Source organism: Mastigoproctus giganteus, chromosome 6 (assembly GCF_048544385.1).
Source record: "Mastigoproctus giganteus isolate SK-2022 chromosome 6, ASM4854438v1, whole genome shotgun sequence".
Lineage (NCBI taxonomy): Eukaryota > Metazoa > Arthropoda > Arachnida > Uropygi > Thelyphonidae > Mastigoproctus > Mastigoproctus giganteus.
Genome location: NC_143580.1, coordinates 107,548,318 through 107,692,496, shown reverse-complemented (window position 1 = coordinate 107,692,496; position 144,179 = coordinate 107,548,318). Strand labels below are relative to the sequence as shown.

General features: G+C 37.5%; 1 protein-coding gene across 1 annotated transcript; it reads right to left on the bottom strand.

The window, feature by feature from the left end:
- Positions 1-36,682: 36,682 nt before the first annotated feature.
- Positions 36,683-110,228, bottom strand: LOC150084499 (homeobox protein Dlx6a-like). The gene is made up of 3 exons (XM_090376099.1): positions 109,625-110,228; positions 105,988-106,169; positions 36,683-38,164 (listed from the first exon to the last, which is right to left on the bottom strand). The coding sequence occupies exons 1-3, from the start codon at positions 109,950-109,952 to the stop codon at positions 37,772-37,774; spliced, it is 903 nt and encodes a 300-aa protein (XP_090232225.1). The 5' UTR covers positions 109,953-110,228; the 3' UTR covers positions 36,683-37,771.
- Positions 110,229-144,179: the final 33,951 nt, after the last annotated feature.

The window sequence follows — 144,179 nt, the reverse complement described above, 5'->3', positions numbered from 1 at the left end:
AAAAATATCAGGTTCAACAGTGATTATGAATACAATTCCAATTGCAAGAGTGAACCTATAAGAAAGCGATCAGATATCTAAACGATTAAAATTATTTGGTGAAAGAAGCAATAAAATTTATTGTTAAAAAGAAAGGAAATGAAGCCTGCAAAAACTTTTGATGAATTTCAGTGAAAAAAAATTTTCCATTATTTCTTACAGGACATTATGCTCGCTTAACGTATTTTCGCTTTACTCAGCTACTAAACTGAATTTATATTTGGAACAGCAACAATACTGAATTTCTATCTGGAACAGCAACAATACTGAATTTCTATCTGGAACAGCAACAATACTGAATTTATATCTGGAACAGCAACAATGCAGAATTTATATCTGGAACAGCAACAATACCGAATTTATATATAGAACAGCAACAATACCGAATTTGTATCTGGAACAGCAACAATGCTCAATTTATATCTGGAACAGCACTAGTGCTGAATTCTGTCTGGGACTTATATACATACGAAAGTGATCACGATATGTAATGATCTCAAATAAAAATTTGCTTGATCAAGAACAGCCGCTGTGTATTTCTTTTCTACTCAAGATATTTAGTGCATTTCTTGCTCCACATCGATTGACAGCCATAGTAAGTAATGGACGGAAAAATGACAGCCGACAGTCTAGCTCTGAGAATTCATAGAGTACTGGTCGAAAAGACACAAAAGGCAAGTGTCAACGCTGAAATCGACATAGCTTGTCACGAGGGGTGGACAAAGGCGCTGGGAGGGAGCTTTGGTGCCACTGAGTCTGTGTACTCAGCGCAACAGGAACTTTTCCTCTTCTTCAGAAACTTCGTAATCCCTCCCCCTAAATCTCTTCTTGTCGTGTAGCTTTAGGGGCACTCGTCCCACTTTTGCCATTCAACCAGCGGAACCTCAAAAGGGCGGTTGCCCCTAATGCCCATTGCATTCGACAAATGGAGCATTCAGCACACTACAGGATGGTGGTGGTGGGGGAAGGGGGTCAGAAGCATCGCCCTAAGAATACTCGGTCCTATCTCCTTCGGGTCCGAAAGTGAATACGTACTCCTGCGACTATCAGTGACAGTAGTGAGCGATTAACTACCGAAACACGCGCGTCCCGACCTCCTTGGCGTTGTCCAAACATAACAGTCGGCAGATAAAGTCTTTGCTTCAACAGTGGGTGACACTTGTGTCCTCGAGCGTTTACACGTTTGCAGGTTTGGCCTTCCGTTTAAACAGTAGGAAAAGCCATCTGTTTTCTTAGACACTCAAATTTGTCTAACATCGCGCCGGACGATGTCGGACCTTTGCAACTGTACGATTCAGCTGGTTAGTTATTTCAACGAAAAGATCTGGGAACAGGCGAGAAATTGCGCTGCGTTTGCTTTAAATTTTAGTGCTTAGGATTCATCTGCAATGCTCGAATTATCCAATAAGTTTCAACCTCCAGCTAAACAACATTTATAAATTACTTATGTTAAAATTATAACGAAGTAGTTTGGAAAAACAGGAATAACCGTGACCACGGTGGCTAATTATCACCGTTTAATAATAAATATATATATATATATATATATATATATATTATGACTGCGCATACTATTGTTTAATTCAAAAACTCGAAAAGGGGTGGAATCTTCCATAAAAAAATACCAATATTATTTAAATGAATAATCATTTGTTTATTTAAATGAATAAGCTTAATTACCAATTAGCATTTTGCTAATAGAGTCAATGAGTTTTTGTTATTTCCAACATCGTTGTGACTTTTTTTAATGCTGATCAAATTTTCTCGCGAAGTTAAACTTATAATAACCAATATCACTATACCATAACTAATCTAACTGGGATCACTTTAGAAATAATAGCAATAATATTATTCTGTTCTAAAAGGCTCAACCACCATCTGATTTATAAAGTACGTTCTTAACTGAATGAACTTAGCCTTTCTTCTGATGGAAGTTCTTGTAATGTCGAGCTATATAATTTAAAAAAATAATAATAATAAGATTTCGGTCTGTTTTAGGCCTAACTAGTTCGTTGACAGTATGGAAGGTACGAAACTCCTACGCATCTTCTAATTATCCCGGACAGCACAGCTTGATAGTTCTTAAGGAAAACGGCGTTTATACGCTCTCAGGTTTCCGAGTTACGAACCCAGCTATGAGTGGAGAAAGTCTACACCTGGACGTGGCTAACTCACGTTCGCGTTATCTTAGCAGCGATACGTCTCTCGGGTTAAGGGGCCGATGGGTTGTATGTCACTTATCAAATTGGCGGCACGTTAGTCAACTCCGTTGCGTGTTTTCACTGAAAGACTAATGACTGCACGAAGCCGAATCCCGAAGAAAGACTCTGCGTACCAGTCTCTTTGAAGGGGGGAAAGAATCGACTTGCAACTGAATTTTCCGTTTATCGTCTCTGTGTGGAACTATTCTGTGGGAATTTTCACTTTCTGATATTTCTACTCGGCGCAATGACACAGGAATGTAGGAACTCTTCCCCACATAATTTGCAATCTAAGTGAATATTCTTTTCTATTGTCTTATAACAGAACATAAATTTACACAAAACAAAGAAAAGAAAGAAGGAAAAAAAAAAAAAAAAAAAAAAACAAGAAAGTGCAGTTTAACCAATAGGAAGCATCGGTATAACACGAGCTAAGGGAAGCTGAGACGTCAGCCTTTGTCTTAGAAGACGAGTTTACGTTATAAGTGGTTCGAAGCAACCTTTAATGCAAATTCCTAATCCAGCCCATAAGTGCTACTGAGATAAAGAATGCTTACGCAGTTATGGGTGATTCATTATGCAATTCCTAATATCTGGCTAATAGTGAGAATGACCTCCTCGATATCCTCACCTTCAAGATTTTTCCGTGCGCTTCAATTGTACAATCGCATTTCTTAAGAGAGAGGTACTGCGTACCATTACCCTCGGAATTCAGAGATTAGATTTTTGGATTTTGAGTTCTATAAACCATGAATGGAGACTAACCTAATTACCTTAAAGGGTTTGCAGTTCATCAGATGAAATAATAATAAAAAAATGTATAAATTTTCAGCTCTTATTATATTACAAGACAAAAATTTTAGTTTGATTCAGCTAACAATGGACTAAAATTTTCGAATCAACGAATTGTTGAATTCCGGCCCTTCGTACGATTTAGGTTCCAATGAATGTTGGTAAACTTGAAAAAAAGGGTTGATATATAATCCCCTAGCAAAAATGTTACCTGAAATGTCAGCTCTTCAATTTACTTAAGCGATGCTCGTAATTAGAGTATTGATGAGGAGAAGAGGGAAAATAATCCTTATTGATTTCGCTTAACTGCACTGAATGTAGGCCAGACGTTGTGGTCCCAAACTGAGAGTTACTTTGGTTTATCAACTTTCCCTCATTTGATCATTAGAGAAACTTCTGAAATCTTAAATTAGTTCTTTTTTACTAAGAGTAGTCGTAAGTTGTGAATTTCGGAAATGGAAATAACCAAAAGTCAACGTGACACACATTAAAACATTATAAGAAATTATAAGTGGAATGTCGTCATCGATGCCCACTAAAGTGTCAGATATTTTGTGTCAATTCAATTGCAAAATTGCATTTAGAATTCTATGACTATCCGAATACAACTTAGCCTGAGTTCGAATCAAATCAATACCGCTAGGAATTCGCTGGGCATTTTTTCACGTGGCTGAGTTAATCAGTCCCAGGACGAGGATAGTATGAATTTTATGTTTTATCCTAGTATGAGTAGGATAGTATAAACCTAGTTTTTTAGGTAAACCGATCGAAGACTACAAGATATTACAGGCACAATATGCTAGATTTTATGCTGGCCTTAATTGTTGTTTTGCCGCTCAACACACACACTACCTGAAATGTGCGTATCCCGTTATGACTGAAATCACCAATGAGGAATCAGTGACTTCTCGAAAGTTTACACACAAAGTTTTAATTCAAACTTTTACAATCAATGCCCTGATATTGTTTCAGTTTGTTTAGATTTAAAGAATTTTCAGTTGATAGGAGGCTTTCATCCTGCAGTGGATTGATAATGGCTGCCGTTTACGTTTACATTTTTTACTTAGCTAAAATTAAGTCTTCCAAAAATGTAAAAAAAAAAAAAACACCAAAAATTTTAAATTTCAAATCACGAGAGTAGAATATTAAATAGATTCTAATTTATGCGCCCCCATTTTTACATATTTTTTTCATATACCTGCATATAAATGTATATTATTATCAGACATACGGTGCAAGGAAGCCTGAGGCTTATGCTGCACCAGCCAAAAAAAAAAAATTCTTTCCGAGTTACCTGAGAGAGACTGCAAGGACAGAAACTCGCAGTCCCTGTAGCTTGAATAGATGTTGACATTCGACTTTTTCTTCTAATTAGGATGTAAGTATACAATGACACTCTTTAACACCTATTGACGAGATATCTGACTGAGGAGGTAAACGATCTCCTCCATTATTTTACTTTGTGACAGATTAACCATTTGCCAGGCTAACCTACACCTGTCCCCGCTGTGCACTATAGCCTCAGTAGCTAATGCGCAATAAAAAAAATAAAATAAAAGCCCCTGTCCCTGCGTGTGATAGGTACCGGAATAATCACATCATGATTATTGCATAGCAAGAAGGAATCTAAAGATGATGACCAGTACATTCCACTGCTCTGAGCAATAAACAGCCAACGCAAGACAGAAAGCGAGAGAGGAGTGAAAATTGTTAAGAAGAATTGTTTGGAAATGTATTAATAGGCTAACTTTTTATGTTTCTTCTATAACCAAGGAAATTATATAATTAGAAACACTGCAACAAATCTAAAATTTCTGCTAGAGGATCTGAAAAGCAAGCTCATAGCAACATTGGAATCTCAGATGCCGAAATAAAGACACATTTGTGTCTTTATTTATGACTTCATGTGTTAGTCAGGGGAAAGATATCAGCGGATTCAGTCATTATCACAGATACGAATCGAGGACTTCATTTCTGGAGTTGTAGAAAGAGAAGCGATGGTAGAAGTGCATAAAGCCACTTGTGTTCTGATTAGCTGTGCTGGTTAAGACTGCAATGCGTTGCACCATATGCTCAATTCACTTTATCTTTTGTGATAAATAACACGTTTTTATTCACTATAAATTGCCGAATTTATCTCTGCTGCACAGAAAACATCATGGCAGTTTTGCTAGTGGTACTTTTTCTTATATCGAGGCATATATATTTAAATATTCCAAACGGGTAATACAAACGATTTTTACACTTTCGAATATAGCGGTCGCTTAATGTGATAACCGGGATTCAACTGAAGTGATAACAATAACCTTGGTGGAACAAGAATGCAGCTAGCTGTTCAGCGATTTTTATTGATGCAGAACGGAAAATGTACATAAAATGTTGGAAGTGGACGGAAAGAAAAAAAAATTAAGCAATATAAAATACTTTGCTTTGATTGTCAATATTTCTTTCTAGAATGCCATAGAGCTAGTGCGAAACAACACACACACACACCTGAGCACAAATTTTAACATTCCAAAACTGGAGTCGCCTGTGTTATTGGACAAGTCTTGTTCCACAATTCGTACTTTAATTGCATAATGAGGTTCGGAGCATCGTACTTCATTCACAAAAATAAAGCATCCAAGGACAGCGCTACAAACTGATTAATGCGCCCTAGTTTGGTAAGCAATAATCACTGCATGTGCACGAAAACAACGAAGAAAGTGACCAGTAGCGCCAGTTCCTTCTGCTTTCAATAATCCTACGATGTAGACGAGAAGAACTGGGGGAAAGTGAGTCATGCATTAAATGTGGAGAAAAGAGGAGCAGCGGAAAGTAGGGACCAGTGTTTCAACTTGGAACCACGCCTCACAACATTAATGAGAATACTTACGGCTGTCGTAGCACCTGTTATTATCGGTCACACATCAAAACATTCCGAAAGCAAAACAGGACAGAAAAACTCCGGAGTCCTTGAGGGTTGGTTAGCGTGATACGACTTTCTCTCTAATTAGGATGGAACCATACAATGACAATCTTTAACACCTGTTGACGAGACATCTGATTGTTCACGAGGAGCTAAATTATCTCGTCCATTATTTACTGGATCTCGAAATAGAATGCATATACTGTGGAAGCTTCCAAACTACAATCGTTAGTAGCTTATGGAAAGCTACACAGTATATGCATATATTGAAGATAGCCAGTAAATAAATGGTAGAAGTGACCACAGTTGCCACCTATACAAAGTTTTTAAATACTGCAATATGAAAAAAATTGCTACTCAGGAAAGAACACAAAAGTCGACACATTTTGAAAGATTTGTAGGTACTATGGCAACGAAAGGTGACCAATAAAGTGTTGCGTATTGTGTGCGTCTGTATGTGTGTGGCAGGACTGGAGAGGGGAGGGTTTAAAAGACGATCAGAGCAGAAAAGGAGAGGAATGCCTCTCATGGTATGAGTTGTGGAAACCGATTACATCTTCGCCCTCCAGGCACCATTAGGTTTGATCCGGACAGACGAACATGACTAATGGCCACTTTTTTGTGGTCAATACATTATTCAGCCATTACTCTACTGCCTTCTTTAAAGAGTCTTTTTCTAGGGAGGGTGGCAATCCTAAAATCTTATAGGTCGGTTAAGGGACTTTAATAAGGGTATATTATGAATGTTTGGTAGTATTTCGTTGTCATTTGATCATTAATATTATCCGTAACACAATTTTGCGTGTATCTTACAGGCCATAAATTGTAGGCAAAACAGAAATATACACATTGAAATGACACAACACCCTGAACTATATATTTCAGAATTTCGGGTGTAGTGTCATTCTCTCTCTCTCTCTCTCTCTCTCTCTCTCTCTCGATAAAAGTGAATTTATATATAAATTAAGAATTCACTCCATCATATGTAGATTAACAGTCATAGAACGTCGTAAACTATAAAACATTAAAAAAAAAAAAGAATCAAAAATTTAGTATAGAATTTTCTGTCAGGTATTGATTCAAATGGATGAAATACGGTTCTTAAAACAATACGAACAATCAAAATCTTAAAATCAAATTGACATCATTCTTGCATTAATTCTGACTGAAATCTTTAAAGATAAATTATTTAATGTGGTGAGTAACAGATACGGAATTTATAGGGGCGTAGTTTTTACAGTTATGAATTAATCATAATTGTATATCATTTATAATATATCAAACAATTAAAAAGTTATAGCACACAAGCAGTAAAATAAAATCTTAAATAAAATTCAGCAAGAGGAATCGCTTTAAGTTTTGCTTTAATCAGCTTCAAGCGGAAATGTGTGAAGTTTCTCCTGTGAGATATTTAGATTATTTAACCCTCAGAATGTGTAAACTATAGAACTATATTCATGTTCCCGATTTACATTAATCTCAGTTTATCTTTCTTGCAGAATATAGTATTCTGTTTTAAGTGGTGAAACTGCATATTTCAAAGCACAAAAAAGCCTGGTCATTTTCTCTCTTTGTCTATTGTGATTGCTTCTTTTTTTTAATCAGGTAATTTAGTTCTGATTGTGCTTCCCTAGTTTGGTATGATAGGCATAATTGACTGTACAATTAGGTTTCTTATAAATAAAAAAGAGCGTGGCGCGAGGAATAATAATCCTTTCAATTTGAGATCAGTCCTTGATTAGCTTGGCAGTACATTCTTCAACTGCAAATAAAGTACTTAAATGCAATAAAGGAAAAATAAGTTAAAAATGTCAATATTAAACGTTCAGTACATATAAAGTCATAATTCGTAGATTAAATTTAAACGTCGCAGTAATATTCAATTCATAAATAATAAAAACTGGTTAATATTTAAATTTTTGGCTATAATTTTTTTGCTAGTGAAATAATTTTAGAAACACGAATATAAACAGCCAGAAGACATCACGTCATAGAAAAGAATGTACTAAAATCCTGTTTTATAAGTTGTCAGATTTTTGAGGAAAATTATTTTATTAATTTCACTGTGTATGGCCGACTGCAAAAGCTCAGTATCCGTGCTGTTTGGATAATACTGAGCTTTGACAAGTAATTAGGCCTAAGGAAAGAAATATTGCGGTAATTTTACTATTACTCAATCTAATGCAGTCAGTAGGTAAGAAAAATATCCATAATACATCAAGCGTGTTATGAATGAGTCCTTATAACTGATAAAATAAGATTTTCCCATCCATTATAAGATCAGATAAAGATATCGTTAGAATTGTCAAGAAACTTGTTAATTCCGATTTCTCATTGTGTGGAAATGAATCTAGGATGATAGCAACGTAATCGAAGGTCATATTTAGTCCTGAATAGACAATGATATTCGGATGTAACTGAAGAGCAGTAGAACACACCTGATAATTAACGATGCTAAAGTTAGGCACAATACGTCATTCTGCCCTCCAGGACAATTACCGGACCCAACCCATACAGTGAACTAATCGTGCACCTCTAACGCCACAGCCAGAAGCTTGGACGATAGGAATCATACCAGTAGATGGAGCATCTCATGCGGTTTTAGTCAAATATTTACCTCCCTTATGTATAAAACAGCGTGAAGCGTGACTCATCAGGCCAGATCACGTGCTTCTGGTTTATTGATGATCCATCTGAGTGTTATAAGGATGACCGAAACCAGGGTTTTTTTTTCCATACGCCCAAAATAATAGTACCTTCGTAGCTACTCGATGATGAACGTTGTTACTTTTATACCAAATGTCTAAAGGACATTCTGATCGCAAGCAAACGAATGGTTGCTTTATTGACATTGCGAGCAAACCATTAACCTCTGACCGCGTTAATTTTTTCTTCTTCTTTGTTGTTTTTACGGACACGAATCTTTGCCACTAAAGATTTCTTAATTGTATAGGTTTTTCCGCTAACATATAATGTAAATTAAATTCTAAATTGCTAAAGTAATCCAAATATAATTAATATATACAGTAATTAGGATAATATTAACTTAATCTAAATTGATTAATTTTCATTAATATAATATAAATTTAAATTTTGTAAATTTTCGACGAGTCTAAAATTCTGACATACTGAAAATAAATTTTTTTAAAAAAAAAAGGCAAATAAAATTAAGTTTCATACTGAAATTAAATAAGTGAATACTACGGAAATTCACTTCGTCTCAAACGTTAATCAGACTTAATATTTCCGTTTTCCTAATAAATGGCAACTTTCGAGATCTGCGCAAACAACAGAAACAAGCGTACTTCCTCAGTATTAGCAATAAACTCCCCTCTATTAAATTTTGTGTTAGTACCGTCAAAGTAACTACTGGACCAGTCTGTTTCAAAGGAAGAAGGTTGTACTTCCTTATTGGCGGTGCCACACACACATACTCCCACTCGCACTAAAATATCCTCTGCCGCATTCCACGAACAGCATCCATCGCTACTGCTAATAATGCTTCTTTTCTGGAGCAACAGAGAGCAACCACAACGCATATAAAATGTAATATTTTCTCTGGTTATGAGGAAGTGCCCGAAGTGTAGAATTTTCTTATATTATGAACTTCCTCACTGAACGATGAAAGAAAAAGGTAACCGAGACAAGAGGGAAAAGGAAGGGGGGGGGGAAGATATTACTGAGAACTCACAAAAACAATTAGACTACCTTAAACGGCTATTTAAGAACTAAAGAAACCCTTTAATTACTTCCATTTGTCTTGTATCGTAACCACGTGATCAAGTGAACAACAAGTTCAACACGTTTGTTTTGGACCTGTTTTCTATCATGAAAATATTCGGTTAGCGCTTGCGCTTACAGCTATCAAAAGCATTATAAAGGGCGTTACATTAAGTTCAGTATTCAAACTGGGAAGAGTAACTGTTAGATTGGTAGGTGGTGAGCACTCCTTGAAGGTTTCCTAATAGTGCAGCCAAATCGGGAGCACTGACGAATGAACTCGACTTGTTAGTCCCCGATATAGACTACACGCAAGTACTATACGCAGTAAGTTACATTCTCAGTGGCAATATTCGTGGCATCGCCTGGTTACTACAAACAAGCTATATCAGATTAAGCATATGATCCATCTTTGGCAGTCTAGTCTACGCAGGGATCGTAAATAGGAAGTTGTTCTATCTCGGCTCCACATAGGATATAGTCATCTGACACATTCCTTTCTGCTGAGGGCTGATGACCCTCCTATTCATGAGCAATGCGACACCGTTTTATCCGTTCATATATTCGACTGTACTAGTTTTATCGCTTTTACCCATCTGACTGAGCCATATACACTCAGTCAGATTTTAACTTATAATAACGTGTCAGCAGTATTAAAATTTTTTTAAATCAATTAATATATATACACTTTTATGAAATATAGGTTTTTTTTACCTTTATACTGATTTTTATTCGTTGATACTTCTTCATATATGTGAACTTTTGAAAAGGTAACTTTTTCAAAGGTTACCAAACTCGTCTTTTTGAATTTCGAATTTTATCTTTTTCATGGCGCATTATAACGTTGTTGTTTTTGTGTCACCAAAATCAAATAAATCAATCGATCTCATTCCTGTAATCGCCAGGATTACAGGAAAGTGGCAGGCTCTAATGCTGCTTCCGGTATGAGTGTTACGATTGTCCAATATATTTTAATACGAAGTACAAGTTCGATAATTCAGCAATAGAATCATTTCGAAAACTAAATACTACTGTTAAGTTCTCTACTGTGAACTAGTATTGAATGTCTCGCATAATGAATCATTTAATATGTTGAAAATACATAATAACATTGACATACCGTCTAGAAAGTATGTAAAACAGAAAGAAATTAGCGTTTGGAAATTATTAATAGGGAAACATAATATACAAATGTCGAATGTTTGAAGTTCTAATTGTTAATTATTGTTAAATATTCGACAGAAATTTAGAGTTAAATAGCTTCGAGTAAACGAAATTTAAATAGTTATAAATAACTTTATATTTAAACTGATGCGGTTTGTAACAAACTTCGTTTGCTCACTTGCAACGTACAAACCATTTGCACTAAAAGTCCAGCCAAATTATTATTACGATTAATAGAAATCATGACAATTTAAAACCCCGATAAAACAGAATGAAGGTTAATTCTCTTCCAGTTCTGTAATGTGTCCGACTGATACATGACCAACCCGAACATTTCCCTGTACTTGTTAAACCTACTCAAATAATTTTGTTTATGAAGGAAAAAAAAACAAAACGCACTCATTATATGAAAATAACTTATATTATTGTTCCCTGAGCGCCCAATAAACATAAAGCAGACCGAGATACAATCAGGAACATAGACATGACTGCATTTATCTATCAACATAACGGCAGAATCGTGAATTTAACACAGCAAATGCCATTCTTATAAATGCACCTGGGAATCAAGTGTTAAGGTCCTTCGATAGCAATTTATGAGTTGCTCTGTACAAGTGACGCCAAATATCCTAAAATAATATAATGTATGTAAATGCCAGTACATTCGCATTACTTTCATTGCTATCTAAATGCATGTGCACGTCCCTCATCCCCATCACGAAGCGGTTAAGTGATTTTATGGAACGCTTCAGGTGTGCTGGCAAAATAAAATGGCAGCTAATTCGTGTAATCTGCATGCCATGACATATACCTGCTCTACGCTGCTTTAACACACTAATAAAAGGTGACTGAGTGCCGTTACACATCCATACAGCGATCGGAATGGAACAGACCGATGCACTGTTTCAGTTCTTTGGATAAATGCAAACCTGTGTCAGTGGAGTGCCGATATACAAATAAAACTCTTAAAAAAGAGACGTGAAAGAAGACGACAGCGAAAGAATAAGCAAATAATACCGCAAAGGTATTATTTTCGAATGTGCTGGCATTCTTTCGCATAAGAGACAGACAAAAAGAAAAAGGAACGGATCTAGACTGAGGCAGAAATGAAAGGCAATGGGAGGTGGTTACGTTTGATCAGAAATGAAAGAAAAAGGGAATTTGAAAAAAAATAACGGATAATAACGATTTTGTAGGCGCTTCTTTTGCGATAAAACAGCCTCTTCCTTCGTTTTCACCCAAAACAAGTGTCGTCTTATTCTTATAATTCTCGACAACTTACGTTATGTGTCCTACTAATAGTTTCTTAGGATGAGACAACCCATTCATTATAAAGACATCATTTTGAACCTGATTTTTTTCAGCGTTTCTTAACACCTTCTCTGAAAAAAAGTGAGGTGTCTTAAATTATGTCAGTACCACTCTGTAGCGATACTTCTTTCTTTAGTTCGAAGATGAAAAATCAGCTGTTTCTGTCAGCCTCTCACTTTAGTACAGATTTGTACTAAAATGTGTTAATCTACAGAATAAGTGTTGCTTATTCGAGAATCCAGTGTCGAAGCATTTAGGATTTATGTTTAAGATGCGCTTTTGTGTTCATTGATACATATAATTGTAGTTATGCATTTGAGAAACAGAGGTGATATTGTGGATAGAAAAAATTCTACGAAAGTTTCGCCCCAAAAAATTCCTATATTAAACTCGTGTTGGGTTACTTTATACGTAAATTCTCCATTTATGAAAATTGAAATAGGCATACGGCATTAGTTTTCTGGAAAGTATAATGAATGTCCTGTCAATAAATGCTCTTGGAATGAAAGAACGAACGGATAAAGCCAGCATCGCTCAGATGCGCAGGATGGACATTCGTAACCCTCTTAGTCAGTGAATGCAATTTACGTTTGATAAAGAAATGCGCATGCGATCTTAAACGTGTTATAGTAAGCGTAGAACTGTGATGAAGAGCTTCGTATCGGTTGCCCTTCGTTATCAGTATTTCTCACTGAAGTAGTAAGTCCACAGGAGAATGGCTGAGCTAATAATGAGAAAACAGAAAGGAAACTGATGCTTGAAGAATTCGATTACAATAACAGCAGATGTTACTGAGACAGAAAGAGTGAACAAGATTTGAAATTCTTTCCAAGGGAATAAACAGCGAGTACTCACGAATATTGCACTTACAAATCTCATCTGCTGAAAAAAATAATAATAAATAAATAACAATAAAGCAAGTAATGATTTGAACTCTACTCAGCCTAAGTGAAGATTGATTTTCGTGTCTTCATTCAGCACTACCGTTTTCGATCTTGAACTGGTCTTTAAGTTCCTGTTCCCTTCGCAAATAATTTATTCATTCCAACGGTGTTTTAGTGTTGACAATCACATTCAGAGTTTGAGGCGTGAGCGTTGAAAATGACATACGAGGACAAACAGTGGAAGGTTGGAGCTGATGAAATCAGTCTGATTTACATGCTATAGAGTAGTGTTTCTCAACCGTGCTCTGCGAGTGCTCATCACGTGGGATTCTTGCAGAGGAATATTACGTAATCTATTTACAACTGTTGTTTCCCCAAATATGATTCAGATTATTTAGTAGATTTTCTGGGTCGCTTCTACTCTAATATAAAACTTTTGCCAGAGTTTGGGAAACACTGCAGCAGTGTTTCACAAATTTTATACAGCTGGGGACGGACCGCTTTGAGCGACCCTGGTTCAAGCCGCGCAACCACTGAATGCAGCTTAACTTGCTTGTATTCTCTCTGTCTGTGAACTCCGTTGACCTTATGTGGTCTTCCCGAAGTATGAACAGAAAATTTATTTATTTATAATTAGGAACCCAAAACTTTACATATCTCTGGGTTGTCTTTTTCAGTACATCTTTTTTTTTTTTTTTTTTTTGCTACTCAGAAATATAAGTGCATGTCGACGCAATAAAAGAAGCAAACACATTTTCATTATTTATTTAACAAGTCTTTTATTATGTTCACTTTATAGCTTTTAAATAAAGTTAATGAAAACGATGACATTGTTTACGATCACAGGACTAAAGAGACAGTTTTCGTCAACTTTGGTTTGACATTCAATCTAATTCTACACGTGTTTTTGAAGAAAACCAGACAATAAACTAGTTCTCCACTTACATATCGAGACCTTGCAATTTCGTGAATATTGCGCGATAGTAACAGGATTATGCGATTATTTATATATGTTCTAAAAGCACGTATTTCCTCTGACCCCCAAAGACATATTATTATTATTTTTTTTAATCTAAGGACCGGTATTATTATTATTTATAATTTTTTTATAAGGACCGGTACCTATTCGCAGAAAACTCTTTGGGAAATACTGCAGATCCTTTTCAGAAAAAAATAATAATAAATAAATAAGCTTTTGCGTTACCGTCTACTGAAATTCTTAACCGATGCACATCATGTAGCGCAGTGAGTTGATATACTAAATAGGTGTAGTCATACTAATCTGTAATGCTAGTAACATGTTAATGACCATTTCTGTTTTCTCTAATATCAATAAAGAGCACAAACGCAGTTTTCAGGCTCTGTCCGTCATTGATTCCATCAAACATGGTGCTGCGTTCGCTGTTTACAAAGCTGATAAAACACACACACGTTTGTATAACCTACCACCTATTTATAGGAGTAAACGACTTCGAGCGTGCAGGCTCACTTTTAAATTATTGAGTCTTTAATACGGCTCGTGACAAAGGTACATGCACTTTTAGTCCTAGTCCAAGCTCCAGGAAATTCACGTGAATTATAAATATCTCTTCTGTATTATTCAATGCGGTATTCGCAGCGCGTTTTGGATCAGAAACTATTGGCTTTGACATGATTTAGATGAAATTTCCAATACTAGAAATAATGTAGAGAATCAATACTCGCTATTAAAAACCAGGAGTTAATAAGATAGCTGATTTCGCAGGAAATTGGCTAAAATATGAAGGACCAAAAAACTCAATAAAGAAATTGCTGCACCCAAATCTTTCAAGTGTCTGCAGCAAAGAGTGGAATAGAAACGCTAAGCTGAGTATGTTAAAATTCTGAGGACTACCACGTTATGTTAGGTAGTAACATATGCAAATATGTGATATAAAGTTATCGTAATTTGTAATGTCTGACAAAATCGGACAGAAAAACAAGTTATCAGTACGTCAAGGCTGTCTTGAGTTAGGTGATCAAGTCGTTGAGATGCATTTTCTCTAAATAAATAAACTTTTATTTATAATTAAAATAAAATAAATAAACTCGAAATCTTAGTTAAAATGGCCCCCAAAATGTGTCATAAGAAATAGTTAACACTTGGGCTAAAATAAATTTCTATTTACACCATAGGATGGTCAATATAATTAGAGGGGATTAGAAGGCAGAATATGCAAGAAGATACTGAAGATAAATATTGAAATACATGGCCGACACAGATCCGCGCAAAGGGCATAATAGTGATCTTGATTATTTTAATTTTCAAAATTTTAATATTAGTTGTTTTGTGCTCATTTCTGCTAATATCCTGTCAGATATAGCTTTTGCTTCTGATATATTGTTTCCACGCTCCTTTGGATTCCCTCTGTTTTATGAAATATGGTCTATCGTTAAACCTTGTGTGAGTTTTAACTTTTTCGTACTTAGCCAATCTTCTCAGTGGCTTCTAAATTTATGCTTCTTTTATATCTTTTTTATATTGCAAATTTTATTATTGTTTTACGATTTACTGCGCTATTCTGTTTCATATTGTTTCCACGTTTTCTGTTATTACGCCATTTCCTGGTTTTTATGTTGTGTGTGTGTGCGTTCGTGCGTGTGGATGCGCAATGCTCCATAAACTTATGACTATATTATACAACATTTTTGAACAGTCTCGAATTATGACCATGCCTGCCAACTTTCTGCCATTTTCCATTCAACCTTCATCATTTCAAGTTCAGTTCGATATCTGAAATTCAATAACAAGCACTAAAAACATAAAAGTGCGTGTGTGTGTATTCCAGAAGTCGAATCAAAGAATATTACACAAACTGGCCAGAAAACGATGATATTCAATGATGTACGCTTAGCGGTCAACGCGGAGGTACAGTAGTATACCTTTGAGTTGGTCTTTGTTCAAACCTACGTGTCTGTTAAATAGGGCAACGTTACTTTATATTCTATCTTGTAAACTGTTTGTTGTTGTTTGTTATTTGGTTTTTAGGAGCATTAGCAACTAAGGCCATATTGCTCCGGGGATATGCGGTGGTCATTCCCTGACCTTTCCGCATCCTCCGTATTTGGTGGGCACGGGCTCGAACCCCGGTCTAATCAAGAAGCGTGTGCTATGCACTGCTGCTCCTGCCCACCTGGCTATGGAGGCGCCATCTTGTAAACTCTTCTGACTCTGCGTTCAGCTCCGGAGTTAGCGGAATGGGCAAACACGAGGCTACAATAGTACACATATATGAGATGACGGTGATTCAGTTTCACGGTACTGTTCTTGTGATCGTAAATTCTCTCTTTCTTACAATTTTCTTATAACTATAGAAACTATAGAAATCAGTTGACTAAATAAAAGAAGCGCCAACACCATTTCTCTTTAAAACTGATGCTAATATTTTACACTAATCCCTTTTTAAAGCAACTCTGGAGTAATAATATTCATTCGGTATGGAGGCCATACCAACATTTGCGGTTCTAGGGCACAGAAGGTTTGGATACGCGCACTGTTCTTGGGGCTCTTTACCACGATTTTGATGAACTTATATATCTATTTCTATATATATTGAGTCCAAATCGATTTAAACAGTGGATCCGGGTACTTTGTACCCACTCCATCTCCTCAATGTACATCATGTCATGTGCAATTGACTATTCATCATTTATTAGTGGACTGTCCTCACCTTCTCAATATCCGATCAAACAGCTTTAAATCATGTGCTAATGCACAGTCATCACTAACATTATTGCAGATTCTTGGAGATGTTCTTAATAAAACAGAGCTGTTTGCCTTCCTAAATAACATAGGAATATACCATAAAATATAACAGGTATTTACAATAAAGTTAGTATTTCCTATTAACCATTAGAAAGACACAATATGGCCCTAACAGCCTATGTGTGTTAAATCCCAACACAACAACAACAACCCACTCCCAAGGACCAGCTCTGCATGAATAAAAATCCTTTCACTCTTTCGTGATGAAAATCAGTAGAATATCATGGTCTGCACCTGATTAGTGCGTTCCTTTATAATCCGAGTTAGAACTGATAGTACTAATTTTTGTACGTCAATTCTCCATCGATGGTTACGACATACGCCAATCGTTATTATACAAACGAACTTATGCAACAGCCACTGATTTATTTTTAAAATACAATGGAAACTATTCCTGATTCATTAAGTTTCGCAGTTGGGTTTTGTGCTGACGACATTTTATCCTAAAAGAACAGGCTTCCGAAAATTTTACGTTTTGCTTGTCTTTATTTTACAAAAAATTCTTTCAAAAACAGTACGAACAACAACCGTCTATTCCCTGTTCGGAAAACGCCATCATTCGAGCGAACCCATTTCCTTCTGCCGTGGCATACATGAACATTCACAATTCCAATAAAAGAACACTGAAGATATTACAGCGACTCCTCCATACTAAGTCAAACTAAGGAATAACAAAACCAAAACCAAACAAACCAAAATAAGTCAAACTAAGGAATAACAAAACCAAAATCAAACAAACCAAAATAAGTCAAACTAAGGAATCCTCGAATATTATCTCGGTTCTATGGGAAAAGGCAAGGGTTTAGGAGGCGCCTGCGTAGCCAGGTGGGAAGGAGCAGCAGTGCGTAGCACACTCTTCTTGATTAGTCCCGGGTTCGAGCCCGTCACCACCAAATACGGAGGATGCGGAAAGGTCAGGGAATGACCACCGCACCGGAACAACATGGCCTTAGTTGCTAATGCTCCTAAAAACCAAATAACAACAACAACAACAGCAAGGGTTTAGGAATCATATAGTGGCCGATCCGTGAATAATTAGCCTTATACGTTAATCCTATGGGGAGGGAGGAGGGATGGAATTACTGAGTTGTTCAAGTTTTTATAATTCTGGAAAATAAAATGCTATAATTTAACAAACTTTAAAAGAGGTCCTAGCAGTTAGTTCCGTGATTACAGTCGCCGCTCCTTCCACTATCTCTTTTCATGGAATAGAGGCGATTGTAACCATTGAAAACTCGCGAAACGCAGAGTTTTCTATCCTGCAAACAGACTAACTGACCTTAAAATATATGCGATTTACATGTATAGCGTGCACCTATTCATGAAAGGTACAATGATCTCAATAGTCTAGTTAAGGATGTAAGCCTGTTCTTCAATCCCCGTCTATCAATCCACCAGCTAACATTAAAAGTATGAGGTTTCTCCTAATTGACAGTAGTTGGCAAAAATAGATAGCCAAAATTCTATAGCATAAATAAATCAGTGGTCATAAGTCGAATTGTATTGTTTTATAAAAGTAAACGTAATATATATGCAGATTTATTGTTGGTATTATGATTATTATAAAGAGAATTCGGTCCGAAAGCAGATCGTTAATACTGGTAATTTATACAGGTTATATGCGGTGGTTTGCGATTGCCTTTCACAATAAAGTATTATACTCTAGATTTTCCATTTTTTTTTTTTTTTATAATACTACTGCATTTTATGTCCTGTGCATAATGGAATAACTAACTGTAATCGAGTTTATTTAGATAACGACTTGTAACCACTTGAGCACTACGATCACCAAACATCATTGCGAAAAAAGGGAAAAAAATAAGAATAAATAACAGTAAAAAGAAAACTAGCAAAGGAATAACCAGTGGATTGAATACGACGATTAGCTACTGAAACATGAACGGTTTCCCTTGACGCTTCTAAGAAAAAAAACAAACAAACAAAACTGCCGATTGCTGGGAAAGTCTTGATAAACTTGTAGAATTTATCAACAAGATATAATCCAGTATATACGCGCTATGCTATTTTCTTAAGCGACGAAAAATAATTATTTAAACATTGTTGCTCTTAAATGTCGCGATGATCAATTCACAACTCTATTAGCAAGAAATTGGACTAACGAAAGAGAGAACTGAAAAGAATTGATGAAAAGAATTGTAACGTCTAAATGAATGGGTCCTGGTGAGAGGTAATAGTTTAGCTGGATGAAGGCTTAGAGTTAGCTGGGAAGATACTCGCAGTCAACTGTTTAAAGAACGCAAGTGTATCTGAACGTGATATTAGTGGCGGTATGCATAACGCCACTAATATCAAAGTGGCAATTAGAAGGTGCTGCAGTCTACCGGCTCTTAGATAGAAATTTTCTAGCCTTGTACGTGCATTTACATCACAGACTGTTTGGCGAGTATTATTATTAGCACATCAGCAGATATGCTTAAAGAGCACACATGTTAATGTCTTTACCATATCCGTCTGTCTGTCCGCCCGTCTGCATTCAATAACTCCATTCCTAGTAGAAGGATGAAGGATTTTAATAAAATTTTATATTTGTATCTTTTAGAAAGGTTTGTCCAGCCATCCCAAATTTAATTAAAATCGGACTAGATATTATTATTATTTTTTTTTTTTTTCATAGCTAAGCAATTTTATAGAGTGGTCTTTGAATTTTTAAGAATAATAACGTTAAGGTAAATCATTAAATGCGTCTGTATATAGTTAAGAAACTTATCTCCTAATCATATGGTTTAATGTGTTGGAAAATTTTAAATAATTTAAAAAATTTATTTTAAATATTGGAAAGAATTCGGTAAGACTGGAAAGGCATTTTAAACGTACAAAGGGAGTTTTAGAATCTGTTCAATGCAGGGTATCTAGGATGACAGTGCTGGTTATCAAGTTGGTTACTCAGCACTTTGGTCTTTTGCAACAACTCGTTTAGGAGATTTTCATCAACGGTTACTGAAAGGGAAGATAATAGGTAAGTTATGACAACAGTTATCTCAGGGTGAAATGTGACGAATTATATCACCAGAATATTAGACATTATGCGAACATTGATAAGCTTTTATATGATTTTTTTATGAAACCCCCCAAACACGAGAAGTATTAGAACCTATAGTACTTAGTACCGTGCATGGGCTGAAGGTTGAGAAGATGAAAGAAGATACTCGTTGACATTAGACTTGAAGTTTTGTAGACTGTAATTTTCAGGAAATACGTATGAAGGAAAGTTGTTCCAGAAAACGAATGTTGAATGAACAAAAAGTTGGTTCTGTGAGTTTGAAGTTAGCCAGCAAAAGGATGTTGACTGCTTCCGGCACGTGTTCGGATTGCTTTGGAAGATAGAGCTGGAATTATAGAAGCCAATTCAGAAGAACGGTGCCCATGGAAGTGTCAACAGAAGAGACATGCAGCAGAAACAACATCAGTGAGACAGAAAGTGGAGAGACTGTTGTAGATTAGTCATTAATTCACCTAATTGCCCCCTCTTTTATATGATTTTGATTTTGATATAGGATTTTGTAACAAAAGATCTATGTTACCCTCTCTCTCTCTCTCTTTGATTATAGTTTAATTTTTGTGGAAAAACTTTCTAAAAGCAATATCATTTGGATAGCTTTGAAGTGCAATTCACCAAAGATAGGCATTGTACAAACAGATATATCAACATTTTAAGACTATTTCCAGAACAAGGGACAGAGGTGATTTCATAGGATTTGCAAATATGACGATACTTTCATGAAACCATCTCAGTATACCATGTGTAGGTCAGTCGGAGATCTAATTACAGTAATCATAACTTTGCCAGCAGTTCTCCTTAACTGCACGAAGGATTGATGCTCTGTAAGCGATGGGAGGAATGCTATGATCATCCTACCTGGATATTATCGACTCAGATTAAGAAAGGAACGTTTCATGATAATAAATCAACTACGGCTCCTCGTGCATTTAGTTTTCTCTAGCTGTAAATATTGCGATGCTTGGCTGCCACTGATGGAAATAAAGTAATTTCTGCTCAGTGAAACGTGCATTTTATAAACATATTCTCCCTAGCTTGGTGATAGCGTACGCGTATTACTGCGTATTGTTTTGGTTCCGCATCAGCCAACCTTCCCACGAATTGTACATACTGGTATGCTGCTATGGATATGCATCGAGAGAGAGAGAGAGAGAGAGAGAGAGAGAGAGAAATGACGGCTAACTCCGCCATGTTAAAGTATGCGTTTCTCTCTCGTGACTTGAACGTACGTGGCAAGGGTCCTGGAACATGAACGAGCAAACATGTGCTGGCGATTTCCACTTCATTAATGTTACATGTCATTTGTTGTTGCCGCATTTGGAATCGCTCTAAACGCCTCGGCCTGTGCTAAAAACGACTGGAGATGGGATTGCTGGCGTGCTGATTTCTCATTGATCTCTAGTTAACAAAAGACATCCACGAAACCACGGAAAACGACCGTTCAATGAGAGTACCTTTAATGTGTGCACCGCAGTCATCCTTGCGTGGACACTATAGCCCGTAAGCGAGAAAATTTACTCAGCGCAAGGCGAGTACGCACGACCCTTTTCAAATGTAATTATTCCCGTTTGTGCAGCACACAGGCTGTCAGAAGTATTTTTATTTGACATATGGATTGCGTATAATCTAATTGTTTCCATCCCTCTTTTTTAGGGGAACATAATGTTCAATGCATATCAAATTTCTATTCTTTGTTACCGGAAGACTTATTTCGTTTTTTTTTTTATTTTTTATCTTCATTCAAAATCAAAAAAAAAAAAAAAAAAAAAAAACACCGCGAGTGTTATTTTCTTATCACCAGATCTGATTGTATGTACTCGTAGAATACAATAACTCAAATCGCGTGAAGTGAGCTTTAAATAGAACAGAATTATTAAAACACGTGCTGGAACATTACTTTTAAATAAATCCAATTCCACTTTCACTTTACGTGTACAGTTAATTGTGTGAATTAATTAGTGTACTGTGATTTAATTAAAGTAATCTTAAAACACTGAAAATCGCCATTGTGATTTTCAATTTTGAATCCCAGTTTATTATTCAAGGAAATCCTTCCTTGAACAATAAAGAATATTATTCAAGGAAGGATTCCTTTTTATCGTTTTTTTTTTATTTTTTATTATACAATTTTAATACTAATATATTTTCTGAATTATCTGCATCATTAATGTAGCAGTAAACTCGTTCTATGAATATATCTTATGAGGACAGATTATAATAATAATAAGGAATGGTTATCAACACCATTAAAGAAAAAAAAATATGACAATTAACACTGAAGGAAATTTTTTAGTTTTCACTTGAAAAAATTAATTTCATATCTGAAATAACATCATTACCTTAAATTAAATCATTTTTTAATTATAAAATTGTTTATATTAGCGAAATTATGCTCTTAAAAGTTATATACCATGCTGCTAACAGACACAACATACTAACATATATAAATTGCAACACTGCCGAACAGGTATAGCAACCAGTAAATTGAAATAATTATTTATAAACAAGGGGAATTAATGTATATATGAAGACAGACCACATAACCTTAAGTATAATTTATGCGATGATAACTATATACGAAACTAAACATTGAAGTGGAGTGCAGAGGAAGTTGTCAAAGTTTTAGCATTAGTAGTAATAAATGATGCAAGAAAGCAAGTAAAAAAATACAACATCATCCAAAAAAAAAAAAAAGAAAGAATGCCTCCAATTTATTCCCTCCAATACTTTGTCTAGTCCTTCCTGGAATTTATCCAAGCTATTAACTTCCACAACAGCAGATGGAAGTTGGTTCCAGCATCGCCCACCTGCTGGATAAAGGCAAACTTCCTCACATCTATGCTACAACCATTCTTTCTCAATTTGAATTTGTGGCCCCCATGTGTGTAATCTGAGTAAGAGGAAGAATGCCATCAGCATTGAGCATGCTCGGTCCATTCAAAGCCTTAAACACACCAATCAGATCACTTCGCAAGGTGCCTAGTCTCCAGACGCTGAAATTTGCAGAACTGAAGCCTTTCTTGGTAAGTGCACCCCTCCGTTCCCTTACTAATCTCTCTGCCCGTCTCTGCACTCATTCCAGCAGCTTCACATCCTTCCTAAAAAGAGGACTCCAGACCTGTAAGTAGTACTGAAGATGTAGCCTGACCATTGCCTTATACTACCACCTCCTCATCCCTTCTAGTAAAATTCCTGTATATCATTGACAAAGCCCCATTAGCTGGCCCGGCCGCCTGTCTGTATTGCTCAGAAAAGTTCATATCCGACTGCACAATAATCCCGAGGTGGTTTTCATTCTCCACTAGTGTAGTACCACACAGTTGGTACGTTACTCTGGGTTTACTGCTACCCATATGCAATACTTTACAACTGTCAACGTCGACTTCAGTTGTCATTTCTCAGCCCATCTGCCTAACTTTACTAGATCCTGTTGGAGTAGCATGCCGTCATTCCTCATTAACCACCCTGCCAACCTTTGTATCATCTGCAAACTTCGACATTAAGCCTGATATGCCTTGATCAATATCATTAATATATATAGAAAACAACAATAGGCACAACACCGAACGATGGGGACTCCACTAATAACATTAGTACACGAAGAGTAGTGTCCATTGACTACCATTCTCTGTCTTCTCCCACTCAACCATCTCTTTATCCATTGCAGCAACTTGCTCTTAATGCCATACCCCTCCAATTTGTACAATAGTCTTTCATGTGCAACAGTATCAAAAGCTTTCCTAAAATCCAAGTATATGATATCAAAATTATTTTTTTCATCCAGTTCTTTTGTGACCACGTCGTAGTATGTGGTCACAAAAAGTCTAATAAAATTGGTCAGATAAGATTTTAACAAACCTATACTGTTTTTCTAATGGTTTAAAGATAGGAAAAGTAGTTCACGCCAAGAACCAGAATATTTTGCTTCAAAATGAGTTAGATTAGATGGATCCAGGATTACTTAAAAGCTAGAGGTTGTAGGTAATGCTAACATACTTAGGGGTTAAGATTCAGTCAGATACGAAATTTACACAGGTGGCTAGGAAAATATAAATTATCCTTTCTATGACATATAGATCCTTCGCAAGTGCTGAAAAAAATGTCATTGTTTCTTTATATAGTGAGCTTGTGTTAAGAATAATGTGTTCAGGGCTGGAAGCTACACTTGAAGAAAGACATTGAAACTTCTAGAAAGGGATCAAGAGGACAACCAGAGTTGTAAGGAGTTTTAGTCGCTCTCCATATGAAGAACGGCTTAAAACGTGCAGATGCAAATCTTGACTACTAAACATCTTTGTGGGGATGACAGAGGTATATAATATCTTGAAGGGAATCAGTAAGAATGTGCAAGGGAGATATATTTTCACTGGCAGAAGAGTATTTTCATTCTCAGACGATAACGTAACATGTTGCACACACTGTTGTGCTTGACGTGTTGAGTTCACAACTCGTATTGGTTACCGCATAGAACTTCTTCGAACTAGCTGCACTGCGACCTCACCGATTTTTGTTCGGCCACCACCTCTGTTTGTGCAAATATCTGCCATGATATTTGCACAAACACGTGCCCTTTTTTTGAATTTTCCGTACTATTGCTTAACTGCGGGTCGACTCGGTGTCTTCTTTTTTAAACCCTGTTCAAAATTTACGCATAACAGCTGTGACAGAATACTGCTTCTTGAACCGAAGTACGCACTGCTCATACTCGAGGTTTGTAAATTCCACCACGATTACAGTTTTGCGATTTTGCTACTATTCACAGCAGAGCGCAATTTCCCATTGGTCAGTAAAAACTTGAAAATATCCTTTATTACCTGGAAGTGTTTTTCGTTTGTATCATGTACTCTACTCACTTAATAATCTTTTAATTTTGCAAAGGTGGTTTGTCGATACCCCGACTTTGTGGATGCGGAAAATCCTGATGGGCTTCTGTTCAAAATATGTCAGATACGTTTTCATATGTCAGACGTGTTTAAAAGTGACCAATCAGTCCGCTAAAAATTTCATTCTTATCTCAAAAGAAGTTTAAAAAAATACTTCAGAAGTTATGAAATTGATCCATTCCCACGCAAATCTACTCTGTTTCTCAATATGCTTTTAAACGCTCACCTCTTTCCGTATGGAACAGGGTCCTCCCGGTAGCACAGTTGCTACGACCGCTGTTCTTGCACATCGTGCGGAAAAAGGCCTACGTTCAATTCCTTTCAGGATGGGGAACTTATTGGCTGTTTCAGTAGCAAGGTGGCATGGTGTATTCTCCAAAAACACTATTTTTTTTTCTTTCTTTCTATCTCTGTAAAGTGGAAATACTACCATAGAATATGTACGATGCGCTACTTAATCCAATCCAACAACAGAAAGAACAATGATGCGTATTAAACTAAACTTAATAATGAGTTATTCGTAGTTAAGTAGATGAGCATAATTACAAAGTAATATTACAAACGATTTTCTTAAATTTAAGTATTACTACTTGCAGTTGGGTAAATAGTGTTCCTCACAACAAAGCAGCTCGTTTCTTTAACTTCTCCAATGGCGAACAGATGGAAAATTCTATAGCAAACGTATGAACAAATAAGATCTGAGAGTGCATCATATTCTTCTTCATATCCAAAAAGCCAGTGGTAACCTGGTGATTGCCTGTGCCAAATCACAATATGGCCCAAGTGGCCCCTCTGCCAAAAACTCCCAATTAGAACAAAAACTTGTGCCAATTAATTGTTTCGAGGATTTTTAGTTCTGGACCAAATTAAGCCACGAAGCTAGGCGGTCCACACACTCTAAACTTTGACGTTGTATAAAAACTCTAAACTTTGGTAAAGAGTTAACAGTCATTTCCGTTCCTTAGACTATTCTAAGCGTATTTGGTATGAAATGAGTAGCCGACAGGATCCTTTGTTTCTTAGAAGAGTGCGCTTGGCTTGATTATTCAGACTTACAGAAATTAAATTTAGGAAAGTGGAAAATAGTTCCACAGATGTTCTGGTAAGATTTTTACTAGCGAAATACTTCATCTTAATTTTTTACACTGTATTTTTCAATAAAATCGATATTTATTCAGAAAATGAATTACATAATGTCTACACTTCAACATTAACAATATTGCCACCTGATTTAGCATTTCTCGTTGACTCACAGGATATGTTGCGGGATCAGATTAGATCAGTAAAAACTCTCCGTTAGAGGCAATTTCTGTATCGTCATTTTTTTTCTTAGCAGCTTGACTTGCAGACGAGGAGCGCCATCGTGGTGGTGGTGCGCGGTTGGTAGGACTGATTTTTACAAAATGTCAGTGGAAGTTATGGTTCCAGGCACTACTACCAGACCCAACCCAGCCCAGGCAATGCCGAAACTAGCCCAAAACATGTAATGCCTTAATATTTAATTGGTCGTGGTTCACTTCAAACTAAATAGAATGCATGCTCTTCTTATAAACTCTTCTAACCTCATACGGATGACCCGGAGAATATACAGAAAATTTATATATTTTACTCCACAAGGCTTCTTATCTTCCTTCCTGATGGAAGGAATCCAAGACCGAAGAATTGTATCTCTCGGGGGTGGGGGGGTTGGCATTCTGCAAAGTTCTGCTGAGAGCTTGTAAACTGCATATCCATCATGGAACAGTTTTGGTTTCCATAGTTGTGTAACTATAGAAATCAAAGCTAAGAAACTCTGTAATTGTTGATGGTAGACCTTTTTGATTTTAATGCTTTCAGAGATGACTGTGGAAAAAAAAAAAAAAAAAAAAAGGAGACATCTTCTTTGCAAGTATTCATTGTTTACAAGACCATTTGTTGACTGTATCACTCTTGTTCCGCTATATTTTCGGTAAAACATTAACTGCCGCTAGCTTTGGAACGTTCAAATGGACTGCAGTGGTATTCAATAATAACTCAATGACATCGCTTCCTATAATCAAATCTCTGTGTAAAGCAAACTATGCTTTACGAGAAGAGTCTGATATTCGCCGTTTGCCGTCACTAACACTGAAAACGACGTCTAGCATTCCTGGCTCATTATTCTTGGATTATGGAAGAGTGGAAACAGGGCTTGTAATGTGACGAGTCTTACTGCAATCTTCGGATGTTCCCAGGCAGTCTCCACACAACGGATGAGCGTTGTGCACAGACTGCCTGGGGAACATCTGCCATAGTGTATTGTGCTTACAATGAAGTTCATAGGAAATAGATTTATGGTGTGGAGGGCTTCTCCACACCATAAATCGTAAGACCGAGTCCTGACCTAAAGCGTGGTCAGGAGTCCAACATGTGATTATTTTTACTAAAAAAAAAAAAAAAAAAAAAAAAAAGCAATGATATATTTGATGATTTCTTGGTGCCCACACCCTAGTAGTGTTATAAAAAGGGGACCTTCATGTTCCACCAGAAAAGATCTCTATCCTATAGGGTGAACAATGTAAAAATTGATTTTGGAATATAAAAAAAAAAAAAAAAAAAAGACGAAGGCAGTAATTTGCCTGTTTGGTCTTGAATTCAGACTTCAGTCCCATTGAATACCTTTATGATAAACTGGAACTAGAGATCTGGGCGCAGCCAATACTTTTTACAGCCGAACCAACTAACGACTGCACTGAAGGAGGAACGGACACAAATTCCTGCTCCCTGGTAGAAGGAAGTAGACGAAAGTGTTCCACGACGGATGGATACTGTCCTTGGGGCTCAACAGGAGGCCTCATTAATTTGGTCATTAAAATTCGTGCTTCAAAAAGTGGTGGTATCTCATACAGTAGCGCTGCGACCATATGCCGCTAGTCAGCGAAATAAAATTTGCAGCCTTAAATGCTGAATATTGATAAACTTTCAACCAGTGAGAAAGCAATGTCAAAAACAATTTTGGCGCTCTCCTGAACCACCGGATTTTTTTTCTCTGGAGTGGGTCCCCAGAGTAATCTGGCCCACCTTTTAGCAACACCAGATGGAGCAGAGTCTTGAACTGAGACAGTACGAGCTCCATTGGGACTGACCCACCTTCCCATGGTGTGGACGAGTACCCAGAATCATCTTTCCAGGTAACAGATGTTGCTGGGTTTCTGGGGAGCAAAGTGGCCAGAACATACACACACAAAAACCTACACTACTGACATGTCTGGCCCTTTTACAGTTGTATTGTACTTCACAGAGATACGAGGCTGAGTTGAACTGACGTTCTAGGAGCCGAGTCTTACAAAAACACATGTCCACATGCCATGAACTGCCGCCCTAGGCGACCGCCTACCTCTCCTAGTCCCTTGCGGCGGTCCTGGTCAAATGCTTTGGGTAGGATAAAATATATTATAAATACGCTGGTGTCCAAAAGTAAGTTATAATTTTAAACGTAATATGTAATATTTCAAGGATTTTGACGTCCTATACAATTTTAAAAAATCCCAACATTATGTCAAAATAAGAGTGAAGTTGATACCTACAGATTGGTTAGTTTAACTTTTCAATGGTAGAAAAACCTTAAAGACAATGATTAAGAGCGCAATCCAAGGGTATTCTAAAGGACACACAGCATGGTTTTGTTAACGAAAAATCATGTTTTACTAAACTGGTAAGCTATTTTGATATAGTTACTCAATAGCTTGACGTAGGAGACAATATCGACATAGTTTATTTGGATTTTAGTAAGGGATTTTGACTCAGTCCCTCATAAGAGGTTACTGTATAAACTGGAACATGTTGGAACGATTGAAAAGATTAATCTCAGGGTGGCTGCAGGGCAGAAAGCAAAGGGCTGTAATTGATGGATATTCTGCAGATTGGTATAACGTGCATTCCCAAAGGATCGATTGTTGTTTGTTTCTGATTTCCATAAAGAATTCCAGAACTAGAAGCCATAAATTCAAATTACAGGGGAAGAGATTTAGACTAGATTGTAGGAAGTTTTCTTTTAGCCAGCGAATTGTTAATTAGTGAAACAAGTTGCCTCTACAGATAGTTGAGGCTGACAGTTTAAAGAATTCAAAAGAAGGCTTGAAATTGTATTAGGATACTAATACAATTTCAAAGTTCAGAACACGCAAATCAGGTGGGTTATAAATTGTGCATGGCTATTTATTGCCTTTCTAATCTAGAGCAGTAGAGAAAACATCAAATTAATTTTTTTTCTAACTGTCTAACGCAGCATAAATTTAATAGCGGTAGCTAGTTGGAACAGCTTAGGTGACAAAAGGCTTACATGTGTCTAGAATGGTAATTTCAACATCAGGTGACAGAATTGATATTGAACGCAAGTTTGAGGTCATGGCCATATCAGGATAACCATCTTCTGGTCCTAATAGTGACATACACAGGCAGGATCTCTCTCTCTCTCTCTCGATCTCTTAGCGGACAAAAGAAACAGTTTGTTCAAGGCAAACCGTAGATAGAAGGAAAGAACTCTTAGCTAGATCGTCTCCTGTTTGTGTCTGCTTTATCTCTTCCAGTCTGTGCGAGTAGCACCGTGGTATTTTCAACGACCTCCCTACACCGAGTGGAAAAGGCCTGGATTCGAATCCCGTCGATGACACGAGGAACTTTAATTGGCTTTTTTCACTCCGTGGCTGAGTTAGTCGGCCTCAGGCGTAGATAGCAAGGTTTTTTCCCAAATAACTGATAATTTTTCGTCCAGCAAAAGAGGCAAATCGACCAGAGAACACGCAGTTTAAAGACAGAATACATATATCGGCATATTATGAAATTACGGGGGAAGCCGTAATATAATAGTTTGAGTTTTTGAGTTGCCTTACAAGAAAATCCGTTTGACCTGTACACACAACATCGCCTGGAAGCAAGACTAAAGAGATGAGGATGTTATTTTACGAGGTACCATACGCTTTGAATTTATTTCTAAGGAATAATGCTCTTTCACGTGGAATTAACTTGGTTAATTTCTAAAAATTCAGTATATTCTTCAGACAGAACAAAAAAAATCTTATCTGAGGTTGTTTTAAGTAAATTCCGTCATCCTAGAAGCATTCATGTGCTAAGGGGTGGGGAGTGGAGTTTATCACGTCAGTGTTAAACACCATGAGGACATGTTGGGATAATGCTCCTTATTAAAATTTTGGATTCTGCAGGGATAAGACCCTTGGGTAGACCTTGACCTTTTGGGTAGCTATGATTCATTAAATGAAAATATATTTCTTTCGTAACTCAATATAACTGAGTCTTATACCTATATTTTTCTACAAAAGATTTGATAAAATTACATTCTCTAGACAACTTAGATTTTGTTTATTGTCAGATGATTTCTTCAGATGTTTAGATGTTTACTTTCAGATGATTGTAACTTAATTTTTGGACACCACGGAATGCCTTCCCTCATTTAATTCAAAATAATTTGATTTTTTAATTAAAGGCATAATCAGTTACTGATTATGCGAAGTTGGCTGAATCATTATGAAAAAAAAAAAAAAAAGAAAAGAAAAAAAGAAACTTTGAATGGTAGCTCGCTTATATATGGACCTCAGATTTTTCTCTATTCATCACAGTATCGAGACTCGATTACAGTAGAATTGCAAGTATATAAACCAGGTGCCAACAATTCGCACTTCTAGAAAGTGTATCGAGATCGTGAATTATGACGCATCCGCCAGTATATTTAGCAAGAAATTTCCATGTCGATCAATTCTTCGTTGAGTAGGCAGATATAAGTTTAGACGATCGCACAAACCTTGTCGTCTTTCCGGGCGATCAATACTTACTGAAAGAAATATCAATAATAATGACGACATTCTAGACTAAGTTGTATTGCTTTTCGCAAGAACGGCAAGTCACCATTATATCCTAGCGGACAATGATGGTGAGTTAATGCAACCCATACTAGTATTGGGTGAATGGCTAGGTAGTCTACCGGAGACTTGGAAAGGAATAAGTTAGGAAATTGACTTAAGTTTATTCTACAGAGCAATTTCGCAGGGATTTTCTTCTTCCACCATTTCCACCACACTTTTTTCTGTATGAAACTTGACGTTCAATATTATATTATTGCAGCATGTGGTACTCGATATAAAATAGTTCCTGTTTAAATTTTCTTTTATTCATAAGTTGTCGGTACCAAACAAAAGAGTTCTTATTACTTTCCGATGGACTCGAAGCATTTTCATAAATATTTCCGCTGTTCGTCATCAATTTGGAATGAGATTTGAGGTTGCTATCCTGTTGGCAGTTGGAGGATTTGCTGCAAAGCAATTCCTCCAGACGCCTTTTCAACTGCAGGCCTTTCCAGTAGGCCTTTACAACTGGGGGTACAGTTAACTGATTTCGAGAAGACATTCCGGATTACGATCGAGAAAAAACACGCATCTGCGTACCCAATGAAAACGAACGTGAAATATAATGTTAGTGTTGTCATTAGGTTTAAATTTTTAAATAATCAAATGTCAGATTCCAGAGATACAGTTCAGAGATATTAAACAAAAACTGGTAAATTGAGCCGCTTGAAATATCATAGTTTATCACTTATAAAAATTAGGTGGAAAAATTAATTTTCAAATTCTTTCGCAGTGCGAAATATGTTTTTCGTATAATATGGAAGATTTTCAATTAAGTTTAGTAACGATTTCTCTGTGACAGAACAATATACTATCGTCTACAGAATATCCTGTATGTCTGCTTCTCTAGAAGAGTCGGTTATTTACTAGAATGGGCCGTACAACAATAACATTTGTCGTATCAATAGTAAAACATTTCAGTTTTAAGTGTAATTAAAGAAAATGTTGAAATTGAGCAATTTCAACACTGTACAGTCAGCACAGTACTATTCACACTTGCGTATGAAATATCACACAAGTTTAGAGTACACTACCGTTGGCCTTACTGAAACATTACTTCTGCGCGAATTCATTGAAACACAATGGTTCTCCACTTGGGAAACACATCCGTCTTTCACCATCATGTCAAATTGACAACCCGTAATGGCTCGTCCTATATTTTCAACAACTTTTCTCTCTTTCACTTTTCACTATATATATATATATATATATATATATATATATATATATATATATATATATATATCCATTATGGACGTAGTGTATCTATTGCCACCGCAATAGCACTAGTCCATAAATTCAGTATATCAATATCACTGTATTAATCATTAATATATATATATTGGAAAAAAAATGCCCTACACGTGTTAGGAATAAATAGGACCGCCGTAGCCGAGTAAGGAAGGCAAGAAGTACAAATGACCGTGGTTCAAGCTCACTTGGATACTAAATACGGCGATGTTCTTGTATTATCTTATATATTATGAAGTTCTCTGACCTTTGCGGCCATCCGGAGTATAAATAGAAAATGTATTTAATTATATAAAAGCAGCTGCCTTCACATTTGAAGTAAGCGGATCAATGAAATACAGCAGATGAGTCCGGTGTATAGAACATAGCGTAGTGTTTTTTCAAACTTCCTTGACACCGAAAGACTAAGTACTTCCTCCAAGAAATTATGCTACCTTTTTTTTGTTTATTATCTTTAAGTTGATGGTAACTGCAAAGGCATGCAACTGCTTTGTCTCAAATCCAAAATATGCAAAAATATTAAGAGAAGGAAACTGTGTGGTACTGATCAGCTTAACCAAGGCCATCTGTAATCGACAACAACCGTTATTAGCTTTCAAAGAGAAAGAACATATTCAAAGCTCAAAATGAAAATGAAACTCGGCAGCCTAAAATTAACGGCATGAAAATAAAAAACATTTACATTCCGGACTGTCCTACTCTTCCTACAGTATGGAAGGGCTGTTTTGTTTCAGTATTACAACGCACCAACATATCATATTACTTAGACTGTAGTGACTTGGGTTAAAGACTTGGATTTACAAAAGCTTCATTGGCCTGTCTGGAGTTCCGAACTTAACCACTTTGAACACTTTAGGATGAACTGGAATGACCGCTATGTTGAAGAACGAATCAAAAATACCACCTTCCTCACCAAAAATTGGCTCGGGATCTACCGGCAAATACATTTTCCTTTTTAATAAAGTAAAAGGAAATATGCTTAGACACAGTTGATTTTTACATACACTGAATATGTTTCCTTTGCCAATCACGAGTTACTAGGCTACAGTCAACATAAATAAGTAAATCGCTTTCCTACATATAAAGACCACTATTCGATTCATATCAAGCTGGGTTAATTTTCCATTTTCAGATGCAAGGGGAATAGAACAAGATTTTTTAAAAAATTAATTAGGGGATGAAATTTCTGCTTTTTTATACAAATTACAGTCGGCTGGAGATGTAAAACCCTTCTGAAGGATGTGATAATAAAGGAAGAAGCAGTTTTAACAGTGACAGCACCTGCATAGGGAGAAACCTAAAACTTATGTTTTATAAAATACCTGGCCGATGTTCATATTTAGTATTAGGAAAGCTCGTGGTTGAGTAGAAACATTAAGCGTGTTACACATCAGCCGTGAACTGTACGTTTTGCTACAGATTGGACAAATTTTTCGTTATTTCTTATCCATAAAAAAATAATCAACCATTCCTCTCTTAACATAATATTAGTTGGTGTAATTTAGACCGTCTCATATTCCCCAAATTAATGCGATTTTATGTTTTGATTTGAGAATTACAATTATCTTCCATGTTTCTGTATTGGTTTTCGTTGTTGTTTAGATACCACACTTGGGTTGTCTGTTGCAAAAATCATCTCTGCACTTGTGGACAGGACAAAAAATATTCTCCATGAAGGGAGACGCACAGTTGGCTAACTTCTTGTGTTCACAGCGTCCTAATATCTAGCTTTATCAGATTCACACTAAGAAGTAATCACTTCCCTGTAAGGATTGCACTAACATTTGCTGTTTGCAGGTGGCGGTGACCCATCTGAGTAGTTCGGCATCGTACGCCGAATACTCGGATGGGTGTAAACAGGAAAAGGTGGACAGAGTGCTGGAGAAAGATGTCTCTATAGAAATCTTAATAGGACTTTGATATAAGTGGAGCGACACTTTACTCCAAAGGAAATGCAACGATCCACTAGCATGGCAATTGAACAGAAAGAAAAATTGAAATATTCATGCAGTTGCAACTGCCAGGAAAATTTTAATAAAATGAGATGCACTTTCACAGAAAAAGCAGATGCGGCATTGTCCCATCTGCCAGCAAAAGCAGTTGCGTGTTATGCTTCAGATGTTGACAAGGCCAAGGACAAAGTACGAACTCTGACATCAGGAAGCTGTAATGGTGACAGATCACCAGCAAACCGGGAACGAAGACGTTCAGAAACAAATGTTCCAACTGTCTCCATCGAGGAATAAGAGCTGTAGGATAAAGGAATTATGGACAAGTGAGAGTAACAAAGAATCTCTCTTATTTATAGGTTAATTTTAACAATGCAAATCTTTTCATTGGGATCGGTTATAGTTTCGAAGTCGAAGAAATACTTTAAAAAATGTAATCTGGAATATATTATGTTGCTTTCGAAGTTCCTTCACTTCGTGTTCGGAATACAGATCACTAGTTTGCAAAAGATAACATGAACGATGATGCATATTCTCTCCACGTTCGTTTCCATTCTTGCACCGTACAAGTGTATTCAGGCACTACAGCATTCATAAGCATATGAAACCAAGCTACTCCTTTTAATCGTAATTCTATTGCCAACCTGAGCATTGAGATATTAGTCATTTGTTTGCATGCCGTGGCCGAGTCACCGATTCTTCTGCTTTCTATTAACAGAGTTTTCGGATAAAATAGAAATGCGGAATAAATTATATACAGATATGTGTGTTCATTCGCGAAATTATTATGATTGACTGTTTCCAGTTGAATGGAACTTTATGGTAAACACAAACGGCTAGCTCCTCATCCTACAAATTTTGCTATACATAATTTGAAAATATTTAACTAGAAGGACGGAAGGAAGGCAGGTACTCACTGACACACGCCATCTATCACGCGAACCACTTTTCTGGCTATCATTATTGTTCAAAAATATTCAAAGGTGTTCAAGTAGATTCATATTTGGTCTCTGGGCTGGAAATGGCAGATTCACCACATTATTCTTCTAAATTACAGTGTTATACTAACTGTACTTTGTGACGCAGATCGTTGTTATGTTGATGCAAATACGGCTCCTCTTTAAAAATTGTAAATGTGCAGGTAAAACAGAATTTCGCCATAAACTGTTGCACTCATAGTTTCATCGATGGCAACCAGTGGACCAGCTGGACAAAAAAGTGGGATCACTAGTCTCTCTTACAAACGTGGCCACCGGCACTTGTGTTCAGTGACTTTGGGACATTGAGAGCTCGAGCCTGTGATAGGCTCCAGCCTGTATTATGAGCAGCTGTAGCAACCTGACTACAGGACAGTTATAATATAGTTTTACTGCGTGTACGATATAATAAGACTTACATAAAAATTAAATTTGCATTAAAAGTAGTTTCCAAAAGTCCAACCCATTGCGAAAACATTTATATTCAAAAATTAATTGCGTGGTTAGAAGCGGCTGGCTTCTTCACTGGATTCGTACTGAAGTTTATCCATTATGAGGAATGTCGACAATTTTTCTCTTTTTGGAGGGGTTACTAACTATTCTTTTTAAAGAAGAAATAAAAATGTATTGCAAAGTAACAATGTACATAGCAGTAATATGCTTTTTGTGAAAAATGTGTCAACTATACCAGACCATCGTAATAATTCGGCCAACTGTTTGTCAAAACAAAAAGCTAGTGCCAAATTGATTTTTAATCCTGAAACATTAAAATAATTTAAAATCAAATTTTACACAGCTTTGAAATGTGGCATTTTGAAACACATTATGATGCCATTAGGCATCATAATGTGTTTGTACGTAAAGTAAAGCATACACACACTGATTTTGTTTATAATCAGAGAAAAAGCAGAGTGGAGCGATACGCCTCAATTACGTCTCATTTCAAGCTACCTAGTACTTTCAATTCACTGAAATTTATGAACGCATCATCCACCCCTGACCTGTTAGGGGTAGTGAATTCTACTATGGTAGAGTAGTTACTATGGCAGTAAAGGGGTGTGGTACCTTTTCGTTTACTCACAGTTAACAAGCTATCCAAAGTGTTAAATTTTCAAATATCTGATGATTTTTGAAAAATTTTCAAATACCTGATGACATTTAAAAATTTATTGTTGGAAACATTCCGAGAAAATAGCATATTATAAAAATACAGCATCATCTAATTCATTATGTATAATGCTGAACAAAACTGACCTTTGGCTCTCCATGAGAGGGTGACCAACCAATTCAGCACGTATCTTTATCCCGTAATGAAGAATGGTTACTTTTGTAATGTGTTTATAAATATAAAGAAATATAAATAATAAAAATAAGTTTATAGTTTTTCGGTTTTTTGGTTCATCAAAGAATTATTGTTGACGAGAATATTAAATGAAATTTAGGTTATAATTCATAAAGGGAGTGTAAACGCACGATAATATTTTGGATTCCGAAAACAAAAAAGTGGAGAGTGGGACCAGGGTTGCTTGTATTTAATTTACATGTTTATAAATGTTTTTGGAAGATTAAAAATGAAATTGCGCTTTTATTTTTTATCCGTTGACTACTCTTATTAAGTAGTTTTGATTTGAGTCTAGTAGATATTTGGCACTATACTATTCTTATTGACTTATGTCGTTGTAGAGAATGAAACACGTTAAAATATATGTTTTTGAATGACATAAGTTCTTATTTTCCAACCTTTTCCCCCAAAGTTTTGTTTTTTCAAATAGCAATGTTTGCCCATTGTAATGTCAGCTGATATCTGATGGAGTTTGATGAATAATTTGATTGGCCTCAGCGTATTCTGTCATTTCGATTTCTCGCAATGTTTACTCATGAACAGGTTAAGGGGCCATAATTAAATAAAGAGATGGAGAAAGAATTCTTTTCGCTAAAATACTTTATTGATGAAACTTCACAAATATACATTCCGACAGTCTGTCCGTAAGGAACCACTTAGAACTACAATAAACTCCCTGGCTGAAGGGTAAAAAGGAAAACATTCAGGGCGGGATATGAAAGAACAAATGGTGTTTTTTTTTTTTTTTCTTTTTTTTTTTCAGTGAAACAGAAAAAAGTTGAAAAAATTTCTTCCCCAGCCTTTGGTATGATCTAGCTTGGACTGCAACTAGTGCCGAGTCTCTTAGGTATTGGCGACTGATAAAGTACACATTGTTACAGAGTATCTGAGAGCGATACGAAGAGATTACTACAAATTTCTGTTTTCAGAAGTCGGTATGCAATCCCTCCACTTTGCACATAGGAACAGAAAGACTATTTTCAGGGGAGGATTGCTCGATAAAAAAGTGATCCCGTAGACAACAGCGTAATACCAGCAGGCTTGAGTATTGACTGAACTGGGCCCAAAAGGTGACCTGTGAGGCACTCGTAGAGCCACGAGCCTTCGAACTACACCTGAGTTAGAGAATCTGCTGATGTCAGCACGCGGGGGGTAGGGAATGGATAGGGGGTATTTACATGGTACACGACAGTCCTCTTTTGACCAGTCTGATGTCAGATCGTCCTCTAAGCCTATAACATTAGAGGATAAAGGAAATGTAGTTTAATTTAGGACAGTCAATATACAGGTGCCACTGCATCGATCGGGCGCGCAGAGACGACCATGCTAGTGACGGAAGCGGTCCGACTGGCCTCCTTCGGCGACACACAGAGAAAGATATACAAACATACAGGAGGCCGACATGGAGATGCGGACGAGTTTTTTTACAGGGACCTTGGTGTCCACAGGATGTCGGGAACGTCCACTTGATTAGATGGTTGTTGGAACGCAGCGCGAGCTGCCTAGTGTACTGGCCGCGGCGAAGGGACAGGTGACTTCGGTCCCAGGCTTAATTGCCCGCAGTCTGTAGACTCGGGGGGCATTAAGGATAATACTGAAAGCCACTGTACTCACGCTTGGAACGACGTGAAGGTAGACCCCGCCACAGTGTAGCAGGAAGAAACGCCGATGTTAGGTGAGAATCTGTTGGTTCATCGTCGGGTCCGCCTGGTGGTACCAAGAATATTGCGGTATATAGCTGTTCGTAACGTTCATGGCCGCTTTAGCAGGGGTCATGTCCCACGAACTGATGGGCGGGCTCATGGCGGGTGGACTGACGGCGGTGGGCATGCTGTTGACGGGTGCGCTGTTCGCAGGCGGCAGTAGGGGCGCCGTCGGTGGTGTGTGTGTCTCATGCGACTCTGGCGGTGTCTGAGGTGTGGAGGCCGAGTTTGGCTGCTGCAGGCTAGGGTTTGTTGGTGGCGTCTGGGTGGGCTGCTGTTGCTGCTGTTGTGATTGCTGCTGTTGTTGAGCTTTCAACATCTTTTTGTACTTGGACCGACGATTCTGAAACCAGATCTTTACCTGAAATGAAAAGACAAACATCAGTGAAAGAAACTCCGCACAGGAAAAACAAGAAACACAAATATTACCATGAACATTATTTACCAAGAATTATTTGCTATTATTACCATGAACAAAATGAACAAAATAAAAAGAAAAAAAGGTTTAACACAATAGCTCATAAGTCAAAAAAGTCCATTCGTTTACATTTTGTTCTGTTGCGACCCCAGCATGCCAAAAGTTTACATTGTTCAAGCAATTAATTTTACGAATTCGGTGTTTCAAATTTTGATCTAGTGGGCTATGCATTAAAATCATAGTTATGACATGTTTATTTATTTAATCAGTTTACTAGAGTCGCCGATGTAATAAAAAAGCTTTCAAATTTTGTTACATTAATCACATTATTATGCTCTGTAGAATCTATATTATATATTATGAATTAACTAATATTAAACATACATTACTTCAGTTGTTGTATTTATCACTAATATAAGTTCTTCCTTTAGTTACTTTTAATTCAGTTTAAATAACATCCGATTGAAATTGATTTTAACTGCTTAGCTCTGCGACCTTTGTTTCCTTTATAGATTACAAAATAGATCAACATATCAGATTCTTAATCATTCTTTTAGCGTAAATTTCATCTTCCAGTTCAGCTTCAGTACACTTTTATCCACATATGAACTACAATTTGGTTTCACTTTTTGCCACTCTTCATATCTGTTTGTCAATACATCTTCGTCTGTTATTTAGCTGTCTTCTGTGTTTCTCTAATAACTGTGTCCTTTGTCTTCTGCGTACTTCTAAAAATGTATTTGGTACATATTTGTTAATGGATTGTGTTTGCAGGAAACATGCACTACGACATTTTTGTTTCATTAATTTTGTATCTGATGTTTTTGTTTCTTCTGTGTTAGTTCTGGTTCCAAGTTTTCTGGTACGTGAATAATGTTACAAAAGTCCTGAGCATCAATTTCTTTGGTTATCAGTTTAAGAAGCATGATAAGTTTTATTTCTTGCAATCTGTTTCCACTGTTTAACATTTAAGTTTGTGTGTAGGATTGCCCTGAAGGTGGTGTGCAGTTGGTGAGTAACTTTGTTCAGCCGCCTTAATGGACAATATTGAGCTAATCTTAATTCGGTTAGAGGGGGCTGAAACCAAATAATGGCACGCCATTCATCACGATTGGTTACAAGCATATTGTAAAGTATGGAATTATCAACTGGAGTTTTAATTTTCCTGTAACTTTTTGTTTGATTGCCCGCTAGGCATTGTTCATATTTCTTTTAAGCTGTTCTAATATGCTTCTTGAATGTGAGCTTACTGTCTCATAGCTCAAGATCATTATGATGCTCTTCACTGTTTTTGTGCATACACATTTAGGTATGTGTTCAATATTACCGAAGATTATTTGCGCAGATTTTTTTTGACTTATCACATTATTATACATCATAATTCCTGAGACTTATCTGATTTAGTAGTTTTCAAAATTTTTAAGGTCCTGTCGATTCATTATTTAAATTCTTTATTCGCCTTTTTATTTGAATATATTTGAGATCATCATTCACGTAAGTTTTTATATTATAGCTGACATTCAAAAAAAAGGTTTCCAAGTAATGTCAAAAGAAGAACCCAGAGAGAACTTGGTTGATGGTTAATTTTAATTTCAGCCTTCATTTCAATGTGGCTAAACTTTAGTGTGAAGTACTCACAGGATATCTGGCCTGCTGCTTCCACATCAACTTTATCTTTTGCTGTCGTTACATCGAGAAACACCACATTCAGCTGTTCTTTATTGTGTAAGGCAGTCTATATATACTCTTGGATGTTGTGCGAAGGTTTTAACGGTGGACCTTCTATGGGCAGTGGTCCAAATACTGCTTCTTCGGTGTTGACCTAATCACCTTTTCTGTGCATTGCTTATTGATATTAGTCGAGATCTTAGTTGATTTTCGGTATTTTTATTTTTGATAGCTGCCTGACTGAGTATTCACTCCACTGTGTCGGGTAGTAAACTGTTTCAATATTTATTGAAAATGTATAGTAATAATGAAAGGGCTGGAAATTTTGGTAAAGAAAAGTGGGACCTTGTTGAATCCTGTCGCTTGATAATTTGGTAGTTTATTTATGACTTTTATAAGTTGATCTTTCTTTATTTTCTGAAGTCTAACATATCCTTGTTCTTTTTTGATTTAATAATGTAGCTTACCATTTTACATGTCATGTAATTTCTGTAGGTCCTTCTACCCAGAGTGTTATGTAAAATTAGTAAACTCCTTTTAGTGTTTAAGTAAAAATTTAAAAATAGAATTTAAGTAAAAATTCTGGTAATGTTTGATTGTTTAACATTTATTTTTTGCGATATTGTGATCTTGCAATTAAACAGTAGTGGTTTATGATCCGATTGGATATGCACGTCGGTAGCTCTGCCACAGCCTCTAAAAAGTTGTGAAACATCTGCCCTTCGATGTTACAATTCCTAAGTGGTTCTGCCCTGCTTTAGAATGATTTGTAATATTTTCGCTTGCATTTAAAGATTGCAGTAATTAGCTTCAAAGTTATGTAATTCGCATTTACTACAATTATGAGTTCAAATCTCTTAAATAACAACACTTCCCACCATTTTTTATTGCTTCTACAATTTGCCTCCACTCCTTACAATGTATTGCAAAGTATCATATCCAACTATTTCTTACTAGATAGTCTGTTTCACATAAGAAACTAAAATAATGTTATTGTGATGTATGGCGCTTATTTGCTGGACTTTTACCAATTTGTACGAAGATACTTGTCGTTGCCTTCAATATTTTGTTCTTGGTTGCTATGCGTTCTTCTTATTTTGGTCTTAATTGTGCGTGTCTCTCATGTGTGATCTGATTTTTATCCTTCTTGCCATGCACCCGATTCCAAGAGCTGTTTAGAATCTTGTTCATTGAATAGGAGTGCGAAGGATGCGTAATTAGAATGCTTTGTTCTGATTTTTTTTCTCTGAGGTTTCTTTCTGTAATTCCTTGAAACTGTTATGACAGTTTCAACAGTTAAACAGTTTTGTTATGAACACCTTTCAAGGATGCTATGCTGCCTTTAGTTGCGTTCTTCCACACCGTAATGCCAAAATTACTTTTATTCTAGGCTTTATTACCTTTTTGTGAAGTTGAGTTTTCCCTTGTTTACTAATTTCTTTGATATGCACCGTCTTACAACCATAATGAACCTTCAGTTTCGTTTTAGCCCATAAATTCCTTCACTTTGTTTTTCCATTATGAAATTCGATTCTTTTTTTTAATAAAATTGCTTTAAATTTCATTAAAATATTACATGAAATTTAAAATTTTGAACTCTTGAACTCATAAGTAAGCGATTGAGTTTTTATTTAATATAAAAATGACAAAAAGTACACCGATGTTCATAAAAAAAAACATTGGAGAAACCCACCTCGAGATAATAAAAAAAAAATCCGCAAAATGGACATTTGAGCATTGTTACTAAGAAAGCCATTCAGTAAAGGTATTTCTGTGAGCATCAGACATTTATCTTCGAGTTCATTCTTTCCCCTAGCGGGTTGTACACTGAACATAATCATCGTTCTCTCCACACCAGGTGGAAAAAGCCTGAGTTTAAATCTAATCAATGATGCGAGGAATTTTTATGGGCTTTTTCATAGCGTGGCTGATTAGTCGGTCTCAGGCATAGTTGCAGGCATTGCATAGTTTTTTTTTTTTTTGTTTTTTTCTCTTGGAAACTTCTTTTTTGTCCAGTGAAATTAGTAAACGGACCATGGAGTATACGCAATTTACAGAGACAGTAAATCGGTGCCTCATAGCCTCGGTTGGCATGGCTGGAAACCAATACACATTTCTAGTTCTTTTGAAGTCAACATACGCTTAAGTTGTGGACCAATAAATAACCAATCTTTCACTTTACCACCAGCCATGTTTAGAAACATAGACTGTATATGCTTAACATCGTCACCTTTAGAGTCCAGCGCTTAACAAATTGTTTAACCAGTCTTCTTGATATGGAGTGGTAGAAGCAAGAATTTGTTTATTTGATCCCAAGGCACTGTTTGCAATATGTGAACCAGGCTGTTACGTACTCTTTTTTTTGTAGTGCTGATACACTACAAGAGAAGCAGATTCCACTCTTTTCAAAAATGTTCAGCAGTTCTACATTGGGTTTGATTTGATCCAAGTCCCTCACTATATCTTCCATTTTTTGCTGATCAGCAAAACGTGGCGCTTTACTTTAACATGCTTCTGAGATGATTTTCAGATTTTTAAATTTTGGTATATCGATCGTTACAAAAGTAGATAGTCATCAAGATGGTTTGTGGGCTATCTTTATATTCGAGATATATCAAAAGTCATATACTTACAATTACAGCGAAATCATTCTTTTAACTTTGACCTGAAGCTGCCACAACAGAAATGAGGTACCCAGATTTTGTTTCGATCACCATTATCAATCCAAAATAGGTTTCATATGCACTGGCAAAAATTTGATGTCACCAATGCGCCCTCGTGGTAGTATAGTTGGTAGAATCGTCGTAATCCCCACACCGCCTGGAAAAGTCCTGAATTAGGGTCCCGTCGCTGAAGAGAGGAATTTTTATGGGCCTGTTTCACAACGTGGCTGAGTTAATCGGTCTCGGGTAGCATAGTTTTTTTTTTCTCCCTGAAACTCGGGATTTTCGTCCAGCAAACAGAAAATCGATCGCACAAACATACGCAATTTACAAACAATATATACGAAGCAATATGGCCTTAGTCGCTGACGCTCCTAAAATCCTGCAACAACAACAACAACAACAACAGCCACCAAAGCTGTTATATTTTATTTGATTCCGACCTATATAATATCCACAAGCATAGCATAATGAGTCTGAAGATAACTTACACTTCGTTTGGCAAACAAAAAAAAAAAACCTTGTTACACAATTATTACAGAATCTTGTACACTGAGTGGCTTATACGCTCATTAATTATCAAGAAATTTTGTTCCTCTTGTGTATCGAGATTGATCTGATAATCAACCCCTACGACGATCCTATGGTCGAAAGCAACTCGTTACTGCCAGAGCCCAGTGAAAGCCGATAAGGGTCTTGCAGGTATCAGAAAGGCTACAGTCAATCAAATAACTACCCAATACAACAGTGGTAACAAAAGAGAAATTTCAGGAAGCACAAATCGTTGTACATGTCGCTGGTGGCCGAAAAGCAAATCGGGTTCCACTCCTGTCAGCAAAAAAAAAACAAGAAGGTACATTTAGAGTGGGATCTGGAACATCAATACTGGACATAGTGTTAATTATAATGCGGCTCCGGGGGATCCCCCCAACTCTGCATCAATACTGGACAGTTGAGGACTGGAGAAATGTTTCCTTCTCTGACGAATACCAGCTTTGCTGTTTCACGCTGTTGGGAGCACCAAACTATGGGGAAACCCGAATGTCAGTATGCATTCATTGATCCATTCAACTAGGCGTCAACAATTTAGTCTTGTTTTGGAAATGTAATACGTGGGGAATGCTTTTTTAGTGCACTTTGGACCACTTGATAATAACTTTATCATGTATGATCAATGGAGCAATATTTGGATATCACAGGTTATCTGCAAATTGTTTCCAACCAAGCACAACATCCCATCATAGCCACAGTGTATCCATCTACTAATAGGTCCTTCCAACAAGATAATGCGCCTTGTCACAAGACCAGAATTGTAAATAACTGGTCCCAGGAACCCAAGATTGAATTCAGCCTACCGCAATGGCTCTCTTTTCACAAGATTTCAATCCACTAGAGCACCTTTGGGATGAGGTATAAGGAATTCTTTGGAATCGAGATCCGCAATATACAATTTGCAACAACTGCGGGAAACATTTCAGTCAGAATGGGACAGCATCTTTATAGCATGTTTTCGAAATTATATTTAGTTCATTTCACGACGAATGTAGGTTGTCCTGAGAGCTAAAGAAGCCTCTCTAGCCCTCAAAATATCTGTGAGGGAAGTGGCCTCAGAACAGTGGCCACTTTACAGCTAAATTATATACTCTGTATAATAATATGTATTATAATAGTAAAGGACAATATTATACCGCGTGAAATTATTAAAAAATGTTAATTTGTTTATAATTTCACGTAGTATAATAGTGCAATTTATTAATGTACACACTGTAATGTATATTATTATTATATAATTTACTATATGGATAGAAACCACATAACATCCTTCCCGACTATATTATAAATAGCCGCTTTATTACGTACGCTTAGCTAATAAAGTGGTTAGTATAGTATAGGTATGCACTTATGTAATACATAAAACACAAAACCTTCATTTACCATCAAAATATGCCTACTCCAATTATTAGTAATTTAATGATTTTAAATCATTAGCAATTTACTGTCACGATGTTGTTCGGATATCAGTTAAACCTTGTTAAATATGCATTCCGGAAATTATCGTGAAACATTTGTAAATGACGATTATTATTTTGAATTTGTAATGCCGACTTAGAACCGGAACTGTGCAGTAGATTCGCTTCAGAAATATTAAATCATTTATCATTTTGAACATCGAGCCGTTCCATGTTTTCCTGTCTTCATGAAGTAAAAATAAAAGCTTCTGGTACTGGTATGGCTTGTTGTTGTAGGGTTTTAGGCGTATCAGCAACTTAGGCTATGTTGCGCCATATATAATATGTCAATAAATAAGTTGCGTGTGTCTTTAGAGAAAAAAAAAACAAAAAATGCTAACCTCAACTGAGACCGATTAACTTTGCCACGTGTAAAAAAAAAAAAATCCATAAAAATTTCTTATGTCATTGTTCCGGATTCGAGCTCTTGTCTTTTCCACCAAGTGCGAGGGGAACAGCGATTCTACCAATGGCATTAACAAGAGGAAATGAAGCATCCGAAAACATGACGCGAAACATTTTTTTCTGGCCCTAGGAACGTATTTCTATGTTATCATCATGAAATGGGATGAGGAAAAGCCATTCTCTAGTAGAATATTTTCGTATAAATTAATGCAGTGTTCAGGGTATACAAAAAGGAAAGAAAAGAAAACTCAGTAAAAAGAGAAAACTAGAAAATTGAAGATTTTGCTAATTTTGTTAAAATTCATAAAAGAGTGGATTGTCGGAAGAGGAATATTATAAAAGCGAAAGCGTAAATACAGTTCTCGACAAAATTAACAGAACAAAATGCTTTTCATTGTGAAAAGTGTCGCCGAAGACGAATATTTGATATAATAGGTTTCCTGGAATGCAAATTCCGAGTATCCAATAGAAATTGATCTACCACCTTACAGAGCCGCACATTATGCAAATTATTTATGCTTATAAAAGCACAGATTTGAGACCACATCGCTTTATTCCCTTTTTTTTTTTGGCTTGCGCAGTGGGATAGCCACATCTTCACTACTCAGGATGTTAAGTCATCGTCGTTTAGATGATTCTTTGAGATGTCGGGCCATTGGACGACTTGAAGCCGGGCATTCCAGGAGGAGTTGACATAAGTATAAGCTGGCTTAATGTGTCATTCAGTGTCTTCTCGGCAATATGAAAGCAGTTTCAGGAGAAGGAACCATTACAAGAAAAGCTGACCAAGTTCGCCCGAGGATTACATGAACCAAACCAGACTGCTGTCTGGCTGTAACAACACGACAGAACCCTATGATATTCTGTCATCAACTGTCTCTTGACGTTGCTGCGCCCACAGGTGAAAACATTTCCAACGGGCTGTGTTAAGAAGGCTCAATTCAAGTGGACTCTATGCGAGCAAACCAGTGGTTTGTATCCCATTAACCCGAAACCACTGCAGAGCTCGTCGAAACCGGTGTCACGAACATGTGACTTGGAGCCCTGGCAAATGGGGTACAGTTCTGTTCTCTGATGAGTCCCGTTTTCACATACAAACAGATTCTAGACATTATTTTGACCTGGAGACAACGAGAAATGCTGTATCTCTCGTCCAACCTCAGAGAAATGGACACTTACAGTGCAGGCTGTGTTCTCGGGTAGGACGGAATAATGATCAACTGCACACCCCTCTTCATGCTTTTGTTAAGGGTATCATAACTGTGCAGAAGTACCGCAAATAGATCCTCTAACCCTATGTGAGACTTTTTAGGGGTGCGTTGGCCTAGATTTTCTTTTCATGCACGACAACCCTACTGCACATAGAACTCAAGTGGTGAAGGAATATCTTTAAACTGAAGATATACAACGAATGCCGTGGCCATCATGATTACCAGACTTAAATCCGATCGAACATGCGTGGGACGTTCTTGGGGGCGTCGCATTGCACACCGACAGCCAACTCCTCGGTCACTTGGTGAGATAAGATCTGCTCTGCTGCAAGAATGTGATTTGTTGCCACAGAATCTTATAGACACCCTTATATCGAGCATAGTTCATCGCTGTTTAGCCGTTGGAGTGGATCATACGCCATACTGGTGTCACGTTACCATCTTTTTGAGAATCCTGTGTCTACTTACTGTAATATGACCTTTTTGGTAATAGTGTGTACCCGTTAGCGGTACAAGTGGTCCACCACAAAACCACGGCCTTTTTGACAATTCTATACAACCTCTATAAATGTCTCTTATACCTCTCTGAAGTTACTCGCTGTCTTCTGATTTCATCGTTATTCTATGGTACACCGCCATATCAAATTTTGTCCTCGCAAGCTGCACGAGTTACATCCAATGTTCTGTTAATTTAGCCGAGTAGTATACACGAGCCACAATACTAATTATTATTATGACAGTTGTTTGAAGATATTTTCTGATTAATATCGAATATTATAGAATAATATTCGATAAAAAATCGAATGTTATTCGATAAAAAAATCGATAAAAAATCGAATATGTTTTGTAAACCCCTGGCACCACCATGCTGTGCCGGGACTAATTGTATGTCTATCATTGCTGCAATTAAAGATTCTATTCTATAGATTCTATTCTATTATTTTCTAAACTTTCCAACTCGGTCACATTCTGTACAGCTTTATTCATTATTCTAAGAATTTATTAAGAATTTTATTTGCGTGCTTCAACTGTATAGGCATTCTTTGACCAATGCTGACGACGCACATGGAAACAAATACAGGTCACTTCCTCTTGCTGCTTCATATCTCAGCCAGTCATGTTGCAACAGGAACCATTGCAGTAAATCTTGTTTACATGGCATTCCAGCTGGAATCTCAGGAAAATACAGTCCTCTATTTAACTCAGTAATTGTCTGAATTGAGATGATAATATCGGTGGATAAAAGAACACATATTTTTTTCTAGAAAAAGAAATTGGTCCTTCCTGCATAAAGCTAAACTTATGTAACTGCTAATAAATTTTGTCATTACAATCACTCCCTTGAACTATATGTAGTTGTATTAAGGTTTTAGGATCATCAGCGACTAAGGTCATATTGTTCCGTGTAAATTGCATGTTCTGAGGCAGATTTTCTGTTTGTTGGACAAAAACCCGAATTTCCGGGAGAAAAACCATGCTACTCTCGCCTGAGACCAACTAACTCAGTCAAGTTGTGAAAAAGCCCATAGAATTTCTTCCAGTCATCCACAGGACTCGAACTCAGATGTTTTCCATACAGTGTGTGGAGGACGGTGATCCTACCAACCGTGCTACCCACGAGGGCCTATGTGTTATCAATTGTGTACTTTTCACAGTCACACATACTCAAACTCTATGAACCCAGCTGGCGTCGCGTTATTGGTAAAACGGAATATAATTTCAAGTTTTGAAAGAATTATTTATTTCACTGGAATAAAATGTGCAAAGGTTACTAGTTCTCCTGATAATAAACATTATTGGAAATTTCAAGTGTCTACCTAGTATAATTCAGGCGTCATCTGATTAGATATGTAAACTTAGCCGAAATCTTTACTGCACGATAATGATATAAATTCTCCCTCAACCAGTAAAAACTTCAGTAGAGAAAGTGTATTCTTCGCATGTCTGTTTAAGTAGACACATTCCTTGATTAGTCGTACAAGGTTTCATTTCAAATGATATTGACAAAAAGAAAACTGCCACGCAAGCTTGCTGAAACATTAATTCCAAATCTCTTTACAATGCGTGGATACAAAATCTGAGCTTATAGAGACGACAGAAAGAGAGAAACCTTATTTTATTGAATTTCTAGTCAACGTTAAAAAGAGTGTAACTGGCTGCATTATTACGAGGCTCATAACATGCACAGCTAATGATAATACTAGCTGTAATCTCAGGAAAATATAACTATTCGTCATAAACTGATTCTTTCTGTATGAATAACACGAAGAATCGTCGATTTCTTTTTACAGACTGGGATAAAGGGAAGAAATGGTTCACACCATGGGTCTCTCTGAACATGACTCAAAGCTGTTTATGGCGACCACCAGCTTCGTCATCCAATCCCCTAAGGTAAGTAGTCCATCTGTCAAATAGTGGATCGAAAAGTCCATCCTAGTGAGGAGGAAATCACAAATCGATTAAAAATTGAGTACTCAAGTCAAGCCTAGTCCTTGTCTGGTGATTTTTTTAAACTACGGAAGAGTGTGATATTTTGAGAGCCTCCCTACATTATTCAGGTTATGCAACCTGACAAAAACTGCCCTTGGAAGTAAGCTAGTCAGTGGCTCACGTGAATAGTAAGATCCTTCGTAATACATCGATGTACTATGTAATCAGCACCAAGGATGGTGCTGATTACGTAGTATACCATTGCATAGTATGTACGAGAATTATAAAGATCGAGAATCAGCACCAAGGATGGAGCTGATTACTTCATTCTTGTGTCACAACCAATCAGATCTGTCAGAAGACTAACCATCTACTGTTTTCGGTTGTAGCAGAGTGATACGGAATCCCTTGGGATATCTTCAAACGCACACTCATTCCTTCCCGAAAAACTGAGCACTTGGAGCTTATTGGAGAAAATCTCTCTCTCTCTAATGTCCTTTGGTATAGCCAAAAAAATCGAAACAAGACCGTAGTGGCATGGTTGTATTTGCATGTCAATAGAAGCTATCTTTTTCTTAAAAACATTTATGATCTGCGCACCTGTAGTTCTATAACAAGACTTGAAATAAAATCTTCCTTTATTGTTTTAAATCGACTTGTGCTTAGACATCAGATTCTTGAGGGATGCAGGGATATGGATGTTTATCCTATGCCGCTGTGTACAGAGAGATATTGAATTACATAAAAAACTCGTCATTAATATTTTATCTCACGGACTTCTGTAAAGCTCTGTTCATAAAGTAAACTGTAGGCCGACTAATATGTTTGTAGCTCAGTGGCTTCATATTCAAAATAACATGTACCACAGTTAATTTTTATATTATAATTGTTCACACGTAAGCTTCAACTACATAATGCGCTGAGGATTATAGACCTATAATTTGTTGAATTGAGAAAGCGAAAGATAAAGCTGTGGATCACATGCGATCCACAGGCTTCCACTGATATACAAAGGTATGACAGAGCTTAAATGAAAGGATTGAGGAAAACGTGGGAAAAAAGAGAGTTTGGTTTAAGGAGGAAACAATTAATGCATTTGGTGTGATGAGAATGTTGACGCAGTGACATCCACAAAGGAACAAAAATTTATGTATATTTTTCATAGATTTGGAGAAGCTTTTGATCCGGTGGATGGAGTTAAATTATAGAACATATTGGAAAGGTTAGGGAATGGACTGAAAGGAGAATTATTAATAGATTGTATTAGGAAAAAAGTAATACACTGGTGTGCAAAATTTAAGGACCAGTCAGGTTTTCACCTTTAGCTTCTCATAGGAGTGGCCTGGATATGGGAAAAGCATACCAAAGGAACCTCGTGCGGTACAGAAATGATGAAGGATACAACACTGACACAACAACGGAAACAAAACGGTACAGAGGGACTTTATTCAAAAAGGGCAACATAGCACTCGCTGCCATGATACAGATGCATCCCTGCCAAAGAAGGAACAAAGGGAAGAGGTAGTCCTCAGTAGGAGATATGGCCACCCCTAATGTCGATGCAGGTTTTGCACCGCCTGTCCGTACTTAGAACAATGTTGTTGATAAGTTCTTGCGGTAACATCGTCCATTCCTTTGTCAGCGCCATCTTCAGCTGGTGAACTGGTGGGTGTGGATGTGCTGCTAGGCGTCTCCCCAGAGTGTCCGATATGTGTTCGATGGAATTTAGATCGGTGGAATGGGCAGGCCAATCCATACGAACAATGTCCTCACTTTCCAAAAGCATATCAACAGCTGAAGTGCAATGGGTTGTGGCGTTATCATCCATAAAACACGAACTAGGCCTGACTAGCCGAGTTATGGAGCGCGAGTGCAGTGGCACACGCTCTTTGGGTGGACCGGGGTTTAAGCCCGTGACTACTAAATACGATTAACATTTGTATTGATTGATTTATTGTAAACTCTACTAACCTGGTGGTCGTGCCGGAGTATAAACAAGAACTAGGGGCCAATGGCACCTCGGAACAGATGCACATGGGGAAGGACTACATTACTCAGTACAGTTTGGCGCATTATAGCCTTAGATGCTGATGCGCCATAAAAATCCTAATAACCAACCAACCAACCAACTCAGTACAGTATTGTGCCCCGGTTACAGTGCCGCCTTCCAGTATCTGGAGTTGTGTACGTCCATCCAAGATAACGCCTCCCCAAACGAGAACACCTCGACCGCCATATCGATCCCTTTCAGTGATGTTTGCTGGGTGATACCGTGTGCCAACCTCTAGCCAGTTTAGCTGACGTCCAGAATCGCTGCTGAGACTGAATCTACTCCCATCAGTATCTTAAGAGTATCTTAAGTAAAGATTTTGTGGTCGTAACCTTTAGAAATAGTGTTGGCCCTTAAGTTTTGCACACCAGTGTAGTTTGGAGAGAATAAGGTGAGATGAAAGTGTAGAGAGAGAGAGAGAGAGAGAAGGAGTGTAAGGCAGGAGTGTTGTATGTCCCGAATTTATTTAATATACATGTATGTAGACGAAATGGTTATAGAGGCATTTGGTAGAGAAAATATGGACCGAAGGATTTAAATTTGGAAGACATGGCGTTTGTATCAGATTCTGAGGAAGGATTGCAGAAATTGGTTTACAAAGGAAAGTTGCGATAGGTTTGCGATGATAATAAATATTGAGAAAACAAAAGTTATGAAAGTCGAAAGGGAAAGGCGTGATTTAAATATTGAAATTGGATGAGAGAAAATAGAGCAGGTGAGCTAGTATATGAGGAGCCTAATAGTTGACGAAGCAAAGAACAACAGAAATAAGAGTAAGAATAGCAATGGGTAAAAAACTTTTGAGAAGCAAAGAAGAGTATTAAGTGCAGATTAGGTATTGGTCTGAGGAAAAGATTGGTATGGTGTCTGGAATACTGTGTGATACTTCATGGGGCAGAGACTTGGATCCTGAGATGGAAAAAAATAAAAGATAGGAAAATTAGTTTTGAGATGTGGGTAAGGATGAAGATGAAAAGGATCGGATTGATAAAGTGAGGAATGAGGAGGTTCTGAGAAGGGTGGCAAGAAGAAATGTTCCACTGAAATAATCAGAAGGTGGAAGAGAAATTGGGTTGCGCATTTTTTTTTTTTTTTTTTTCAGGGTGAGGGTGAATGATTGATTAAGGACGCGGCGGTGGGAAAATTTGAGAGCTAGAGGTTCAGAGGAAAATTGAAAAACTATGATAGACGAACTGAGAGTGAATGATAAATATGGGGAGGTGAAGAGGAGGGCTGAGGATAGGGACATATGGAGTGTATGCGGACCTAATCCTGTGTTGAGTGCATTTGGACCTATTCCTTGGCAGAACACTGATGTTCATGAATGGAGCTGCAAAGTTTAGCTCATTGGAGAAGCTTTTGATCCAATTCTTGAATACTGTATATTCGTTTTAGCAAAGATTATGAAGCAAAGAATAATACTATTTTACTAAAAGAATTTAAAGTAATAGTAAAGTTATCTTAATTTTTAAGATAACTTTATGGGACCGTATTATAAAGGATTTCAATTCATTTCTAGTTTTATGGTTGATACTGGAATATTAAAATCCTTATTTCATCGCGGTATTGTGGATTGGTTAAGCGTTGAGTAGAAATTTGCTAACACAGGTATTGAATTTCTAGTAGTTATACTAATGATGGCTAGTTGCCTCACCTCCACTAATTAAGGAAGTGACAGAATTAGAAATGCAAACGAAACAACAGTGCTCACGGCAGTACCTGTATGTAAATATACGACAGAAACTGGATGCGTGTGTGTGTCGGGAACTTGTGTGGTTCAGAGAAATGTGACATGACTGGGTTTTAGAAAGATTGACCCTAACTAGTTATCCGAATTCTAAGTGAAGAGTGATATGGAGATCAAAACATGTGAAGTTATAGTGGCTATTCGAGCATTTTACGCATTGCTTGATTTGGCACACACGTCGAAAAGAGGAGGGTATTGCGTTATTTAACAGCAAGAAGAAGAAGGTCTTTGACGCACACTGCCATACAAAATATAAGACAATGCAATTCGTTAGTATCGAGTTCCCACATTAGAGGCGATAGCCGCTGGAAAAAATTCCCCTTATAATCTTTTCAACAAACTTCAGCATAGATAACCCATCGTGGTGTTGATCCATTCCTGTTTACGGAAGGATTCTTGAGTATATTAATTACAATTACAGAAAATGCGGTTATGTTTTCAAGACTGCTGTAGAAATGGACATTGTCATATTATATGAAACTGCAATTTAGGTCATATTTGGCGAAGTGTGAATTTTACTGCCTGTTTATCAAGTTACCTTAATAAATTAAAATAAGTTAATCGTAATATTAAATTAAAGAAAGACAACTGTGAATACAAGTACCCACCTCTAGCAGTGCAAACAATTATCTTCCTGCCCTAGAGAAGACATCCTCACACCCACCAGAGGCCAACAGAAACACCCACAATAAATGAAAATTAACATGAATAGCTTCTTCAGGGGAACACCAAATGTATTCAAATTCAGGATATGTAGGGACCAGGGAACAGTCCACAGTTATTTAGAGGCTACTCAAACATCTCTGCATAACCCTTGCTTGTTTGTAGTAGTCGTATCGTTCTTGAGAATTTCAATGCTGCTTTAGTTCTTCTAGCATCAACGATGCAAGAACAACTTGGTTTCCAAATGTATTTATGAACTCTTCAACTGGCAGAGCCCTCAAAACATTACGTACTCCAAAACACGATCATCAGAGGCCTAGTTAGAAGTCAAAGATGTAGACACGTGTGTTTTTCCTAAACTATGCATCCAGTGAAGGTAAGCAGTGTGAAATTGAACTTGAAGGACCACGTCTGCAGCTCCAGTGCCCACTGGCGCCCTTCGCGACAGCTTAAAAACATAAGTCAAGTTTCATTGAGACAAAATAGTCTTGAACAGTCTTGATAAAGCAGCTGTTTAAACCTATCGCCCTTAGCTCTCGACTTACCGGTTACTGGTTAATATATACATCTCCATCCAGCTGAAGGTATTTTAATATTACCCACCATTACTTTTCGAGGTGATTGCATCAAGGGAAACAATTGGTTAGGTTCTAGTCCTACAACGCTTCCTCCAGTCCAACTTTTTCTTTTTACTGAAGTTTTTCTATCTAGCAGCCACTGAAAAAACGTAAAAATTATAGTTTGCACCGATATATCACTTCTGATGTTTTCCTTAGGACCTCTACTGCACGTGCCCCGAAAATTATGATTCTCGTGAATTCGGTGATATCGCCTGCTTTGCCAATGGATAACGATGCCGAAACTATAGGAATCTAATGGAAATGTTCTTATTTATAAATAAGCCAGCGAAATTAAGTTTGAATAGACGTTATTATGCTAAATAGAAAGTTATGGACTACTGTAATTTTGATACACGTTATTTTAATTTGCAGTTGTAAGACCATACAAAAACGGTTGCGCAAATCCTTTTGTAAATTAGCCTAACATTTATCCAAATCCCAGTATTCCACACTGCTTCTCAGCCTGATTTCAGTACAGAATTCAGAAACGTCGCCTTATTAAGTGCATGAGTTATGGTGGGAAGTAAAATTTACTCATACACAATGTGTAACTTTATTTTAGGCAATAATTCAAAGTAGTTTTATTAGTGTTTCTCTCGCATCTATTTAATTTCCAAGATCATTTATACTAAGTGGCTGCCTGTTCTATGCGAGCATCTTTTCATATAAGGATCGCTATTCTAGGAAATCAACGAATCTGGTGTATCAATCAGTCCATTGAGAACTGCCCTCACAAAAATCCCTGCAAAGATCACAAATGGGTGCTCTCTAAAGATGATATCAGAATGCTAGAACCGAAATATGCTGGTGACTAAATTCTTTCTTCTCCAGAGCAGCAATGTGTTATTTGCTACTGCAATGAATCGATCATTGCTTCAGCTGTAGATGGTTATGGCTCAGTTTTCACCTAAAGAGATAGCGGGGGGATTGCGCCTCAATTTCCAGTAGTTCGCACTTATTTGTAACGGAGCTCTCATTGATATAATCGCGGTCTGCACATCCTCTCACAGTTTTGTGCCTGTTTCCGAAATCATTTTATGAATCATTGAATTGTACTATTAACTAATTCTACAATTCAGCTTTTCTCTTGTCAGTGATGATTTTAATTTTCTTCTCCACAGAGAGTCAACGTCCAACGAATATTCTCATCAAACCTTGCTTGCATTGGTGTAAAGATACTTGATGTTCTACACCATTAGACGGAATAACTAACTCTAATTTTCACGACCCTACCATGTGATATAGACCAACGTCCACAAATTTCATTTACTCAGATTCTTTACCAATCTCATTCGTTAAGTGAATGCCTTGCCAAAACTTCTGTATCACCTGTCTAGGATTCAGTGATGTCCACTGAAGTTTGGTGACTCACATTTAAGAAGATTTTCCAAAAGACTATTTCCCATTTGTGTTGTGTGGATGATTGTGTTACAATCATCCGCCAAAGAATACTGTAAACAACATACTTCTAATAAAGCCCAGAGTGAAATTTGGGTTCTAGTCCTGAATATACGGGAGGAACTCTATGAACTTTTTTTCATATCATAGAAGAGTTAGTCAGTCTGGGGCCAGGGTTGCGTTGTTTCTTTTCCTAAAGGTTCAAATTTATCCAGAAAATAAGAAAACGTCCATGACAGCACATAAAACAAACATATAGACACAATATCTGACCTTAGTTACTTGGCACAAAATCAAACAACAATAAACAGAATTGGCAATAAGTTCCTGTTCATCCCGATGCCTTAATCCTAATAGCTCTGCCTACAAAAATCCAAGTCAAGCGGTGTTTTCGTACATGTATCCAAATACCTTAACCTGCAAAAGGTTAAGGTATTTGAATGTCGAATACCTTAACCGATATTCGACATTCAAGCATACAAAATCAGCCGCTTTAATGTTCGAAGAATTCCATGGACTGCAGAATGCAAGTGGTCACAAGTGAAACGTAGAAGATTTCACCTGTAATATTTCACTTGTATAGGGGGTGAAACAAGAAACAATCCTGAAATAAGAAGAATAACTAACTAGCACGCCATATGAACTGGCAATCGTTGTAGACTGTGAATAACCCCCCCCCCGCCTCCCAAACCAACCCACTGACCAATCTTTTTATCGGCGTCAGAAGAAATGAAGTGACCACAATACTAATTTTATTTTTGAATTCCGAATGAATTAGTACTTTGAAACAAATGCATGTTCAATAATAAAATTAAAAAATAACACTTTTATGGAGGTGTTTACTGCAAAATACCTTATAACTAGCTTTCACTTTATATTCTGTTATGATGCTAATCAAGATGTTTTAAAAGAAACATACTGTAAAAATCTGCTCCCACAAAGAACCAGTTACTTTTTTTACTTCTTAGCAGGAAGCAAAAAAATCTTACACTTGAATTTCAAATGCTTATGTATGGTACTTCACAAATACTTTCCAACCTAAACAAATACCAGGAATGACTTTTCAAGAAGAGGCTGTTTATTCGAGTAATTAGAATACGAGTCGCAGCAACTTAGTCCATGAGACATTAAGTACAAGGTCATCAAGAAAAGACGTAACGGTTTTGAATGTTTATATTTTTCGATGTATTGCGATGCATTGGCTGGTTTGGTGTCATTAAACACGTAATACATGCGAGGTTGTTAATCTAGCAAATCATATTCATTGTGATTCCTGTGTTAGTGTGGTCAAGACCATTCTCAGATATCGGTCCTAGTTTGGGGTAACTTGGCGTAATTTACCATAAATCAGCCGATGTTTCCTCAGAGATGACCACATCAGCTGTGATTTCACTTCTCAATTCTTTAGAAGTGTGTGAGGATTATTCCTGCAGACATCGTCCTTCAGAAATCGCGAGAGAAAATAATGATAGGGTTTCAGATCCGCCGAGTACACTGACTAAAATCATGCAATTCCATTCAGTCCCATATCATCTAGTATATGAATTAGAGATGAGTCTATCATTAAAACTACGGTCCTTCATTTCCTGAAGAAATGAGGGACCGCAGGAAATGAAGGAAATTTCTTCAAGAAATTAAGGACCTCAAGAAGAATGAAATATCATTATTCTGGTCCTTTTGTGTAACCAGTGTTCGTTTTAAACTCACGCTGTACTATAATAAAATTACTAGATTGAAAAAAAAAAACATTTTCACAAAAAACAAACAGACAATACGCTGCTCAGTAATATATCACTAACCCCTTAAAGAAAAAACAAATATTCCGATATCTTAGGTGTTTAATGACAACAAAATTACTAATGCTAGCCCAATGTATAAAAAAATATAGAACTACGGCATTTTTTCTAGATGACCTTGTATTCTTGTTATGCATCCTATGGTAGGTTTGCCTGTTTCGCGGGATGAAAAACACTACTTTACAAAACCCATACATCCATCGCCCATGACCAATTAACTTGGGTCATGGTGTGTGTGTGAGACTGACTGACTGACTGCAGAGATGAATTTCCAGGTGGTGCATTGATTCTGAATTATAAAGAATAAATATTAAAAAAAAGCGATTTATCAAATATTTTTTATGGATCGATATTCATATTCTCTTCACAGCTGATCATCATCATCATACCAAAAATAATTTGATACCCCCACCATTTTTGTTCCTTATCTTTAAGTTGGTGGTAAACACAACTTTCTTTATTTCGGGCTACAAACATAGACAAAATAAACATAATAGGGAAAGTTGTGCGATAAAAAAAACTCAAGATCAACCATGGCCATCTGAAATCGAATACGTCAGGCATTAGCTTTCAAAAAGAAAGAACGAGCCAGTCATCACCAACCAGCCAAGTAGGAAGAATGTGAAGAAATAAATGTCGTAAACGTTTAATGCATTACTCAATAATTGTATTTTAATCAAACAATTACATCGAATACTTTCCGTGCAAGGAAATCAGAGTGAAAATAAAGCTAAAAGTCGACAACACCTTTTGAGATACGACGCGACCCCCCACTTTGGAAAGTTTTGCCTTAATCATATTAAACTTTAAAAGTAGTTTTCATTGTAATTTTAGGACATTGCATCACCTTGTAGGAAAATAACTTCATTAAATATATAAAATTCAGCGTTCCTTTTAAGAATCTTCAATATAACAATCTGTTGTTTGTAGCGTTTATAAAGAAATAAGGACGGTTCAGTCACATGAACCCTACTCAGCGAAATAGAAATAATGCAATCCAAATTATTTTGTCTTTAAGATAATTTTACTTAAATTGTATAGAACTTGCCTTAGCTGAGTGGTTAAGTATAAGGGTCAAATACACGCGCTCAAGCCAAGTGACTATTAAATACAGTGATGTACTTGTATTTCTCTTTCTTTTGTGAACTCTTCTCACTTTATTTGGTCATCCCAGAGTATAATCAAGACAATTATTTAATTTTATATTTATTACACAATCTTATAAGATATAATTTAACCTCATATGTAATACGCTATACAAATAAATAAATAATCTAAATAGATGTTAAACAGTGCGTAAAATAAAATAAATGTTTTCTGTTTATTCTCCGTGACGGCCACATAAGGTCAGACGAGCAAACAAAATAGAGAATACAAGAACAGCGCCGTATTTAGTAGTGACGTGAGCTGGTCACTCAAACGCGTTTATCTCTTAATCCCCGTTCTTGGTTACTCGGTCGGTCTCTCGGTTTGTTTTGAATATAGAATAACTGAAAGTCACACACTTGATTTGCTTTATAAAATATGCATATTTTATAAAGTACAGGTAACCATGAATTTCGAATGTTGAGGAGAAATGCGCGATGTCAGTTGAGTTTGTTTATTAGTGTAACATTTGGATATATATTATTATTATTGGAAACGATACAGGCGAAGAATCGGAATCCTGATACCTTGTGATCTCATGGTTGTAAGATGAGCAACGACTGTTTATCTTTTCAGTTTAAAGTGGCATGCTAACCAGAGGACTGGAAAATTTTCTGTATGCTTAAAATTTCACTTATTTTGTTATTATTTATGTTTTTTCCTGTACGATTCTGAAGTACTTGGCCATGAGTGCCAAGCGATTTTCGACCGCGATATACAGAATGCTCTTTCGAAGTGATTTAATTCTGTTTTTAAAAAAAGGCGGAAGGAAATCCGCCTTTTTTTTTTCTTATTATATTTACTGATTTCTTTACTAGCAAAACTAACATCAACAGCCGCTTGGTCACTGGTGGCACCGCTCCTGCCTCCACTTGGCGGGACCGAAAACACGGGCGCAGAGATGACATACACAGCTAAAATGAGCAAAACGTGGATTTCACGAGTCATCTGCCAAAAGAGCTAACAAGCTTCCCTCTGGAATGGGCCCCCCAGAGGATCATGGCCTACCTCCTGGCAACACCAGGTGCGCCACGGTCTCTTTTGAGACGGCACGTGTTTTTCTGGGACTGGCCCAGTTTCCCGTGGTGTGGATGGGCACCCAGAATCACCTCTCCAGGTGATTGATGCTTCTGGGTAGCCAAGCGGCCAGAACATAACAATAGAACATACAAATAATACACACAAACCTACACCAAACACATTTCTGGACCTTTTAAAGTTGATTCTATCCTTCACAGAGAGGCGAGGAGGAGTTGAACAAGCGTTCTAGGTGCCGCCCTTACATATAGGGCTTGTTGAGGACATGTGTCCACATATCCGCAACAAGCTCTAAACAAGAAACTATGAATGAAAAGAACCATGACTCATCAGAAGCTAAAAAAGATTAAAAGAGACCTATCTTCGCAGGAAATACCATCCTTCCTAATTGCAATCATTGGGTACGCAACTATTAAGTAAATTGTCTCATTTTCTCGTAGTAATGAGGCAGTAGCTGTCTCTCCAAAAACGGTTAACAGACTTCATTCTAGGGATCTTCTAATAGAAAAATCTCAAACAAGGCATTCAGAGTAGCCGTTAAAAGAAAAACTTTTGGTGGACTCCCAGTTTCAATCACCTCTCATTTAAGGTCACTTCTCTACAGGGGAATTATAACTCAGTGGGATTTGCTGACCGTCTCAGAGGAGGAAACTGTTGAGGAGGTTAAAGATCAGAAAGTTACATGCTAAACGGATTATGACTAAAAAGGATGGCAATTTAATACCCGCACGCAGCATCATACTTACTCTCAGTACTCCTGTCTTGTCCCAAACAGTTAAAGCAGTGGTTTTCAACCGGGATGTCGCGGCATCTTAGGGCGCCGCAACAACATTCCAGGGGTGCCACGTAATTTGGGTTTAAGTTACTTAAACTTATTATTATTTTTTAATTTATATGTTTATTTCATTGTAAAAAGATGTACAGTATCTTTTTAAATTTGTGGTGATCTATAATTGATGCTTACTTTGTACCTCTATACAAAGAATAAAATTATATACTGTTTATATGTATATATATAATTTGTATTATGAAATGTAATTTTTATAATTATATTATTGTAATAAATAACATATACATTGAAAAAATTGAGTAGGGGTGCCGCAAAATAAGATAAATTACTTAGGGGTGTCGTTATAAAAAAAGGTTGAAAACCACTGAGTTAAAGCATGTTATTTGTTATTTAGAATTCGTCCTTATGCACCAAATCCGATCAGATGCTACAAATTCCAAAAATACGGCCATTCACAGACGACATGTCGAAGCGATGCAGTCAGTCCTCTTTGTGGGTCAGAAGAATACAGCCAATCAGAGTGTACTGTCTCTTCTCCTTCTCCTCCGTGCCTAAGCTGCAAAGGAAATCATCCAGCCTTCTCTAAGACTTGTGAACTATGGAAACTTTGGGGAAAAAAATTCAAAAAGACAAGGTCGAAAAGGCGCCTCCGTAGCCAGGTGGGCAGGAGTGGCATGCGTAGCACACGCTTCTTGATTAGACCGGAGTCCGAGCCCGTGACCACCAAATACAGAGGATGCGGAAAGGTCAGGGAATGACCACCGCATATCCCCGGAGCAATATGGCCTTAGTTGCTAATGCTCCTAAAAAACAAATAACAAACAAACAACAAACAAGGTCGAAAACAAATTAACTTATCTGGAAGCACGGAAACAAATCTTAGCAAATATGCCTGCACATTTTTATGTAGGTACTGTTAAAGGCTACAAAGCAGTAGTCATTCAAACAGACGTCTCGATTGCCTGGAATATATCTCTGGTCACCTGAACCTGATCAGTAATTCGCCCATCAAAACAAACACAGGCACACCATTGAGATTACCAGCATTCTAATCATTATTGCACTTTAAAAAGAGCCAGCTCCAAAGGATCTAACCATAGCACAGCTCACTGTTTCTAAGTAAAAAAAAAACAGTCGAATTCTACCAACATGGAAATAGTTTATCCAACGAAAGAAACTGATGCAATACTGATGCTATCTACTGAAGATGATATGGATAATGGTCGTCCTGTCTTTCCAAAAAAAAAAAAGATAAGCGGAAACACAAGACGATATAGATCTACTTACTCAAAGGATCAGTCAGATTAAGTATCCATGTCTAAGTCTAAGTAATATAGAATATAATTCAATGGAATTGCTGACGCTTGAGCAGCAATATTGACGAACTAACTGACCTACAATAGTTGAACAATATGATCTTTTAGTCTGAGTCTACAGGAAACTTTATTCGTCATATTTTAGTAGAATGTACATCTTTTAATAATGAACGTCGTTTATGTTTTGCCCATCTGTCTGAGCCCATACACTCAGGCAGATTTTATCGGACGACGCCAATGTATCAGATGTACTCAAGTTTTTACAACTGATTAATATATACAGTAGTTTTATTTATATTGCTTCAATATTTAATGCGTTATAACTGTTTTTATGTCATACATGTTTAATATTAGATATGTTATTTTATTGTATATTTTTATACTTTATACCTTAAGACTTGACGCACAATAGCCTTAGATACCGATGCCCCACAAAACTCCTAATAACCAACCAACAGGAAACTTACCTTCGTCCAGGTTTGTTTTGTAAAGTAAAAAATTGTATCATATATAGACCCGACAGAAACACAGTCACCTCTGTTCTCGTGTGGAAATTGCGATCCTTGTTAAATCCAGTATCCATTCCAGACATATTCCTCTCCAAACCGCTTTAGAAATAGCAGCGATACGCATCATCATTGAAATCGCTTTAATCCTGGTCTCAATTTATATCCAGCCAAATTTTTCGCTTGCTCGTACTGATCTTGATAATATAGTGGCTCAATATTATCACCTAAGTATTAGAGGTTGGCTAATATAATCTTTACTAGATGATTATCAACTCATTTAGCTAAACACAGGATCTCGCATCTATATTTATCACCTGACTGGGGCTCCTTCTGCTTTAGATATATCAGTATGTTCTCCTTCTGTCCTAGTATGGAATGGTCACTGCTGAGTGATCCACATAACAGTGATCCTTTCCATTTATCTGTAAAATGCAAACGCAGTTGCCCCCCCTCGATTTTCAAGTTGCACCACCTGGAACTTCCATAAGGCAAATTGGGATAATTGTTCAAAACACATCCACCTTGATGATCAGCTGATTCGGTCCTCTCCTATTGAAGATGTAACCGCACATATCACTAATGAAATAGTAGATGGTTTGCAAAATACAGTACTAGACGATTTTGAAATCAGTTTTGGAATAGGGATTGTGCCCTTACGAAATCAAGTAAGGTTAATGCCTGAAACCAATTTCATAAATTTCCCACTGCTGATAACCTCTTTAATTACAAGAAACTCAAAGCAGAAGCACGACGAATTAGACGGAAGATTAAACGAGAATTATGGAAAATAATTCAGACTCTGAATGGTAAATATCATCAAGTTCCCTCCTCGATCTTTCGCTGGAGGAGTAACGGTTTGTTCTCTCCTGCTGAAATAGCAGAAGCACTTGCTGAAGCTTTCTTTGCAGCTGCTTTCAGCTGCTACTGCATATGACTCACATTTTCAATATATTAAATCTTGTGCCTAGCAGTACAAGATTCTATCCTGCTATCCATATAATCAACTTTTCACGTTAATATAAACAGTCCTTGAGCGTAATTCTTCTAGCAATGCTGCAGGCCCGTATGGCACTGCTACATCATGCTGAAACATCTCAATGAGAAACTATGCTTTCCCTATTGATCTTTTACAATGGGATCTTTAGAGAAAACACATATCCACTACTTTGGTATTATTCAATTGAGTTAGCTTTCCCGAAATCAGAAAAGATCCCCCTTCCCCCACTTCTTATCAATCTCCCTTACCAGCTGCTTAGGCACGATACTTGGAAAGGATGGTACGTTGAAGACTTATTGGATCTTAGAAACACAGAACATCTGAATTGACCATCAAGTACGGCTTTCGAAAGAACCGATCCACCTTAGATGTGTACATCAAAGCCGAAGCTAGCATCCGCAATTGGTAACGGTATCGCTAGATATTCATAAAGCCTTTGACACCACACGGACATATGACATTCTCAAAGACCTACATAATTTCGGCCTGAGAGGTTACTTGCTCCAACTGATACAAAACTTCTTCAACCTCATTACTTTTCAGGTTTGTTACCAGATTTCATTATTCTGCATATATATTCAAGAATAGAGGCATACCACAAGGGGGGGTCCATTCTGAGTGCAAAATTATTTACAATCATGAGTAAACAGTATGACCCGATACATTCCGAGCACAGCTGAAGCATTTATGCAGATGATCTCATTATTTCCTGTCACTCTCAAAATACGAGTACCGTAAAAAGACAGCTCCAATGGCGATAAATAAACTAGAATTTTGGACTCTCAAAATTTAATACCGAATATCTTCGGTATAATTTGGTATCCATTTCGAATAAAGAATTCGAAATAAACTTCGAATATGGATAAAAAATGGATAAAAAACTTAACTTTCGGGCTCATGTAACAAATCTCCGAACTAACTGTCTACAGAAACAAAATATTCTTCAATCAATATTAACTACATCATGGCGCAGACAAAAAGACTCTCTTTTACGTCTATATAAGGTATTAATCAGATTGGGACTTGATTACAGAGTCTGGTCTATGATTCAGCAAGGAAAAGTATTTTGCAATGACTTAATACCATTCAGTACAGAGCTCTTCAGACAGTTCTTGGAGCTTTTAGAACTTCCCTACTGCATAGTTTGTATATTGAAGCTCTACTATCTCCTAGAAGGCAAGTCCTCCTATGTCTGTGTGCTGCGAAAGATACAAAGCTTTCCTACTCATCCAAGTTGGAACTCTATTCGATCCTCAGTGTTTCGTTTCTATGAGGCAAAGCCTCGTTTCTACGAGGCAAAGCCTAGAAGGACGTCGCCTGAAACAACAACCGCTTAACTGAAAATTGGATTTCAGCAATAACCATCAGGATACTTCTTCTTCTAGCGTTATAACCCAGAGTGGGTCTTAGCCTTCTCAACAATGTTCCGCCGGTAAGCTCTCCCAGAAGTCAAACTTCTCCAACTGGTAACCATCAGGATACTAACTTGCCTTAATTGCCGTGGAGGACTTTTATTCCTCACTACGATGACTCCTTCACACAATGACGAGAGAACAGTGTGCCAGCCCATAATTTCCAAAAACTGCATGCTGTCGGTACTTCAGAAAATTCCTTGGTGCGAAATATAACAACCATATAGGCGCAGCAGCCGTTTCCTCCCTTTATAGACAGTATTTTTTTATTACACCTGGAATGTAGCGGCTGGAACTGGCGGCTGAGCTGTAAGCAATCCAGCTAGCCTTGATAAAAATGTGCAGTCTTTTCTTATAGCTGCTATAATCTATACAGATTCCCTCAGTGCATTATTGCCTATTCAAAATAATCTTTTCACTTCCCGTCCAGCGTTGAAAGGCATCAGAAATCGCCTTAAATACTGTCAAGAACACAGTGAAGAAATAACACTCTGCTGGATGCCGGAACACTCTGGTATTCCGGGAAATGAAACAGACAGCAGATCAGGCGGCAAAACGAAGAACTGATCCTTTGTCTCAGTCTCATTCTGTAATGTCTTATATAGATTTAAGAGCATAATCCAAAAAAGCGCAATCTTGAATGGGCACAGACATGAAGAGAACAGACTTGTAATAAACTCTGTAAAATTAAAACTGAATCGCAATAATGGATTTCTAGCTCCAGCCGAAACAGATAAAAAGAAGGAAGTCGTATTTGCGCGTTTACGCACTGGCCACACATATCTTACCATCTTCATTTACTTATGGGCAAAAGTCCTCTCAATGTACTTCATGTAGAACCCAGCTCAATGTCAAATAGATCTTTATTGACTGCCCCCGTTAGTCAAATATCACATATAGAGTTTTTTAGAGCGTCTGAAAAGGTGTAGCACTTCTCAGACGCCTGCAAACTTATAGACTCTCCAATATTAATATTACAACATCCTTTAGGAAGTTCAGAAAATTTGACTGAATTTTTTCTTCCTTAGACAAATAAACTTTATGAGTGCGTTTAATTAACATTGATGTGCTGCTTCGATTCGCAGGTAAATTGCAGACACATTTAGGCCTTAGCTGCCCTTGTGTCTTTAAGCTCCGAATGCGTTTCGTTAGTGAATTGGTGACACATTTAGGCCTTAGCCGTCCTTGGGTCTTTGAGCTCCAATCACAATAACAACAACTAAGTATTGATCTGTGATTGTAACTCCCTGAACTGGACTAAAATCTGAACTGAGAACCATTTTGACAATACAAATTATTTTACCGCAATAAAATGTAATAAAGGAACAAATGATGAAGTAATTTGGTTGTTTTAGGACAAGCACCTAGGCAACTGAGACAGAAGAATTAATATATGATATCTGTGAACTGTATATTCTTGTTGTAGAAAGTCCAGAAAGTCGCGTCCAAGTTAGTTAGTCAGAGAGTCAGAAGGAACAAAAATAAAGACAGTCAATTCGACAGTAGCTAACTTGGCCATTGTTTGAAAATTCCTTGACATCCTGTCATCTAAAGGGAATAAATCACTCTGGTTGAACGACAGCAATAATAAAAATAATAAGTACGAACCCAGGCCATGCTAGAGACCCAAACCCACAAGATGTACCACAAACTGTATTGGGACCACGCCATAATAAAGGACAAGACAATCCCGCACAACAGACCAGACATAACCCTTTTCGACAAGAAGGAAAGGCTACCTATCTGTTTGGCCGGTGCCAAACACTGGAAACCTCCAGAAAACCCACAAGGAAAAGATCAGGAAGTACACTGACCTAAGACAGGATATCAAAGAGATGTGACATATGCAAAAAGTTATCACCGTCCCATAACCATCGGTATGGTGCCAAAACCCCTACATAACAACCTAGCAGCAATAGAGCTCCCAGAGAACACATACCAGGAACTTCAGAAAGTCGCAATCCTAAACACCTGTAGGATAGTCAGAGAGTTCCTCGACCAACAGTAACACCAGACATAACAACCACCTTGCGCATTTGGTACCAGTATCCGCCACGGGGTGGAACCCCAATTAGGGAGAAATAAGAATATATAATAACAACAACAACAATAATAATAATAACAACAAAATATTATTACTTCATTAACACAAATTCACTATCAAGTTTTGTAGTACTTAATGACCAGAGAAGTTAATATTAGTGACAGTGGAGAATAAGAAGTAGATCATCTCTGCGTAATTGCTGATCGTATAATCCAATAAAAACCTTCACTGCGCTTTTCTTCCTTCAATCATATCTGACAGCTTCATGCATCCTCAATACTCATTTTGAGTAACAAAGTGAGTATCGAAGAACATAACCCAGTTTGTTTCCCTTTCTGCTTTGCGTGCTGCATAAAGTTTAATAGGCATACAAAATAAATCGGTCACAGTGAGGTATCAGGGAACTGAGGCTAACAAATACTACAGAAAGAAAAATTGGCAATCACACAGATCTCTTCAATTACATATTATATCTATATTCACGTTACCGGTATGTATTTTATGAATATTTTAAATGGCAAACTGCGAGCACAAAATTGTGTGCAATTTTTGTATGAGTGTAAGCGCAAAGAAAGGGCAAAAAATGAATCACCCTGTTCTCCGCAGATTTTGTTAAATGCTAAATATTAATTCTACTCTTCGTATCACGCATAGTTGCTAAATTTCTTCATTTTGCTTCGAAGAAAATCACGCTCTGCATTTTTTTTTTTTTTTTTTTTTGGACAAGCTATAATGAATATCTTGTTCAGATATTCAGATCAGGGAATAGAATAAAATTAAAATAACAAGAAATGACCAGCACTTTCCATCAGGTTGTACCTGAATATTTCATTTATTCTTCTTCTTAATAGTATGTACTTCACGAGATATAAACGCCGTGGTCACTCAATGAATTAATATTTCAGTGGCTGCAAAAACTACTTATGTGTTCACAACTTATGTACCAGTATATGTAGAAAGAAATAAAAGAATATGTTACCAATTTAATTTACTAATTTAGCAAAATCCTTTCAAAGAATTTAAGGAACGTTTCACTTTAATGAAAATATTTCTAAGTCCTTGTTTTTAACCTGGGTATCTGTTGTAACGTGCTTGTGAATCTTTGCTATTTCTTAGGAATAAATATGTTTGCCAAATCAAAATATTTTTACTTTTGTACCATATTTATTTGGTTATTTTTAATTTATTATTTAAGCGAAATAAGGCAGAAATTACTACTTATCTATGTTAGAAGAATGCAGCAGAATTTATTTATACAAATAATGAAACAATTATTAGCAATATTGATTACAACGAAATTGATTATAAAGAATATTGATTACAACGAAATTGATTATAAAGAATGTTGATTATAAATGCATTTCGATACTGCGAAATGATTCGTGCACTCTCGAGAAGTTCATTGTAGTAGGATTTTACTGTATTATTTTCCTCACATTGAAATATCAGTGCTCCTATGGCCGACTACAATTTACCAATTTTGAAAGCCACTATTAGAGAACCACGTTGAAAAATGCGTAAAGTGAAAACAATTGCGCATTGGATACCTGGGGAGTCGAGCAGCCTAGTTGAAGAAAAAATTCAGTCTAAATTCGCCTCACTGTGGAGTCTAAATAAGTTATTATAAGAATAGTTGGTTGCACAAAAATATCGAATTTCCAATGATCACAGTATATCGAAGTTTTTTTATGATTTTTGAATGAAATCAGAAAAAAACAAGAAGATTGTAATTAAAACAAGATGTCCAGTATCAATATTTCAGACAAATATGCAAAGTATCCAAATCCCCCTCAAACAAAAAATGCATAGATGATTCTCAACTGAGCAAAATATGTCCTGTTCACAAAGGCATTCCATACGAGAAATACAGTAACAGTTTTTATCTTGGAAAGTTGATTATTCTGCACTATCTTTCAAGCTTTCTTACTTAATTAAGGGGAAAAGAAACAGAAAGGAAAAGGAACTTATTTTCCAATGATTGAAACGAAATTTTACGTCACACAACACTTGGCATCACTAACTTATCAATGTGCAAACTGTCATTCATATTTTACAGTGCCACTGAAGTGTGCTATTCACATACTCTAAGAATATAATTATAAATTAAAAGAGCTTAAGTTTCAAGCCTCGAATAGTTTTAAAAACAAAAATAACAGAAAAACTTTACTTTTGCTGTATTGGGCTATAGATAAAGAGAGTTTTCGTAAAGGCATCGATATCTCGCATGGGATTCCTATCATCAGAAAAATGCCGCGGTGTTAAACAACAAAAGAGTTTGATTTGTTTACATAAAGAGAAAAATTACTGCCCTTCATTCCTATTGCGTTTCCTTCAATTCGTATTATTCAGCTGATTTGATATTGATATTAACGACCTTCAAGCGTACGCTTCTAACCATATGTGTATGAAATTTGTGTTCAGGAGCCAATTTTCGTGTTGTGCGGGACCTTGAATAAATCACGAGGTACCTTACTTCCTTTCCCTAAATCGGCTAACTGCGGTTTCGATTGAGCAGGACTTTAGAAATTCTTTCCAATCAAAGACAGAAATTCTCCCTCTAATTAACGAAACTTCTTTGTTTGACGATTGACCACCAAGGAGCATAAAATCAGGCTTCAGCTATGATATGTACAGTCAGAAGCGTTTAGATCGTTTTAATCCTAAAATATATTTTATTTAGTACGCTAGAATTTATTTTTGCAATTTTAATAGTTGCACAGAATGGTATCCATTGCAACAGCGTTGTGATTTGACCACTTGTCATTCATTTGGAGACACCTGGGTTCGAAAGCTGTTTGAACTTAAGCGCCCTTCAGTTAGGACTGATCCGAACTTAAAGGAAACTGACATCAAACGGAATAAATGTTTAACCTTGAGTTATTGAGCTTTTCAGCCAGCACAATATGTAAATAGGCTCCTTAACACACACACTTGGACAGGCATAGTTACACACAGCACAATATGGTCTGAGATGCCGATGCACTTTCAAACCAATCTCAACAACAACGGAACAAGATGGTCTTCTTGTTTTTCAGTTGATAATGGTAATTCATAGATTCAATTGTTAATAAGGGAATTATCAAGAATTCCACCAGTACCCAGTTATTGAAACAAAGATCTGCTAGGCCGATTAATATTGCGTTCGTAAGTAAACCTTTTAAATTAAAGCTGCCAATCATTAATTTTTGTTATATTCCGATGAAATCCTCTAGTAAACCAGTTTGCTTCTTGCTTCATCATGAAGATAATTGAATCAAAACAGTTATGCGCATAATGCTTAACTGTTTTGATTACAAATATAATTAATTGTATAATTCATATTCATCCAAATACTACATTATCCGTGTATTTTGCTGAAGAAACATATCGGATTTGTATAAGGGTACAGAACTTAACATAGTAAAAATATTAAGTACTACTTTTCGGAATTGCTTTTTAACGCGCCCAAAAATGTAAGAGGAACCAGTTTTATTTGTCAAATAGGCAACTCAGTGAGGGCGTTTTTCTACATTGCTATTGAAATCAACGAAACATCGGCCTATAAAAGTCCTGATCGGTACAAAATTCCACGTTACAGCTCCGTTCTTTGCTGATAACAGGTTAGGTCACTGATGAATTTGAATATTTTGGGTTTTACTTGATTTTAGTGGTTACAGTTTCGTAATGAATGTTGTTGACTCATAGTCACCTGTCTCAGAACCACCCACCAATTAGGAAAGTTGACAGTTTTCTCCACCTACTAATTAGGAATGTTAAGTTGACAACTTTTCTACGTATTTTCTTTGCTGTTGAAGAGAATGACTTAGAATACGCAAATTGTGTTGAGAACTTCCCTGCATTTTGTAAAAAAGGGAACACACGCAGAAGAATTGCACTATCATGCATTAAGTATCAGTAGGAGATAAAGAGGAAAGAAATACAACAGTATTTCAAGTAATCTTAATTTGTTTGTAATCTTAATATTACCAATTTTAAAAGACTTAACAGTTATCCAGTCATAATGAGTAGCAATGGATATTCCACAGTCAGTACTGATACAATGCGGATTTTAATTCGAAACCCACATTCAAAAAGGATTTATAATCGTGTTGAAAATGCAAAGGAACAATCAAGAGGTAAACCCTCCTCACATATTATCCTTTGAAGTATCTAGCTAATGCCCGAATTTAACCTCGAGAGTTATTTTATAAGTAGTTGTCGTAGGAACACACATTTCTCCAAAGCTATGAGTGTTTACAACTTATGGAAATTTGAATCATATATTACATCTTAATGTTAGGGAAGGAATATCAAGTAGTCGATTTAAGGACCTCCCTAAGTGTGCGATTGCGGACCTATTTGCCATGTGTAACACGTATTTTCTACAATGCTAGCTAGCACTCACTGATAGCAACATATATCTTCTGCCACCTTCGCACTGGCTCAGTGCAATAAAATTTCTGCACAGTAGCACCTCTAAATCACTGGCAGGTATTTTCAGTTCGATATAATTCTGCCCTCTTCAAGTGATAAAAACCTTCTGCCAGGTCATAATGGATTACACATAACGCATAACTACATATAAGAAACTCTTTGCCAACATTCCTAAACTAGTTAAGTTAAAACCAGCCTAAAATATAAAAAAGGAGGTTTAAAATAGCTCTAAGTTAACCGATATCACTAATCACGATGACAGACCAATGTCGCATGCTAGTCGGCTCTTCTATAATCTTTTCTCGAAAGAAAGGAAGGGAAAATAAATTTATATTTAACCATAAATAAACAATATTACGTTTGGTTCCACTTGATTTGTGTATGCACGGTGCTAGTAATTGCAAAAAAGGCTAAATCTGCAGAAATATTGCAACACACACTAAAGTAACATTAAATTGTCGCAACTTAATATTAGCAGCTCTTCTGCAAGTGTATATTGGCCATAAATATACTCCAGCCATTCTCGACAACAGCTTCAAGATCACAGACATAAAGTATTAGAATTCTTTTAGTTGGAATATGAAGATTTCAAAATAAAGTCACTGTCACCTAAACAGAAACTTGGGAACGACTGATTCATGGACACGAGGGCGCTTTTATCATTAATTTTCTGCAATTCGAAGTGAAGCGGAGCTGTATGAACGATGGGGTATTTTTTATTTAATTTTTTTCATAAGAAAGGCACACTTTTACTACAGATACCCTTTATGCAAGCTGTAAATGTAATTACTAGGTTCCTGACTGCAACTGGATATCAGCAACTGACAAGGTTACAAAGTGAAAGGACAGAAACCATTCTTTAAGTAGTACTTAGGGACTTCGTCAAGTGCTTGGCGATTTGAGCAAAGGGCCTTGACTCGTAAATTTTGTCATTGTCTGCAAGAAATGGACACTCTCTCGGTTTTGGGTCTGACTGGTGAGGGTTAACTAATCCCAATAATTATTTATTAAGGTGTCTGAAGGACGTAACTGAAGGGGACTGTATTCAAGCTATGGAGAATTTATTTAACCAAGACAACATGCTTTTTCAAGGGAAGTTTATAGCCCCCCCCCCTCCCCATTATAGCAGGAATGTCAATTATCCAAAAGAATTGGAAATTTATCATTTCCGATGAAGTGAAGAGTATGCTAATTTCCTAAGAAAAATCGAACATCAACGCTTTCCAGTGATATAAGTATAACAGCAGAAATATATGAGTGATATAAGTATAACACCAGATACAGTATGACAGCAGAAATTGCAAAGTTCAAGATACAACGCTATCCACATCATTTGTCCATCCGCTCTAATAATTTATCTAATCTTTAAATTTATTCAAATAACTCCCTTCCACAGCATCAGATAGAAGTTTGTTCCAACAATCAATTACTCTCTGGCTAACAGCAAATTTTTGCACATTTATCTTACAGCTATCCTTTTCCAATTTTATGTCCCCTTTTGTGTGTGCGTGTGACGTTCTAGAATGGAATAAAATGGAGTAAAAAAGGGAATAAACAAAAACACTTCCCGTTTGGATTTTCTGCAAGCTGTGACGTTACCTGTACGTTAAACCTTCTTTACGATTAAAATATTTTAATTGGTTTTACAAATGGATTTATATATGCATAGCGCGCGTAGGCAGCGCCATCTGCCATCACCTTTTTCGGTCCAGTTAATTGACGTTTCATCGTATATCAGAATATAGAAAGGAATGTGTTGTATATCAATAAGTAGAACAATGAAATATGTAGAGGATACACAGTAGTAATGAGTTCTTCAGAGAAAAATGCCTGACAACACACCCACAAACTCTCCATGAACCAATCACTGTCCAAAACCAAATATTTAGATTTCATGCAGTATACTGCATATCGATCTTATACATGAAGTCCTCTTGATCTTTGAATATCTGTTTTAAGTTAATGGGACTCATTTACATACAAAAAATAGATTATAAATAAATGTGGCTTTGATGAATGGTATGAGTTGGAGTTATTCCGCCTATCCTCACACTGGTAGATCAATGCAACAAAATGGTATTGGAAATTCCAGATCCTCAAAATGGATACAGATTTGTTAAGAGCTGAACATAATATTTTCCATTATCGTTTATATTTACATATTCTGGTTTTTATTATAAGTTATAGATTTATCGACATGAGACATAAGAACAGTTTGCGATTTTGAAATGCCCGATGTGGTACATTATTTCCTGAATCGCACACTTCTTGAGATATGCAGGGGGTTTCTCTGCGCTATGTTTAGTCGGATTTCTTTACTCGTATGACTTGATGCTAACTTTTGCGCTTTCCGGATCTTCTAAACTGGAAAATCTAATCAAATTTCACTGTATTTTCTTCTAATACCCTTAGAAATCAAACTGAAACACTAAGTGCGTGACGTGACTAGTTTTAGAACTGAAAAGCTCCTAAGTAATATTATTTTTAGACCTTAATACAAAGAGCATTGCAATGACCTTCTCAAGCTTACCTGAGAAGGTCCGAGGAAAGAAGTTATTTCAAAACAGGCATAGAATCCTGGTCATTGTTATAATTTCCTTTTGGCATTGCCATACGCTCTAATGTTTATATTATAAATATATTCGTGTGTATTTTGCAATGATAAAAAATACTGTTAAAGACAATTGTCAAATAATATTTTTGTTGTGGTGCATGTCGTTTATAAAAATTTCTGCAACTTCAGATTCTTCTTGGGTTATTACAACGAACTCGATCATATTAATGAAGATTGTAGGTGGTATGGAAAAGTATTTTGTTTGTTTTCTCATATTGTAAGAGCAAATAATCTTAAATGGTCGGGAAGAGCTTCTGAGATTATTTCTGGTGATATGAGAAATAATACGAGCAATGGAATATTGCCTTTAATGAAGACGACTTTAAATGATAATAATACTCCAAACTGAAGCTTTGCTCTTGCTGCGAGAGGTATTTTAATTTATAAGTATCGTTATCATTACTGGTATTTTGTAATTTTGTATTCATTAAGTTGTAACTACTACTTCCCGACTTTTTTTCGACACAATATATTCTGAATTCAAATATATTTTAAAAATAAAGTCACGATTTCTTAAGTACATTTTCTGCTGGCCTGATGAAGTCAAAGGATTAATCACAAAGAAGTATTTGGTGATGTACTTCGATTGAAACACAATACGGTGGCACGGCTGCAGTAGAGTGGTCGCATTGCATGCGATACCATAAAATATGACAATATTCTTGCAGAGTAATCTCCGTCTCCTAATCCGCTAAGCCATTGTATTATGTCTGCAAACTGCGCGTATTCTGTGATCGGTTTGCCGGTTTTTTATGAACAAAAAGAGTTTCTGGGGAAAAAAATCATGACCCTCGCACGGTATGGAGAAGAAAAAAAAAAAAAAAAAAAAAACTATAAAATTCCTCTATTCTTGGCGGGAATCGAAACCAAAGCCTTTTTCCCATATTATATGGAAGTTTGGCGGTCGTACCTATTGTGCTGGTCACGCGTTTTTAATTCCTTAGCTGGTGACCAATCCCATTCTGAAGTTTTCGCGGAGCCAAGGCATTTAATGTCCAAAAGAAGATTTTTTTTTGTTTTATTTTGAATTAGAATATAAGAGGGAACAATATTTGTACGTACCTAGCGTACCTATTAATATTGTTTATAGGTACGATGTTTATAGGTATTCTTTATAGTATATCACAAAACGTACTCCACCAACGAGTTAATCAAATTTATGCTCAAAATTATCTAATTTCTTAAGTAAACATCTCATTAATATAGTTTTCCTCAAAGAAATGATTAAAATACTCTATCCTAGGTGTATAGAACAATCGCTTGTAATTTTCTGTAAAAAAGGTTTATAAATACTGATGCTTCCTTTTGTATTAACTTTTGCCAAGAGATTTTTTTTTTAAATTAAAATAAACAAACAGTACATAAATGATAAAAATATCTTTAGAGATCGTATTGCTATTTATAAATCTTGTTAATAGGCAACGAACTTTTGTGTTAATTGTATTCGAATAGAGCATGCAGTCAAAAAAAGATAAAGAAATTGTTTCTGATGTTTCGGGGAAAAAGTTAGGAAATTTCACAATTTTGAAGCCGTAATTGTTTCTTCTTTGAACTCAACTGTTCAGGGCATTCCATCCGAGTAACTTCCCTTCGTGGTTATTATAGCTTCTTCCTACATTTTCTACTACGATTATGGAGCCTTCCTCGTGATGACTGTAGAAACTGTGTCCACTATAATTTCCTTCCATGACATTGGAACTGTCCCTGTGGCTTCTTATCGTGACTGTAATTCCATGATAATTTCTGTAATTTCTTCCTGAAGTTAATGTGCAGGCTTCCTTGCGCAACTTACTCTCATCACTGTGGAACCTTCATTTAGCAGTTTCTCCTCGGGACTCTGAACCCTCCCCCGTTCCAACCACAGTCGTTCGTATGTAGATTGGGAGGAGGAGAACTTGCATCATCATGTGGAAAACCATATTTGTAAGCATAAAGTAATTTATAGAGACCAGTTAAGTGTCAAACTGTTAGTCACTAGGTAGTAAGGTGATTGGATGGGTCAGAGGCTGTATTCTACCATTGAGATACAAGCAAAGAATCTTTTTAACTAGATGTATTCAACACTTAGAAAGTAGTGATTTGGATAACGGAAAAGTGTTATTGCAGAAGGGTTTAGAGCCTGCTCATGAACACATTTAGCAAGAATAAGAGAAATCGTCAATGCTGCATTATGAGGGACAAGCGTTGTCATACTATACTGGACTGTACTCTGCGAAGGGATAGTCATTACTAGTCTAAGTTCTAAAATTATAAATTTAGACAATTTGTTTGTCGTCCATTTTAATAGTCAGGCCAATAGCCATTTCAGTTGAATATGTTGTTTAACTCTTTTTATTCAGTATTTTAACTTTCCTTACAGAAGATTAGCACTCACTTTGCAAAGGTGTATTGGAAGGGTAAGAGTCCTCGGTGACATTTGGTGGTTTTCCAATTGTTACTCGTTTAGAGAGGTCGAGGATCTAATTCTATTAGAGAGAGGGTAAATTCTTAAAGGGCTCTTCAATCAGATCGCAGGTGAAGAAAGGGGAGTTTTTTCAACGTGAGTTATTCGGATTTCTTAAATGCCTCTTCGGCTGAGGGCTGTAGTTGGCTACTCTAAGGCAGAGCGTGTAGAGTTCCCGGTTGAATTCTTCAGCCCCGAACAACATACAAATCGACCAGTGAAAACGCACACTTGAACAGACATAATACGCACAGTGCATCATGGGCTTAGATGGTAATGAGCTTTGTAAACAAACAATATAGATTTGATTATGGTATAAAGTTTCTTTTGTACGGAATAATTAAATGGGGATTTTTAGCTTTAATGGTAAGAGAAAAAGATATCACTGATATCCAGAGAGAGAGACGGAGAGATTCACTTTATGCTTCACTTAGCATATCATTATAAATTAGATCTATTTGCAGCATTTCGTAGTTACTTAAATCGGTTAAAACGTTCGTTCAGGCGCTTTATAAATTTTATGACATTTTATTAATATTATTATTTAATTGTTAACATAACTGATTTGTATTTTATGTTTCAACCACTGAGACACCTGGATGAAGTCGTTTAAGTGAAAATTTCAAGCAGTTATACATTGTTTAAAAGAATTTGATATTATCTTTAAGATGTAATTTAAAATTAATTATCGCTTCTTGTTCGTGAAAGAGTAGAAATCGTAAAGTGCTAATGAATAAGAGAGAGAGAGAGAACGAAGTTATAGAAATCCAATTATTGGCGCTTCAGTTATCAAATACAGTATATCAATTACTGTATTCAAACTATGGATTTTTTTTCTTTTTTTGCAGTAATGATGTACTATATTTTGTCCCACGTGATTTTAAAGACTGTTTGTCATAATTTATATAACATTGCTAACAAAATGAAGCGCATTTCGTTTATTTATAATCTTAATTTTCGATTATTCAAAAAAAAAAAAAAAACAAAAAGCCATTATGCGAACTTTGCGTCTCAGCTGTTATGACGAATAACTGACCCTTTAGTATAATTGAACTTTTTAAATAAATAGCAAGTAGTAATAATCGATCACTCAAATTTAATTTAAAAAACACACAGAAACGTATATATATATATATATATATATATATATATATTAATACGTCTATATTCTTTTTACTTCTTTTGTAATTTAACAAAATACATTAAGGTCACACACCAAAAAGAAAATGAAAAAGAAAACTTTTGTAATTAAAGATCAGAGACAATGGGCAGCGAAGTTACCAAGTAAACAGCTACTTCGTAGCCTAAGGTTCCGACACAAAGACAGTAGCCGGTAATACCTGAATGCTTTCAAATATCCTTTCTTCTAAATATTCGTCATTCTTGGTTTTTGTATATTTTACAAATACTTCGGACATCACGAGACTCGATTTATAAGACTTTTTCCATTTCTTGAAACAGTGTATGTGCGCAACCCTACGCCAAGGTAAAAGAAGAAGAAAAAAAAAAAAAAAAACTCTACCTAAAGCAGTTTTACCGAAGTTCACGAAGCGTAACGTTAAAAAGGAATTCAACCGGCACGTGCAACGCTCAGCATGACGTCACTCGATTGACGAGGAAAAACTTGTGGCCGTGAGAGAAAGAGAAGTAGGCTTAATAACCAAAGTCTCAGAATTCAAGTTCCTATTTCCTGAAGTACGCTATTCGCTTTATTTTTGACTTTTTTCGCCACGCGCAACTCCCCGAATAGCGATACGTTCTTTAATATGTAGAGAAATATCCGAATCTTTCGCAGTAAGAACAGGCAATAACATTTAATTTGTATATGTGTCCATTAGAAGTCCAATGATGTTCAGTTTTCGGCTGCTGAAGGGAACGTCTGTTTAATTTTGTTTGATCCCTCTGAATGGTAATTTTCATGTCCCCTCCAATGCTATTCCTAAGAAACCAGAACTATAATGTGAGAGTAGTCGGTAACAGTAACTTAAACAAAAAAGATCGCTCTATAAAGAAGACCAGTTGGACTTATGCTAATATGACTGGATTCAGTCAACAAAGCATTAACTTCTGGTTCTCATTAACTGTGTTCTGTACATTGTAAGTGAAACAACATTTATTTACCAAAAATTTATTTATTTTTAATTTTAACTCCTCAGTAATATTTAATTATTATGGTGTATTTCTTTCTTTTTATTACGAAATGAACGGTGATCGAAACGTAAATTACAAATATGTGCAACAGGAAGAGCAACGGGATTCACTAAAAGACACTCGCATAAATTCCCAACTGCTTCGAATATCTGTAAGCAATGAAAAATTACTTCATCGATCTGTACTGATGTCGCTTGAAAGCTTTCAGACCAGGAATTTATCTCATCTAATAAGTAGTCATGGAAGTAAATGTTTATTTGACAGATGGCGATCTCTTCCCATTCATGAACACAGCAAGGCTTGAAGCTGAACAGTTGGACCGTTAACGTGAATCCTGTTTGGTAAACACACGGGTCATTTTATTGGTATTTTATAGAGCCGATTGGCAGAAGGGAAGGCAGCTTTGGCGAACAATATAACGATGTTCAAAAGCAGAAACACCATTGTCGGCTGGAATGGAATTTTTTGATTTTAAGGATTTTAAGAAACCCGTCAAAAAAAGAAACGGCTTTCGAAGGGAGGACCTTAGATATTTCTTACATTAATTCTTATTTTTCTTTCTTTAATTAGTAAATTTTCTACAAGTAATATACCAAATCTCTGGTACCTGGAATATATCCTCTTTAAAGTATGGAGCATGCAGACTATTCACAGTGCAAGTTAGAGAAATTTGTTCTTGACACTGTCCTGAAATTCGTGGTCCTTTTTGACCTCTTAACTGTAGGTGGTTGCTCGAATGACCTCCACAAACTAGACAAAGGAAGGCAAAGTGAACCCCCCTACTTACTAAGGTCTATAGACACAGTCCTGAAATTTGTGATCTTTGCGGGATTTGATAAAACTGAAAAGCAAGTTTAGTTCTTACAATATCAGATAATGATAGCCTTAATTTATTGAAAACTATGTTCAAAAGTTATGTATAAAGTGCACATTGCATTCAAGTGCAGACCGGTAGATTTGTTTGTTTGTTGGATGAACATCCATCTTCCGCGAGCTAAAAAATAATAGAAAAAAGCCTTTAAAACCTCTCCTGAATATGGAGACGTTGCGCGAATAAAAAAAAAAAAAAAATGCTTGCAAAAGGTTCCACAGTCTTGACTGAATCGAACTTGGTCCTTTTCTACAAGGGCACATCATAAATACCCTTCTGGAGAATGAACGCCTCCCAAAATCATTACGTTTGATTTTTACTTCAGTTTATGTTTTAATCGCTCAGTTCATTGGCAAGTACGAAAATATTTCACGAAATTTCAAATTATTGTTTTCTTGTTGCCTTTTCTAAACTTGTTCGCCTGCATTGAATGTCTATCCCAGATGCCATGAAGTGTTTGGGACTCGTAAACCAGTTTAGCGTTTAAAAAAGTAAAATGGCTAACGTAGTAGTTACCTATTTCTACGGTGTTTGTAGTTCAGCATCTGAGTAGAATGCTGCATTATCTATTAAAAAAAAAAAAAACTGTATTCAGTGAAATTCAGAGCGAGATTACTTCCCCCCTCCCCCCCAACACCTTTCCTCCCAATGTTTTTGTCACTTGTTTGTTCGATTGGCTTCAGTGACTAACAATAACTGCCAAACGACGCGGCAAAAACTTTCTCGTGATAAAAAAAAAAAATAATAACTATTGAAAAAGCCGCTTCGAGGATTAATTTGATATGCAAGTTTCAATGTCAGTAGTAAATATTCGTTAAAAATACTGTACACACTACTTAAAGCCAGTAGTGATATTGTTCGTGCCAACAATGACATAATCGCGTGAAATCACGTAATCGCGTGAATTAAAGTAAAAGTTACAATTCAATATCAGTTGCGTTAATTCATATTCCTTAAACTGATGTGATAAATATATAACATAATAAAGGAAAATTAATAAATAATTAGAAAGTGACGAAAAGTTGTAAACTTCTCCGATTGACTGCTGTTGTCCTGTAGGAGCATAATCAGAATGAGATAATAAAGGTATAAAAAAATGCATGTAAGGAGATATAACGCAAATGTTGTCACGATTTGTTTGGAAGCAAACTCGTTATATATTACAAGTTGCTTTAAATTTTATGGTAGTTTGAATACGCCGGGATTGGATCACTTCATGCGAAAAGTGAATATTACAAGGACTGGAAGAAGAAAACTTTTTTTATAGCTTCTCTTTGTGTCACTTTTTCTCCTTTCCGATACTTCGTACTCCTCTTCACCTGCCTTCTGTAATTTAACTACACGTAAAGATAAAATCGTAGAACCTAGTTTGCTGGAGACATTCCCTTCCCTGCCGAGGTGGGTGGCATGCGTTAATTGAGAGAAGAGAGAAGTCGTCCCGGTTACAATTTTAAGGTGCTTAGGGCTTCCAAGTTTCGTCGCCCTGCACGGAAATTAAACCACTATTCGGCATTCCAGTTGATGAGAAAAGAATGGCGAAGGGGACAGGGAGGGAAGCAATCGAAATGGGGGAAGAAAAAAGCAGGCTCCCGCGGCCGAGCAGAACCGGTAGACCCGGGCCCGAGGGGTTGCGGCAAAACGGAGGACGAACGGCTGAGGGAAGGAAGGAAGGAGACGGTGCATTGGCGAGACGGCTGCACGAGGCTATCGCCGAAACTGTGCGTCACGCAAAAGTCCGCAGATCGAGCCTTGCACGCAGGGTAGCAGCGTGGGCAGAGGCCCGGTGCTGCGCATGGGGAAACTTTCCCATGTTACGGTCCAGCTGCGCAAGCTCCATGTGTACATGCAGGGAATAGTAGTGGGAGGAGGAGGAGGGGGAACAAGGTGGGGTTTGAATAACGGACTTTGTGTAGCAACAGTACGTCAACACTGGACAAAATAGGGGTGTCACACGACAGCTGGGTAGTGCGAGGTATTGGTTTTCTCTGGAAGTTACTGCATCCGTTCGTCCAGAGGGTGGGCGAAAATTACGTCACTTATAGCTATCGTAGGTAAGGTGAGCGAAACTGGTACTGTCAATAAACGTTTTCGGGGCGCATCTTTTAACGTTCATTACCTACTAGCTTTATTCTTATCGTAAACGTCATTCTGCCTCTTAATCCATTCACTTCCTTCTACACGATCGGGTCAGTAAGGCAGCGCAATCCGTGAACAACGCATGCTTACAAGAAAGTGTGTGCGTGTGTGTGTTCCTGTGAGATACAACGCCACGACCTATGAGCAGCGCGGGAAAGGGCCCTCGATAACATCTGACCCGGAAACAAGCCTGCGAGTCACGACGTGGAAGTTCTGCTTACGGAGCCAGTCTCCGCCGCTCTTCCACTACTAAAAAATCCCTTCGAAACATCTACAACACCTTCACTTTCGGCGGTGATTCATATCGTTACTGGGATTCCATCTTTTATCTCCGTCACTAGAACCGAGTCGTATGGAATGAAAGACGCTTTTAAAGCAAACGAAAAAACAAAGTGGAATAGATAGCGAGTAAACACGAAATGAAACATTTTGTGTTATTCACGAAGGATTTATAAAGCGGGGAATTTTAACACACTTGAGGGACAGAAATCCCGAGTCACGTATAAGCTGGGGAGCTAAAAGTGGATCAAGACGAAAAAGATTTGGTGGTTATAATTCAATCTGGCATGAAATTTTCCACGCAGTGTAAACAGGTGGCTAGGAAGGCACAATCTCCTGTCCGTGATTTATAGGACCTTTGCTAGTAAGGAGAAGAACGTCATCGTCGCTCTGTACAAGACGGTGTCTAGATCACATACGGATTATTGTATTGAGGACTGGAAACCACACCTAAAAATAACGAAATAATTCAACAAATAGACGTCTAAGGGGAGATCTGATTGAGGTGTGTAAGACACTGAAGGGATTGGGTAAAATGATTGAGGAAAGTGTGTTTTCCCTCGTAGGTGAGACAAGAACCAGGGACACAAATATAAAATCTCATTGAATAACAGAAGATGGAATCTCACGAAGTTCACCTATGTGCAGCGAGTTGTCAGACACCGGAACAACTTTCCTTCAAACATGGCAGTGAATCTGATTAAGTTCAAAGAGGAATTGAATGATTACCGTGTTTGAATATCCTGTTTTATTTTTTGATTATTTTATTTTAGATTTTTCTCCTTCAGAAAAGTCCGCATCATTCGGCTTTACTTAAGTACTCATTTAAAGAAAACTTATAGCATTTCTTATCACGAAAACCGCTTCCTTTGTTCTTAATAGTTTTGTTTACACTGCCACATAAACACATTTGTAACTCTTTCAGAAATTCAGCTGTCCAAACGATATTTAATAGCAAAATTACGTACGAGATCAATTTCAGCCATTGGCAACAATTAAATACGTTTATCGGTTGCGTCCGTGCAGGTATTGTTACACTAAAGATTAAAAATAATTGGGAGAATAAAAATAAGTCTTTCTTTTTAATTAACAGCAGTGAGTGATTGGGCGTGTTTTGGGCAGGTTCATTCTTGAAAGTTCAGCAGTTTTAGCTAACTATGTTGCCGTGATTGCTGCTCCCTAACTTTACCGGAATGTAATGGAAGCAGGAAGGAAATATTCTATCATGGAATTCGCCTTCATATTGAAGGCAGGTGCCGTACTCTGCAGGCTGTCGGATATCAGTTTCATGTTATTGCACAAGTAGGCAACTGTTTGCCACGTACTCCGCATGTTCCATTTTTCAGTGACGATAGAGACATGCATTAGGAGTAGAAGCACGTGATATTCAAAAGATTTTACAAAATACTGAAAGCAAGTTAGTAATCTGTAGAAACTATTTAAAAATCGCAATCAAAATACAATGAAAGTCTAACAAAGCTTGTAAATAAGAATAATATATACACGTGTGTAAACAAATAAGCAGTTTAAATATTTGCGTTTTTCGCAGTTCATTTTAAGAGTAGTTTAAAAAACGTTCGAAAAGAACTATAGCGAAAAGAGAGACTATTCTTCAACTCTCCAAGTTGAGTTCAGTTGTGTAGGTTTTCTGAAAAAATCTGTTATAAAATGTGCGTTTTACAGCATTTATCTGTTTTTGTGGAGGAAAACGGAGAGTTGTTGGATGAAGCAATTTACCTCAGGGCGTCACGAATTAAATTAAAGTTTACTAAGTATATCGATACTCAGTGGCAAAACTACCATACGGTAAAGCCTGCCGCCGCAGGTTGGGGGAGTGAGGAGACAAGGGATCGACTGATCTGGTGTCTTTGTTAAAGGTCATGTGGGCCATTCAGCAGTCTACTCGGGGTTCAGGATCTATAGTTTTGCCTGTGCTGATACGTGTCATCCACACATTCTGAAGTATTATTGCTTAATCACAAAAGTGCGATCAGATCAATGAGGTAACAATCAGCGAGACATTTCTAACAAGAAATTCATCATTTTGTTCCAAACCGACCATAAATAAAAGCAACAATTTCCATAACGCCTTGACGCAAATGTCAAATACCTTATTTTTACAGAATGCATTTGCCTAGCATTAAGATTAGGCATATTGGTTGAATAACGTCATGCGGCAAGGCTGACTGATTTTGTGGCTTCGCTGCATTTGGCCATTGCCTGAAGACTTTCCCATCGGATCCTTTCAGATTGAGGAAAGCAAGAAATGAAATTTAAAACAAGCACTCAGAGGCATGTCTCGTCCTCATTACACGCCTTAATTATATTTTACGTTTCAAAGAATACCATTCTCAAAATTTTGTCGCAAATTTTGTATGCCACTGAGAAATATACGCTGTTTTCTGTCAAGCTTCATCCTCTACCCATCACTGCACGAGTACACGACGTTCATTGACACTAGGAAGCTAACATCAGGAGTCATTTCCATCCCGGTTCCTTAAAAAAATGTTATCCAATCACCTCGCTTCGCAATATTCAAACTTCTTTTCAAAAATGCTGCATTTGTGCTGCCGTCTAGAGAGTAATATATAAATTATTAAACGCCAACTGTCATTAAACGTATTAAGAGCGTTATACGATTAATTACGTCAAACAAACAGTGGCTCAAACAAACTGACAGTATGCTGCGGCAGTTTTTCCTTCATGTACAATTTCAGCCAAACTACTGCTAACGTGCAGCGTCTTCACGGCTGAATTATATCCCATTAATTTAGTAAGATTATTGAGATTTCCATCCCACGTGTCATAATTTACACCGACTCCCTCACTGTTGTCTCTTCCTTATTCTTCATAATGAAGAATTCTCATCCTATCTTGAAAAACATTCATTCCCAGTTATTCTCCTGCAGCGTGTCCAATCAATCAATCAGTTTTTTGCTGGATCCCTGTTATTCTTGGAAATGAAAGTAAAGTGCTGAATTTGCTGCTAAACATCCTGAACCCACTCTCTCACAACAACCTAACGTTCCTTACTGACAATAAGTCCATCATTCGCAAAGAATGCTACGATAAATAGTCACAGATCTGGAAAAGTAACACCAACAATAAACTTTACCAGATTAAACAAGATCGAAAGCTGTGGCTCTCTGGATTCCGAAGAAAAGAAGTGGTGTTGGCAAGAATGAGAATTGGACACACTCATCTCTTCCTATTATTGGGAAAAAAAACCCACATCAGTGCTCATCCTGTCAGTCGACTTACGGTCATCCGGTCAAGCACTTTTCAGTCACTTTCCATATTGAACATCTCACACGATTTATCTGATTACTTGGGAAACGAAGCAAAAAAAAAGAACAACTTTTGATCTATTTAAGACATATTGGCCCATACAGTAGCATATAATTTAATAGCTATAACAATATGGTCACGCAAAGAAAATCCGAACAGATACAATTTGGCCTCAGTTGCCCTTGTGTCGTAGCTTCCGATAAGTCCATTGAAGCCAATTAAGTTGAGCAGTAGTAGAAGAGTGTCAAAATTTGTACCTCTACACTTGAATAACCTGTAATCGTTTCCTTTTATTAACTACATTTCGAACCAGAAGTCTGTTGTATTAATGCAAAACTTTCATTTAATATTACGTCCTGTTACGTCCCATTGGGCATTCATGAAGAATCCAATCTGCAGAACACAATTAAGGCCTGATATTCTTGTCTTTCCAACATCTAATAAGTTTTATTTTGATTATTTTTGTTACTTACTCTCTGACACTTTTCTTTTGGTTACACGTTGACTGCAGGAAAAAATTGTGTCATGGCATATTTAGAAGGCCTGTTTAGTTTTTTTTTTTTTTTTTTTATGTTGCGCTGGCTGCTATTGGTAATACGCAATGGCATGTCGCGTACGAAGAAAGTTCCTAACAGAAAGAAAAAATAAATAAATAGATTTTTTGGCAATTTGTGAAGAGTAGCGTGTTAAAAAAAAAAAAAAAACTGGGCGACATATTATACATCCGTATAGTCCCCACCCCACCCCACCCCACCCCAGAACCAAATGCATTGTACTGGTATTTCAATTTCATAGAGAAAGCAGTCTTCGAGGGTTCTTTATTACAAACTGCGCGAGCTGGTAATAGCCTCGAGGCTGAGTGACCTCTACACCACCAAAGGCTTGCCGATTAAAACTTGTGAAGTGTTGAAACACCCTCGTAGATCTCCAAAAAAAGTGAAATAGCCCTCCGTCGCCATAACTCTATCACTTTGTAGCGTCCAGTGGTGCAGTAGGTGCCGAAAGACTTATTTCTAAAACGCGACGCAATAAAACGAAGGGAACACCTACGAGAGATGACAGTCGCCAGCAAGGTAAGACAAATTTAACTTTAACCTTTGCGATGTCTCATCTTACATTTGCTGGTTTCTCCTGTTACCGGTATTTCATGTTATTGTTCTTGGCATGATTAATGACTTTTCCCTCACACGATAAAAGCGGAAACACAAGGAACTATCTACCGTGCAATCTGGCCTTACTACTCATGCTGAGATTCATTAGTCAAGGTGAGAAACTGACTACGGTTTCAAGGGAGCTACTATAAGGCGTTCTTCTTTTTCTTGCTCTTTTTTTTTTTTATACCTGTCTTTGTGTGTAGACTTGCGTTCGTGCATTGCTTGTATGGAGGAGGAGGAGGAGGAATTTCGTATCAAACGAAACACATGCATGGCTGCAACAGGGATATCGAATCTTCCTCAAGATGTAGGAGGTTAAGCTATTCCAGAATAGATATCTCTCATGTCTATTGGACAATGCATAAATCTTGTGTATATTATGACACTGACCTCACTTCTTCTTGGTGAATTTAAGATTCACTATTACTTGCCCTCCTCTTCGGGACGTCCAAGATATGCAAAAAACTTTTCACATCTCCTGTCCCGATTGGAATTTATTGCAGTGTGTCTCAGTCGTCCATCTTGCGCCTTGAACGACATCAAAGACCCATACGTAGGAAAGAACAGAATCAAGCACGCCAAAATTGGTGGAAAAGAAAATGTTTTAGGTTTCAGCAATAATAATCCAGTGATAAACGAATAAGCCAATCGTGAAAACTGTCAATGAGAACAATAGCCACAAATATTGTATTTCTGTTGCTTGAGAAGATACAGGACAATTAAAGATTTTTAAGGTAGGATCGGGAAAAGACGATTTTTTTCTGTTTGAGTCTTTGCAAAACACACGTGCCTAGATGATTATATGGCAGTTTTAGTATTGGCAAATGAGGTGTACAGTCTTCTTCTTAAAGTTAACTTTAGTTCTTTAGCCAAGTTAATGATTACGCGGGCTTGAATCTGTTTTCAGTAAGGAACTCCGATGTTATACTTTACGGGGCATTCGATAACATAGTTGGGAAAAAGGCTTTTTAATTTCCATATGAACGTAACTTTTCTGGGTGTGAGCAGGTCTTCTAAGCTTGAGCAAGCTCTTACAGAAGTCACTGTACCACCATTGCGAATGGAGCTAACGTAACTAAATGTGCTCGTAAGATGCTTATTCAGTTAGATCCATTTATTCAGTTAGATCCATGTGGCTGTAGTGGCTTCACTACTGCCCAGACCGTTTGGAAAAGTATTGGTTCGACTTCTTAACGACTTCAAGAACCTGTAATGGCTATTTCACTGACTGCTGGGTTAATCTGTCTCAAATGGAGGTGGATGCACCCCTGCCCTCCTCAGGATTTTACTTTATTTTTCATTCCAGAAATTTTGTGAGGCAACGCATTATTTTTCTAATGCGCTTATATTTGTTTGTAGGAGTTTATTATGTGTAGTTGTCGATTACGTTTGGGTTTAACTGAGGTTAGCCAAACTGAAGTTTTGTTTATAATTTACCACACAACGATTATCAACTTGTGTTTAGTGTGTCGCGAAAATTTTGGAATTTATGACGAATAAATTAAAACGGGAAACTAACGCATGCATTACTTAGGCGCGGCTTATTTTTATTTATGAATTAAACATGCAAGTAGGCACGGGATTGGCCTTGAGCATGGTGTGAGAGGTGAGATATCGGTTTAGTATGTTGCCACATGGAAAGGGTTTGCCATTAATGCAAGAGGCCAGTTTAATACTTCGGATATTTCCATTAAATAATGTGTACTAATTAACTACAAAGTTTTGAATATGTTGTAAATAAAAGTAATTAAGATGAATATGCAAATACATTAATAATGCTCAAGCTAAATAGAAAAATCAATGACTAAAACTAACGTAACTCGAAAAGTAAATCTAACGCAAAATGAACTGAAACTCCTTTATGCAAAACTGTACAGAATTTTGCATGACGTCCTCTGGCCTGTTTAATCATTGGTGCTAGGCCTGTATTCGTAGGTTTCAGCAGCAGTATCATGCCTCAGCCTTGTACGAAAATCAAGTCGATAGGATAATACCGTATTAATGTTTTTGTTTTGTCTTCTTGATTTATTAGCGATGTGTTCTGGCTATTCTTCTAGCGTGTTAGAGAGAGGGAGAAAAATGATCCCTGAATACTGGATCTCAGGTGAACTCAAATGTAGGCGATTCGCTTCCCTTATCTCCTCATGAAATGGCTCATCATATCACAGTACCATCTGCAATCCGGTCTTTTGCTGGTATGTGGATTGGTGGGTTGAGTTTCTAACTGAAATCACGTGATCGTTAGAGTAAGAAAACAAGAAACGGGAAATATTAGTTTGAAAGCGTAATACAATGCGAACACGCAAACTCGTGGATTATTTAGCCGAAGTAAAACGCTTTAATAACTTCGATGCAACCAGAAGAAGAAGAAGGCAAAAAGTATTCCAACCCTACAACATCTCTCTCTGATTTTGGGTTAATTTTGAACTGATGTCACCTTGGAAATATCTAGGCTTTGAATCTTTGAAAATTCTCAAGTTACTAGCTATATATACTGTCCTAAAAACCTTCCCAAAGTCACAAAAAAAGAGACTGCACGAGGTATGCTGCAAATCAGTTTATTAATGAATTCTTAATTTTTGAAGTCCATCGCGATATCTTTTTACTCGGGTTCGTTATTTTATTGATACTTTCAAAGGAGGTGGGAGCAAAAAAAAAAAAGAAAAAAAGAAAAACTTCCTGCTTGAAGACGGGTACTGCAATGTTCAAGTCACGTGATGTGAAACCAAGCCCGATCTGACCTCCACCTCAGTTGTGAGGTCTGTTCACGCCCAACTCGGCGTTCCGTAATTATCCTTTTTTAGACTGTCAAAGGACTAATTAAGTGGAAGCGTTTAACCTATTCATATGGAAAGAGAGAGAGAGGCATCAATCCGGAAACCGCACAGTATCACACGACATTACCGTGCTGTTAAAATCTGCCGACATGTACATATGCAAGGCGTCCTACCACCAAACTAATATTCCGCATGAGCGTTTTATCATAAACATGGCGGTGAAATTCGAGCCAGGTCCACATCAGACGATCACCATTCTTGTCTTCCCGCAGGTAATTAGCGAGATAAGACAACTGGGTGTAGGGGATAATGGAACTGAGATTGGAGGATAAGGACACGTAGCGCAGATATGGGAGTATGGATTACCCAGCACCCCCACGAGACTCCCCTCTCACGTCAAGTCATGATACAGTTATCAGTCTCACTTCAACTCTTGAGGGATAAGATAGGGCTGATGTTAAACGAAAGCCTTACTGACAACATCAGTTCAGCAAAGAGGGTTTGGGTTTTATTACTGTCCTGGCAAGGTGGGAAAAATTGGCCAAATGCGAAAGTCTTCTTTTAATCTCACGCATATCGAGCGTGACACTATTGATTTGCTTTTTGATTCTTTTGTGAAAGCATTATTGCAACGTCAGGATATCACTGTGGGAGCTCATTCTTAGTGAATCATATCGTTCATTTATTAACAGTTAACTTATATAATTCCTTAAGAACAATACCTAAGCTGTACCTATGACTGATGAAGATAAACGTGATTTTCATAAAACCCCAAAGAATACCAAGACAAGATATTCTTCTTGATGGAAAACGAGTCTTCACATTCATTTAGAAGTTTTTGTTTTCAGTTTAAGAACTGTGAACGTCTCACTTTCTGTTATTGGGAAACAGTGTTGACCGCAAAGTTTTTTCTTTTTTTTTTTATTTGCAACAACACCATTCCAGCTAAACATCGCATACACCACAACATATTTCAACATATAAAATATGCAAATATCTTTGAGTTCTGAATTTTTAATCTAAATTTCTTGGACTACGTTTATTCCTGCATTTGAAAAAATTCTCGACGAACTGGAAAATGTTTTCTGATGCCCCAGTTTGTCAGTTATTCTATTAAGCAACCTTCGAATCATGTCATACTGAATTCTCGTGATACTGTCAACGGCACTGAGCGTTGCCACCGATATAACTTACTGTCACAGTAGGCAGTGTTGTTTTACGATAAAAATACAGTTCACTGGAAATGAGGAAACTGAACACAATTTTAGCCTATAAGTTTGACAAGTACGTTTTATAGGCATCCCGTGAACGAACATCCTGGGCATCTTTGTTTCCTTCGTTGTCAGGGTATTCATTGGTGACATAAAACTTTTTCGTCAGCACTCTGAGGCACAACGTACGATAAACAGTTTGCAGTTAAATCAAAAGAGTTCCGCTAGCAACTGACATTACGGAAATTGTGGAATTCACCACCCCTCATATGGGCGCTTCTAAGGATCTTGCTTAAAGGCGCAGGTGCAGATCAGCTGTGAGACCTATGATGACTTTGCGAGCAATCTCAAATAGAATAAATAATTACAACACAAAATCAGACCAAACACTTGTAGTGTGGTTTAAAGTTACGTAGCAAATAGCACCTGCCGTATTGATTGTATATTTCAACTGTTTATTATTCATGTCGGAGTAGCATGCTTATAATGGAAACAGAAATGTGTCCATGGTCGATGTCATCACCGTTTATTTGGCAGAGGCATTTTTTCCTTTATTTTTTTATACACAGTGTGGTTTCCGTTGTTCGTCAACTTCTAGAAAACAATCCACCACTCCTCCGTGGGCTGAGTCCATTACGGTGGAGTCAGTAAGTACACGTCTCCAGTCGTCTCATTGTTGCGTGACAAAGAATACGTTAGCTAAAAGTCGTAATGCGGCTATTTGCCATCAGGCAGAGCTACGGCAGCTTGGCCACCGGAAGGCGAATCATAAAAATCAAACTAGACGACAAAGATAAATTAAAGAAGGGGAAAGTCTTTCTCTCTCTCTCTGGCTAAACTGTCTAAGACCCTTAAAAATAATGCTGTGCGCAAGAATTTTTATAGTTAAATTTAAAATTAAGGCGTGGCTACGGTTTCAAATGATACTAATACGTCTTGAGGGGAACGCAGGGGTGAAAAATTCCTGAGAATATTTTCTGTGACCTTAAAACTTGCCGAATGAGCAGTGAAGATACGTGTGGTTTAAAGAAGATTGTTTATTAGGTGAAGAATTCGGCCATTTTTGACTTCTTTAGAACTTCTGACTGCTTAACTGAATGATTTTGAGGTTTTCAGAGCTGATAGATTGCTTGTTTCTTTTGGATTTTTATTCCTGTGCCAACTATGATTTCATACTGTTCGTCGAACTGTGGTGAAGGCCAGAGATGTCTTTGTTAATACACTAAAACTGCTGACGCAGTTTTCACCATAAAACGGGAACTGTTTAAATCATCCTTCCTCGCTATGCATGCGTTTTCTTCATACATCATAACTCGGCTTACATGGCATAAAAAGACAGCCTTCCCCAGTTTATAAATTATGAGACAACAGCAAAAGAAAATCAATGCTCTACGTCCTTCAGTTTTACCAGGGTCTGCCCAGCTATCATGACATCTATATTTCTAATCTATATAAGCAAAATACATAAATTGCTTTTGGTGGGGAGCAAGCGGAAACAGTGATATTTCAGTGGGCGATCACCCCTCCCTTCCTCCACATCAGAATAGTCGAGGGACACTGCTTTACATTAGACTATGCAGTGAGTGTAATTCTTTTGCAGCATGACACAGAAAATCAATAAAGACATTACTTTTTTTTAATTTCAAGCATGCATAAAGGGGGAAAGAAGAGAGAGAGAGAAAAAATTGACCTTTCAAAGTGATTCAAAATCAGTGCAGCCTTATCGATAGTTATAATAACGAACGAATCCAAGATTGCTGCCTTCTAGATATGCAATACGCTACCATCACAATATTTACAGGAAAAAAAAAAAAAAAAAAAAACCTTACACAAACAGTCATTTAAAAGCACAGTTGTGTCTCTTTGCATTGACAAAATCACGAGAGCAATCACTGTGGTTCTTCCCTAATGCACACTTCAATCAAAAAAGGAAAAAAAAAAGGTAAACATTAGTAGTGTTACAAGTATATTGCAAAATGGATACATGCAGAAGCTCTTTAGAAACTGCCTCCTTTTGGTAAATATTTGTTATTTTGTGTAGCACTTAAGAAAGCCAAGTGCGAGTTAATTTGAGATTCTCTGATCTACGAATACAGTGTAGTAACTATTTAACGGTTCAGTGTTAAACATTTATGACCAGAATTGCATTGTTCTCATCAGCTGAATCTGTGAACGAGACTCAAGATTCGTGTTTTGTGATCAAATCAGTTTTAACAATTTTATAAAAATTAATACAGTATACATAAAACTGGTTGATGTGTTGGGAGAGGAAAATTGACTTTAAGACATCTCACAGATATAAATTCGAAATTACGTTGAATGGGGTTGGGAGTTTGCAATGAAAGAAACAGGACAGCGTTGCACAAAATCTAATATAATTAATTGTAAAAATTGATCACAGATTCTAATCATAAAAATGACTGGACCTTCTGATTACGAGAATTTAAAATGATCCTGGAAAGTAAATTCTTAACTTATAAAGTAAAATTAAAAGAACTCAGCACTTTTTTTTAAGATACTTTTAAGGATAATTTTAAGGAAAGCGCAGGATTTTTAAATCATTTAACGAACATGAGCCTCTCAGGAATTTGTATAGGGTCTACCATTGAGTTCGCAAAAAGTACAGTCTCCTTGGTGTTGCCTTTGATAAAAATCTATGGCTTATTTCGTCAAACGAAGATCTGTTTTCAACATTCTGATCTGAAATTTTATATTTAAAATCATTTTAACGTGAATTTACTAGACAATTACCTCGTCACAGTTAAAGTACAAATCGTGACAGAATCTCGAAATCTCAATAGTCGTAGGAAGTAAGACATCTGCAGTCCTTACAGTTTTCATTCCTTCAGACATTTATCATCTACATTAAAGCTCTTTTGACTTACACAGCAGCCTCCTACAAACGCGCTGCGTGTCATCGCTAGTCTACAACCTTAGGAAGTTGATAGGCACCTTTGGGAGATCAGAATAATGTCATAACTCTCCAGGGAAGCCCCCAGCAGTTCTCTTTTGACATATTACGTTTGACACCAGTGCTCTTAAACAATATTTACCACCGCATGGAATCGGTTTATGTTGTTTTAATCATGCAACTGACGGCGGCGCCCCGGGTTACGGGCACCAGTCCAAAATGTACCCGCAGCAGCAGAGCGACCCACGCTAACTTCGCAAATATCCGTGGCGTAGTACCACCTAGTATTTGTCACTCGGCAGCTCGCTTTGTGAAACCGTCCCACATTACCTTCGGCAGGGCTTACTCGGAAAAGTACTGCGCTCCTTACCGCCCAAAGGATTGCCAACAGTTTTCTAGAATCAGTTTTAGATATTGCAGTAATGAACAGAACACTTTTTTTTTTTTTTTTGTTTTTCATTAGGCCCTATTATTATTTTTTTCCTAGTAGACGCCATGAGTAGTTTGTGAGCAGTTTACCAGTCGAACAGTTATATAACGCAGTAACAAATTGTTCGAGTGACGAATTACTTTTCCAGTCATACTAACCTGATACAGATAAGGTTAGGAAATAACTTTTATTTTATTACAGAAGCTGCTTATGTAATATGCCTGCGTAAGTCCAGTTCGTTGTTTTGATTCGTTTATGTGTACATAAAATATTTCCTATACCGCTAACTGACACGAAACTTGAATCTTTCTTCTTCGAATGAATATGGAACGGCTTGGCAGAGTGGAAGTCTTCTTTAAAATTCTAGATAGCGTGTAATATCTGTAACTAGTAAAGGTACAGGAGAGTAAAAATATCAATTCATGTATTGTTTTAATAATGAAACTGCTGCGTGTCTTATCACTGTCCCAAGCTTCAGAAAAACACAAAATTCTTTATAGCATGGTTTCAGTTCTCTCATAAACAGCCAACTTTCAATCATCAACGAACTGGCATGTATCGAAATATTTTCAAATAAGCAGCACTGGCTGAAGGGAGTAAAAGCTCTGATAGCCATTAGAAAACGGATGGAACAGTTTCTCTCCATTCTGCGTGAATCTTTCAAATGATCGTAAGTTATTGTATTACAATGTACAGAAATGCAGGTCTAATGCGAATCTTCTTTCATCTTCTCAACCTTCAACGCACGCACAGTACTAAGTGCTATTGGTTCTAATCCCTTTTGTGTATGGGGTTTTCATAAAAAAAGAGAATTCCGAACTCCATCTATCGCCTTTCACAAAGCTATTTCTTTTATCAAGTGTTCCATGTCACCGTTAAAGTTAAGTGTCTGCGTTCTCGCTGATGAAGTGGAAACTATCACCAAAACGGGTGTCATAGATGGGATATTCTTTCAAATAAATTATAATATAATATTCACTGAATTTTATTTTGAAAGTTTTTAATCTCGGCAACTCCTTGATAATCGAAAATTTTGGGCATAAATAAAAGTAAAACCGCGGATAAAAATTTGCAGAACAGCTCCACTGTTGTGTGAATTCAAATCTAAAAATCACTACTCAAAGAAATAGCAAAATGTTTAAAGGTAGAAAGAATTATATTGGTAAAGAGTAAACGTGGGTTTATCTAGACGCTGAGATCGGGGGTAAGTGATTGGATGGTGTTGAATAAGGAGGAAACTGAGCTTATTAAGAGAAGAGACAGAAGGAATCTACAGGATATAATTTGCGTATTTAAAAAAAAACAAAACAAAAATCAGTATCTTCTAAAATCAAGTATTTGAGGTTTGGCTACTTTTTCCCCCTCTTTCTTCTTTGTAAAGGAAACCACTTTCCATTCCAACTAAGAATAAATGAAGAAAGGGATGCATGCATGACTTGAGTGTGTCATTGCAGTAACAATGACTCGCTCTAATTACACAACGGGCTTTTCCGTTATTTTTGTTTTATTTTTTTTTTTTTTTTCCTTTTTAAGCATGGTGTTCTTCCACAGGATGAGACGCAGACACGCGTGAATTTCATTTGTCACTTAACTGCACGTTACTGGCCTAATCTTGAAGCGAAACAAAGTGAGCACACCACGCTGTTCATTGTGCATTGTGTGACATTCGTGTACTCGCTGTCTCTGCTTAGCTACTTCGAGTGCGATTCGATGTTATTTAAGTTTGAATGTCCGGTAATAAAATCTACATCTACCAATAGTTTCGGAAGGTGTGGCAGAATGCTGTTTGCAAAGAGAGAGCGCAACCGGAGAACTAAACGTAAGGAAATCGAAATTTAATGATGTAAGCAGCTTATACCGAGGGGTGACCATATAAAACAGGAGTTTTCAAAATTGGGAGAATACAAAAACACCACAGTATTTTATTTATTTATTTTTTTTTTTATGTTTGTAGAGGCAGCCAAAAAAGGACGATAAAGAAGCATATTCCGGTATTATCTTCTGCACTCATCCCCACTGCTATGAAATATTCACGCAATAAGAAAAAATGAAATTATTTAAGGTTTGTTTTTATGCTATATAATCTTATATCCATAACGAAGTAGTCTTGATATCTGCTATCTCAATTTAAACATTTATCCACCTAAACGAACAAGTTTAATTTTCTTCAATCATCTTCGATATCTCTGACCGGGATTTTGAAAGGAGAAATGGTTTAGAGTTAGTTTAGTTTTGATTTTCGATGCGAAATAGTTTATAGTTTGATATTCCAATTTAAGCAGTCCACTGACTTGTATTATATGCGAATGGGCTTAATCTAAGCTCGTAGATATTAGAGATTACTATACTTCAAAATGTAAACTCAATCTTAATCCCCTCCACTCCAAAAATAGTAAATTGTTATCATTAAAGCATTTCTATCCTGAAGGAGAGGATTCTTTGGCTGGATACTTCTATTTTCTGATAATCATCGTGCATGCTTTCTAAATTCATTGTGGTGACCGGAAAGATTTCGGGGTAATTTTTGTGAGAAACGTGTTACTTATTTCTCAGATATGTTTGTTCATATTAGGCATGGATTGATACTTGATTGCCATCTGCTTAGAGCTGCTTGTTTGGAACAAGCAACAGAGGAAACTAAGGGTGTAAGATGTTACTATATTATGTCTATAAAATGCATATATTCTGAAGGCAGTTCGCTTATTTAAGAAATAAAAAAATCCAAATTTCTAAGAAGAAAATCTTTTAGCCCGAAACCGATTAACTCGGCCACACTTAAAAAAATAAATAAATAAAATAAAATAAAGCTTGCGAAAGTTCTGTTTCTTCAGTCCACAAGGGAATTGATCTCGGCCCCTTTCCTATAGTGGCCATATGTTAACCGCGACTGCCAATACTTAAAATAATTCAACTAAAACAATTCAGCTAAAATATTCAACTCTTGTTGAAATACTTTAGAATTTAACGCAGACAAACGTGCTCCCTTATTTCTCCAAGAAACCAATGCCGCAATAGACATGAGATGAAAAAGATAAAAAAATTAGTGAAACAAAGTGAAATTCGTTTATTTATATCGGTAGAGAAATAAACGAACTAGTTCGTGTTCATTTCGCTGTAGCATGTAAGGGGCTAAAGACAAAGAGACTACATTTTCTTATGCAGAACTCGCTACAGTATTCTATTACCTTTGTAAATCTTAATCTACATAACTGAGACATTATAATTTTCTTTTATGTCGAGATGTTACTGCGTACCGCATACCGAATGACAAAACAACAGAATTCTCGTATTTGCAATGTTTCTTATGCTTGCGTATTATATGCTAGACCAGTTGTCTTCGCACGAAACGCCAACTGGTAAAAATACAAAGCATACACTGAATCCTGTAATTTTAAATTATGGGCTGCCTAAATCATACCAATTACATAAATATGAAAATCCTACTCATTCTGCAATTGGAGTGAATTATTCTATGACCTGATCAGAGTACATACGATTTTAAAAGCAGAAAATATCATCATAGTTGTAGAAATATCCGATTCTTATACTGTTCTTTTTTCTTAATTAAACTGCTTAATGCGACTATTTATAATGCTTATTACAATGGTAAGTAGTTTAGAAAACACCGCAGTAGCAATTGCGAAGGTTAATAAACTCGCTTAGTAACCTCGATAGATCTGAAAGTAAAAAGTCCCCCGTAGTCTTCTCTTAATCTGCTAAGGCAGGCTTTTGAATAAATAACTCAAGTTCCGTTTGTAATTTATTTAATAAGAAAAACTGGAGTGGTCATGTTTTCAGACTGAGCATCATTACACTCTTGGCCTTCTTCCGTCTTCAGACAGTTTTCTATGCGCCGACTAAATTTCATGTAAATTTTGTAATAATTTCCTTAATTGCACTAATGACTGCCGGAACGTGCCATTATCCCCACGAGGAGCATCATTAGAAATACCTCAGAGGGTTAGGAAGTCGTGGTATACCCGTCCGTCAACGACCTTGGGTATAGTTTAACAAAGAAGCCTAATAGCTACAACTGTCTCCACCTTCCCAGTGCTGGGGAAGGTGACAAAATCACTTTAAATTAGTCAGAAAGGTGCATTTAGGTGAAAGAAGCCATCTCTGTGGGTACTTGTTGACTCGCAGTCACGATTATTACTCTAGCGAGCAGTTCTAAATTATCCTAGAAGACATTTTTAGGATTGTTTATACCAGGCTACATTTCGTTGAGAATGTTAATTAGTTTCGTGGCTTCTTCAGGTGCAGTTCAGCAATGATTTTTCGCTTTCAAGGTGATAGCTGTAAAGTTTCTTCAGAAATCTTTGCGTGTTATGCTTGTCCATAAGAAATTCTATCCCCATACGAAATGCATGTAGATGCTGTTAAGATAGCTGAGATATGAGACAATTAAACTGATCTTAATTACCTGGAAACCGATTAATCCTGCAAAATTGCTAAAGGGTTGAAGGAGTAGATATGGAGATATGAAAATAAGAACCATAGAAAGATCTCAGTGGACAACTCATCAGAATAAAAATGGCTTATTTTCTCATTGCACGTTATTTTCTCTTTGAAATGCTAACGAGAAAATACAAGATTCTCTAGTTAGCATTTCTGTTGTGTTAAAAATTAATTTTACAAGAATTATCAAATTTCGTTTAACTATCTGCATCCTGCTATACTGAGTACATCCGAAATCCTTCGGTGGAGGGAAAACTTCCGGCGTTGACTAATTCTGTATGCTTGTCTAATTTGATCACGAAAACGAGCCAAATCAACAGTAACATGTGATCTGGATATTACGTATTAGAAGGCATCGATCACCATTAATCAACCCAATCTATATTTAGCGAAACACGGCTACAGTCCTTCATTGTCACGTGTAGAGAAAGTGTTCCCAAAGTACATTACGACTTGTAGTCACTAATTATATAAATTTACTGTTAAATGGCAGTGTTTTTTGCTGCTTATTCACTTTGACTACACGTGATTGCTGAAATTATGGTTTCGTACTGAAGTTAAGTTATTGATCGAAAGTTGTAACCAGAAATCTTTGAAATACAAAAGTGAAATACAAAGGTAGAGAAGCATCTCTCTTCTGTAATGCTGTTTGTTCATAGGCTTGCACTTCAGTCTTCATAATAAAAAGGGGGAAGTCAACACTTCTAAGATTTTTGTATTCTTTTTTTTAAATAAAATTTCTGTTTATACTGTGGGACGACCACGCGGTCAGAGGAGTTCACAATAACAGAGAACACGAGAAACAGCACCATATTTAGTAGTCAAGGGCTTGAACTCCCGTCACTCAAAGCATGTGTACTTATACAACCCTGCTACCGACTTTCGCAATTGGTTTTATTTTTATATTGAGCGAGCATCATACTGGCGTATGTTTAGGTTCTATGTCATTTCGAAATATGAATCGCTGGTGATAATTTCAGCAACACTAATAAATTTGTGAAATGTCTAGTGTCCACAATAATTTTCCAGCCTTGGAGCGAATCGGTTATCACAGAGAAAGAACTCTACCTGTTTGAGTGGCTGATATTGTGCATTTATATTTAATTTCATTAAAGGATGATAGGAACATCTTTTGGTTTGTTCAGATAAAATCAGCTCCAGTTATTTGTATTGCAGGAGTCGTTAAGTTTGCATGAATCTCAGTGGTAGTTAGAATGAAACAGTCGAGTGATAGTTATTGATTGTTAATGGCTGTTTAGTATTAGGTCATAATTCGACAAAAAGTATACCGAAGGCTTATTGGTTATTTATAAGAAATTTAATTAAACACCCATTGTTTTTTGAACTGTTTCTTGACCTGCAAGTTAAAAGCGTGTAAATATCAAGACAGTTATCTTTTATATACACTTTCACTAAAAGAAGCCTTTAAGAAGAAAGTTTTATAATCCATGAACGTCGATTCTGAAATATATAAATATTTGACCAACTAGTGGAAAGTGAGTTCTTATATATGCTGAGATAGTTGTTGAATATGCCTCATGGCGATGTATTCAGGAAACGCAAATTATCAGTCAATAATTGACGTTATACAATACGAAATAATTTACATCATATGTTGCTGAATAATTACTGTGGAATATTCCCCCATTGCTGTTTCTTGATGCCATTTATTCGTCAACAGATTGAATTTTAACCTATATTTTGTGCTAATCTTTTGTCACTTTACAAGAGGAAAAGGAACATTACTTTTGGTGTTGATACCGTAACATTTTAAAATAGATGATGACCCGGAAGAAAACATTTAATGGTTGCCAGATCTATCTCTAATAAGTTACTAAATCAATAAATAAAATGATCAAAATATTATAGAAATAAAAATACAAATTCAAGAAGCAATTCAATATCACAAATCAAAACGTACTTCCCCTTCCCTGTGATAAAACGGAAAGGAAAGGGAGTGTGGAAGGAACCAAACTTTTTTTTTTATTAAAAACGTGTGATATATCTAAGTAACATAGCGCAACCACTTAATTTCATTTAACACTATTAAGGATACAATCCCTCAAGATAAGCAAAGACCATCAGGTAAACTTCCGCATCAGTACTTACAAGAATCTACGGCTTACGAAGTAATTCTCGCGCCTTTATCTAAGCATGAACAAACACGCGCCGAAAAAAGACGTAACCCTGGAACGCTGCATTTGTTTACTGTGTGCAAGTAGGTGTCTAAAGTGAGCGTGCAGCCAGAAACAACCGTAAAGCAACATGTCATCCATGTGGACAGAGAGTGGAAAGGAACAGCAGGGGACACCTACCCCTGTCCCGAGGACAATGCACGCGAAAGATGACCGCTAACACATTTTAATGGCCAACTGAAACCTTAGGAGACCTAAATTGGCGTCTTTGTACAGATGAGGCCAGGAAATTTTATGATCGATCATCAGTTGAATTCTCATGACACCTCGAACACAAAGCAAGCTGTGCATGCCACAAGCGAGAGTAAAACTTCCCCCATTCATAATGGTGGGAAGTTTCTACACTCTCGAAGAGTGGGCAGCGGTCAGACATGATTCTAATGTTATCTGAGACATTGTTATTACAATAATAAATACCTCTGCAACTCTATCTGAAATCTTGTCATTACAATTAAGAAACTGGCACTTCACACTCCAAATGAACCCCCTATTGTTTTGTCTATGCTGATACCATCCCCGTTAGTTACACTGTTGTTAGTCCTAATTATCAGGGAGAGCATCAGACAGGATAAGAAAAAAGATACAGCGGAGACGCATGTCCCGAGTCTATAGAATTTTGAAGGAGGGGTTTCTACCAATTAATATTTCGCGATTATAAGAGCATTCTGCCGTGTAGGGAGGGGATCGTGGGTCTTCATTTCTTGGTTTAGAATCCTCTTGGTGCCATAAAAACAAGACCGAATTCACCAACGGATTCCAACGCTTTCATTTAAAAGAGGATTTCGACCCTATACGACCAATATACACATCACATAGACGGGTTCAAAAACGAAATTCCTTTTCGTTTCACTTAATTGTAATTGATTTTTCGAAACTGAAATCGCCGATCTACGCACAGTAAATATTTGAAAAGCTGTCACGATGTGTCGATGTTGTTAGCTTTTTCGATTACCCTGTGAAAACTGGGTGAGGGACACGGTAGCCCTTCGTAACATTAAACCCCAGGCATGGGAGGAGCGAACAGACGTTTCGTCACGAATTATTTTAATCACTTTTAGTTGTATTAATACTCAAAACAAGTTTAAGCAGCACGTGTTAAGAAACAGAATGCATGTTTACCCTCACAGCCTGTCTATGAACATATTTGCCATATGGGCACCACATCCTATTAAGTAAACTTCTTTCGCCTATTCTTAGATTAGGCAAGCATCCTTGCTTTACCCTCGAAAGAATCGAGTAATGTTCGGAACCTTATCTCAACTCTGATGTCGTGCCTCAACTATTATTTTGCTGTCAGTTTAAGGTCGCTGTTTTCGATCCCTAACAGCTATTTCAGTTCTACCAGCTTTTGTCTAGTATAATATTTACTTTTAAGAAAGTAATTATAGACAGTGTTTTATATATATTTATTTCTTTAATTTTTCTTCAGACCTAATTTGGTTTCTAAAGGTTTACTTGGTTTGCAAAGAATCACGTATTTAAGTTTTCAGTTTCAAAAATTTGAACTTTGTTAATGGTACTGCAAGGTTCAATGACTTTACAACAGTATCACACATTTTGAGATATCCAACCTCACCACGTGACACTTATAGTAAAATATCCCGTTGTAAAAAGCAACAAATCAAATTTTGCGGCTAACTCCATAACCAGTTAAATAAACAAATATGGCGCATATAAATAATATATTGCGTATATCCGATTCAAAAATATACAGAATATTATACCAAATAAAAGTGTTTCTGGAGTACAAACGACTGTCCAGTATACCACACAAAAATTTTTCAAAATGTCAATGAATATTATCTAAGATGGAGTATACTTGAAAAACGGGAATAAGTAGACAAAAGCAGGATGGTATGGTAGCTAGATGTTGCCAGGAGAGTGATAAGAAAGAAACAATTCTCTACAATAAAAAGTCAAAAGTGTGTCACGATCTGCGAGCTGTCTAGCTTGTAGACGAATTTTTGTCATTTATGGCAGCTATACTGCGTATAATCTTGGATTTAAACTTTTTTCTGACACTAAAGTACTCTTTTTAAGGTGACTCGAGACATAGGAACTTTCCGGAATCCAGGGAAGTTGCAAAAAACACACCTTTAAGAATGCGGCTTACCGGTCCTTAATGTCAGCTCAAATAAGAGCCCAACTGAACTAAAACCGAGGAGAGCTGACCTGAGATGGCAACAGATGCAGTGACGGGCTTTTCACAAATCAATCGAGATTCACTTTACAAACGAGTTCTTAACAGGCCTTCAATAGCGAAAGAGAGAAGTATCCATGACTCATGCAACATCGTGGAGAGGGACAGATGTGGAGGCGGTGGTTTGATGATGTGGGCAGGCATCACCATCAATGGTCACGCTGGTCTCCAGACCTTCATGAGTGGGAATTTGACGAGTCGCGATTATCGGGATGAGATTCTCATTTCGCCTTAATTCAGGTACTCAGCCATACTTCGTTGTAATATACGATGATGCCACCTCAGTGTGTTTAGTCTGCGGCCAACACTTAGAGAGTGAGGGTGCAACGGTACGTACGAATCACCTCAACCAATCTTCAAAAAAGTTTCATCCCTATTGTCTATGATGAGCTAGTAAAATGCACTGCGGCCTTATTTCCCATTCCTGAGAGAGGGCGGGGAGGCTACTGCTTTCAGCAATAAATGATACTGGCGTTCTCAAGATATTAAAAAAATATATAATGATAATAAATAAATAAATTTTCTGTTTTTACTACGGTATGACCAAATAAGGCCAGAGAGAGTACAAAAAACAAAAACAATGTATTTAGTAATCATGTGAGCTTGAACCACGGTCACTCAAACTATACTTATACTTTGCCTTCGCTTAACCACCAGGATTGGAGAAGACAACGGAGGGTATGCAGAAGTGAGAAAAGAATTACAATCCTATTAGCGCGATTGGCTGTTTCATATTTGATACTTATTGTCCGGTATATCATTAATTAATTCAAAATTGTGTGTTCGGTTTTAGATCCTATCATATCTTTTAGGGAGCACAAGCTTCAAAGCTTTCCCTGGGCTTGCGATCAAGCCAAAGAAGCAGCAGTAGTGCAAAACTTATTGGGTGGAAAGTGCAACTTGTCGTATTTTATCATCCGACGACTGCTCCTATTTACGTATATGAAGTTTTTAATTGTGGTTTATTGTAGATTTTAATGAAAAAAATTTAACTTAATTCAAGTGAACACCAAAATATTAAATGTAACACTATCCAGTACTCTATTAGAGGTCCGACTTTTCTTTATTGCTTCACTTTTGGAGAAAAGCGTCGACAGTAGTGGATATTTAATGTATAATACACATGGTCTATGCTTTTGTGATTTCGTTAGAATGAGTTTAGTCTCTTTTTAAATTGGATCCCTTCACCTTCCAAATTTGGTCTACCACACAAAAAGCAAAAAAAATCGTGGAAATTTCAAAAGATATGGCTTGACCATAACGTTAACTGGTGAAATTATAACAATTAAAAAAAAAAAAAAAAAAAAAAAAAGGCAGATTCCACCCCATCTCCAAATATTAAGATGATCCTTCCCCTTATTTAGAATAAAAACTAAGAAAGGGCCGAACGGTTGCCATAAAATTACGAATGAAATATTTTAAAACGCGAAGTATTCCATTATTTAAAGGATTTTCCGAAATCCTCATTTCAAAAACTTGCAATGGAGTCCAGAAAGAGTGCCCTTGCTAAAACGACTCTCTGCGAACAAGATTGTCTGACATTACAATCATCAATGTAATCAACAAATACATGATAACATTTGAACTAAGGTCAATTCACAAATAACGAACCAACTTGGAAAAGTTTCTCCAAACAGATAACTCTCGGAGTTAGGTCATTGAATGCTGGATTTTAGAAAGGCATATCGACTCGACCATAGATTTCATACAAACTTCATTAAATTATATTTGTACGAATATACGTCTTGCAACTTGCTTCGTATTGTGTGAACTGCAGTTTAAACCAGCCTTCGAATATGCGGATTGTGGCATTTTGTGCATTGGGGCTATTCTGCAACCAAAAGATAACGAGGTTCGTCTACAGGTACCGCTCATTTCTAAGCTTTAAAGTTATATCTACCGAAGAGCACAGTTTTACAGTGGATATGTTTTTTGCGTCAATACACATATAGTTGCCTTCTTTATATCACTAACTCGCATTACAAATTCCTTCTTAGATGCTGTAAATATAAATAAATTTTCTGTTTATACTCCCGGATGACTACATGGTCAAATGATTTATCTGAGTAAAATTGTAATTTATATGGGTAGATTACAACAACAACGCGTGTAACTTAATCGCAGAATATATATCTATCACTGGCATTTGGTCATTAAGAAGCAGTGGTGATAACCAAGACAATTAAAACGGCTTTTAAGTTTGTTCTTGGCGTATTAACATTTTGGGATTTCGTGTTACTGATCTGAGCTTTTTAGAAAAGCTGTGGACCTGTGAAACACGTGCATGTTCAGGTTCCGAACTTTGTCCAGAGTGATAACCATGTATTTTTCACAGCCGTACAATGCACTGAATCTTATTTTTACTATTGCACTGCATAAGATTTACTTGGGGACATGACCACAGCCACTCAGGAGGATCAATAAAGCAATATGTAGCGTTACCCATCATTCTAAAAGAATTTCGGGTTACTGATTCAAATCGAACCTACAGCTCCAGAAAAGCATGTTCCCCCGACTATCCACCGTAATTATGCCCATACATTTCACGTTTTCTTTTCTTTCTCCCCACCAGTTCCTTTTTTTTTTTAAATTAGCAAGTGAATTGTAAATCGTATACAAAACATTTACCTAAGTCACAGATTTTTGTATACCAAGAGAGAGGCGACTGGGTATGCGGTTTACAGAGCTCATAACAGGTTTCAAATTATGACTTTTTGATCGATTTTGTTAGTTTAGTGGCTATAATCGAAAGCGTTTTCAATCTTGGGTATGCCCCAAGGTACATTTTCTTTTAGACAGAAGATAAGCATACAACTACAGGTGGCCAAACTGAGAATTGAAACTTTTTTCAAATGAATAACACGTGACAATTTCCATATATTAATATAGGAAACAGGTGCACTCTTGATGGGAAGTAACGGATGTCAAGTTCATTCACGTACTAACCAGATGCAGAACGAATGGAATTATGGGATTCATTATCCTGCGTTTATCCTTCTTATTTTAACAGTTTAATGTATATATAATAGAAAGAGATTTAAAAAATATGAATCAAAACAAAGAATAGAACCGAAGTTATGCACATTTGGTTCATCTTCGCTATGTACCATGTAGTCTGTGTGTATTAGGTAGGTTGCAGTACACACGGTTTAAAAGGAAAAGAAGTTAGAAGCATAATATCTCTGTAGATACGTTATAGAAAGAGAAATACTGTTTCACTTTAATAAATAAATTTTCTGTTTATAATCCTGAACGGTGACACAGTGGCAAAAGAGTTATGAGAAAGAGAATACAAGAACATTTGCCTTTTTAGCAGTCGCGTGAGCTTGAACCATGGTCAAATCAAACGCGTGTGCAGAAGTACCGCCAAGTTGGAACACATGACCGCAGTGTTTTTCATATACCTTTATTGTTTTGAAAGCTTATTATAATTATCTGTTTTCTATCACTAAATGCGAGTCTGTTTTTTGCTCTCCACAGGAAGTGGAGTTTGTTGTGTTACTTAATAATTCTCCAGATTTCAGTGGGCTGCTGAGTGTTGTATCTGAATTCGGATTATACGAAATGTTATTGACTCTTTTATTTTAATAAAATGGATTCATTTTAGGTTTCTGATATAAATATTATGGAAAAAAAATATTCGAATTACGTTCACCACTTTTACTTTTATATATTTTAATCTTCGTGTATTATTTGTTATTAAAAATGAGGATTACCCGAGGGCATGTGACAATGATCGTGGCGCTTTTTTTTTTTTTTTTAAAGTGTGGATCCCTAAATAGTTTTATGTCTTTTAGTTAGTCTTTATGTCTTCTTTTTAATAAAAAAACCAAGACATTAGTTGATAATGAAAAAAAAAAAAGAAATCTAAATTGAACATTCCTAGATAACAAACACGAAATGACAAACTAATAAAAAGCATTATGTAATGGGTCAACTGTGCTAATAGAGTCGGATGATAAATACTTCGTGTAGTTGATACAGTGTAATTGTTTGTTACCACTAACCTTATTTGAGTGTGTGGTGTTTTTACTTTACAACTCCCTTTCAACCCATTCACCGAGCTTCTTTTGTGTATTGCTGATTGCCGAGAAAGCGAACAGTGCTTGCATATCCCGCTACAATCAACAATGGACTGTGTGCATGATGTGCACTTTCCAAGCACTCACTAGATCACTAGACTCACGAGACAGAGAGACAGAAGGAGAAGAAGAGTGTGCGCGAGTAACTAAGATAGAGATAGAGAGAAAGAAAAAGAAAGAGACTAGTCAAACCGCTGACAGCCATTGTGTTGTAAAGAACAGGATGAGGTCTGTAGCTTACCTGTGTTTGCGTCAGACCAAGGGAGGCGGCTAGTTCCGCACGTTCGGGCAACGCTAGGTACTGAGTCCGTTGAAACCTCCTATTTAGCTGCTGTAATTGAAGACTGGAATATATGGTCCGAGGTTTCCTCATCTTCTTGCCCTTGCCGTTCACCCTTAGCGTCTCCTCCAGCTGTGATTTGTCTGAAATACATACCAACTTTCAGAACAATTGAATCTAATACTAACACTTTAAAGTTATCCAGCTACTCCTTCAGAAAACGTACTTATTATTGACAGAGTTCACTACACTTAAATATACCAAATTATTAAAACGCGCTGCTGTATTGTAAGATGACTACTAGAAGCTGCAATTAACCAATAGTGCAAGTTCTAGTAATCAGAGATAATTGAACAGCAGCATTGATTTATTATACTGTTAAAATAATCGTGTCCATTCAAAAATAACATTATTTACAACAGTCGTGAATTTTCTCTCGCTCAGCAGATACACAAGTTGGAGAATTATTGTTTTTAAAGTTGCTCGGTTAATCTCTAAATATTGCTTAATTAAATCATAGAATACGCGTGCTTTACTCTCCTTAATAACATTAAATACATAGCTTATCAAAGGCAGTAATAAAAAATAACATAGAATGAAGGTAAAAGAGAATTCTACCAACCCGGTATGGAAACTGTTAAATATATTCACAATTAGTGAACAACATCTTCGCCTTCTCGGTACTAGAAAATCTCTTGTAATGAGACGAACTCAAGTAGAAGAAGCGGGTGATAAAATAATAATAAAAATTTCTCTTTACACTCCGAGATGGCCACATAGGGTCAGAGGAGTTTACAAGATAGAAAATCCCATTATTTGGTGGTGTCACGTGGATTTTATGATACTGCGTGGGTAAGTGTGTATTTGCATCTCACCAGTAAGTCGTGATGTAGATGCAATACTCAGTAATTTAATACACAAAGTCCTTGATGGATTACAGAATGTTGCCAGTCCAAATATTGAGATCATCGTGTGTCCAGAGAGACTACTCTCAGGTCTCATGTTTCCCAATGTAGGACTCGATTTTGCTGATTTAAACTTTCTCAGTATTTCCTACTGAGTGTTCATTAAAAGAATCCATCATCGTTAATATTCCATCTACTAACCCGGTATAATAATAGATAATAAAAGGCTAATTTCACAGCATTTCAATATTTTTATAGATCATATAGTGGTAGTTGCTTGAAAGTTTTAATAGTACTAGAGCAACACAGCCTTCGCCTTCTTGGAGATTACTTCCAGGCTTTATAAAGTCATTTTTAGTAATGAAGAAGCTTCGAAAACATTTACTAAGGAATTTTAGTGCAAATTCTGTCCGTATTGAAATAAAAATTCTAAAACTGCACGCCGAAAACAAAGAAAAAGAAAAGAAACAGAGTCCGATGACACCACAATTTTTTTATTAATACTATTTAAAATTAACATATATAATTAAGTAATACTGGCACGTGTTTTCATATTTTATTAAGAGGAGATTTGAGTTATAACGCGTTCATAATAACAACAGTGTTATTGCACGTGCATACAGAATAATAAACACGTTAGAAAGGTACGTGTGATTGTAGCATTAATAGCAATCGACAAAATCCAAGCCAAAACAATCAAATATTTAGCTGTGGTCTAATTAATAAATAATACCGCGTTATTTAAAATTAACATAAGCGTACTTGTCCAGTGGATACTTTTATGTAATAATTAAAAACCATAATGGTAATAACAACGGCGTTAATATTATTATCGTTGTTAATATTGGACAACAACAACAACAACAGCAAAGTCCACACTGTTTGAAGTCTTTGTTCGTTACATGTACATTGCAAAAGTACGAACAAAATCTCTCCGCATGTGGACTTTAAAGAATGGCTCGGCGCTGTCACGTCCCGGGTTATTCGTATGGCTAGATATGGCACGCTAGTAAAGCAATTATTGAACTACAACAAAGTGCATTCTATCTCAGGACGTTTCTCCCGCTCTAAGCTGCCAACATTGACGGCGAGGCCCTAGGGAGAAGCAACTGCCTGCAACTCAACACATCCGTGTTTGCTTTTAACGACGCACCACTGAGTGGGTGAGGTGATGGGTGTAAAAAGGAAATTGTTTAACTTCGAATACATCGCAGACGCATCCATTTCCCAGCAGCCATGTTTTATAATAATTTCTGTAATATATAACCGCGGGAAAAGATGGCGTCTTAAAAAAAAAAACAAAAAGTATTACTAATTAGTAAATAGCCGGCTCAAGATATATTTAAGGTATATAGTAATGTCAATAATATGCATTTTATGAGCAAACCAACATACAGAATCAATGAATAAAATGAAAACTACGTATCTATTACTATGTAATCATAAAATATGTCGTAATATTGATTTTAGTCCAATCATTGTATAGCAAATAGAGGAAATATTTCGAAATGTTAGTGAACATATTCAGTTGGACGAAAATCATCGAAAAAGATGTTAAATGAAGATAGCAACTGTCTAGGATGGAAGATATCCCAGAGTACCGTGTTTATCGCCTTCCGATGTACACAGATGGGCCGGGCCTAATGATCGCAGTCATAAAACGTTAAAAATAAAACTTTGCGAGTGCAGCATCGCTAACGAACTATAAAATAGATGTAGCTAGCATCTGCAGGTTGAACGCAGAGATCACGTGCGCTTGCTGACTTCTTTTCCGCCATTGCTGCACGAGAAGCGGGCATAAATCAAAATCGCTAAACGGAAGAAAATAATTTTAAAATTATATTACCTCATTCCTTTAAAAATCGATTATCCAGCAATAAGTGTAATCCTGCGTGTCTTTCGTGCGATGCAGAAGCACTAAAATATCCAGTAATTTTCACCACGAAGACCAGGTGGAAATTGAGTCACGGGGAAAATTCAGATGCCCGACTTTAAAGCAACACTTTAAACGTAACGAAAGTTTTTTTTTTTTTTTTGCGCGAGTATTGAAATATCAAAATTTTTGAAGACCGATTTAATAAATATATTTGGCGAAAAGGAGTCCGCAAGTGTCTCGTGCACGCCATAAAAACACCAAAATCATTCGTCAGTTGTTGAACGTGCATATATATAAGGACGGCGTTATCCTTGGCTACGCCCATAATTCACTTACTCCATTGTTTGTTTAGGTCGTTATTATGTGACGGACTCATTTGAACGCCATTTAAAATAATTGCGAGTACAGGTAGAAGCGTTAAACACACAGACATTAATGTCATCAGCGTTTAGTGAGTTATTTGGCCGCAAATAGCTTTATTATGACCTCTGTCCTAGGCGACATTAATATGTGTTCAACAAAACCGTGACGGCTAGATTACCAGGTCGACACAGTCGTGAAGTACGGCAGTCAATCACGGTCTGGCCCAAACTTAGGTAACGAGCTTAATGACGGTTGTTACGGATGTTTACCGACTAAGTGTCACAGACGTTTCCGAAACACTATGTTTACCTAACGCTATAGGGTGTGAACACGCCAACTTGTTGAACTCGCAACACACAGAGACGCTGGACTTAAGCCTCGCGCGCACACTCGCACACACACTTAACCGAACTAAAGAAACAATAGCAAATATTACGTAATGCTCCGAACTTACCGTCCCGAGGTGGGGATGGACATGGTGGACATCCAGGTACATTGGCAGGATATGTAGTGAGATACGGGTGGCTTGGATGGGTGTATGTATTATGAAGGCTTGCATTTAACGGACTATTGTTCATAGGGAATGGGTAGGCTCCCAACGGTCGCGCATGCTGCGAGGTGGCGAACGCAGCTTCATGTTGTGTCGGTTGCGTCGGGTATGTGGACCGGATCGGATAGGCCTGGGCATGGTGAGGCATGGCGGACAGGCCTTGCTGCTGGATCTCCATGAACGCCGACTTGTTGGTCACATCCTGGTCAAGGCCATCCGCAGTACCCGCCATGTTCGGGTAGGGGGCCGAAAACTCCGTGAAGTTCAACGTGGTGACGGCTTGAAGGAAACACCGACCAAGAAAGAAAGTTGAGAACTGTGCTTGTGGTGTGAACGTTGCCAGCGAGCAAGTACTTAAACTAGCAAGAAGCCTTGGTCTCTTTACAATGAATATGGATGACAGCTAGCGTCGCTCCACCTCCCAACTTGAGCGAGCGGTTCTGATTGGCCGAACGCGCCACAGAAGCCGTGTAACGTCAAAGCTTCGTCGCTAGGCACGTTTGAGTCAGCAGTACAAAGACGACGGTCTTCCCGCCTTCAGCCGTCACTCATCGTTTGAAACCCGGCCTATCCCTCTCACCCCCTTAAGCTTCCCCCCGAGGGCTGAAGTAGAGAGACGTGAGTACGGCACGAGGGGTTGGCATGTTCGAGAGCTAGAGCAGGTTGCGTAGGTCCAAATGCCTCCAGCGGAGTTTTATAAAAATATCGCCACTGTCAGGTACGCCTACCAGATAACAGCAATGTGGAGCTGCAGAGAATTTCTGAATTAAGAGGAGCGCCACCAGCCACTGTCAGACCCGCTTTGTTTGAGTTTCGAATACAGAGAACTTTTCAGACTGCCAGTCTGAACCCAAACACAACGGGCCCGTCACTTCTACCCCCACCTGGCTGGCGCCATTACCGCTGTACAGTAACCAGCCCATCACATGTCCTTTACACTGGACACGCAAGCCGCTTCAACAGCACGTAGCCCTGACGGGCGCCGTGCGGCATGCCTTAGCTCTTTGACGGTCCCGGCACATCAGCGCTTTCATGGCCGACGGCAATTTTTCTCCCCTTGATCAGCCAGAAGGTGAGGGGTGACGTTGCTCGATGTATGCGTTCTGAATGGAGTAGTCTGAAGCTGCAGACTGACGACCACTTTGGCCTGTCTAACACGCGAAACTCTCTTCAGACACGAGTCTTACGCGTTGTAATATTTTACGAGATCGTTGCAGTTTGTTTTCTTACAAGTTCGCCCAAAAAAACTTTAATGCACCCATAATTCCTTCAGGGAAATATATTCCCGGCTTTCTTTTTTCCTCTCGCTTTTCCTCTCTGCTTTTTTCACTCAGCTCGTTACATCTGCCAGAGTAAGGTAGGTGCTACCAAGGTCATCGATGGCCGTCTGCCCTACCGCTCAGCGTGCACTCAGCTCGTGGGTGTACATGGCCCACCCCCTCACCAAGGAGAACAGGACGCTCGAAGTCACGGCACCATTGCGTACGTCAGGTTAGATGAAAGCTGGTCGCCTTGATTAGAACCGGACTGGAGCCCTACGGCTTACTGCAACAGTGCGTGGTTCGTTCTATCAAGAAGTTTCTGAGAGAGAGAGAGAGAGAGAGAGAGAGAGAGAGAGAGAGAGAGAGACTGCTTGCTTCGTTTATTCCTGTCCTACCGACAACATCCACTTGGAAAAACAAAACAAAAAATATAACAAGCAGCCGGAAACGGCACAAGATGCGTTCCGCTAGACTGCGCCCATTCTGCTGGTGGAACCAGCTTTGTGCCAGATTTTAGGGCGCTCGCTGCACGCAAGAGTGAGCCTCATGCCGGACAGGGTCGAAGGTTATCTTACTGCGTGGCGTGTGAAGTACAATATGCACGTTTTTTTTTTCTTTCTTTCTTTTTTTTTTTTTTTTTATTCTGTCCTGGCAACTGACTAGAAGGCTTTGGTGCTTCCGTTGAATGAATGTAGTCGAGGACAGGTGGACGCCGCTCCCGCGTACTCCGTGCCGTCAGACACAGGTACGGCTCGGTGACCACCCTCGCAGTCGTTGTTTGATCGCACGCACGTTGGCTTGAATACATGTGACGGCCAATCATTGTTCTGAAACAGACGACACCACCACCATATCTGTCTGCCGGTCGGCTCTCGTTTTTAACTCGTTTAACAGTCTGGGGCTTTTGACTTAAAAAAATCACCATAACCACGTTGAAATTAGGGCCTCCACGCTCTCCCTCCTACTTTCCACAGATACCAGAAACGTGTGTGTGTGTGTGTGGAAGAGGCAAGGGGAGCGGTTGGCGCTTAAGAGCACTTGACCAATGTAGCAAATTCAACCTCTTCTAGCCACAATGGTGACGTTCATTCATTCATTGTTCGTTGAAGTTTTATTACAAAGTTGAAGGATTCTCTCTCTCTCTTTCTGTACTGCGATCGATTTCTATGGATTTCTATTTTTAAAATGTTTTTTTTTATTTAAAAGAATGCAAACATTTTGTTTACTCTGATTTAATTTTTGATTTTAAATAAATATTTATTAGTAGTGTTATTTATTTTCAAGGAAATAATAATATAGGTGTGTATATATATATATATATATATATATATATATATATATATATATATATATATATATATGAGTATATCCGCCCTCAAGATCGAGTTGGCTCTCTTATTTCCAAAGAGGTTCCAAGAAGATCAAGATAGACGATTGACCACTCCTCCAATACGTTCTGTTTCCAAAGGACGTTTAGCTGTCTAGAAGTTGCGTTTCGGCCGAGGGAAGAGTCATTGTGAGCCATTGTATTTAAGATCGACTATTGAGCACTGCATAAACACCTGGATTAAAAAACTTATTAAATCAGCTAAAACACTGTCATTGAATCAGCCTAAACTAAATTAATGGCCTTAATATCAAAAGCGTTTGTTATGTTTTAGAGCGTATATTTTTCACGACATACGATGTACTTATATTCTTATATGTTGTATTTATCAAGAGGAAATTCATATACAACGATAGTTTCCTTTTTTTCAATATTCTAACTAAATAAATACCGCGTATAAGAAAACTTATTTTTTTACCAACTTTCAACGTCCATCGGTCTATTGGCATAGTAATTTGGTCTCGTTTGAATAGCCGTTCCATTGTATCCAATAGATCAGATTGTTAAACAGAAAATGTGGTCATGATGTGTTCGCTGTCTTATAACTTGATAGAAAGAGATTTGTAGGCTTTTTATTGCTTTACCGATAATCTTAGAGTTTCAGTCACAGCAAATAATAACGTGCCTCTGTATAGACAAAGTATTCACGGTCGGTAAACATTGACCCGGCATCAGAATTTCTCTCAGATTGCTCATCTTCCATTCAGAGTCTAAATGCATGGAACTACTCATACTTATATTGCTTGTTTAGCCTTAAAAGTTAGCAAAGCCACAAGGAAATTAAGGCCCTCATGCAGCTTTCACTGTTTAGAGAAAATAAGAAAAAATCTTATTTTTTTTTCCTTTAATGATAAATATTATAGACTACTTTGAGATCAGAATTTTACGCGTTTTTAAGTTTGAGAAGTAAGCGGCTTAAGACAAAAGGAAATATTTTTCCTTATCGGAATCATCCTCAGCCTATATGTTTCTACTGTAATTAGCCTTACAAGCCAATGGACAGCGAAAGCATTCTCAGCTCTGAAACAGTTGATTGTGCGTGCCCAGAAACTTTAGCAAGTGGAAATGCCACTTTGCTGTATGTGAAAATCCACCAATTCATATGAATTTCCTATTTACTGCTAACGAAGGCTGCTTCAAAGTCAGATGGTCCTAGCACATTAAACTACATTGTTGAATTTCTTCAAAGGATGGTCTGGTGACTACGTCTGCATTTAGTAGTAGTTTGAAATTCGTTAATCTGGTTTAAACACCAAACAAACCGTTTAATTTAATTAGTAATTAGTAAAAAGCTTTTATTAATTGGTAATTATCATATATATCAAATAGCATTCCCCATCGGCCAAGGTCATGTATTCTGTAGTATCCATAAATTTGATGAGTCTTCAATAAGTGCTCAAGTGATCACTATAGCCTTCCAATTTCATTCATTTTAGCTAATTTTTATTAATCCGAACAAACACAATCCAAAAGTGCTAAATTGAAGGATAATTGGAGAGATAAACAAATTTTAATTGGGCAACAATTAGAAGCCATAAATTACTTCTCGTAGTCATTGTGCTGTACGATATGAAAGATGATGCATTATTCTTGATGAAACAGATCTCTTTTGGTAAGCAACTTAGGTTTTTGATGTTAATACATTTAAAAGTAAAATATTAAATTCAAAAGACGTGAATTACGAGGATAATATTACTCTAACCCTTTTTATATCAAGAGAACGAGACTACAACAGATATGTAATATAACCAAATCAAATAGGCTACGAGGTGACAACGCATTGCCAGTAAATCGTGTGTATTCTATGGGTGGCTGTCTGTGTTTTTTTGATGACAACTTCGACAATACCATGGAATCCTCCAATATAGACTGAAATTATTTGCCTTGGAGGATTTCGGCCACGATGTGCTGGAAAAAAAAAATAAAAATAATAAAAATAAAAATACTCTTTCTTGACAAGAGTCCAACCACTGTTGGACTCGTGTCAAGAAAAGTTTTATAACCACTGTTTGTGTTCCTTCCGACAAACAGTGGTTATAAAACGACGTTACCCACGAGAATCACTCAAAGTTTCCTGCACTGATTCGTGTTAGGCTCAACACATTATTTATGTTTAATAGTGATCCTTTCTGAAGGTACGATGTGATGTACCACGTCAGTGTTTCCTGGAGGGAAAACTGTCCGTTCCTTTAATTTGTGTTCGTTGCTACTCTATTTTTTTGTTAATTTCTTTGGGATTTAAGCTTTTTCTTAAGCAGCTAGGAACCCAGATTTATCCATTCTTACCCTCCCCAAATGAACGTCGGGAAACGCTATTATTTTATTCTGAGTTTTGAAAACTTGTAGCAGTATTTATGGTTTTTTTTTTTTTTTTTTATTAAAGGAGGAAATCTGTCGCATCACAGCCGTTGGCTGGGAGTTTTATGTGGAGATGGTTTAATTATACAGTATAGAACTAATTGCCAGCTGCTCACATCTAGATAACGAGCAAGCCAGAAAATTTAAGAGCAGTAAAAAAAAAAAAAAAAAAAAAAAATTAAAAAAGAGGGCACAAAAATAATGAAACTAGCAAGTATATATTAGCAGTATGATATGAGATCTTTAGCTATCACACAGAACTATACATGGCGAACAAAAGCATAAAATTAGGAGAGGAAAGTATAGAGTTTGAGGGGTAATAAAAATAATGGAATGAATGAATAAATTATACAAACCGCAAAATGTCAAATGCAGAGCCATTAGAGGATATTATAATACTGGATATGGTAGGGCATACTGATGTAGTGGAGCACTGCAGGATCTCTCTTCGATATTTCCGGTCATTAGCAAATACATTGAGGTCTCCGTCCATTTGTTGGGCACGAGCAAGTATCTCGTTGAGATCGATCTACCCGTTTGATGAAGTCTTCTGTTAACTGGACAGAGGGATAGGGTCTTAGACCTGGAATGGGAATTCTCCACTGGCACAAATCCCGTCCGTTTGGAGCAGAAATAATTTTTGTGATCTTTCTGATTTATAAAGGATAATTAATTGAAATTATTATATAATAAACAGGAAAGAGATCATAATGCACAGCCAAGCAAAATTACTCCCAGCGCATCCTTAAATTCCTCAAATTGCACATTGTGGGATTGTTTAGTAAGAACACCATTACGAGAGCATTTTGAATCGTTCTGTTCAGCCTGGTATGTGAGAACCATTTGTTAAACTGCAAATTGGTTCAGTCTGTCGTAGTTTTCTGTTGAAAACAAAATAATGGTGCAACACTGGAGGCCATTTACACAGCCGTATACTGTGCTGCCATAACAGCCAGCCACTAGGATTAATGGAAGAGAAACAAGAGAACAGCAGCAGAAGAAACGAACTGAGAAACGAAGGAAACCAGCTTGGGAAAGAAGACTTCGGCAGAAGATAGAAAATTTAAGAGTCAAGATGGGTTAATTGACCCAGTACCAACGGGGTAATATAATAGGCGCAAGAAATTGATTGGAAAAGTGAAAAACATCCTCAAGAGAGACAACGTCCACAGCAAACATAAGACCAAAAATCAGAGAATAGGAGAATACTTAGACACACTGAATCAGAACTTCCTTGCACTCAACAAGAGACTACGCCGATACAAAGCGAATTTCCAGAAGAAAATAAACAAGCGAATCTTCAATGGAAATTAAAGAGCCTTGTACAGGAGTATCGAAGAATACGGCAATAACGGAAACGGACCACCCGAACAGAAGGCGTTTGAGGAGTTCTGTGGCAACATATGGAGCAGCGAAGTAAGATATAACAGCCGAGGTCCTTGAATAGAACTAGAACGGAAGAAAACCAAGGACGTACAAGCGGTGAAAAATTGGGATATTCGAGAGGAAGAAGTAAAATTGTCGATCAGGAAGTCTCAGAACTGGCGAATCCCAGGAATAGATAGCATCCACAACTACTGGTTCAAGACGCTCACTTGCACACACAAGCACATATCAGAGCAGTTCACCTGAATGATAAGGCACCCAGAGACAATCCTAGAATTTCTTATTCAAGGTATCACATATTTTAAGGCTAAAGACCAAGATACAAGAAACCTGGAGAAATACAGGCCGATCGCCCAACGATGTACAAGATCCTAACGACCGGCTGCATAACTAAGAAGATATCAGGTAACTTGGAGAGCGAGCCAGAAGGTCATGGCCGAACAGCAGAAAGGATGCAAGCGAATGAGCAAAGAATGCAAGGAGCAATTAACCATTGATGCCGCAGTTAAGCGTCGCAACCTGTACACGGCCTAAATCGATTATTGTAAGGCCTTCAATTCAATGCCTCATAGCTGGCTAATAGAGACACTTAAGATTTACAAAGTCAATCCGACTTTGTAAATCTTAAGTGTCTCATAAAAGTGTCTTTGTAAATCATAAAACCACAGCGACAAACTTCCTAGAAGCAACCAAGGCAAAAAGGAGTACTAACATCGAGGTCGGGAACATAACAACCAGACTGAAGGAGAGGAATCTTTCAGGGAAATGTTCAGGACAGTTCCCTGGAAGAACCACCATGCTCAGCAAGAGGCAAAATAAATAAATAATAATAATTAATAAGAGAAAAGGAAATGGACAACCTATGCATTTCCCTCCTCCCTTAGGTAATTATCCAGCTGACCTGTGAATTTCCCCAGACTGTCAGCCTCTACCACCCATGTAAGTAACATATTCCAGTAATTTATAACTCGCTGGCTAAAATAAAACTTCCTGCAATCGAGTCTAAACAACTTCCCCCGTAACTTGAAATTATGGCCCCTAGTTCTGGAATCATTTATAACCGTGAAAATTTCGTCCTTATTCATTTTGCTTATGCCTCTCAGAGCCTTAAACACCTCAATCAAGTCTTATCTAAGTGCCTAGTTTCCAAGCTCTGCAACCCACATATTCGAAGTCTTTCCTCATATGGACGCCCTTTTGCAGATCTCACCAGGCGAGTTACCGTCTTTGGACCCTTTCAAGAAGCACAATGTCTTTCTTTAGGTGCGGTCTCCATATTTGAACACAGTATTCCAAGTGTGGTCTAACAATACCCTTATATATTGGGATTATGACGTATTAGCTCTACTAGCGATTGTTCGATAAATCATCGATAGGACACCATGGGCCTTCCTTGCAACCAGACTACAATGCTCGGAAAACTTCGTAGCAAACCGTACCGCAATACCCAAGTCCCTTTCCTCCACTACCGGCTTTAGTTTAACTCCGCCAAGTGTATAAGTTATTTTGGGATTACTGTTCTCCAGGTTCTTCACCTTACACTTTGCTGAATTAAAGCATAGCTGCCATTTTTTTGACCTTCTCTGGTCATTCTGAAGAAGCTTGGCGGCAATCATTAACTGCTCTACCGATCTTTACATCATCTGCAAATTTAGACATCACGCCTTCTATCCCTTCATCGATGTCATTTATGAAAATCAAAAACAACAATGGTCCATATACTGATCCTTTGGCCACTTCTTACATCAACCCAATCTGAGGAACAAGCATTTATCACAACCCTCTGCCTCCTGCCCTGAAGCCACTCTGCTATCCATCTAAGGATTTTCCCTGTGATTCCAACCTGTTCCAGCTTATAAAGCAACCACTCATGTGGGACTGAGTCAAAAGCTTTGCTGAAATCCAAATAAACAACGTCGAAATTATTCCCCAAGTCCAGCTCTTGAGTGACGCTGTCAAAATAGCTAACCAGATTTGTTAAACATGATTTTCCCTTTATAAAACCATGCTGAGTATCCTTCAGAATTCCATTTCTATCTTGTTCTGTCTAGTATTCAGCAGAAGATTCACTTCCTCCTTGGACGTGAATATGATATCCGTTTCTGCTGGATTCCCAGCCACACTGGGATTAGGGGAAATGATTTGGCTGACACCGCAGCCAAATCAGCAATTCCCAATAATAACCGCTGCCTGTCAGTCCCCTATACAGACTACAGGCAAATAATACACCAAAACATACACTCCCAATGGCAGGACTCGTGGAATAGACAGACTGCGAATAAATTATATCATATAAAGCCTGTAATTGAACCGTAGCAGTCTAGTCTGCGCAGGAATCGTAAGGAGGAAGTTGTTCTTGCCCGGACCCGCATAGGACACAGTCATTTAACTCATTCGTTTCTGCTGAGGGCTGATGACCCTCCTATGTGTGTGTCCTGTGGCACAATGTTAACGATTAGACACCTTTTAATTGACTGTCCAGATTTTAGCAGAACTCGTTTTACCGTTTTTAATCATCTGACTGAACCTTATACACTCAGTCAGATTTTATCTGACAATGACAACGTGTCTGCTGTTTTTAACTATTTTAAATCAATAAAAGTTTTTAATTGTATTTAAAATTTATGTTATTGTTATTGTTATCTCTTTATTGGTTTATTTTTTATATACCTGTTATTATATATCTGGACATGGTGGCCTAACTACTTAGGTCACTGAATATTTTAACTTTTTATAATATGACTGGTATTTGGCGCATTATAGCCTCAGTTGCTGATGCGCCAATAAAACCCAAACCAACCCAACCCATTTCTATCTTAGTGATTCTGAATTCCACCCTTGATCATAGTCTCCATGATTTTCCCTACTACTGAAGTTAGACTAACCGGCCCTTATGTATTGGAGATACATTGGTTCTTTTCCAATCCAACGGAATCACTCCCGAGTCCAGTGATGCTCTCATAATTAGTCTCAATGGTTCAATGCACTCACTTGCCGCCTCCCTTAAGATTATAGGGTAAATACTATCACCCCCAAGAACCTTACTGGCCTGTAGGCTCGATGATTTTTAATTAAATAAACTTGTGAAATTTCAACATCATTAATTACATTTTTTTCAACTTCACTCCCAGAATTTCTCATTGACGTGAAGGGTTTTCTTCTCTAAATATCGATGCAAAGTAACTGTTGAGTTCATCTGAAACTTCAGCTGGGGTATCTAATACTATCCCACGTCCATTACATAAGGGTCAGACATGGATGATATCAAGTTCTACGCGGCAACCGAGAAGCAACTCCAGAAACTACTCCGGATCACCAAGCAATGATATCAGAATGGAATTTGGTGTAGACAAATGCATGATTCACGGATTGCATCAGGGAAAATTAATCGGCTCAGATGCCTGCCCAAAGCAAAGCTGAACAGAGGAAACACAGTTAAAGCCATAAACACTTATTCAATCCCAGTGCTAACCTACTACTTCGGAATCATAGATTGGACTAACACCGGTCTGGAGGATATCATGAGAAAGATGGGGAAAATGATGACCAAGAGCTGCCAACACCACCCAAAGTCAGCCGTGGAGAGACAAACAATAGCTTGGAAAGAAGAAGGAAGGAGCCTGATAGACCTCATCGAGCAACAGAAGACAGCAATAGCTAACCTGAAAGATTACTTTCAGAAAAACACAGCAGCACTCTACCAGGCCATAATGAAGATAGGTTGAGTGAGTTATGCCTCTTTTCTAAGCGAGGAGTTCCCTCCCCCTCAGACGGGCAAAGAAGGCACTCCGTGGTAGACGCTACGGTTACCTCCGTCAAGACAACGTAGATAAAATGGCTTTCAATGCATGGCTAACGAGCGAGACGCTCTTCCCCGAGACTGAAGGATTCATGCCCGCGATCCAATCAGCACCAGAAACTATATAAAATGCATCTCCAAACGCATTATGGTCAAAGTAGCTTATGCGCCATCAAACCCCCATATCAACAGTATCTCCAAGTCAGATGACATATGTCGCGATGCCACCTGGTCTCAGAAACGATCCAGCACGTCACCGCAGGATGCAAGGTGATCACTCAGACGGAATACACTCGTAGATACGACCAGGTCTCCAGGACAGTACATCAGAAGCTAGCGAGGAAATAACATTTGATCAAAGAAAGTGTACTGTGTTACCAGCATGAACCCCAGGCCGTACTAGAGACCCCAACCCACAAGCTGTACTCGGACCGCACCCAGTGGTGGGGTCCGAGTAAAGACAAGAAGGAAAAGGCTACCTATCTGACTGACATAGCGGTGTCCAACACTGGCAACCTCCAGAAAACCCACAATGAAAAGATCAGGATGTACACGGACCTGAGACAGGAGATCAAAAAGACGTGGCATATGCAAAAAGTAACGACTGTCCCTGTCATCGTGTCAACCACCGGTATAGTGTCAAAAACTCTACATAACTCCCGAGCAGCAATAGGTCTCCCAGAGACCACCTACAAGGAACTCCAGAAAGTCGCAATCCTGAACACTTGTATGATAGTCAGAGTTCTTTGACTAACACCACAAATAACAACCACCCTGTGCACTTGGTACCAGCACCAGTACCTGTCACGGGTGGAACCCTTGTCAGGGATAAATAATTTAAGAACAATAATATTAAAAATGTTATTATTCTTAAATTTTTTATTAATAAAAGGCGGCTTCTTTTATTAATAATAATATTAATAAAAAGGCTGCTTTGCAAAAAGTTAAAATAATTTTACTGTTAGGAAACATAATTGTATCATACCATATAAGTGAGATATTGCACCAATTAGTCCCGAAAGATTATTAGAACATTTTTGTTTATTTATTTTATTTTATTTTTGTATTAATGAATTTGTATTCTGAATGAGTATTTTGCATCTACATTCACACATGACAATTTATTAAGGGAGGAAAATGCCAGAAGTTTATCAAACTGTAACAGGGTGCTTAATGATTTTCTAATAACTAAGAGCAAAGTGGAGGAGACATTGTTGAAGTTAAACATAAAAAAGGCACGTGGGGTTGATGGGATCTATCCAGTTATGTTAAAGTAGCCGATAAAGGAAGTAAAAAAACCCTTAGCAATAATTATGAGAGCATCCTTGGACTCAGAGGAAATCCCCACGGATTGAAGATGTGAAAATGTATTCCCAATTCACAAAGGGGGATTTAAGTGTGACACGAGTAATTACAGACTAGTTAGTTAAACTTCTCTTTCCTGGTTAAAGATGCATTGCAGGATCATCTAGACAAGAGTGCAGCAATAATTCAGACACAGCGTGGATTTGTTAAGGGAAAGTCTTCTCTGACAGATTTGATTGAATACTACACTGGTGTGCAAAACTTAAGGACCAACACTATTTCTAAAGGTTACAACCAAAAAATCTTTACTTAAGATACTCTTTACTGATGAGAGTAGATTCAGTCTCAGCAGCGATTCTGGACGTCAGCTAATCTGGTGAGAGGTTGCCATATGGTATCACCCTGCAAACATCACTGAAAGGGATCGATATGGCGGTCGAGGTGTTCTCGTTTGGGGAGGCATTATCTTGGATGGACGTACACAACTTCATATACTGGAAGGCGATACTGTAACCGGTGCATGATACTCTACTGAGGTAATCCTTCCCCATGTGTGTCTGTTCCGAGGCCCCGATTTCGTGTTTATGGAGGTTAATGGCACACCCTATCGCACTGCAGCTGTTGTTATCCTTTTGGAAAGTGAGGACATTGTTCGTATGGATTGGCCTGCCCGTTCCCTTGATCTAAATCCTATCGAACACATATGGAACGCTCTGGGGAGCCGCCTAGCGGAAAATGTTCACCAGCTGAAGATGACGCTGAGAGAGGAATGGACGATGTTACCTCAATAAGTTATCAAACACCATTGTTCTAAGTATGGACAGGCGGTGCAAAGCCTGCATCGACATTAGGGGTGGCCATATCTCCTACTGAGGATCACCTCTTCCCTTTGTTCCATCTTTGGAGTGATGCGTCTGTATCATGGCAGGCAGTGCTATGTTGCCATTTTTTAATTAAATCCCTCTATATCGTTTTGTTTCCGTTGTTGTTTCCTTCATCATTTCTGTACTTCACGAGATTCCTTTGGTATGCTTTTCCCATATCCAGGCCACTCTTATGAGAAGCTACAGGTGAAAACGTGACTGGTCCTTAAATTTTGCACACCACATTATGATGTGGTTACATAGGAACTGTATGCAAAAAATAATTTTGATATCACATACTTGGATATCAGGAAAGCTTTTGACACTGTTGCGCATGAAAGCTTACTGTACAAATTGGAGCAGTATGGTATTAAGGGTAAGTTGCTGCAATGGATAAAAAGGCGTTTGAGTGGGAGAAGACAGAGAGTGTAATCAATGGACGCTGCTCTTCGTGGACTAATGGCACCTCCGTAGCCAGGTGGGAAGAAGCAGCAGTGCGTAGCACACGCTTCTTGATTAGACCGGGGTTCAGCCCATCACCACCAAATACGGAGGATGAGGAAAGGTCAGGGAATGACCACCGCATTTCTCGGAGCAATATGGCCTTAGTTGCTAATGCTCCTAAAAACCAAATAACAAACAAACATCGTGGACTAATGTTATTAGTAGAGTCCCACAGGGTTTGGTGTTGGGCCCGCTGTTGTTTTATGTATTCATCAATGCTACTGATGAAGGTATATCAGGGTTAGTGTCGAAGTGTGCAGATGATACAAAGGTTAGCAGGGTTGTTAATGACAGTAATGGCAATGTGCTACTGCAACAGGATATAGAAAATTTGGGTAGATGGGCTGAGAAGTGGCAACTGAAGTTTAGCATTGATAAATGCAATGCATAGTACTGCATATGGTAGAATTTTCCTCAGCGGAACATACCAACTGTGTGGTACTACACTTCGGTGGTAGAAAATGAAAAAGATATGGGAGTGATTGTGTAGTCAGATATGTAGTTTTCTGAGCAATGCAGACAGGTGACAGAGCAGGTCATGGGGTATTGTCAATGATATACAGGAATTTCGTTAGCAGGGAAAAGGATGTGATTATCCCTTTGTATAAGGCAATGGTGAGGTCACGCCTTGAGTACTGCGTACAGGTCTGGAGGCCTCATTTTAGGAAGATGTAGAGTTGTTTGAGCATGTGCAGAGAAGGGCTACAAGATTGGCTTAAATTCTGCAACATGCAGCGGCTGGAGACTAGGCACATGCGAGGTGATCTGATTGAGGTGTATAAGGCCTTGAATGGGTTGAGCAGGCTCAATGCTGACGCGATACTTCCACTTGCTCAGACTAAGAACCCGAGGGAGCATAGATTCAAATTGAGGAAAGACAGTTGTAGAATAGATGTGCGGAAGTTTGTCTTTAGCCAGCCGGTGGTCAATTGCTGTAACAAACTTCCATCTGTCGTTGTGGATGTTGATAGCTTAAATAAATTCAAAGAGGAACTGGACTATCGTTTAGAGGGAATAGTTGTGTGAACTTTTTTTTTGGTTGATGCTACATAAGCTCATACACTTGCTTTCTTGCATCACGCCTGCATTACTACTACTACTATTAAATTTTTAAATGGGTATTTTGTTTAGATGCGATTCAATGTGTTTAAAGATATTAAATATATATATTTTTTTAAGCTTGCATTTCCATCATATTTATTTTAAATAAATAAAACATAAAATAATGAAATACTGTAATTATCACTGAAGTATTAACGGAAAAGTTTCCGATAAAATTGCTTTGGCATTCAATGCATATATATATTTTTATCGTTAGGGACCTGGAATCCTTTGTTTAAAAATAATCTGCAGCAAAATGTTAAGAAAGTCGTGAAGGAAAATTTTATCAATTATTTTGTTTTAATTCGCTCAACAAGTACAATGAAATCAAATATAATATCAACGTGATGTTCAATTTTATTATGCAAAGGAATTTCTAAAGATATAACAAGAATATTTCAAACCTGAAAACACAAACAAGCATAAAAACTGAAATGTAATCACGTCGTCTTGTATGTCATATCAAAATCCGTAATATAAAAATCGAAAATATCAAATTTAAAACTATAATCAATCGGAACAAATCTGAATTCCCGTCAATCTCTCATTTTTCAAAAATAGTTGAGTTTAGAATTCAAAATATTTGGTGTATAATTCAAATTAAGTTCTTCGGCGTTCATTTTGATTTCCCCCTTCCCCTTAATCTTTCTTTCACTTTACCCCGAAACCATTTTGGTCACTCAGGAACAAAATTGTTTTGGAATACAAATGAAACTCGGTGATTTCAGGATAATTTTTGGGACAGTTTTTTTTTTTTTTTCATAAAAAGTTTTAGAAATCTATGTTTGATAGGGTGGAATTGGTTATTGTCTTGTATATAATTTCACTGGACGTCCAAAATTTCGCCAAGGAAAAGTAGCAATTTATGCCTTTTGGTTTGTCCACATAATGCTGCTTTCGAAAGAATCTATTTCACCCCTGTCATTGAGTGAGGCTCTGTCTTCAATTTCTGGTTTCACGAACCTGTTAACCATGTTGTTGCTTCTTAGAAAGGTGGCTTCATTGTCACCCTCTTCACCTTTAGGTCTGTCACTTCTAAGTACGAGCGTGAGTTAAATGAAAACGAGATTTCGATTGTTTAAATTTAAATTATGGGCTGCCATGAGTGTAAATTTCAAGATTAGTAAGTCCAGATGCTTTTAAGCCATTCTTTCCAGATTAAGAATAGGGCAAACATACTACGTACTCCAAGAAGACCCACCTCAGTTGTAAATTACAAAGAATCAGCATTTAATACTTGACTGCCCACTGTTTACAGGACAGTGACAACTAGCTTTTAGCTCCTATTCTCGAATGCCAGACCTCTCGCACTGAAACTGTTTTTGAAAGACGAAAGTTATGTAGCGGAAGTTTTCAAATACCTGAAGTCAATCAAGTCCTCTAACTAAATATAACATAAAATAACATTTACAGGACAAAGGAAGGTAAATTATACCACGACATAAGAAAACAATTTACAGTAAAAATTACGACTGAAAAAAATCCTGCAATTAATTTATTCACCCTAAGATAGGGGCACAATAGCCTCAGAGACTATTGTGCCGTTAAGCACTCAAATAGCAACTTCTAATGAACAATAAGGCAAGTTGGCAGTCCTGTATGTGAAGGGAATGATGCGTAGCTGTGGAGTTTTGTTCAGTTTCTTACAGTGGAGGACATCTCTCTCTGCAGTAAAAATTCACCGGCGTAGGTAAAAAGTTATTTGGCAATAGTGTCACAATGACCGCAGTTGCGGGGTGGTCAAGCGCGAGGGTAAAGAGGTACACGCGCTTGAGTGACCATTTTAAAAGCCGGAGGAACTACTAAGAACAGTGATACTCTCTCTGTCTTCTGTGGCTTCCGTTGCTCTTTGTGTTCGACCAGGAGTATAAACAAAAAATTTCTTTGATTTTCGTTTTTTTTTTCATTCTGCAACTGTTCGAAGCGTACTTATAAAACTGTGCATTGAGTGTAGTTCCGCGAGTACTGGCAAGAAATTATTAGCATATATACGCATATAATAGTTATTTGATGGATTTTTTATTTATTATTTTTTTCCTTTTCGATTAGAAAAATTTGAATCCCGGAGTTAAATCATCAGAAAGTATATTAACATTTGTTTCTACTCTGTGGTGCACTATGACTGGGAAATTTGTGCTCTTGCAACGTTCGTTAATATCAATGGTTTCAACTTCCCAGGTCTGCCATCCTTACTTGAAGAAAGTTCACATCATCTTCATGGCAAATAACAACCGGCATTATTTTTAACAATGCTCCTGAAGAATTACCGATCCGAGTTTGCTGAAGTTTGTTTTCCAGAATCACTATTACAAAAACCCAGTCTAACCGACTAGCTCTTTGGTTGGTTTCTACCAATACAGATGTTTTCTAGTGCGCAGGTGATCACTTTATGTCTGGAAAGAAATTCCTGACAACCAGCTCACAGCTAACCGGTCAGGATGAACCTCGTGTGATTCTGCCTAGAGGATATAAAGTAGGCTTCCAAAAAAAACTTGCAATGAAATTATAAACGTTGTGAACCTTTGTGATTGATTATTGAAAAGAAGAAAGAAATGAAGAAAGGCAAGCATTTCCCACATAATAGACATAAGGAACCACTTTCACTGAATTGACATCTGTTGAGTTACAAAAATCTGCTGAGCCGGCCTAACGCCTTTTATGAAACTCAGCCTTATTTGGTATGAACTATAAACATGCAAATGAAAATCTTTTTCATTTTATACCAACCTGAGTATATTACCACACAGTCGATATGTCAATGTGGGATTAATGCTACCCATATGCAATACCTTGCATTTGTCAATGTTAAATGAACAATTAAGGTTGGCGTAAATCTTAGACATGCATGGGACGTCTAAGATTAACGCCAATAACAGAAATGTGTGCATCAGTAAGATTGCGAGAAGCGAACATCAGGTCGTTGCTTTACTAGTGAAAAACGTGAACACATTAACATTATGTAGTGCCCAGCGACGTAAATGTTTCATAAACAGTACAAGTACAACCGCATATTAATTGTTATTTAATTAGTGGGGTAAAATAAACAAAATAAATAGTCCGTAATAAGGTTACCCGAGAGGATAAACTCATCCACCCATGTGTATATGTTTTAAAGGTTATAGTGCCCTGGAGAGAGAAAGAGAGAGAGAGGGTTGACTTCTTGGTTGATGGAGGGAGTTACCGGTCACTTAGAATCGAAAAAAAAAAAAAATAATAATAATAAAACAGCCAAATCAAACGCATGTGGATATTTCCTTACCCCTATCGGTACTATGGTCTTTATGTCAGAGTGGACTCTCAGACTTTTTATCGAATTAATAGTCAAAGAATCATTAAAATGGATCCGCAGGCTCGTGGATTCATTCGGTCTGTGAACTGATGTCTCACAGGAAGAGATGGCCTGATTGCAATCGCTTGAACGCAGTTTCTTGGCACGGACTTCACACAGTGGAGATGAAATAGGGTTTTTCAAATGGTTATTTCGTATTCTGCCCGTGGGAGAAAGTGATGCCTAAACTGTGGTAACGATTATATAGAATGGAAGGTTGTGAACGTTTTCACAGTATGAGATATAACTAAAACAATGCCAATTTATCTACTTCGGTAGTTCACTACGTACAAAAATGATTCAATAGCACTAATCTTTCGTGCTAGTGAAACTTCCACGTAGTTTTAAGCCTTAGCCAAAAAAAATTTCCAACGCGTCTAGAATATAGAATGTTAACGAGACCTCTATTCTATGCGCATTATTGCACGTACCTTCGTCAATAAATGAATTGCTAAAGCAAGTGCCCTTACTTTTCAGACACCCCGCTTTGCTTCGGGCTGCTTTCGTTACAGATGGTTGTAATCCTCTGAAACCGTAGCAAATCCAGCTTGAAGCTGATTAGAAGCTGTATTATTTGAAGTACCCTTTTAGTTCCGACTTAAATCCCACCTGGTACCTTTGGGATTCACTAACACCCCGAAACAGCGATCTGATGTTTGCAGTCGCTTTTATCTTGTGTAGATGGTTACTGTTTCTAAAGTGGAGTGGAGGAAAATATCGACTACCTACTTGGTAGAACATTTCTCCAAGAAATCGCAGTTGTCTTTAAAAAAAATGTTCTTGTTTATACTCCGGCACGACCACCAATTCAGTGGAGTTTACAATAAATTAATCAATACGAATGTTAATCGTATTTAGCAGTCACGGACTTGAACCCCGGTCCACTCAAAGAGCGTGTGCTACTGCACTCGCGCTCCTGACCAAGGCTTATACATTTTTCTTGAATATACTTTTTTTTTTTTGGAAGTGCTAGTGTCCAACTTCATTGGAGAATATACTGTATTTGACAAATCAGAATTGCGAAACGAGTGTCTGTAGTAAGGAGAAAGAAGTAGGCAATTCAGGGGTGCTTATTAAGCCGCCCGCTCCATACCTTCACTATGCAGTGAGTGAGTAAGCAAAACTATAACAATTTTCGACCTTCCAAAATAATCAGTTTTACTAATATTCGAATTTTTCTGTATTTATTTTTTGTGATATTTTATGTATCTCTCTCACTATTTAGCAATATTACTATAATCATATAATAAGAATGCGTCAATGTAATAATTGATTAATATTCGTATTTAATTATTAAACGTAAAAAAAATTAAACTGAAAATATGAACTTTGATAACAAAATTAAATTCTATTTCGAAAACAAAAAAAAAAGTGTAAATAGTGTTAAGGAACTGCATCGCAACCCAGGACGCGCTTCCCGCAAATACCGATGTTGCATTGCACAACCGCTAAACACTGCATATGAAACTAGTTGTGTATCTTACGAATGCTATACAAAATCTTTTAGTGTTGTATCTGTATGATATCAAGCCATAATAGGTTGGACGACCTTGAGTCCTAAGTCGTTTTCTTTTTTGAAGTGAAACTTGTTTAGGCGCTCCAGGCAGTTTTCAGATAGAAGTAACTTGAGTTCGCGGATTGACAAAAAAACGCAACGAAAATGCGACCGTTGCCAAAAGTAAACGCATTATAAGCATTCTGAATAGCCAACTATCGTAGTGGGCTAAATATCCTGCTCCTAGTACGATCATCGAAGTTAAACAGCGTTAGGCCTGGTTAATAAATGAGGAGGGGGCGACAGACCAATCACCTGAGAATACTCGGTGTAGTTGACTTTTTATCTTCCTTTCTTTTTTTTTTTTTTTTGTCAACCTGTTGAAAATATCTTCCGATTTTCATGTATCATTTAATTTTGTTAATTGTTACGACATGTATAAGGCGGCTCCCAAACGCTAGTTCAACTCCACCCTAGTACACTGTGATGTTACAAAAACTCTGCAGAAAGTCAGAAATATGTGTAATTTGTGCCGTGTACGTGTTTGTTAAGTTGTTTCTGGCCGCTTTGTTATCAGGAAGCAACAAGAACCAGGGTGGTGCATCCTGATACCCGTCTACGCCGTGAGGAGGCGGGCCATAACCGAGCGTGAACCGCAGCAAACCTCGAGTGTCACGTACTGAATGTCCAAACTATTCAAAATATGAGCAAATAAAATAAAACAGTAAAGTTATTAAAATAAATTAAAAGTTAAAGAAATTAAAAAAAAAATAAAAATGAAAAAATATGTAAATAAAAAAATAGTCAGAAAAATTAAAGATAAAATAAAAATTCAAAAAATTCAGAAAAAATGTTAATTGGTAAGGTAATATAATAAAGTGTAAATCTGTGCTTTATATTTTTACTTTTATAGCCTGTGTATAACATTACTCCTATTTTCGCTTATTAGAAGCGGCGTTAATACAATTAAAATTCAATTCGTAAACTTGATCACAATGACCGGCGCTTACTACATATTGCATAGTGAACGGTATTTTGGTATGGAGTGTCCATCGCAAAGTGATTTTATCGCACAGTGAACCAATCGTAAAGCGGGGTCCACTGTAACGAGCGTTGTGTGGCCTATAGCGCACGTACACACGCAATGCGGGTGAGGATTGACAAAAATCGTCGGCCCCGGGTGCCAAGCGAATTCGAGATCAAATATAATAGAAATAGTGATCTTTCTCAGAGACAAAAGTTCTTTTTAAGTTATATCGTTTTCTATCAGCAGTTCATTTATCACAAATCAGTTCTGCACTTGTAAAGTTTCAAGTAAGAACAGAGAAAAGAAATTCACCTTTCCTTTCTTTTTTTTTTGTTTTATATATATATATATATATATTACATTCTTTACTAACAACTAACCCTTTTAACCGCTTGGCCTCCTTGCGGCACTGCTCCTGCCTCCCCGCGGCGAGGCAGGAGCAGTGCCGGAAACGTTGGCAGAAAAGTCCTCTTGCCAAGAGCAAACATGGCAAATACATACCATATTGATATGGAAAACGACAATCCAAAGAGATTGAAGACTGATCGGATGGAGCAACCCTGCCCATCTTTCTTAATTTTCTACTCCCTTAGTAACCAGCCTATGAGTAAATTGTCTGCCTTTGTTATACAAAAACATCTGGAGGGTATAGCAGGATCTCCCAAGACGGTGAAGTGACTTCAATCAGGAGACTTACTTATAGAAACCATGAATCAAAGACATTCTGAAAAGCTTTTACAACTAACAAGCTTTGCTGGAATTCCTGTAAAAAGATCTCCTCACGCAATCCTAAATTCATCTAAGGGTGTCATATCGAGTTGGGATTTATTAAATGTCACCGAGGAAGAAATAACCCAAGAACTGCAGAGACAGAACGTAATTGAAGCGAAAAGAATAATGATTAGAAAATATAATCAATTGGCACCTACCAGAAATATTATTCTCACCTTCAGTACGCCAAACTTACCCTCCTCTGTAAAAGCAGGTTATTTATTTTGTCGCATTCGCCCATATGGGAATTTAAGGGGAAATAAATGCTAAAACTATGGGCATTCTCAAACTGTATGTAGAGGAATTCCTGTCTGCCCTAACTGTCGTTCCTCAGACCATATACAAAATGAGTGTACAGCTACAAAAATGACATGTCCATCCTGCATATTCCAAGACATGTGGAAAACCGAGAAAAAAAATAGTAAAATACAAGATGAGAACAAAGTCAGTTACCAAGAAGCACGGCCCCGAGTGCCAAGCGATCTTTCTAGTGCGATTTTCCTAGGGTGAGTACTAGTGCTTTAATAATCCCTCCACCGCTTGCAACATTACTGCTGACCGCTCGCAATGTTACTGCTGACCGCTCGCAATGTTACTGCTTCCCTCGCTGAGCAACTTCACTGCTTCACCGCTAGCAACGTTACTGCTCTCCTCTTCTGCTGATCGCTTGGTCACTGGTTGGCACCGCTCCTGCCTCCACGTGGCGGAGTCGGTAACTTGGAAGAAGGAATTCCCTCTTATAGGGCTAAAAGGAGCAGCGATGGATTGCGATGCATATCCACCGCTAGAGCCCACGGGCTCCAGTCCTGTGAACTCTGATTCAGAGCATGACTTGGATCGTCCAAAGATACTACGGACAGAAAAACAAACTACAGACATGCCAGCATTACTCATAATGCATTCCCTATCCACACAACCTGTTGGCAAGCTATCGCTTTTTCTAATACAGAAATGTTTAGAATCGGTTTGTGGATCTCCCAGAATGGTTAAACGTCTCCAATCTGGAGACCCTTCTAATTGAAGCTTCTAAGCCAAGTCACTCAGAAAAATTGTTAAAATTAATAACTTTTAACAATATTCCTGTGTCAGTAACAGCCCATAACACTCTGAACACCTCTAAAGGAGTTTTCAGCGAATGGGACTTACTAAATGCGTATGAGGAAGAGATCATTCAAGAGCTTAGAGAACAAAAAGTGACACATGCACAGAGAATTATGACAAAAAAGATGGCAACCTATTACCAACCAGGTCCATTATTTTGATATTCAGTACTCCGAATCTCCCGTCTTCTGTAAAAGCAGGTTACTTAAACTGCAAGATTCGACCTTACATCCCGAATCCCATTCGCTGCTCTTAAGTGCCAGAAGTACAGCCATTCTCAGACCGCATGCCGAAGCGATGCTGTGTGCCCTATTTGCGGCTCCCTGTGTCCTATTTGCGACAAATTAGGAAGACAGCAAAACGTGACTCCTGGATTAAATTCGTCTCAGCTATTAACAAAAATACTGACACTCGAATCATTTGGAAAAAAATTCAAGCTCTCAATGCGAAATTTCTACTGCTGCAATCTCCGATAATACAGTGCAATGGGCAGAACCTATCCTCTCCTACTGACATTGCAAATTCTTTAGCCGAATTTTTTTATAACATTTATACCTGTTCCTCTTATGTGATCTCCTTTCAACGCAGTAAAACTGATTCAGAACGTCATAAGTTTAATTTCGCAACTAGACTTTCACTTCCGTATAACCAGCTGTTTACTCTAACTGAACTGAGAGAATCTTTGAGAAAATCTCTGAACAGCGCAGCAGGACCAGGCGGCATTCACTACAGTATGCTGAAGCATCTGTGTGAAGCCGATCTCTGCATGCTATTACTCTTTTATAAACGGATCTTCTCAGAAAATATGTATCCTCTGTCATGGCGTCATTCCTGTATTTGTGCTATTCCAAAACCAGGAAAATATCCTTCTCTAGTTGAGAATTACAGACCAATATCATTAACAAGCTGTTTGGGCAAAATCTTTGAAAGGATGGTACATAAGAGGCTCACTTGGATTCTAGACTCCGAAAATCTCCTTTCTGATCACCAATATGGCTTCCGTAAAAACACCCTAGATGTACTTGTAAAAATTGAATCCAACATTCGTAATGCCTTCGTCAGAAAACAACGTCTAGTAATGGTCAACCTGGATATTCATAAAGCATTTGACACCACATGGCGTCATGGTATTATTAAAGATATGCATCAGTTGGGGCTGAGCGAACATCTCCCTTTAATAATTCAGAACTTTTTAAAATCGCGTACATTTCAGATCCGATATAAGAACATGCTGTCAGCATCTCACTTTCAAGAAGAGGGTGTCCCATAGGGTTCCATATTGAGTCCAACCCTATTTGCAATTAGGATCAACAATATTTTGGAAGAACTTCCGAAAACGATTGAAGTATACATGTATGCTGACGAACTCACCATATCCTGCCAATCGCAAAGCATGAATACTATCGAAAGACAGCTACAAATTGCTTTAACGAGAATTCAATCCTGGACCTTACGAAATGGATATAATCTCGCTGAAGAGAAAACCACTACCACTCATTTCTGCAAACTTCGGTCACTTCATCCTGATCCAGAGCTGAAGATAAATAACGTGCTAATTCCTCTTGCTCACAGTATCCGTTTCCTTGGTCTGATACTAGACAGGAAACTGAACTTTCAAGCACATGTGGCCTATCTTCGTACCATCTGCTTGAAGAAATTGAATATACTTCGGTGTGTGTCATCCCTGTCATGGGGCGCTGATCGTCATACCCTCGTCCATCTGTATAGAGCTCTCATCAGGTCGCGCTTGTACTATGGCTCTCCAGTATATGATTCAGCGAGGAAAAGTACTTTAGAACGAGTAAACACCATCCGGCAATGTGCTTTGAGAGTCGCTCTAGCCTCATTCAGAACCTCCCCGGTTCAGAGCCTTTACATCAAAGCTCATGAACCTCCCTTACATCTTCGCAGAAAATCATTACTTCTGATGTATGCTGCAAAAATCCGTAGTCTGCCCTCTCATCCTTGTTGGAGGTGTCTCTACAATACAATGCGAGTCATTTTACCTCAGTAAACCTAAGAAAACCCACCTGCTCCACTTAGATTTAAGGAACTGGCTCAATCATGGAACATAGAAATCAGCAATATATTTCAGGACAAAACACCACCAGATCCCTGGAAAAATATCTGTGCAATATATGATGACTACTTTCAACAGTGGGGAAAGAACACGCTGTCTCCTTCCAATATCGCACAGTTACATGCAACTTACACTCTTTCTAATTCAAACGCATGCGAAATCTATACAGATGGATCAAAAACCGAGACCCAAGTAGGTGCTGCTGCAATCTTCCCATAATTTAGCACTTCTGTCTCTTTGCCAATAGAATGCAGTACCTTCACTGCTGAGCTCTATGCTATAAACTTAGCTTTGGATCACATTATTGAACATCTAATTCAGTCTGCTTTAATATACACTGACTCACTCAGTGCTGTCTCTGCCATAAATACTAATACCAACTCCTCTCACCCTGTAATAAAACAGATTCATTCTAAGTTACTTGCCTGTAAGGAATTGAACCAAACTCTGACATTCTGCTGGATCCCTTCTGGACATTCTGGAATAGCCGGCAATGAAAGAGCAGATCATGCAGCCGAACAACCAGAAACCACTATTTCGCAGACTTCAAGTTCCTTATACAGATTACAAACACATTATCCGTAAAGCATGTTATAACAGATTAATGACCAGCTGTTATAACAGCTGGTCATTAATCTGGAAAGGTTATCCAGAAAATAAACTCTACCAAATAAAACTGGAACCAAAGCTGTGAATCTCCAGCTTCCAAAAAAACAGGCAAGATGAAATAATTTTAGGAAGGCTAAGGATTGGGCATACTTACCTCACTCACCTGTATCTATTAAATAATGACAGCGCTCCCCAATGTACGTCACGTCAAGTACAACTGACCATTCGCCATTTGTTAGTGGACTGTCCCCACTTTCAAAATATCCGCTTAAACACATTTAAATCAATAGCGAATACACAGTCATCAATAAATTTATTACAGATTCTGGGAGATGATTCTAATAAAAAAGAACTACTGTATTTACTTTCCTAAATCGTATAGGAATATATCATAAAAATATAGTTATCACAATTAAGCTAATATTTCATATTCACCATTAGAAAGACACATTATTGACCTAGCAGCCTATGTGTCGTTAAACTCAACAACCAAGAAGCAAGAAAACTAGTTGCATCACCTATAAACCAAAATATTACCTATGCAAATGCTGTAAAAAGATATCAATCAGTCTCTTCAAACTGATGTCACAGTCCTTACTAATAAATCAATTTCTGATTGGGCTAGAAATGTCCTCTCTGAGATAAAACCAACTGTACGCAGGCAACAGACCAAGAAAATAATACACCTCTGACAATACCAGTGGTATCTCCTCCACCAGTGATTGCTATCACATCTCATATTACAAACACAAATGCTATGAAAAATATTCAGGACGCAACCATGGACAAAGATGGCAGATCTATACAGGAAGATCCTATTTTGCCGAAGAAGAAAAAGAAGTTGACACTGGTCGGTCAGTTTTCCAAAAAAAAAAAAAAAAAAAAAACACAAACAAAAATTGGAAAGTCATAAACCAGTCATCTTCAAAAAGCAGTCAGAATCATCAGCTCCATCAACTAAACACAAATAATGCCTTGTATTTTACAATGGAACTGCAGAGGCTTTCGTTGCAATACAGACAATATCCAAGATTTAATTAATCAATCTTCTCCAGTTGCCCTTTGTCTTCAGGAAACTTACCTAACCTTGCAAATTTCTCCTTCGATAAAGAACTATTGCCTTTATCTAAGAGATCGTAATACAACAAATGCTGCCCATGGTGGTGTAGCAATCCTGATAAATTCAAAGATCTAAACATTCCACTTCAAACTGAAGTAGAAGCTGTCGCTGTGCGCATAACTCTCCATATTGCAATAACACTAGTATCAATCTACTTACAGCCAAACCATACTTACTGTTTAAAAGATCTTGAAGACCTTCTTATACAGATACCTCCACCTCTCTGTATGTTAGTTAGGGAATTTCAATGGGCACCACCCTTTATGGGGCGATCCTAAATTAGATAGACGAGGTCGACTCATACTAGAGCTTTTTAGAGGCACTAAACCTCGCCATACTCAATACTGGCACACTCACGTTCAGCTCCCAACTGGACATACCTCAGCAACAGATCTCTCCATTTTTTCTCCATTACTGGTCCTTACCATAGAGTGGTATGCTTTAAATGAACCAATGGATTGATCACTTCCCAATCGTATGCACAGACTCATCCAGCTCAACCCTTCAGAAAATGGAAATATCTCCGAGCAAACTGGGCAAAATTCCAGTCATCAATATCTTTTGATGAGAAAAAAATTTGTCTCCAGCCTATCGATGATGTGACAGAATACATCACGTCGCATCTCCTAAATGTAGCTAAAGACACAATACCACTATCAAATCCCTCAGGTCGTAAGCATTATAATTATTGCTGGAACGAGGAATGCACAAAAGTAAAAAAAAAAGAAAATAATAAAGCCTGGAATTTGTTTCTACAAAATCCGAAAACAGCCAATCTAATAAACTATAAGAAGTCAAATGCAACAGCACGTTTCATACAAAGGCAAGCCAAGAAAGAAACCTGGATTCGTTTTGCATCAAGCATTAACAAAAACACTGACACCAAAATAATATGCAAAAAAATTAGGCAGCTTTCTGGTAAGTACCTTCTCCACTCCTCCTCCTGAAATGGGGAAAATCTATTTAAACCTTTAGATATTGCAAATGCTTTAGGCAACACTTTTGCTGAAGTCTCAGCGCATTCAGTTTATATTCCATCATTCCAAAGAATTAAAAACACTGCAGAAAAGAGTTCTATTAACTTTCAAACTGCTCTCCTACTGCCATATAACAAACCTCTGCAATATTCTGAACTCTTGCATGCCATTGAAACCGCTCACAATGGTGCTGCCGGACCAGATGGGATCTATTATGTCATGCTACAACATCTTGATGACAAAGCTTTGCGCATCCTCCTGGTCTTTTACAACCGAATTTTTCTAGAAAATATTCATCCAGCCTCTTGGTATCATTCTACTGTTTTGGCATTGCTAAAGCCTAAAAACGATCCAACCAATCCCCATAGCTATAGGCCAATATCCCTCTCAAGCTGCTTCACCAAAATCCTTGAAAAAATTGTCCACAGTAGACTCGTCTGGATCATTGAGTCCAAACAGTTAATGAGCCATAGTCAATATGGCTTTCGTCAAAACAGGTCAGTCATGCTTGGATCTTATGGTGAGGCTGAATTTGCCATTCGTAATGCGTTTTTAAACACGAACATCTAGTATTGGTTTCAATAGATATAGAGAAGGCTTTAGACAACTCCTGGCGGCATGGTATACTTAGAGATCTTTACGCTCTTGGTCTGCGAGGCAACCTTCCTATGTTTGTGAAGAATTTTCTATATACCAGATCGTTTCAAGTTCGATACCAACATACCCTTTCTACAACTTTCATTCAGGAAGGTGTTCCATAGGGATGGAACACCTTCCTGACATTGCCAGGAAGTGCCACTCTTTTTGCTCTTAGAATAAATTCTATCACTAAACAACTTCCAAATGCTGTAGAGACTTACCTTTATGCAGATGACCTTTCCATCTCCTGTCATTCCCAAAACATGAGAGATATTGAACGACAGCTGCAGATATCACTAAATAAAATACAGAATTGGGCCAGCATCAACGGCTATCGACTTTCGCAACAGAAAATAGTTGGTATTCATTTTTGTAGACAGCGCAAGTTTCATCCGGATCCTGAACTTCAAATGTCTAATATCTCTATCCCAGTCACTAATAACATCAGATTTCTAGGATTAGTTATGGACAACAAGCTAAATTTCTTAGAGAATATTAAAAAGGTACGTACTGCCTGTCTAAAAAAAGATTAACATACTTAGAACACAATCTGTCCTGACATGGAGTGCAGATCATACCTCCCTTACTTTGATTATACAGGGCATTAATTAGATTCTCCCTTGATTATGGAGCTCCCATCTATGGTACTGCTAGAATGAGTGCGTTACACTGGCTTGATCCAGTTCAACACAGTGCACTGAGGATTGCACTTGGTGCATTCAGAACATCGCCAGCACATAGCGTTTACATTGATGCTCATGTCCCCCCACTATATTTACGTAGGAAATCACTATAGCTAAAGTAAGCTGTCAAGATTCAAAGTTGTGCCTCGCATCCCATTCAGTCATACCTTTTCAATCCACCATTAGAAATCCTCTACAAAAATAAACCTAGCATAGTAAAACCAGCTGGTCTGCGCCTTCTTGAACTGATGCAGGTTTGGAATACTTCCATCCATTCCGTACAACAGATAGCAACTTAAAAAAAAAAAAAAACTTGTACTCAGCCACCATGGATTCCACCTCCTATACCGACCTGTGACAATTACCTTTGTCAATGGGGAAAGAATATGTTGCAAGCTTCAAATATCAGACAACTTCATGCTATTCACAATCAAAAATATATTGATTTCTCCACAATTTATACAGATGGCTCTAAATCTAATTCAAATGTTGGAGCAGCGGCAGTGTTTCCGAATACCACAATTTCAGCATCTCTACCATGTGAATTCAATATCTTCTCAGTCGAACTATATGCGATTAAATTAGCTTTAGAAAATCTTTGTTCTGAGTGTTCTTTAAAATCTGATATTTGCACTGATTCCCTCAGCTCAATATTAGCATTATGTAATTCTTCAGATAAAGTTCATCCTGTTCGTGATGAAATTAGAAATTTGTTACTTCAGATTGAAAAATGCCACCAACTAGTCACCTTCTGTTGGATTCCAGCACATTCTGTTTTTTTTTTTGGGCAATGAACTTGCCGACAAAGCTGCAAAAAATCCAACCGCCTTAGATTTAACGAATATCCTTGTTCCAGCATCAGACTATTCACTAATGATTCATGCTGCATGCCTATCGGAATGGACAGCAATCTGGTACTCTCAAACTAAAAATAAACTCTTGCAGTTTAAACATGATCCAAAAATTTGCCGCTCCATTGTCCATACATCAAGACTAGAAGAAGTAGTCCTTTCAAGGACAAGAATAAGTCATACTCATCTATTTATTTACTCACAGGAGACGATCCACCACATTGTTATATAAATCTGACTGTTAAACACATTCTCACTGACTGCTCCCAATTTTAGAGAATATCATTGGTGACAAGGCAAATATTTCTGAATTTTTCAACTACCTCAAGCAAACTGTACTTTTTAATCATTTCTGATTTTACAAAAAATTCTCATATCTTTATATAATAAATGAATAGGCGCATTATAGCCACAGCAGCTTATTCGCCATCACACCCCCATAACAACAACAACAAAAATCATCAATGAAATGTGACACCAATTGATTCACCTCCCCCTCACCAGGCCAGTACCACACCGTACCAGGCACGAGCGACGCATGACCCAATCAGTACCCCTACTGATGGCATCACGCTATTTCTTTCGTCATTCTCCACTGTATTTAATAAAAATTTTCGACAGTAAAGAATTTATAATTCAACATGTTGAAGACTAATAGTGGACGTTGTAAGGCGTATAGAGCACGTATACGTACAATGCGACCACGGAAACCACCTCCATTGAATATAAAGGAGCGATCTAAGCTATTTCGACAGCGGAAGAAATTACAACGTGTGTTGGAGTTGAATAAAGAAGCCAGAGCAGGTCCATCCACATCTTCAGAGCCTTACATATTCCCAGAAATGTTAAAAGTTAATTTGGAAGAGGGAATCATGGAAGTTGATACTGCAAATGAAAACGATGAAGAGTCCGCGAAGCCCAATCGTAAACGAAAAGCGAACAAACCAAAACTGACTGCTAGAAATATTCCATCAAATCGTTCAACACGTAGCGGGCGTAAGCAACAGGATTTTCACTGAATGCAATATACATATATATATATATGGCTCTCTCAAGGAACAAAGTGATTCCGGTTCTATCGAAGTCAAATGGTTTTAAATATCGTCCGATGCCACAGCACTTGCCAAAACTAGATTTGGTAACGGAACGTCTCATATCTCCTAGGCTGCCATTCATGCAGATTCGTCGCCTGCATTCATACGGTCAATACGGAATCCTCTGTCAAGTGATAAATGTTCGCCTAAAGAAGTTTCACTTAACTTCCGCTATGCGTGCTCGGCATACACACACAATTTATTTTTTATTTATTTTTTTTTTTTTGCCTTTAACAACTTTTAGCTCCTTTTCCCCAGTTTATTATGTGACTCCAGAATTTATATTCTCCATAATCCATATTCTCCGTACGTTTAGCGGCATTAAACTTAACTTTGCTTTTTCAGACTATATAGTTACATTCCAAGTCTTTTTGAAGCAACATTGCGTGGCAAAATTTCCACGCAATGGTTTTGATACCGTCCCGTGGAAGGTTAGAAACCTTCCACGGGACGGTATCAAAAATTTCTCTAAATATATAATACCAAAATTGTAATTCCAAATATATAAATTCTAAATATATAATGCCAAAATTGTTGCTTGCATCCAACTATTTAATGATTAAATCATAACTTATCAGATCGGTAAGACATGAGGTCCCTTAAGGAATCCGTATTGGGATTTTTTCAAAATGCTCTTCTTGTCAAGATGGTCTTGAATCGCACCCTTAGATATAGCATCGTAATCTTCCCTATTACAGAAGTCAAAATCGCTGGCATACAGTTACCAACTCCTCTGTAACACCACCTTGTGAAGGTGGGGAGACATTAGTAATTCTCCCGTCAAGGAAATTTTCAGCCCTAAATGTTGAATATTGATAAACGTTAACCAATCAGAAAGAAATGTCAAAAACCGTTTTGGTGCCCATCTGAACTGCCGCCCGCAGGCAACGCCTATCCACTTGCTGTGGCCCTGGCCGACAAAACTGGTCGTTGTAAGCGAATGGTACAGCGCGCTGTACGGGCTCAACGGCAGGTCACTGTGTGACAGTGGACATCGCAATACAATATGGAGAATTCAAGAACAATGTCCCAACTGACACACTCAGACGTATGGGGGTTCCACAGCAGATGAACCAAGAGACACCCTCTGCTTTCCGCTGATCATCGTCGACGACGAACGCTGTGGTGTCAACAACAACACGCTGATTGGGCACTGGAGAACTGGAAACGAGCGTGCTGATCGGATGAGTTAAAATACCTGGTGCAACACGCCGATGGACGCCTTTATGTGGTGCAAGCAACAGGAGTCCATGGACCCATCGTGCATGGTGCCCACTATCCAGGTAGGTGGCGGTTGTTGCTTAATATAGGGCATGTTTTGCTAGCAAGAACTGACCATTGGTACTTATGGACTAACGTTTCACTGGTTAGAAGACCATGTGCCCCTGTCATGCTGTAGTTTTTTCCTGGACAAAAACGGGATTTTCAAAGGTAATAATGCGCCGTGTCATCGGGCCTGCACTGTGCACAAGTGGCTCAAGGAACACAGTGAAGTCCCATCTCGATTGGCCTCCAAATTTTCCTGTCCTCAATCCAATTGAACACCTATGAGATATTAGAATTGAACACTGAGGAGCGGAAAGCGGGCGTATGGACACGCAACCATCCTCTATTCCGACACTGTGGAAAGCCTTGCAGGCATCTTGGCTGCGATATCCCTACGGACATCTTCAGTCATCTAATGGAGTCAATGCCTAGGCGAACAGGGGCTGTTATTCGTGTGAGCGATGACCCAACCTGGTATTAGTTAGGTGGTCATAATTCAATGATCACTCAGTGTATTTTTTTGCGTCCAGTTCCTTTATGGCTACATCATAGTAGATAATCAGATTGATCAGATAAGATCTTTTCTTAATAGATACCGTTTCTTATTGCTGCGCGTTCCTGTCAAGGTGATTCTGCTTTACTTCTTTAACCAACTTGAAGAGAGGAACGATCAATCAGTCAATATTATTCCAAATTGCTCAACACAGGATGGTAATTGAAATGATTGCAGTTGATAAGGCACTATAAAAATAGTGGCAGGTAACAGTGTTTTAACTATTCGTCACGTTTTTATAGAATGTCTTCTTTTTAGAGAAGCACGCTGCTTACTTTTTTAGGACTTTTAATAATCTGGCTTGAGCCGTTTACACTCAGTGAGATTTTTGGTGACAGAGGCCATATGTCTGAAGTTTTTAAATTTTTATATTCGATTAATTTACATACAAAGATTTAAGTTTATATTTTCTTTTTAACTTTATTTCGTAATATATCGTATTTATCTTTTTGACGTGGTAGCTTATTTATAGGCAACCAAAAGGTTTTTTACTGGCTTTATTTTGACTCGGCGCATTATGGCCTTAGCTGCCAATGCGCCATAAAAAATAAATCAAATCAAAACTATAAAAATAGTAAGAATGCATTTCAGATGTTTGTAGTTTCTTAAATACGGGAGTAAAAGAAAAAAAAATCGTTTACATAATATTGTTTATTCGAATTTTAAAAAGACCTCCCTGCATTTGTTAAAATGATGAATCTCTAGGCACATATATCAGATATTCCTGTATAATTTCTGGTTAATATAACTGATTAGCAGGGAGGTGGGGGGGGGGGATAAAAGTGATTACTATTCTCTGTGATGAAAAGTGGCGTAATATTAAATTATGAGTAATGAATGGATTCGGTTATACTTGAAATTAATAGAACAACTGTATGAATGATATAAGAGAAACTATAATACAATGAGCATAATTACTGTTATTACTGCGAGCTAAGTGGTATGATGAGAATTTGACATACTTTTACATTATAAAAATGAGATATAAAAATTAATATAATGATTAGACTCGAAACGTAGAGCATCCTTACGACCAGATAAATTAGAGGGGAAATTAAGATAACGAGTTGATTTAGTGGTCAAGGAAAGCGGCGAGGTGTGACAGCACATCACAAAAGAAGTGTTGATAAGAGTTTACGAAACGTTTAATTTTGTTTTTTAAGAAGAGCAAAGGCTTCCGAGTGGTAAACGATATTAGTGACTAAAGCCTATAGGGTCCATAGTCTAACGAACGACCCTTATAATGTCACGGTTGTCTATCTGTCCGTCCGTTCAGCACAGCATTCTATCTCTGGAACCACTCAACCTATTGACTTGAAATTTTGCAAGGGTTTGTACATCATGTAGACCAAAATAACGCCATATTGATCATTGTTGACAAAAATTTGAATGAGAACTGAAGGGGGGGATAAAATGTGGGTGGACAAAAATGTTGTCGACAACCTATAGCTTATTATATACACCATTAGAAAGAGCTCAACGAGTAGGTTTAAAATATAATTTTAAAATATTTTTAAAATAAAAAATGGCGGCGCCAGACAAGAAAATGTGAGTAATTTTCGTGTTTCCCTCTATTTCCGTCGCTAATGGAGCTAAAAATTTAAAAATCACTTAACTATGCGTTGTTCGATGCTTATCAAGGGAAAACTATTCCGATTTAAATAATCTATCATTTACTTTTTTTGTTAAAATTAAAAAAACAATTTTTTATTGCACATCGATTCTTTGTACTAAGTAACTCTTCTTTTGGTGACAAAAAGGGTTGCTAAATAGTTAGTTAATAATTCCATAAAGATAATTTATAAATTTTGCGATGAAGCATTTTTTAACTATTTTCAAAGCTGGAGTTGTTCCGGCAAGGAGGCACTCAGAGAGCCAGTGTTGAGGCGGCGGTGGTGGGAAGGCGCCTGCGCGGAGTCTTGCACGGCCCTCACCTGCCAGTCGCTTCTCCCCAAGACTTTAATCGCTTTTCCAGGAAGAAGTCGGAGTGGCTTCTCTCACCCTTGTCATTCACAACAACTGGAAGGACTCAAATAGACAACGTTATCGTTAGTTCCTCAGTTTTAGGCCAAGCCGGGGTACTAGAAACTTTTTTCAGTTGTCATAAAGCTCTCTATTTGAGATACTACACTAACGACCATTCGTGACTACGGACCCTGCATCCTGAGTGCCCGGCACTCAGTAGTTGGCCGATTTATTTTTCTCCGACATGCCAATAGAGATGTCCTGCAATGATTACATGTGTAAAGCACACACACACACACACACACACAACCGAAATTAGACCCATCCAGAAAGTACAAAGGTCATTTTTAAAATTTTAAATATAAATTTTCTGTTTATACTCCCCGGACGACCACACGTTTATAGGAGTTCACAAGATAGAAAGAATACAATAAATAGCGCCGGTCACAGTATTGAACCTCGGTCACTCAAAGCACGTTTACTTATGCACCTTCGCGTCTGACCACTCGACTACGGCATCGAAATTACAAAAATTTTATTAAACTGCTCCCGGAAAAAAAAGAAAAAAGAGTTATTTATTAGATGCACTTTACAGAAGGCACTTTCTTATTTCGAAATTAGAAAGTGCCTTGTAATTTCGAAATTCTTGCATTTCATTTATTCTTTTATATTCTTGAATATTCTTGCATTTCCCAAAAGGAAATGCAACAATGCTCTCGCGGACCGCACAAAACCAAATGGAGCACTGCATGTGGCCACGGCGGCCAGTTGTATTACCAGGAGCTCTGAAAAGGAACAATGGGTTAACTCTGCGAGTAAACTCTGTCAGAATATTACAAAGAATATTATATATTACAAAGTCATATATATTATATAACTAAAAAGGAAAGTGTTACCTTTCTCTAACTCTTTCTTTGGCTTTAAAATTCTATTCT

What these genes read in the sequence shown, in the direction of transcription:
- LOC150084499 (XM_090376099.1), bottom strand. Translation starts at nt 109,952, where the DNA reads ATGGCGGGTACTGCGGATGGCCTTGACCAGGATGTGACCAACAAGTCG. An exon ending in TCCATCCCCACCTCGGGACG is followed by an intron (nt 106,170 to 109,624) that starts GTAAGTTCGGAG and finishes TATGTATTTCAG; the next exon opens with ACAAATCACAGCTGGAGGAG. An exon ending in TTGGTCTGACGCAAACACAG is followed by an intron (nt 38,165 to 105,987) that starts GTAAGCTACAGA and finishes TTTTCATTTCAG; the next exon opens with GTAAAGATCTGGTTTCAGAA.